Source organism: Lates calcarifer, linkage group LG6 (genome assembly GCF_001640805.2).
Source record: "Lates calcarifer isolate ASB-BC8 linkage group LG6, TLL_Latcal_v3, whole genome shotgun sequence".
Taxonomy (NCBI): Eukaryota; Metazoa; Chordata; class Actinopteri; family Centropomidae; genus Lates; species Lates calcarifer.
In genome coordinates, this window is record NC_066838.1 from 16,626,007 (window position 1) to 16,756,804 (window position 130,798).

The 130,798-nt window shown below is 41.4% G+C and overlaps 4 protein-coding genes across 8 annotated transcripts in view; 3 read left to right on the forward strand and 1 right to left on the reverse strand.

The window, feature by feature from the left end:
• prpf6 (PRP6 pre-mRNA processing factor 6 homolog (S. cerevisiae)) overlaps positions 1 to 6,864 on the reverse strand; it is an 11,405-nt gene extending 4,541 nt beyond the window's left edge. Inside the window, exons 1-14 of the mRNA XM_018686015.2 lie at positions 6,625 to 6,864; positions 5,917 to 6,079; positions 5,683 to 5,801; positions 5,482 to 5,560; positions 5,016 to 5,192; positions 4,325 to 4,453; positions 4,105 to 4,199; positions 3,841 to 3,997; positions 3,390 to 3,552; positions 2,478 to 2,596; positions 2,111 to 2,329; positions 602 to 724; positions 363 to 484; positions 13 to 151 (exon numbers count right to left, since the gene is read on the reverse strand). Of these exons, the coding sequence (XP_018541531.1) occupies positions 13 to 151; positions 363 to 484; positions 602 to 724; positions 2,111 to 2,329; positions 2,478 to 2,596; positions 3,390 to 3,552; positions 3,841 to 3,997; positions 4,105 to 4,199; positions 4,325 to 4,453; positions 5,016 to 5,192; positions 5,482 to 5,560; positions 5,683 to 5,801; positions 5,917 to 6,079; positions 6,625 to 6,812 (1,992 nt within the window). The 5' untranslated portion in view covers positions 6,813 to 6,864. The remainder of the gene's footprint in view (positions 1 to 12; positions 152 to 362; positions 485 to 601; positions 725 to 2,110; positions 2,330 to 2,477; positions 2,597 to 3,389; positions 3,553 to 3,840; positions 3,998 to 4,104; positions 4,200 to 4,324; positions 4,454 to 5,015; positions 5,193 to 5,481; positions 5,561 to 5,682; positions 5,802 to 5,916; positions 6,080 to 6,624) is intronic.
• Positions 6,865 to 16,083: 9,219 nt separating this feature from the next.
• samd10b (sterile alpha motif domain containing 10b) lies at positions 16,084 to 62,489 on the forward strand. Of its 2 annotated transcripts, XM_018686064.2 has the most exons (6): positions 16,084 to 16,177; positions 16,609 to 16,905; positions 37,296 to 37,480; positions 46,779 to 46,947; positions 53,979 to 54,119; positions 60,512 to 62,489. In XM_018686064.2, exons 2-6 carry the CDS (start codon positions 16,893 to 16,895, stop codon positions 60,532 to 60,534), a joined length of 531 nt encoding a protein of 176 aa, XP_018541580.1. In that variant the 5' UTR covers positions 16,084 to 16,177; positions 16,609 to 16,892; the 3' UTR covers positions 60,535 to 62,489. The 2 variants fall into 2 exon arrangements, with proteins under 2 accessions (XP_018541580.1, XP_018541579.1); XM_018686063.2 differs by lacking the exon at positions 16,084 to 16,177 and having other exon boundaries at positions 16,528 to 16,905.
• A 3,031-nt stretch (positions 62,490 to 65,520) lies between these two features.
• znf512b (zinc finger protein 512B) lies at positions 65,521 to 92,079 on the forward strand. The gene is given in 18 exon segments (XM_018686027.2): positions 65,521 to 66,813; positions 68,427 to 68,561; positions 77,318 to 77,397; positions 77,555 to 77,683; positions 78,033 to 78,208; positions 78,321 to 78,604; positions 78,711 to 78,782; positions 79,690 to 79,824; positions 81,021 to 81,148; positions 82,381 to 82,473; positions 84,944 to 85,042; positions 85,740 to 85,892; positions 86,004 to 86,234; positions 86,236 to 86,346; positions 86,727 to 86,828; positions 86,953 to 87,015; positions 87,475 to 87,573; positions 88,074 to 92,079. Coding segments are annotated over 17 exon segments (2,433 nt in total). The 5' UTR covers positions 65,521 to 66,813; positions 68,427 to 68,428; the 3' UTR covers positions 88,419 to 92,079.
• A 1,065-nt stretch (positions 92,080 to 93,144) lies between these two features.
• On the forward strand, positions 93,145 to 111,074 carry uckl1b (uridine-cytidine kinase 1-like 1b). Of its 4 annotated transcripts, none has more exons than XM_018686023.2 (15): positions 93,145 to 93,272; positions 100,297 to 100,490; positions 101,162 to 101,268; positions 102,586 to 102,756; positions 103,135 to 103,206; positions 103,675 to 103,864; positions 104,061 to 104,122; positions 106,623 to 106,642; positions 107,362 to 107,460; positions 107,591 to 107,684; positions 108,162 to 108,224; positions 108,368 to 108,490; positions 108,825 to 108,932; positions 109,032 to 109,188; positions 109,361 to 111,074. In XM_018686023.2, the coding sequence occupies exons 1-15, from the start codon at positions 93,199 to 93,201 to the stop codon at positions 109,438 to 109,440; spliced, it is 1,614 nt and encodes a 537-aa protein (XP_018541539.1). In that variant the 5' UTR covers positions 93,145 to 93,198; the 3' UTR covers positions 109,441 to 111,074. The 4 variants fall into 4 exon arrangements, with proteins under 4 accessions (XP_018541539.1, XP_018541540.1, XP_018541541.1 ...); XM_018686024.2 differs by lacking the exon at positions 93,145 to 93,272 and adding an exon at positions 94,886 to 96,266; XM_018686025.2 differs by lacking the exons at positions 93,145 to 93,272; positions 106,623 to 106,642 and adding exons at positions 94,888 to 96,266; positions 105,439 to 105,455.
• Positions 111,075 to 130,798: the final 19,724 nt, after the last annotated feature.

Genomic DNA, 130,798 nt, shown 5'->3' on the forward strand with positions numbered 1-130,798 from the left:
CTTCATCGTCACCTGGAAGGCAAGAGCGAGGATACTTCTGGCTGCGGGCACATCCTCGGCCAGCCACTTGGACTTGGCCCCCATCAGCCACAGGACCTCTGCCTTTGGACAGTGAGCCACAGCCCTCTGGAGCAGGGCCTCCAAAGACTCCCTGAGAGATGCAATGAGCCGTAAAAGAGAAATGGATGGGAGGGGAACAGTGGCAAGTGATGAAGCAGATATGAGGTGGGAGGAGAGAAAAACCGAATGTTAAATATAGTGGTTAACTTTAAAATCAAGAAATAAAGATGTGAGAACATTAAGTAATTGTCAGCTTTTGAGGGAGCTACTGTTTGCTACATTTAGAAAACCAAATTAGTCACCTGGTGCCATGGTTCTTCTCAAAGTAGGCAGCTCTAAGCCAAACACTTTTTTTACTGGGGAACACCTGCAGAGCATGGGCATAGATGGCCCTGGCACACTCCAGTGCTCCATGAGCCACACACTGAAAAATAACAGACAAGCATCACAATGAAGTTAAAATCTGGCAGCAAATGGGTATAAATACAGAAGAAAAGGATCTATAGATATAAGACAATAAAGAATATATATCGGTACTCACACTCTCTGCATCTTCCATCCAGGTGTGTTTACGGTCCTCCTCCTCAATGCCGATCCCTATGACGGCCCTTATGACTGCCTGGCAGGTAGCCACACTGCCGGCTTTGTCACACTCCTCTGCATCCTGCAGGACAAGAAGAACCATTTAGAGATTGTGGAAAGAGATTGTGGGTGGTACACACGAGAAGAATGCAAGTTAAACTACTGACCCCAAGGCAGTTTAGCAATTTCAAAGAATGATGGAGCTATTTACATGGAAATATTTACACACCTGATATGTCAGAAAAAATGGGACTAGAAACCTGTAAATGAAGCTGGGTTCCTGATTGATATCCATGTACATGACATCCAGTTTATAATTATAGTAGACTTTTATAAAAGGTAACATCGGAATAGATGATTTCTGTGGGAATAGCAAAGGACCAACTCAGGGTCTCTTTATACAAAATGTCTCTTTTAAGAACTGCCAAATCTGGTCATTTTAAAGGCTAGGTAGTCAAGGAAAAAAAAAAAACAATCAATCTGAGAAAGGACTGCTGTGAAGGCCTATGATTGCAAAACAACTCTGAACTGCACAAAATGTCAGTCATGGTGCTGGCTTGTATTCTTTTGCACTCAGATGAAATAGCAGACGGCAGCTTTGCCAAAATATGCTGGCATGCTATCAAACCTGATTAACACATGAAGCAAGTTTCTACTCCCTCAACATTAAGGTTTGATGGCACGATCCTTCATTTGTTCACCATATAATTTACAGGTTTATTCGGATGCATAATAAGAGTTTGAGACCTACATGAAAGGTCCAAAAGGTGTGTTCAGCATCTCATCATAACTGAAACTACAAACAGGATTCATTCCAGTGTTTATGAATATTATCGATGTACTTGTTACAGCATAAAAACATCAACAACTTCTGAGTTGTGTTGTGTTCTGAAATTTTTCTCAATTTGAAAGAGACAGTTACAAACGGGAAATATAACTTAAAAAAAAAAAAAAATTAAAAGATCTAGTTCTCTGTCAATGACTCATACACCAACTTAGCAGTTAATTATTTACATCTGCACAATTGCTATGCAGCACATCTCTTCTTTGTGAAGCTTGAAAAGTTTCATTTTTGCTGAAATGTCACAGAGAAAGTGACTCAACAATATAAAAATTCCTGAAGCTGTCTTTTGTGGTCAACTTTAACTGGAAAGCCATTTATTGAAAGATGTTTCAAATATTCTGTCTATTTCCAGTAATATCTGGTATGTGAGTGGCACAGTTTTTCTTCCAATATAATGTAATCTGTTGAAACACAGTGCTCATTAAACATTAGGTCTTTTCTCTGTAAAATAATGCCTCTGTCCTCTTTTAACTTAAAGATTCTCTTTTATGAAAGTTTATTACTTTTTATGACGTTGGGGAATGCAATTATTAATTCAGTGCACCTGTCTGTTCTTCTACCAACAGCTGCAGGAGACCCTGCTCTCAGTGATGTCAAAGAAATCACAAAGCCACAGGAACACACCTGTATCCATTGTTCTCTGTTGATCTCCACACCATTGGCATGTAGAGAGGTGATGGCTCTGTCAATGATCTTGTCCACCATCTGAGTGTTACCATTGGCCTCCTCCAACTTGGCAGCAGTGATCCAAATGTGACGATCGGTGGGGATGTTCTCTCGAGCTTTGTTCAGGACGCGACGGGCGTTCTCATACGTCTCTAACCGGGCCAGTGCCAGCCACAACTAGAGAGGACAGACAGAAGTAGTTAGACATAGAGACAGGTGCAAAGGTCCGTCTGTTGCCCTGCGGTGAGTGGCTTCCTGTTAATATTATATTCAACGTTTCATGTTGGTGGGAAAAAACTGAAATGGCAGCTAGTGCTAAGCATACCTCCACACTAGTAGGGCAACACTCCACAGCTCGGCTAAGCATGATCCTGGCATCCTCAGGCTCCTCCAGCTCAACGGCTGTCTTCCACAGTCGAACTGACTTGGACACATTCTCCAGGGCTACATAAGTAACAATCACACAACAGTTAAGTCATTTAATTGAAACTTGTAAGCAGGTCTGTGTGTTCCTTGAGGCAACAAACTAAGTCGCAAAAATTAAAATCCTTGGACTTTGCTGTAACAAGCTCTGTTTAATCAATTGGCCATTCTGGCACAAGAACAGCAACATGTTAGCAACATTTTGTGCAGTGTCAAAAAACAAAACAGAGACACTACAAGCTTCAGTAAGCAGTGAATACAACACAATAATAACAACAGTAACAGTAATGAAGTGTGTGGATGGGAATAGAAAGTACTGCGGGTGTAATGGAGAAATGTAGGGCAGAGGCAACTGAACATGTAGAGGCGGAGAGACCTCTTCCACAGAGGAAGCTCCACATCCATCTCTGTCACTGGGGTATGCTGCTGGGAAATATTAGCGTGTCTACGTACATGCACATATGCATGGTAGGACACTGACACCGATGGTTCAAATAGGGTGCCTGGCCTTGACGAATAGCCAGAACCACAGCTGCCAAATGTAACCGTTATGAAATCTCTTACGTGTGCAGGGAGTGAGTAGTTCTGTGTGGATGCTTTTATGACACAATGGACAGATTGAGACTGGTTGTGAGTTTTTGCCCTGCAGAAATTAGTGTCTTCCTTTTGGCAAGGAAATCGCTCGGCATTCATTCATGCAGGCGCTGCTGGGAAAGCACACAAACCTCCCCTTATTACAACACAACAGCAGATACACACAAAGAGGAGAACAAGTTGAAAACATTACTTGAGTCATATTGCATGACAGCCTTACCCTTCCTGAGGACTCGTTTCTTGGCCCTGACATCGGTCTCCAGCTCTGCAGCTCTGATGTAGATGCGGACAGACTGTGGCAGGTGGCGGACGGCCTGGGCTACCACGGCTTTGGCTGTGTCACCAGGCTGGAGCCGGGCTGCCTCCAGCCACACATCCTCACTCTGGTGGGAAGAGGGAAGTGCTTATAGCAACAGGAGGGAATGGACCATTTTCCCCAATTGAAACTTAGTCGAGCAGTATTACTGCATCATTAAATTAAACAGCAAACTACCATCAGCAATGCTATTATACAGTATCCAGAGAAATATTACTATATTAGAGAGTACAGGCTTAATATGAACAAACCAATTTATAAACTTTACTACAGCCTGTAGTTTTGATGAGCTAATGATACACATCTATCTACACAGGCCCTTGGCAGATTAAGTGTACTGTCCATCATCCTTTACCTTGGGACACATCTCGGTGCCTTTCATGATCAGGTTCCTTGCCACCTGCAGTTTGCCAGTCACCTCCTCCAACCTGGCAGAGGCAATCCAGGCAGGCGGGTGATGGGGATTGGTCTCCCTCACTGATTTCAGCAGCAGACGAGCTTTCTTGATGTCACTGGACATAAGTAACCAAAAATAAGCCATCAAGCATCCACACACAACAACAGCTTACTTTACACACACGTAATCTAGAAACTTCTGGTGTCCCCACTGTGTTTCTACCTGATGTCCCCTCCATGTGTGGGGATCATGGAGTTGAGATCTGTCAGGTAACCCTTAGGATCCACCACTGTCTGTCCACTCACTGAGTCAGATACCTGAACACAGATAAAAATGCAGACACAGGAGAGAGAGAAACTCTGTGCATCAGAACAACAACAGCAGAGTATGAAATGTAGAACAAGGTAAAAGTGAAAAGGGCTGAGAGTGATGCATCAGTTACCTGACTGAGCCTCATGTCCATGAGTGTGTTCCTGGCCTGACCGATTTTCCTCATGTCCAGCTCTCCTGTCCCTGGTGTCATCAGACCGGGGGTCATACTTCCTGGGTAAGGGGTGTTCAGACCTCCCAGCTAGTGAAGAGAAGGAATAATCATAATGGACAGGAGCATTACAGTCTCTGTGAGAATTTTGTCACGGCATGTTGAAAGGATTGTGAAACACAGGCTAGATCATATGACACTTTTCCAAACACTGTAAATGATGCATGTTAAAGTCTCAGCGATGGCCTTCCTGTGCTGCAGACCAACAAATATGGTGTAAAATACTCATAGCGATATGTAAAATTTGGAAATGCAATATATACATGGCAAAAACAGACAGACCTGATTGAGAGCAAGTTGCTCTCAAATCAGGTATGTAATATGCATAGTCAATCTGACCAGCCAACTCTCCTCATTTATATGCAATATTTTAAGTGCCAAAAGACTGGAGCAAAAGAGTGGAGCAATGAGCAGACATAGGGAGCATTTTCAAAATGTATAAATTGTACAGTTGAAGTGGTTTGCTTGCTAGCAATGAGATATCCTGACTCCTGCTGGTGCAGGCTGAAACTACATCATATCATTCACTGATGTGTGTGTTTTTATGTGGATGTCCTGCAGTACCTGAATTTGTTTGTGCATGTACACTTACCCCCTGTAGAGGGTCAACACTGGTGTGGTTCTCTCCAGTTTGCAGATGCTTGGAGAAGAAGCTGTCGGGGACGGGGGTGAGTTTTTCATAGCGGGGATTCCTCTGGCGCTTGTTCCTTGCATCTCCCACCTCTGGGATGCTCAGCCACTCCTCCTCTGACACCTCTGCCAACTTCCTCTATAACGAGACAGAAAAAAGGAAGAATGAAGAATGGGATGAGATGTGAATCAAATTGGAACGTCAGCAGTGTGGTTTCTTTGAGACAAACATATAGCAGAGTATTGCTGTTGTCTTGTGGAAACCATTAAAATACAGTTAAAAAATTATTTTCAGCTCTGCTTGCTTAAGCAGAGGCAATTGTAATGACGCCAGCTGGATAATCTCTAAAAGTCATGGTCAGGAAAACTAGGTCATTTTGGGTGGAAAAAAAGGGCAACGGTATATCATATCATGTGTAAGACTGTACCTTTAAATCTGAAAACTGCTGCTGGATTTTGGGTCGCTCCATACGATATTTCTCAATTTCTTCCTTTTCTCTCAGTTCCCTGAAAATACACAAGACAGATTTAAACGTTATACAATCAGTTGCAAAGGATGTCCAACATTCAGGAGGACATATACTTATGTCCTAAACTCAGATGGAAAAATAACAAATGTTTGTTATAACCTTCTTTCTTTGCGTCTTTCATCCATCCTCTTGTCCAGTGCTGCATATATAGCATCTGCTTCTTCATCGTCCTTTTCATAGGGCCCACTGGAGAACAAGCTACCTGCATATCCGTTAAACTAGAAGAAAAAAGGCAGCATTATATGATAAGCATGACAGAGGGCATTATATAATCATTTGTATACACAGATGAATGGTCTGGTCAACAGCCAAAGACAATCCAGTCACAGGTACCTCATCATAATTGGTGTCGTTCAGATCTTCATCATCATCATCCTGGTTCTTTTTCATTTGATCTCCAACTGTTCTCTTCCCTGGAGGTGCATGTCTGTCATCCACTGGATCATTGGCATCACGAGCGGGACCAATATCAGATCGAGTGGTGAAACCAGTTGCACTGAAAAGAAGCAGTTATTTAAGATGTTACACAAACACGCCTTTGGCATGGGACTCATGGTAAGCATGCACAGGGCAGTTCAATGAACAAGCTAATAACATTATCTATACTTTACAGCAGTGTTTTGATCATTCTTTCAGTTTGAGTAATTGGATCATTCTGGCTTTCAGTGAAGCATAAATATTTAATTTAAGCTCTTTTTGAAGAACATTGTCAACATGCTCCAACTTCATTTTAATTAATTAGTATGAAGATTAAATATTAATCAGAGATTAAAAACTGTGGTAATGTATTTTCCTTATGTGACCATATGAGGATGTTATCGAATAAATGCAGCCTTAGATAATAGCGGACTAATATCTTTGTTCACTGAACTAGCCACTGTTGTGCCCACTCATATAACTGCTCTATTAGTAATTGCTATCACGATGTCTTTAAACATTAGCTCAGTAGCCAGAAACGCAAGTTGGTTTGCTAAACCACTGACTTCATTCAACGGACTAGCTAGAGAGCTGTTAGCAAGCTAGCTAGCTAAGTTAGCTCACCCTCTGCCAAGACCGGGGACATAGCCCAGCGGAGCGGGCATCCCCAGGAACGGCTTCTTCTTTTTCCCCATGAGCGGAGATGCGAGGGGCATTATCGGGGGTCCGCCGCTAGCCCCCGCAGCACCGGGGCCGCCCGCGGACGCTTTGGAGGTATTTTTGGGCGCTTGTTTAGCTGCGGCGCTGGCCATCGTTGCTCGAACGACGAGGAGGCTCAAAGCCGGATAAACAACAGTCGCACTTCCGTTACCGCTAAAGCGGCCCCGTCCGTCTGGAAATATCCGTTGGTGTTTGTAACAGCGCCCCCACAGGCCAGAATGGTTACTGATTGCTCTCTTTTCTCATACGTTGTCTTCTTAGTTAGAGTTTTTGGCGCAAACCCTATAACATTGTCATTTGCCACATTTCTCTGCGTGACTGTGTGATTTAAATTATTTCTTAAAAATATTTATCAAACTTCAGGCTGATATCAGTCTTTCACATAGCCACAGGAGGGCGCCACATCCTGACAAATAACAGGCCTATTGAAATATTGTGCTTAATCAAATTTAAAGTAGGCTTGTTAGGATTTGTAGATTAGTCTTCCTAATGGGACTTTGGGGTTTTTCAGTAGGTTAATGTCAGTGTATAATACTCCCAGAGAGAACATAATTTTTTGTGATAGTTGAACATTATTTTACTTTACTGTATTATTCCCATAATTCCTTTTCCTGAGAGCATTAATGCAAACTTCAAAGGCATGTATATATAATTGGTCTGGTGTTCCTTTCATATTAGTAATCAACATGATATGCTCTTTGTGCATTTTATACAGCAATTTCATTTTTTCTCTTGACTCAGTGTCATAAATGGACCTGTAATCATGGTATAATGAATGACATAGCTGACATTTGTTTAAAGAAACAATCACAGTCTGAAACTTGCATATTACCCAACTTAAATGAACCTTCCCATTCTTTATCATCTCAGGACTTTACCAGGGGTTCTACATTTGATAGAATCAATATGCACTCCACAGTGCACTCTGTAGGAGTAGTTAATAAAATACTGAAATGGGACTTCAGGCCATTGTCTAAAGAGGATATTTACATGCATAGAGTCAAATGAGCCATACATTTTAAGTGATTTGTAGTTCTGATAGACACGTGTTAGTGTGTTATAGCAATAACATCTTTTATTATGTGTGAAAAATATTCATATTGGAGAGCCTGTATTCAAACATGAGACTGGAGACTGAAATAAAGGTAATTACATTCTAACGTGACATTTCTGGGTTTCATCCCAAGAGATGGAGTGAGGCCATACATCAATTAGCTTCAATCACATTTAACTTCACCCATCCATAGTCTAAGCCTCGGCCCAGACCTTTACATTTTTCTTCATTTACATTGCCTGGAGGGCAGACATTACTTCACTCCTGGGAGAAGATGTTATGATGAAAATGGACTGTCAGACACATTAGAGGATATATAGCTCACATGGTGGAGGACCAATTTAAACATGAAGTGCAATCCAAGCCTTGATTTCATTCAGTTATTGCATTGCCTCTTCTGCTTTCATGCAATCATTTCAGTAATCATTTCATTTTAGTTTGATGATTTTTATAAGCACATATAATGTGCAGCTTCAAGTTACTATATGTGTTTTTTCCAGTAAAGGCAGTAAACAAAACAGATTACATATCTGTATGCTTATCAAAGTACTGATCCATGGATGACTGATCCAGGTCAGTCTCTTTAGTAATAAATAAATCATTAACAACATTGGCCAATGATGAGAAAATCCTTCAAAGCCTGGTCCAAGCACACATGCAAGCCTGCTTTATTTGCACAGGAATGGATGCATTTATCTCTGCTGTGATTAATACACAAGTAAAACATTCAAATGGCTAAAATAGGGATTGCACATAAAGTGACAACCTTTACTTGTTTAACAAAAGTATGTTTTCGTAAGCAAAAACATGTTCAGCAGGAATCCACCCACCTCCACCAAAAATGCATTAAAATCTGCAAATGCAGCAGCAGCAGCAGAAGATAGCGGATATCTGCTCAGGGGTCGTGAAGGCAGACTTACTAACTGTGGTGTCTCCGAAGCTCATACTATAATCATTCCCTTTGATGTGCTGCCATAAAACATTTGGCAATGCTTCCTGTAGATGCAGCTGTGAGCTGGAAACAGTCTCTAGAATGAAGAAACTAGTTTATCTGAATATTACGGGCAACTTGGTATCATGATACAGAAGACTGAAAGGGACTGTTGTCATTGTAGATACTAACACTGAGTTATTTATAGAATGGGTTACATTTGATTTGCATTGAGTTTAATTTACAATTCACAATTTTTAATTCACAATAAATGGTAGAACTCTTAATAGAATTTGGGGTTGTGATTAACAGCCCATTTGTAGATTTTTATTATGCTGAGAGTGAAAAAAAATAAAAATAGCCATTAGTGTGATTTGTCTTTGTAAGCAAAGCTGAAAGACAATAATTAAATAGGCTAGCTCAGTCTTTTTTATTTATTTATTTTTAAATAAAGACTAATCACTTCATTTGGCTAGAATTGCATTTTTGATGAGTGAGACACAAAATAATATCCCTCATTTTTGTGAATACTACTTTAATTTGTGATATGGTGATAAACCGATGTGTGAAGACGTGTTATTGAGACAAACCAAATTATAGTGTGTTACTGTGTGTGTAACAGTGTGCATATTTCCGTGCAAGCGTACAGTAATCTGCATGTTTCTGCCTGTTTATTCATTCATGTGTGTGCTAGTTTGCATGGAAGCATGACTTTCAATCTGTTTATTCAGTGCATATGACACGAGATGCAGGGGAGGACAGCTAGACTGTCTTTCCTACCAAATGTCCATAATGTGATCTTCCTCATCTTCTTCCTATAGACTATAGGAGGATACCAAGAATTTAAAGATGAAATATCGCAGCAAATAACATCATGTCCCATTTATGGTCCACTGATTGAGAGAGAGCTGCAGTTTTGCAAGAAAGGAGCACAAGAGGAGATATGTCGAGATGACAAGTTTATTGATATACTTTCATGCATCACCTACAAACACACACCTACACACACAAAGAAACACAGACGCATCATTCACACCGCCTGAGCTGCATTGTGAGTTAATTTTAGCTCATTATTTTCAACAATACAATGGGCAAAGAAGAAAAAAAATGCAAAATAGGACACGGACATCATCATTTTTCACTATTACACACACATGCTAAACTCAATTAACGTCTCTTAGTTGAGAGCAGTCTACACACACAAAGCCTGACTTCATACGTATAAGAAAGTCCAGGGAGGATTAATGATTTATTTGGCACTAATTACCGACTGTGTATCATTCGGAAACAAAGAGAAGTGTCCTTGTGAAAGGACAGCAGTAAACTGCTATTAGGAGCTTCCTTTCGGGGTGGCCAGCCAGAGTCGTTTTGGGCAACAGATGCTCAAATGGAATTTCATTGATCCACTGAGCTTAGTGTGACAACAAAGCTTTGAATAAGGACAGTCCGGTAATTAGTCTAGAGCAGGATCTGAGACAAAGTACAAAGGAGAAAAAGATGGTGGATTTTGTATCGTGAATACTAATGCATTGACAAACGTGACATATTTGCATTGTGGGGCAATCATATTGGAAATGCTTCATTGGACTAATTGCCAAAGAAAAAGACCCTTTCTACTCAACTCCTTAGGCAGTAATAAGGTCACCTTGAGTCTAAGGGAGAACACTTACAGAAGCACATACATTGACTACAGCATCGCCCCTCTGCCATGTTACATTTCTCCTTGTAAGCATTCAGTTTTATTCAGTGTTAGAGAGGAAAGGGGAGCAAGTGAATGACACTCACGCTGGTTTTCATATTTTTCGCATTAAAAGCCTGACAGCTAACACGATGCAATGTAGAGTTGATTTGTTTCCCCCCGACAGCTGAGCAGATAAATGAGATTATCGACTGGAGATGTTATTCTGACCTGTTGTTTGACTGAGGCTGGTACTTAGCTGGGTTATTTTGACACAGCGGCTCAGACCATGATGTATTCAGTTTTCCCTGACCCTGTCTGTCCTGAGAGGAGAGGAGAGGAGAGGAGACTGCTACACTCACACTGAGTTTCGACAGGTATGGACGGCAAAGCACAGATACATGGAGTGGAGGAGACAGGACGAGAGAGAGGAGATGAGTGATGATTCAAGAAGAAGTAAGGAGGGAATGACAGAGAGGGAGAGAGACTGAACATCCTGCCTTACTCAGAAATATAAGAAGCTTGAATAAACTTGGATTCTGTCCAATCAAAATCATCCCTGTGGACAACACAAAGTCTTTTAATACAAAGATGACATGAATATCACTGACTTCTTTATCTGCTGGTTCAAGCCTGTCTCTGTGCTGCCTTAACTCAGCAGGGGCACATCATATATTTTTTTTATAAATTATTTGTGCACATTTTCAGTTCACTGCATTCAGAGAATTGCTCCCTTGCGAAGATAATAACTCTGATTGTGAGGAAGATAAATCATAATACAATAATACTGAGAGTTGATTACTTTTAATGTATTGCTCTAACAGCAGAAAGGACTAAAACATTTTCTTTCTTTATTTATTTTCTTTGACTATACTTAGTTCTTAAGTGTATATTTTATGTTGGTAGAAGCTAAGGAAGTACTTGTGCTATATAAATAGAAACTAGTTATGTTGTGCATTGTTTTGAACAAATAAGATATGCTATGACATTTGGGGGTATTTTTGAATACTAAAATTTAAATCATACATACTGCTCATTGTGTCATTGTTTTGATGTGTTCATATTTGTAAAGGCATCAAAAGCAGTTCATTTTGCATAATTGAAATAAAAAAGAAGTGTAGTTAGGTGTAGTGTAAGTGACCAAGAGCAGAGTCCAGTCTACAAGTGAAAATTCCTGGAAAAAGATTCTTGGATAAATTGCTCATAGTACAGCAATCATGCACATAAGGAACCATCTGTGAGAAGACTAGAGTGACCACTGAAGTGAGCGACTGACTTTCAAAGATGACATTCAAGATAAGAAGAGATGATAAGTGATCTTGCCTTTCTTTTTTCTGTCTTTTTCACTGGCTGGGTTTGCTATTTTTATTGGCTGTGGTTTTTACAGAGAGTTTTCATATTTAGGGGCCAGTGTCTACTCTAAGCAGAGCAGTAAGTGCTTCACCTGAGGTGCTGATGAATAAAAAAAATCAGTATTTACACTTTACCTACTGTGAAACTGTGATCATGTTTTTCCTCAGTGCTGAAAGAAGTTATTACTCTTTGGCTTCATAGCCTGAACAATTCATCCAGTCTAGCTTAGATAGAGACAGAGATAGGTTAAAATTAAAGTAAAGGAATAGCTAATATCATATCATATCATTATCTCACGTCTCTAGAGCTCTAATGGAGAATATATTCCCTCTATAGTGAATTGATGATGGTGATGAAGAGCGATGGTCCCAAAATCTCCCATAGCTGTTCAGCAGGTGAAGCAGGTAAGAAGACCATGGCATAGGATTCACTCATCATTTTCATACTCACCAAACCATCCTGAAAGAGATCGCACTCAATAGGGCAGAAATGTTTCATCATAAGGTCAGACTATCATTCAGAATACATTTGTATCGACTTGCAGTAACCCTTATCTCTGAGGAAGCAAGTGAACCCAAACCATGCCAGGAAAATGCAATGCTTTCACTCATTTAACAAGATGGCCTTGAAACATAATGAGGTTTTTCCTTTAATTTGTCCCTGTCTGTATCAATACAGTATTTTTTAAGACTCTCACTCTCACAGTTACTTTCTGTGACTCGCATGCACACACAAGGAGCATAGACAGATTGTCATCTAGAGAAATAGATGGCTGTGCTTGAACTAACTGGTGAATGGTGTGCATGTACATGTGTGTGTGAGAGAGAGTGAGAAGGTTTGTGTTTGTGCAGCTCTGCCTCAGACACTGTCTGTTACACTGTGGTCATTTGCATAAGAGTGAGGTCACCATCAGGGAGTGAGTGGAATGAGAATCACTCAGTCCCTCCTTCCCTGCACATATGTGCACATATACACGTGCACACGCACACTCTCATGTGGGAGTACAAATACATTACACACACACACACACATGGTGGGTGCAGACTAGGAGACAAGAGGTGATGATCAGGGAGTGGCAAAGGGAATATATCTCTCAAATAGGTTCTGTCATCTTTTGCTCCACACCCTGAATAAATCCAGAGAGGGACACGGCTTTCAAAGGAGGGCTCTCAACAATATGCGCTTAGAATTACAGAAAACTCCCTCAGGTCTCTGATTAGGAAAACAGCTCAGGGCCAGAACTTAACACTATAAAGTGGATTCCTCTCTATCATCTGCACTCATCTCAGAGGAGTAAATAGCTTCCTGTGGGAATTCATTAGATTGCTTTCACTTCCACCTGAAAGAGCCCTCCCTTTCACATCAGATTAAGTACAAGCAGAAGAGAACTCTTATGTTCTATTGAAATCCAACCTCTTTGAATCTTTTCTGTTTCTGAGCATTCAGATGCACCCAAGGTTGGTCTGGTCTTTGCCTTAACTGCTCTTCTCTCGCCATTTTTTTTCTTTCCTGTTCTACTTGGCACCGTTACTTCTCACTGCCAACTTGGGGACCAGCCATTCACTGTGACACCAGCTTTGGCAAGGCTGACGCCACACTCCAGTATCAATAGCTTCTCTGTGTCTCTCGGGAAAGTGCTCTCTCTCTCTCATTCTCAGTTTGAAGTGAGCTCTAGCACAAGCTCAAGATGTTCCTTTTTCTTCATGTTATCAGCCACAATCTGCTTGTTTGCAGTACAGCTGTTTTCCAAAATGCCTGTGCGTGCGTGTGTATTCATACTGTGTGTTGCACTGTCACAGCAGAAATAACAAAGGTCTTTTAGCATAAGCAGGACAGGCCATATGTCATGGCTTAACAGACAATAAAAGTTTAATGGCATCATCTGTTAGTTACATGATGTAAAGCGATGGTGTCCCCATCACTCCACCCTTTCACAACTGCTTATCGCCCAGAAAAGATGCATTAATCAAACTCTCAGTGGAAACTCCTAACTACAGAGTAAAGAATGAATACAAACAAAAACATTTTCCATTCCCCTGAGCTCCTATTCCCTCGTGTTCATCTGGGCTGCGCCACAAAACACTGTATAATCATTTCTTTCCACAACACTTGCTCATGTTTAAGCTGCTGTGTTTCTGCCACCTGACACCCTATGGACCGGCGATGCTCAGCAAGTCTTACTCGTTGATCTCTGCAGCTTCCAGTCTATTCATTATTCACCACACTGACCGTCCTCTGAACTGCTTTGACCATTCTTTTTTCTTTTTACAGGAAAAAAAAAGTCCTTACAGATGCACAGTAGCACACTTTTAAATTAAGCCCTGTCTCTGAGTATATGAGTGAGTACCGGCAAATATGTGTGTCTGTATGTGTGTGTGTGTGTGCCTGCATCCATTGGAAAGTCAATGAGTGCAACATCATGTATAAATCCCTATGTGTGTGTCTGGGTGAGCGAGTGTTGCTTTTAGTCCCAGTCAGCGTGTGTTCTGGTGAAGCCCCGAAGGACCAGCTAGTCCTCTGTTCCTTGCTGTTCGCCCTTTGATGATCCAGTGCCTGGGCTTTGGGGAGGGCCCTCATCTTCCAACGCAGACTGATGGGCTGTCTTGAAGTCTTTCAGGGACACATCTCTTCACTGTTCTTCCAAAAAAAAAAAAAAAAAAAGGCACGGGCACTGAGCAGTATTCATGCATCTGAATGCCAGCAGAATCAATTAGCTGAGTATGTTGTGAGATTACACTGACAAAGACAATGTTCACAACCTGCTCCCAAATTCGCTGCTTTGAAGTGAAGCTCGTCGGTTTGATGGGCAAATAGTGGCTGACGTTGGTGTCTACCGGGGGACTGCTGTTTTTAGGTTTTTCTGCTCCTCTTTGTCTGTTTCTGGGTTGGTGCAAAGACCGTGTTAGACTGTCTAGCATTTCAAGGAAGCTCATGAACTTAAAGGGGCAATCCACAGACTTTACACAAAAAGGTTAGATTATTTATCATGAAGACTATCATTCAGGTGTAAAAACAGCTGTATAATGTCTTCTGTAGTTCTAGAGGGAATTTTCTAAAGTCTGTATAACCATGATGACGTTATCAGGTTTTGAAGCTTAAAACTTATAGCTAGGGACTAAAAGTGAAGATATCTCAGCCTCTGACCATTATTCTTTTAAAACTTTATTTGCACTCATATTTGTACCCCATCTTTATGGAGGTGCAATACTACATCACAGTATGCGTTAGACTTGATCTTACTGTCATATTTTTATCTATTCATTCAGCATAATAGTATTTTACTCACCATCCCCACAGTAGAAAACTGAAAACTTTTTGCTCAAGTTACAGCCACCCACAGGACATAAATAAATAAATCACAATAAATAAACTTAAACAATTGCCTGAGTAAACAGAGAGAGCTGCATAGCACAGCTGATCCATATTGTTATATTGCTTGCTGAGTTACTTGCTTAATGCTTGCAGGTTTGTTTGTAAATGTTAGTCTAAGATGGAGGCTTACTTTTGACTCAGCTTGTTTGCATAAAGAAGAAATAAGACTACTGAATACAAGACGATGGTTTGTGTCTGCAAGTTTGAAAACTGCAAAAATAAATAGACAAGGCACACGCTGTGCAGTTGTCATCACTGCCACTTTACAATAAAGGGAGCTCTTACAGGCTCCCTGCAGACAACTTTTCCATTTACTTTTAGTTAAAGGCAGGAAGTGTTTTAGAAGATGTTAAATTGTAAAAGTTTTTTGGAAATCTGGGAGGCTGGTGATCCTTGCCCTAATCAGCACTTCTTACTGCAGCCTGCAAAATTGCTGCAATTTATGTCAGAGATTCACAAATACTGTACATTCCCTTTAAGCACCACCACCTTTCTGGTTTTGTCTTGAAAGTGCAAAAATGTAGCCGGGAGGGTGCAGACACAATTACTGATATACAGATACCTATGTTAAACTGTCTCTGTATGGTTGGTGTGGTTCTGTTTTGTCACTGGCCATAGTTTCAACTTAAGGTGATAGCAGTGTATTCACAAATTCAGATGACACCAATTATATAGGGCAAAGTGGCCTATGGTACAACACCAACCATATGCAAGGTAAGCTTAAAATTGCTATTGCAGCATAGCCAGCGTTAGCAATAACAGTTATTTGCTTAGAAGAAACATTGTGAGTTCAGCGTCAAACTTAGCTCCTTTGCATGCCAAGAGGTGTCTCCAGGAATGGAATTTAACGCCAGTGTTAACCCCTTGTGTAATGCCAGTGCTAACTTGCTTCTTTTTCAGGCAGGCAGTGGTGTTGGCGGCTTGCCAAAACTGTTAGCCATCTTTGTTTTCTGTGCTATTCTCAAAATGATCGATAAGAGGTTAGAATACTCAATGGCAGCACTACTTCATCCTCTCATGTTGGACTGAGGGCAGACTGGACGCTACAGTGTCAGAATCGCCTCTTGAGGTATAAACATAGACTCTAAATAAAAAGGGTAGTAAGTTGTAGCCTGTTGTGGGACAGGATGGGCTGAAGCTAGCTGGTTAGCATGCTAACTTCTTTAGATATCTGCAACGTTTTGTAAGGGTTATTTCATTATATTCTGTTGATAATTTTAGTTAATTTTTAAATGTTTTAAAGTTTTACATTGAACTTCATTTAATGAATCATGTTGGTAGTTATAACAGAGTTTACTGCTTTTCCTTGGATAATTTTGAATTTAAAAAAAGACTCCAACTAATGGGACCCTCTATTGGTTGCCATAATGATAAAATGGGGCGTGTTTGTGTTTATGCATGAGAGAGGGAGAGAGCGTGAGAGAGAGAGAGTAGTTTCTCGTCTGTATCTAGTAACAGCTGGTGTCGGGGCGTAATGACCTTTTGTCTCCCGGCGCTCAGGTACGGAGAGAGGGGGGCGGAGATTCGGAAGGAGCCGCTTCATATCGGACTGGTCCCGGCGTCCCGGACAACAAATGGCCGTGAACCGACAGAGAGGAAGAGTGTGATCTAGGTTTCTTTTCTCTCCGCGTGGCTACGGCTGAAGAGCTGCCTCCATGCTCACATAGTAGGTTAGAGAGGGCAAGAAGCGCTCTTTATCCTCACACTCAGTACATTTTATCCGTCTAGCAGAAGAATGGGAGAGTCCTGTTGACACCACGGAGAGATACACACTGAGACCGACTATGGCTGTGGACGGTAAGAGCGCTCACTATGCCTTTCACTGAAGCATCGTAACAAGCCTCACAATATTCATACAGGGACTTAATGTTCAATAATGAGTTCGTGGTGACATTACAGTACTTTGAGATTTAAAAAAAAAATCTCATATTAAACCACAGAAATATTTTCATGCAGTATTTCCAGCATGTGCTTATTCTGACATTTAATGATTATAAGAGGGAGTTAAGGGGTTTATCAAAAGCGTTTATGCTGTAAGCTGCAGTATATATATATATATATATATACACACACACACTGTGCTATATTTATACATTCCTTGATTTGGGGATAACCTACATTATCCTCACCAAAAATAAATCATCAAAGTTGTGTCTGACAGGATTTCAAATGCTGTCAAGATGAAGAGCAAAGGCTTTTTTCACCTTAAGGTTAACTTGAATTTGACATAATCCACTCTGAAACTTATCAGTGTGATCCATGCAGTCAAGTAAAGCTGAGAAGCAAAGACAGATAAGTATTTCATTGATGCCATGTTTGGAATATTTTCATATTTATTGCAGTGAAGTAGCTTACAAATGCTTTGGTTTACTGGAAAGAGAACTATACTGCAAGTTCAGTGCTTCCCATGGTCTGTTTGTACTTTATGGTCTATATTTGTGGGCCAGCACCTGGCTCACCTGGATAAATCACTGGCAGCATTCAACTCGGGAACATAACAGTGAGGCAGCATTCTTTGTTCATCATGCTTTTGTTTGACTAATGATGGAGATACAATGGTGTAAACAGATGTGCCCTTTTATACAAAAATAAATATCATGTTCTTCTGATATGTATGAAATCTAAAGAGAGGACACCAGGAGTTGACTAGGGAGTGTTTTGTTTGTTAGTTATGTTCTTATGGTAGTTTTAATAGTATTGTAAGCAAACCCATAATCAAACTCTCTCCCCAAAGTCCACCCAAAATATCTTATCTACTCTTAAACAAATCCAACCCCACCCAAAAAACTGAATTAGTCCTACGTAAATACAAATTTGCTATGAAAAAAAGGAGAATCATTTTTCATAGTGTAGACTTGGAAAATATATTTTTCTCTTTTGTATGTTTGGATTAGGGCTGCAGCTAACAATTATTTGCACTGTCAGAAAAAAATTATATATTTAGAAAAATAGTGAAAACTTTTCTAAAGCCTAAGATAACATCAAAGTGCCTGTTTTGTGTGAGCAGCAGGACAGAACCAAAAGATGTTCACGTCATGATGATAAGAAAAGCAGAAAACCATCACATTTAAGAATCTGAAAACAGAAAATGTTTTGGTTAGTTGTGCTTGAAAAATTGCAGAAACGTTTTCAATTATCAACATACTGTAGTTACTGATCTTATATTGATTGATTGGTTGATTAATTGTAGGATCCAAACTTGGGTCAGCAGTTTGCATTTCATAAAAAAACTCCAAATTTCTGTGAGTGCATATTGAAATTGATCAGAAGAGGCCACATTTTATGCATCCTTGGCTTTCTAGAAATGTCTTCGCTGCTTCCCCAGCTTCAGGGGACAAAACCGATTAGCCATTAATACACTGTGCATGAAAAGCTCTTCAGCATTTTTTGGATTGTTTGCGCTGTTGTTGTTGTTGTCCTGCCCCTTTCTCTTTCCTGTGTTCGGCCGGCTTGTGTTTGCTCCAGGCTAAATCACTTAAGTGAAGCCTAATCAGAGCCTCTCTCTGCTCAAGGGCAATAATGTGTGTGTGAGAGCATCAGTGTAGTGCCAAGTGTGTTTCCCATCTGTCCTCTGTCTGCTGAAGCAGGTTAGCTCTTCATTAGCATGACTGCAGGTAGGACACTCACAGTCAGATATGCATATATGCCCAGTGACACATTGGGCTATCTATAATTAATCCATAGTTTACTTAAGCATCATTAATTTACTCAGTGCCTTGGGGCCTGACGCCACCCTGACAGTGTGCTGTACCACTTAAACTTTAATGAGTGTTGGTCCAAAAAGACTGTGGCACTGTTTGAAGACACACACAGGGCTTGATTTACAACCTGTGGTGATGACTAAGACCAGAGATCTCTATGCTTTACTACTGTGATTTTGAACTATTTGAAATGTTTTATGCTATTCGATACAGAACTGAGTAACTGTTAACTGTTTGTGGTAATATAATAATTTAAAAAGTTAAATCTGTAATGGAAAATAGACACAAAAATCCCTCACTGCAGCCTCAAAATGAAGTGGCAGCAAAATCAAACTAGTCCATACTTTGCCAAGGGACATCCTGGATCCCAGGTTGTTAACTGTCACTGTTAACAACCTGGTACTGTAGGTGGTACATTCCAGGAATGTACAGGATAATAGCTGAGTTGATTTGTAACGTTTGCATTGATTTCCATTTGTCAGGAGGTTGCAGTTTCATTGTTAGGTGGGCTGTCAGCTACAAGCCTGTGACACTATCAATTACAAGGGGTGATATGCATTTTAAATGGTATAATAGACATTTTTGTTTCATCTTCATGTAAATTGCAGAGAGAATTACATTTTCCTCCTTGCTGCCTGCTTGCACAGCGAGTCACGCCATATAATTATGTTCCCCTCCATGTTTGGCTATTCAGAGAGGATGAAATTCATCAGATGTTTGCTTAAATCGCCCAGGACATCTGGCTGTATTGTCATATCTGAGATAAGCAGGCATACAAATGATGCTACTCGGTCATTGTGTTGTCCAGTACACAGCATCCAGGAGCAAGGGATTTTTTTCACAGGAGGAGGCTAGCGAGAGCAGCGTGGTTTATCCCCTGTTCACATCAGGAATAAGCACGGGGGCAAACCCCAGTTTGTGAGCATGTGCTTGCATGTGTGTCCACTCCAAGAGGCAGGCCTGGCTGAGCTCAGCACGCAGGAGGAAATCCAAAGATTCAGGGCTGGTTGCTGAGGATGCCAGGGTGGCTTCCAACCATCCATATACTGCTAGACGTATGCACACACAAAGCAAGAAGGGAGCTGCCTTGCTCACCATCAGCCTGACAGGCCCACATGTAGACGAGCACACAGCTGGATCTCGGTCCAAAAACAACCCAGCTATTTATCTCAACCCCCATGTCTCTCTGTACATGTGGGTAGACAGTCCACTGTAGGAGGGGTGATGGAGTGTATTCACTGCCTTCATGATGGACATGTGAGTGGGAAGGAAGCTAACAGATGTGGAGAAATGTGTATACAGTCGGTGTCTCTTAATAAAAGAAGATTTAATAGGATTTTCTTCCTTAAAGGACACTGAAATGACACAAAAATTAAAAGCACAGATGCCTCTTTTATTACTGGCATTAGAAGAGAATATATGGTGGATTTCTTGCTTGTAATCATATTAGCAACCATAATTTTATCACAAAATAACAAAACAAAATGTACAGCTGTCTATCTTTTCTTGTTGAGTAATGCATTTTGTTGTGTTAAGCCGAGGAACTGTTATGGTTAACCCTTCCCTCGAAACCTCCACAGCACACAAACACACCCTTTCTTCTGATCAGGTCAGGCAGTCGTCTGCTCAGTCTACTGTGAAATAATTGCCCCTTTCCAGTGGGGCGCTCCTGCTATACCACAGGATTTCAGTCTGTGTGTGTGTGCTCATGTGAGTGTGTGCATGTGTTTTGGTCCATGTGTGTGTTTATATTTGTGTGTGTGAGCATGCAGATGAAGCAGAAGGAGAGCCAACACCTCAGTGGGTGCCTGGGCGGGATGACTGTGGGGGGAGTGTTTACACAGACAAATACACCCTTTGTTGTTTTTCCTGGCTTGCTTTACGTCGCCTGCTGGAGACAGGGACCGTTTGGTGCATTTGGTGTCAGAGCCAAATGTGTTTCTGGCCTCTGTAGTAAAGTAATATGGTAATAGTGTGTTAACCCTCTCAGTTACAGTGGCGCAACGGGGGTTATACAGTGATTTTGCTTGTGTGTGTGCGTGCTGGAGAGCATGCAAGCTGTTAACCTCTCTCCTGTGTCCATCATCATCCCCTGCTTCCCCACAGCAGGGAGTGTGTCACTCAATATAATGCACAGAGAATCCTCTTGAACTCACACATACACACACACCCTGCTGTCATCCATCATCAACTCGCTGATCCACCGCAGCTCTGCAGCTGCACCTGGCCTGAGCCTGTGGATCTTAGGCTCACAGAGAGAGGAATAAAGACAAAGTGGACAGAGGGGAAGAGGATACAGAGAGATATGTGTTTGTATAAAGTGTTACTGGGTCTGAAATTCTCAAAATGTATTAACAAGGGCCTTGAAAAGTTCTCATATTGGTTGGTCAGTTAATCAACATCTTAAAGAATGTTTTTTTTTTTTTTTAAATTACAACTCAGGTCTTATTTTCAGAGTTTTTTCATTTCTACTGGTACTGATAGTACTATAAGACCAAAAGTGAGTGCACCTGAAATGTTGAAGCAGGAAATAAATCTGTAAACTGACTGTGATGGATGTTTGCAGCAGAGAGTTAAGGTAATAATTTTAGCTTGCTTTTGTTTTCTCTTCCAAATAAGTTTGGTTAAACTGTAAGTTTGTTCCAAACCAGTATGATCCTGTGACTGCTTACTATACATGTCTAACAGTGTTGCCACATTTCCAGATCTTGGTTATTACACTGGTGAGAACAAGGTGATTAGCACCAATAGGAAAGATGGACAAAGCCACAGAAACAAGACCAAAGTTTAAATAAACAGAAATTATCCTTAAAGGAACTTATGTGTAACACTGTATCTCAGGGTGAGGGCACTTAGACTGCTCCTTATAATAGTAATACAATAATCAACATCCATTAGAGTGCTTTATTGATGGAGGAGAACATTTTCAATGAGTTATTGATCTAATGGATTTGTCAAGTGGCCATCCCAGACCAACCGCCAACTGCTTTGACATCTGACCCAGCATGTTGGACTAGGGTGGACAAAGGACGATTTAGTGGATAAACATTTACACACATGTCCTGCATCCCCCTCAGTGATTGATGAAGTGGTAAAAGAGGAGAAGCCAGCTCCATTATAATTCATCAGTGGATTAAAGGGAACGCAGTGTGGTGGATTTGGGATTCTGTTCGGAGGCGTCATACTTCAACTGCCTCATCCGGTCTGCCCTCGCCACTAACCTTGCCATCCCTTTCATACTTGCAGAAATGACAAGGCCTCACCGTTCTGATCCAGTGCCCTTGTCCCGGGTCCGACTTCTCCTCCCCACCCGGCCGCCCCCCCTTTCCTACCCCCTCTCCTTCCTCCTTCCTCTCCCTGAATTAGAGTGCGCACAGGCCCATATCCAATTTCTCTTCTTTAATTAGCCTTCTGCACAGGGACAGGGATCAAGGGAGAGGGGCTGAAAGGGTGTAGGGATGGATGAAAAAAAGAGATGTAATTTTTCTGAAGGATTGCACTAATTAGGTATAATTTCATACAGGGGTTGTGTCCCACATGCACCGCCCTGTTGTTACTTACTGACTTAATACACATAAACTCAATCACTATCTCTCTCCCTCTCTTCTTCGCTGTATTTTTTTCCTCCCACGCATGCCTAATCAATGTAATCAATTTGTTTTGGCCTTTCAGATAAAGCATTTGTGTACTTTTATTATAGTCTGTAATTATGTTAGTGGAATTGTAATGACTCAATTTACCATTTATGAATATTGTCCATTGTTGCTCCCCATCATTACCATCTGTCCTGAGAAAATGAGATAGCGGCAAACTTGATGAGGCCATGTTCCGCTAATATCTTATGTCCTCAGTCTCATCCTTGGCCAGATGTCTTTCAGCCGGCAGTTTGAAGGAGAGCAGTCAACCTCTTCCCCCCACTCGCTATCCTTCCCATTAGAGTCTGCTAAACAAACAGTCTAATTAAGTGTGGCCTTGTGCGATAGGGTAAGCTTGGAGCTTTTCACTCTTTGTTAATAAGTTGGCCTCCTCCTCCTACCAAGTGCCAGGGGTCAGGGGAGCCCATGGTGCAGATTGCCCATTAAACCAAATGGCTAATGGCTCCAGCTACACCCTAACAAGGCATACATCCTTGCACACTCAGGAGCGCAAGTCACGTTCATCCACTCGAAAAGCAATTACACTGCCACTCACAATCTAGTAGCATGATCTCTGGCAGGTTTGATCTGCATGTGAGATAGTTTATATGCATATACAAAAAGACCCAAGTATGTGTGCGCGTGCGCAACTTTGAAATTGAACATGTTTTAGTCTCATTCCGCCCATCGGTCATACCTCTTCCAAAAATAGAAATCAATTTTGCTGTCTGTCCACCCCTCTTATCAGCCTTTTAGCTGTTCACTTTCTCTACGCTCCTCCTCTCGCTGCTCCAGCCTATATTTTACACTTTTTAAAAAAATCATCCTACCACCATACGGCTCACATTCTGTCGTGCTGCAGCTTCTCCATCCGCATTCCTCTGTCTTTTCTCCCTCCCCCCTCGCGCCCTCTCCCCTGATGTGTGTTGTAATAGCGTCCTGCAAATATACAGCTCTGACAGAGTCTGTGGCCTCCTCTGGCTGTCACACTGCTGCTCGAATGGGCCCTCAATTTACCATGTCAATAGGCAGCCAAGTGTCAGCATGTCAGCTCCACAGCTGAGGTGGGGAATAAGAGTTGTTTAAATGCAGCTCAACTCTCTGTGACTCTCTTGAACCCCTGGAACTAATATTCTCACACATTCACTGTTTTCCATGTTTTCTCTCAACTGAGCATTTATTCACATATTGCAGAGATTTATAATGTGCTCAGACTATGTGGATATTTTTGAGTAGTTTAATGTGACATGCAGGTTTGTGTTTGTGCTTAGACATAATCTGATTTTCTGCCTTTCAGTCACAAATAAGAACTGACTCTGACTCTGATTTTCTTAATGTCACAGCCCAGAAAATGTCCTGGAGGCTGAACAGAAGAGATCCCTTTTAGCCTAAATGTAACGCACTACCTCATGTGCTCCATCCTGACTTCCTATTAAATGATTCATTCCCAGAAAGAGATTGCAGCTATGATGCCAAAGTCAGTCTCTTATACAACATCCAGGGCTCATATTTAAAGATGAAGACTTGATTTGGAATCCTAGATCTTGTGAAAGTATAGCTGAAATCCCTTTTTCTAGATGTCATTGTTTTTCTTTTTACCCTTGTTTTCTCTGGATTTGTGGCTGCTTTAATCTTTTACTTTAGTCTTTTGCCTTCTTTAAGTCAAGTGGTGGGAAAACTGGCTGTGACTCTATACGCTCTTTGTGTACGATAATGCTCTTTTGAGCGTCTGCACCCTTTTGACCTGATTTTGTTGAAATCCACTGAGACATGTGGCAGTTGTACCATATCCGTATAGATTAGGAGGGATTTGTCCCATAAGAGTCGGAGATTGAGGCAGCGGCGTAGATGCCTAAGTGCTGCATTGGTCGCGAAGGCCGTGGGACTGACAGAAAGAAAAACCCTGCCGTGATAAATGTACAGCCATGTGGTTTTTGACTCTGTACAAGCACCTGGGGTATTGTCAGACTACTGCAGACCTTGACAGTTGCTTCAAGAAATAAACAGCCATCAGTTTGTCCAAATATATCGCCTTAAAAGCAGTTATTCCTTCTCATTCCACTTCATCTGGTTTTGTCTTGCCCTCTGGTCCTGTTGCGATGCTTTTATGGAACTTTGCCCCAGAAATAGTTGTTATATTGAGCTAGGAATGACAGACGTTAAAATGGAAGCAAGACCAAACTATTGTTGCAGGAGGCAGCCAAGATTACCAGCCGTCAGTCAGAGTTAGTGGGGGCGGGCTCTAAGCTGTCATCCCAGCGTTTCCGTCTCGCCCTACATATCAGGTCACTGGTGCTCTGCAGGCTTTGGGTCTTGGCAGAAGCAAACACACACACGCACATACACAGACACACATTCATCTACACACATAGCTTGATCTACATACATACAGTTCATGCACTCAAGTGCATGGGTGTACACATTTGCACTGGCGAGCTGAGTCACTGACTGTGGCATAGAGAAAGGTTTTCATCTGGGAATAAAAACTGACACAAGTCACGTATTCAGTTTGCAAGGAACTCTGTGTCTTCAATAGATGGAATAAAAGCTTTTCAAAATGGATCAGCAGAGATGAGACAGATTTTTGCAAACTTTTAAAACCGGTTTATAATATAATGCATAATGGGTGACAGCAGAGAAAAGCACAGTCACTGTACTGAGGGATATTGGGTTAGATGAGCTTGAGGTGCAGCTAATTTGGTTTAAAGTGAAATAATTAAGCATTAGATAATAAAGCTCTTCTCTCTTGTCCTCTCTCATCTAAAGTGAAAATGGCCCACAATAAGCTAGTACATTAATGTGAGTAGATGTAATGGCACAGACATGGGTGTGTGTGTTTGTGTGTGTGTGTGTGTGTATGTCTGTGACATAGAAGAGAGAGATGTGGGGTTGCTCATGCATGTGCTATTAATGCCCCATTGTTAACATGATGTGTCTGTGGGATAATTGGAGTGTGTTTAAGTTTGTGGTGTGTGTGTGTGTGTGTGTGTGTGTGTGTGTCTGTGTGTGTGTGAGTGTCTGTGATGTCGGAGTAGCTGGGTGATAATAAGGAAATGGTTCAGTGGACTGGAAGAGAGAGTAGGAATGAGAGCTGGTCTGGCACTGCTATGTTGGAACCGAATTGCTGAAATCAGTGTGACACACACCATGAGAAGTGGCAGTGTCAGTGTTAACAAGCCACTATACACACACACACACACACACACACACACAGAGAGAGAGAGACCCAATGACACACAGGCACAAACACTGAGGTTGATAAATTGGTGGGTCTCTATGAGGAGCCCAGAGCAGTTTCTACTACATTGTGCTGTCTGTGAAACATCTGGCATCATTAGAAGTCAACATTAGGGAAGTTATCTATGGAGAGCTAATAGTGTTTGAAAATCTGACATTGATAGGGTGCTGTGATTTATTTGCCCTGGAAAATGGGTAAAGGAAGTTGGTTCTAAATCACCTAATTATATAACTGTAGTGATTGTTTGTCAAAAGATTTACTATTGTAGCTGTGGTAGGCTGTTCAGTTGAGTCATATTGTTGCAGGATCAAATTCACAGAGCAACAGGCACAGAAATATTCATTTGATGCTAGTTCTGTATAGGATAAGAATCTTGCTGTGTACTTGTGATATGATGCAGTGTTATGTGATCAGTCTCAGACAGAACCATAACTAATGAGGGTTTTTGAATATTAAATGAATAAAATGTCAGAAAAAGGCAATACCCATGACAGTGCCTAAAAACCCCACCTGTAAATTACCAGGCCAGTTCATACCCATTCAGTGTTCAGCTGAGAAAAGCAACAAATCCTCACATTGTAGAAGCTGGAACTTCAGCATCTTGGAAAATGCTTATCTGTTTTCTTGAAGAGAGCTAGATTAGAACACTGATAATTGGTACCTATTTTCAAATCTTGTCTGTATGATAAATATAAAACTGCAGCCAGTGGATTGTTAATATCATAGACTGATAACAGGGGGAGAGAGAGCTAGCCTGGGTGTATACAAAGGAAAAATAAATAAATCTGCAGTACAAGCACCTCTAAAGCTTTCTAATTAGCATGTTATATCTTGTTTGTTTACTCTGTGCAAAACATGAAATGTAAAAACAACAGGAAATAGTTCCACAAATTTATTTTTTCATCCTGGTTTTTGTATGGATTGAACAAACAAGATAATGTGTTAATATAGAGGTGCTGGGAGGGTATTTTCCCTTGCCTCCAGTCTCTATCCTAAGCTAAGTGAATCACCTGCTGGTTCTAGATTGATATTTAGTGCACAGACATGAAGCCTTTTCCCTCATACTCAAAAAAGAAAGTGTAAGGAAATAAGCAAATTTCCTAAAATGTTGAACTGTCTTTAAGATAAAAGACAAGTAAGAAAAGTATGGTAAGTGGGTAAAAAAGGGGGGTAAGAAAAAGCAGAGAGATGAATGAAAGATGTGTGTTCAGAGAAATGGATTAAGGCAGAATGGGAAGTAGAAGAATCCCTTGAGATCTTTTGGCCTGGACATGCAAGTCCTGCTGGGACTTTATGTGTATTGATGAGTGTGTTGGTCTGCATGTGTGCATAAGGGCTACAAAGAGCTTTAATTCCCTTCCCTTTTTCATCCCAAACTGCCCACTTTGCACCAGCTGCTGTCTGCTACATTACCTGACAACACGGCCTCAGGAAACCATGTGAGTGAGCAAGAAGAAGTATGTGTGTGTGAGGAGGAGGAGAGGTAATTGGCATGTCCATCTGACTGAAAGGCCTGGGCAGTGCAGGAGTGGAGCTGATAACATGGCAATTAAGCCAAGAGAGACAGACCCCCAATCAGCACAGCATGCCGCTTAGACCCACAGAGACAGGTAGGACTGCAGGGAGTGAATACAGAGACAGGGAGAATGGGCCAGTGCCCCCAGGTGTGAGCTAATTTGTCTCGCTGTTAGACTGAAAACAAGGAAGCTCCTGACGGGCTTGTACCAGACATGGCTTACTGTATTGTGCACACCAACCATTCACTCTCCCACTGAAGACACCTGCTGCCGCTGCAGCTGTTGAAAGAATCTCAGATTTGTTGCATCCTTTTTCTCAAACTCAAACCACACACTTTAAAAAGAAGTAGAGTGCTGACAAAGTTTCTGGGGTTTACATCTTTTGTTTCCTGTTGAAATAATCTTTGGAATGCATGGAGGAAATAGAGCAGATGTAGTTTACGTCTCTGTTTGATAGCTTTTGCCAGTGGCGGTGCTGCGATTCTCCACTCACCTGTCTCAGTAGTATTGCCTAAGCCTCTCTGTGTGGCCCCCTGCCACAACCTTTACATCTTCTACCTGTCTCTCTTTCTCTCTGCTTTCCCTCCCTTTGGGAAAGATTAGAGGCAGCTGCCTGGATCATATCACACGGGTGCACAACAAACTTTAAAAACTTAACAGCTCTGAGTCATATTTCAGCTGGCTGACAGAAGTAATGCCACCACCACCACTGCTACTGCCACCACTGCCACAGCTACCACTACCACAGACTTGCCATCTCTAATCATTCATGCTGCATAAAAACTACAAACCAACTCCCTGTCTGCAATTTTCATTCTCCCCCTGTCTATCTCAGCTTCAAATTCATTTCCACATTTCCCTTCTCTTTTCTTGCTGTCTGTTTACCTCTCAGCTTCTGTGGAGTATTAACTTTTATCTTTTTTTTTTTCCCCCACCAGCTCCCCGCCCATTCTATAAGCCTATTTCCTCCTCTTTTCATTCCTCTTTATCTTCTTTTATCCCCTCATCCTGGTCTCTTTGTGTGGATGTGCGGATGGTGTAGAGCAGATTATCAGCTAACTCTCACAACGGTCATTTATTCACTTCATTGTTTGCAAACCCCTCAGTGCTCAATAACCTTTGTGTTTGTTTGTGCGAGTGCATGTGTGTTTGTGTGTACTTATACGTTTCGGTGCCATCGACTGGTTGTTATTTTTGACACGCTACATTACTCAGACATTTCTTCTCTAATATGTCACCGAGGATTATGAGCACTGACATACATGCACAAACAAAGTAAGGGTACTCGGGTGATAGTCATGGCTTGAGGACACTCAATAAAGTATTGAGTGCTGAACAACCCCACATCCCATTCTCTCACCAGGCCACAGCGTGAGTGCACCGCATCGATTTACAGACCACATGTGACAATCACAATGAACTGTAGTCCATTCCCATCACCATAGGCCAGTGTGTGTGTGTGTGTGTGTGTGTGTGCGCCAACTTATACCCAGACTCCACTCGGTTCACTCTGGGGAAGCTTAACCTCCACAGATGGCAGCCATCTCCTTGTAGGCAAATGCAAGGAGTTATAATGTGTGAATATAAGGAGCTGGTTTCTCTATGGTCAGCAGACAGAGTGTGTTGGATCCGTGCCGGACAGCCCTGCAGGCTCTCACTGAAGGTATTTGTGCTGTGAACTCAACAAGCTAGCATGCTACATTTTGCTTGTGCAAATTGCCTCTTTGGTTTCAGCTTAGAGGAAAAAAGATAATGATAAAACCTGTTTGTCTGATTGCTTCAATCACTTTTGGGTTCATTAGCAGACCATCTGGCTTATAGCATGCAGTTCCAAATGATCAGCTTAAATTGCACTTGAATTCAGAAGATTATGTTTTGATATTGAAATCCATGCAGACATTGTTTTTGTGATAACCTGCTAAATTACTAATTTCCTGCCATTAATTCGGCGTGCGCCTTTATCAAGGCTGTTTCACTAAGATGGAAATGGGAGTATTAATATTTTGTATTCAAACATCCGTTAATTCAGACAGAACATTTTGCCAGTCAGGGGAACAGATGTAAACAAACACTAAATATTTAAAAAGCCAATCTTGCCTAAGCTGAGAAGTTATGTGCTTCTGCTCATTTCATTACCAACATCGTTTTGGATTCTTTCCAGGACAATACAGAGGAGGACAGTCTGCATGACAGACAAACTGTGAGGACATTTTGGATGACAGCATGCACTGAGATTTGAAATCTGAAGAATAATGTGGTATTTTTATGTGACAGCTAAAATGACTGTAATTCAACATACACAGAGGAACACAGTGCCAGTATTTTCTCACTTTGATTTCAAGGAAACATCAGAAATCTCAAATTGTGAATGTGAAAGGCAAAGTATGAAATTTTAGATGGGGATCTTGAGGTCTTGAAATGTATTCAATCATAACAGAGACAATAGAGCAAGAAACTATTTTGATCAGAGAGCTTCTTGCATTTGACCTTTCACAGTTTTAAATTATTCAACCAATCAAACCGGTTACAATTGAGCCTAATCTTTATGCTGCCTGTCTGTGGATGCCACTGCCATGTAAATGTAAAACTATTTAAACATGCATAAAGTTATGCTCTGCCTGCTTGACCTTTTAATGTAATTTTCCTCATTCCGTGCTCTGTCCCATCTGATGCCTCGATCTATTTAGAAGACCTAACCAGGCTAATTTAAATGGATTTGTTGAAGGTTTTCATAATAGCGATAACAGTGTAGAGGGTGTGTGTGGACAGCCTGATCATCTGATTACCTGGCCAGTTAGGCCAGCTTGTAGAATAATAATTCAGTATCTCATAAACAAGATCATGCAGATAAACACAGATAGTGTGCGCCCTTGAAGCCTGTAAAGCTTCATAAGAAAAAAGCTGATGATTTTACTAGATCCACTGTGATGATTATACTATAAATTCATTATGTAAATGCAGCTAACTGGAGCTTGTGCTTCTCTGCTGTATATGGACTGGAGCACAGTTTTCAGGGTCAAAGTAGCTGGATTACAACATATGCATGAAGCAGTTTGTAAGTTCCAATTTCTCCCAAAAATACTAAATGTGTTGATTGTGATGTGATTTTGCTTATCTTAAAAAAAAACAAAACAACTAATTAGCATCACAATTAGCATCTTACTATGAGTGATACCATGTATTTCTGCGCACCACTCAGGATTTTGCGTTGTTTTGCATTGTTTCAAAATGTGAGGACAGTTGTGAGGTTGTTTGCTCTTGTTGCCAGGTCAGTGTCAGTGACTTCCACACTCACACAGTCTTGATAAAGCAGATTAGCTGAATTTTTCAATGTTACATGTTATTGCAGTTAAATAGGAAAAGATACACATACACATACTTAGATCCATGCACTGTTTTACACTTTATCTTCTGAGCTTTGTCACAATCAGACCCTCATCTAAGTTGTTATGTTATAACACATGTCTAAACTTTCACTTTGATTATTTAGTGATGAATACAGTATATATTGACACAAAAAGACACTTAAACTTAAATAATAATAAATAATTAAAACAAAAAATAAGTTAGTTGCTTATTTACACATCCAGCATCTGAATGACAGTATAATTCATTTGCAGTCATGTTTATTGTTTTTTAGCTACTGTTTTCTACTATGTTTACCAGCATTGTCCCCATATTCTATTTAGTGCTGAGCAGGTATTGTACAGAGGGGTTTTTATAGATTTTCTGCTCAAAGCAGCTGCTTGCTGCGGCCAAAAACGGTGCTACGAGAGTAGTGAGAGTGAACTGGAACAGTAAAGTTTTGGGCTAGACAGCTTAACAATGAACTGTGACTCCATGTAAAGCTCCATAAAGCTGCAGGGATCAGGTGATAATGTAGGAGACCCCTTTCACATGGTCACAATGTTTTCACATTGTCTTGCCAGGAGAAAAATCAGTGAATACATTTGAGTCTTGTTCTAGTGTACATGGATGGAGAAAGCTGGTTACTCATATTCATATCCCCTGTATTCTGTATATGATCATAGCAATATGAAGATCGTCTGAGTTAAGATGTGTCTTTGATTCCTTGGCAACTCATACATACTGAGTTACCTCAACAGTGAACACAGCTTGGTTTGTTTAGCTTTCCCATCTAATCTAATGTAAAACAAGATTTTCAGTTTAATTTCAGCGTCATTACATTGCTTATATTACATTTCACTTTCACTTTCAGCTAAATATTACAGCTAGCATTCACAGGTTTCTTAAAACAAGGATACATACAACACATAATCAGAACACAAGATAAGCGAGTTACTAAGTGTGCATGTACAACACTCATTGAACCTGTCTGTTCCCTATTTTGATCGAGCCTGATCACACCTCTCATCCTATTACTCGACCTCCTTCCTCCTCCTCTCTTCTCTTCTGACATTCTCTCTGAATTATCGATTGTCAGTGAGATGTAATCTGTCTTTACCATCATGAGGGACTTGGCTGTTAGGAGGAGAAAATAACAGAATCACATGATCTCCATAAACTCGTCTCCTCAGCATTTCACTCCCTCATTCTCCTCCTTCATTTCCGGATGTAATTAATATTAATGTTCTCCCCTGAAGTATAATTTTTCTGCTACACTCCCATTTTGATTCGTCATCTTACTTCTTTCTCCATCCCTGTCTCCATTCCTAAGTTCACCCAGGGCTTCATTCCTTCATCCTCTTAAGAGGGCATGACCATGTCAGACCTCTGTATCCTATCTCTTCTCCTGTGTCATTCTTCCTTTTCTTCCTTTTGTGTGAAACATGCAGTGAGTTCCTTTGAGCAGGAGTGGATATGACAGCCAGTGGCCTCGGGTGGAAGAGTTAGGTGGACTGTGTCTGTGTGTGTGCCCTGTGTGTGTGTGTGTGTGTGTGTGTGTGTGTTATCTAAAGTGATCTGTAATTGTATGTTCTCTGACACAGTGATGGATAATCAATAGTTCTGTCTGTCTCTATGGAAGTGCGGTAGGGGCCAGACAGAGTGGAGGGTAAGAGAATAAAAGTCATCCTGTCCTCAGTGCTGGACCTTCGTTTTTTTTTTGTTTTTTTTTCACAGCACTGCCTAAAGAGAGGAAGCCAAGGTCAGCCTGGCATTTCTCACACCAGCCTTTGTTGTTCTCTGCTCTGTGCTCTCAGGGTGCAGATGGACTTCTACACCGACTAGCAGATTCACAAGAGAAATGCCAACTCCACCTGTGTTCTGGGCCGCACTGTGCATTGTGAGCCGTAATTGCCCTGCAGTTTGAATCCAGAATTCAGCCTCTGTCCACATGGCTCACATATACATACACTCTCTGCAGCTTTATACAGGTCCGCTGGCCTAAACGAAAGCAGACAGGGATTATACAGATGTGTGGATATGTGAATCCTCATGCTGGCATCCTGAGTCACATTCACGTATGCATGAGCATGCTGCCGCTCGCTAACGCTCACGCACACACAGCCGTGCGCACAGATTTAGTTGGCTTCTCCCTCGTCTGTGTCCTGATGAGAGTTGGTGTGTTGTTATCTTCAATCAGCCTGCGTCGTGGATGTCCATTGTTTACTCCCATTTCCCTATCTGCGTGTTCCCATGACACTGATAGTTTGTGAAAGGTAAACCTCAGCCCCAGCCTCTGCGACAATGTCTCATGTCAGACTGGATAATAGACCGCAATGCATCATGGGAGAAAAGCCTGAGGTCCTGGGTTTTATATTTATTTTTAAAGCTGCAACCAGATTCTTCACCCGCCCACACACCCCTCACCGTCGCTCTTTCAAAATGGAGTAATTTCATGGCTCATTCCTGAGGTTAAGACCGGGTCTGGTGGAGTGGACGACTTGTAGATAGCCATTTGCTGTACCCCAACATACTATAGAACCAGCAAATCTGGATCAGTGGTAGACGTATTGGTGGAGCTGGCAGCATTGGTCTGTTTGATGCTATATTTGGACTCCAGGTCTAATGTACATTACAGAGGCATGAAATCTGCACGATGAAACTTCACCCCCTTGCAGATTACAGAGGAATGAGAATGAGTGAGTTTTTTTCTCTCCACTTTCATATAAAACTTGCACTGCAAATAGAAATTTTATCTTTGAGTTGAATAAGAGGTGGTCGGCATAGGGAGGGAGTTGGCGCCAATATCATGCTGCTGAAATACACCATGGCACCCTCCCTGTGATGCCTGAAGGTGGATTAGCCAGGCCACTTTCCCCATGAGAGGATGAGGCGAACACACACACACACACGCTCACACACACACACACACTCATGCTGCCCACCGAAGTTGATGCCAAGGTTATGCAAAGATCAAACTTCTCCAAAAAGCCAACACAGCAAAATAGTCCACATGGACTAATTTAGATGCTCTCTTTTTGAGTCAAATGAGTAATGTCCACTGATGCCATGTTAATCTACCGTGGGATTTGGCTTGGAACGACCTTCCAGGGTGCCGTACCTAACAGCTTAATTACCTTTTCAGAAGGGAATACCTCTGAGATTTAGCAGCCACTCTGCGCAGCAGATATGCTGCTCAGTCAAGAGGAGGTGATATGAGGTTACACTTCACTGGGCTGAGTCGTATTGACCTACCTATCCTCTGTGCACAGACACATACACACACACGTACACACACTTACACAAACACCTGTCTGACACTTTGCCCTTGATTTTGGCACCTCTACCACCAACAGCTCTCTCTTTCCTTTTACCTCTTTTCTCTTCATGTGAATCTGACGTTACAGATTCCTGAACTTTTAAGAAAAGCACTCCATCACTGTGAGTCTCATTTCTTTTTCATTCACTGACTGTAACTCAGAAGATACATATCATGCTTTTCGCTTTTCATCCTGCCTCCCGCCATCCACCCTCCATCATCCCTTGTCTTCTCTCCTCTCCCTCTCGACTGGAGGTGATAAAAGTCACCGGCAAGGGCAGCAAGAGATAATACAACACCAGGTAGTGATAAATAGGACAGGGGAGATTTGGCGGTTGTCCCGGCTGATCAAATGCATGTTGAGACAGACAAGAGAAGGTGACAGATAACCCCCTTTTGCTGAATGGTAATCATCCCAGATCACAAAGATCCATTTAAGGAGAGTGAGCTGTAGCACAGCTAAGATCACAGCTAAATCCTGCATTTTCTTTAAGCTCCGTGTTCCTTAAAGCAACCTGCAGAGGCATGCGTTGCAATGTCATTTCAAAAAAGGCGTCAGTAGCACGGTATGGATATTTAATCGCTTTTGGCTGATTCTAAATTCCAAGCCGTATCCTGTGCCAGGAGGTTAAGCTGACTGAGTCCATTAAAGTTCGCAGAACGAGCGCTTTGTCTTCGTTTTATGACTGCTGGAGGTGGCGAGGTCTGGCGATGTGGCAGAGATTGAGATTTCAGTGGAGCTGAGAAGTCGTGATGCTACACTTCATCATTTTAAAAGTGAAGTCTAGAAAGCGTTGGGTGGTCTCTGCCTAATAATTGGAAAGCTCCATCTTTAACAGCTTGTGAAATGAAGTTGTTTCGTGGTCTATTAATGTGCCTCCCCGCCTCGTCCCTGAGCTCTTTTACCTCGATACAGTTTGATCAGTTTACTGTCAGTTTGCGTGGATCAAGAGCTAATTTACAGCACCGCTCTCCCTCTCTCTTTATTGTCTGTCTCACTCTTGCTTGTGGGCTTCCTCTTGTCTCTTTCTGTGAGATTGGCAGGTCTTTAGGGCTGCAAGGCGCTTAGCTTCCCACGTTTCCTCCTCCTGTCTCCTCCCTCCTCAGCCTGACTGGCAGTAATTACATCAGGGTTGGGCCTAGTTTATCCCGACGACCCCAAAGACCTGACAACCAGAAAGAGACCGAGAAACACTGAGAGAGAGAGGGAGAGAGTGAGAGAGAGAGAGAGAGAGAAAGGAAAGAGGGGAAACATAAGGGATGGTGCTGCATAAGAAGATACAAAAGCAGCGACATATAGACACATATAGGAATGCAGGATTGAGGAGCCAGACACGAAAGCGGGGAGAGAAAGCGGTATATCAGGAGAAAGAGGCAAAACAGGTTACACATCAGTGATTCCTGACAGGCCTTTCTTTTTCTTTTTTCATCTCCACCCTCTTTTTTATTCCTCCATCATGGCTGCGTGAACTCTGCATTCACTGTTGCTCACTTGATATGACTTCTGTGTTGAGAAAAAGTGTTTTTTTCCCTCTCTTCTACTCCTCTCATCTGTATCCAGGTGTTTCCCACAAGCCTCTGCTGTCATACAGCAGGCCTCAGTGGTCTGTTGTGCAATTCTAAAATGGAAATATTCCAGGGAGGTTTGTTTTCCCTTGTTGGTGGAGAGAATGGCAGGTTTTACTTGTTTTGTTTGTTTTTAGTATCTTTTTTTTTTTGACAGCATACACCTTAGTTATATCTTCACACCTGTTTACCTTTCCTTTTTATAGAGGGCGTAGCCGTAGGGACAAAAATCACCTAAAGAAAAAAACATACAAGAAGTAAATGGTTGAACATGTTGGAAAGACCTTACATAACTCTACACAGTGAGTTCAAACAAATCCAATCTCTCTTTTTAAACATCCGGTCCCCATGGAGGAGGGATGAAAAGAAATTAAGAGTCATTCGTAGGAGATGAAATGAGGCTTTTCTCAAAGAACGTTCTGACATTGTTCTGTCGTAAAGAGACTTTTTTTTGTATTAAAAAGTAATGAATGCGACATTTATTATGCCTTGTTCCACTTTTAGCTCTTATCATCAGTGATTCTGTCTCTGTCTCAATGACTGAGTTTACAAGCACACACGAAACTGGGGATTTCAGAGAGAAATCCAGTTAGCATAGGAAATTGTAGAAGACTTTGCATGTTGCAACCCTGCATTTACTGTACTTGCAGCTTGTTGGTAATCTGATTTCTCCTCCAGCATATTTTGAACCAGCCATAGCACTGTATATTTAAAGTCTACTTGCGGTTTATCGTGCTGCAGCTTCAGAGTGTTTTCAGTCTGGAAAGTCTTTGAGAAAACAGCCTTTGAGTGCAACCTTATTTCAGTTTTGGTTGGGCTTGAGATTTAATTATTTTGGCAATAAAAATGTACCACAGTGAGTAATGATCTCTCCTTTCACCCCTCTGCCACAGTGATACCCTCCCTGTCTGAAGTCATATACACACAGGTTAGAGACGTGGTTACACATGTACATTGTATGCCAGATATCAAGTTTCTCTGGCCCAGATCTAGCTGTGTGTTAAACCGGGTTTCTCTCAGCCTCCAAGGAATGGGTTTCTTATTTACTTACATGAAGTAGTTGTTTAAAAAAACAGAATGAGGACAACAACGAGGTTACATACATATCTCTTTCTCTGTTTCACTTTCATCTTTGTATTCTCATGACCTTTTCTGCTACCCCACCCACTGTCTCCTTTCTGTTGTGTCTGGCTGACGTGCAGACATAATCTCCTTTATCATTCATATTACTAATTACTAGATGAGGAGATCAGTGATTTGAATAAATCCACTGCTACATATGACCAACCACAGTACAATAGTCTGTTCATCTTGATGAGAACTGCAGAAGATGCCACGTGGCTTTTACAGAACCGCACTCTGACCCTGCACTGACAACTTTTCCGCTTTGCTCACTGTCATCTAACACTCGGTCCTGGGAGGAAAAGGGGGGAAGGATACAGAGGGAGGGAAGAAAAAGAATGAAATATTCATGATGCAGGATTTAAATAATCAAGGACTAATCTAGTGAGAGAGACACAATTCCAAAAATCATGTGCTGCCTCCGTGAATATGCACTCAGCATAATTGGAGATCACAGTAGAGTAGCACCGCTGCCCACCACCATCACCAAAACAGCCATCTGTTTGTAGCTCAGTCAGCACACAAAGCGTGTAATCTGGAGTGAATGCAGCCTGTTAAGCTCTTTGAGGATTATCAATCATTTATTTTGTTGTTTTTTGGTGTTCCTGTTGCTTAGTTCATAGACAATGTGTTTGCAAACCCCTTGAACAAAGACAATACGAAGTGAGTGCTTATCAGTGTTCGTTCTTCTCCCTCTGCTTGTCTCTCTTCTTCTTCTCCTCCTCTTCCTTTCTCTCCTCTCAGCGGCGTCCAGCTTCAGTTTTTGCCGTGCCTCCCTGGAGCACACGGTGTCTGCTGAGGAGCTGAGCTACCAGCTGCCGCGCCGCGCCGGAGGCAGCAACCTAACCTGGCACGATGGCCGCGGCCAGAAGACAGCACACACACGCACCGTCAAACTACTGCAGCAGCCCGGCACAGAGGGCATCCAGGTATATAAAGACGTCCACAGAACTGGATCAAAAGCAGCGGGGGGGGGTGCGCACTGCATAGGAATGACTCTCAAATGTGTTTTCAGTCAGGAAAAAAGATTACAGACTGCTAGAATAATTCAGGCGATGAGGGACAGCTTAGAGTTGGGAAGGTTGGACCATAACAAACATGGGAAGAGAAAGAAAGCTTCTGAGGCCCAACTCATACTTGGTTTCACTGGTGAAGCAGTGAAATGGTTTGTGCATAATTTGTCGCTGATTTGGATTTTTCAAAAGGAATAAATTCCAGCCACTGGGCAATCAAAGCAGCTTAGCAGCAGCTTTATTTTTTTCATTTTTAATTTTTATTTTGAGATTTTCCACTCTAATCACATTTTGCAGTAGCTTGGGGTCAGTTCAGTCAATTCCACGTCGCTGGTGTTTTTGGTGGTTTATTTTTCTCATTTTAAGGCATAATTTACCAGTGGAATTGATATGTTTGGCTCTGAACGATAGAAAATAAATTGTGAAGGGATAAAACAGCATATTATGAAGATTAATGACGATGTATATGAAGATATATAACATCTTCCATAACATAAAAAGCCGGCAAACTGAAGCAAAATAAAAGCTGAAGCTGTCTGATCAACCATTAAAGGTTCACATGTCTATCAAAAGGCATGATTTGAAAATTACATGCTGGAATTTTTTTTTCTGTACATTAAGATATAACAAAGACTATTGTCAGGTTGGTTTGTGGGCATTATAAATATAGTAACTATCTCTGGCTCAATATTTCAAGTACAACATAACTTATTTTATGTTGTAGTAAGTTATAATTAATATTACAGTTCACCCATATGATTTTGTATTAAATGATATCACAGTGGTGGGTGAAATATTTTGAGGAAGTAATTTGAACTTTTTAAAGAAAACATTATTTCCCTTGAGGGGAGCTTTGCCACAATTTAATATCGTCCAGCAAGAATTAACTGGGAGCTCATAAAAGCTGTGTGTTTTCAAAGCAGTCTCTCAACTATGCAAGGGAAAGATTGGTGCATTGAAGCCAGCTTGACTTGGGTGGGGAAAAAGCCACACATACACTGCGGGAGATAATCTGTTATCATCAGACAGACAAGAGAGAACAGCAGTGCTGCATCTCTAGCTGTCAAATCCCAGTGGTAGCAGAAAGTCTAATTGTTTTATCTTGTACACGATGTTGGCTGGTCTCACCTGAGCCTGACCAGAGAGAAAATGGTTATGTAACAGAGGAGTGGTATGAGAACTGTTACCTCACGGCTTGTGATGTAACAGTGCTTGTACAGTCCAGTGGGGCACGTACTGCACAAAGAGCAGACTCTCAGAAATTTACAGTTAATACCATCTGTCCTACATGCCTAAAAATCTCATTTATTCCACACATGCATGTTTTTTTCCCCAAAGCTCAGCAACAGCTTTAGCAGAACTGACTGATATAAACACCGGATATGAAAGTCATTTCAGCGCTGACTGGGTGGTGAGGAATGTCTGCTTGGTGGCTCAGTGTCTCAGCTGTATAATGTAAGCATAGCAGCCAGAGCATCATTTACTACCACACATCGCTCTTGTGCAAAATGGAATCCCATCTGTGCAGCACCAGAGAGAGGAAAAACAAAGAAGGGAAAAAAAATCTATTTTAAGGCATTCCGCCTGTGTTTGACCTAAAACAGCGTATGACACAACAGCCTCCTTTCTAGCCCCTATTCCTCACGTGAAAGAGAGCAGATAGCCCAGTGGAGGTCATTTGTTCAGTCTCCCTCAATGCCTTTAAGTAAGTTTGCTACTGTGAGGCTATAAGATGTACATATGCACAGTAAGATTGTTCAATAATTCATAAAAGAGTGCCCCCTCAGCTATAACAGCTATAAAAGGCTTAATAAAAGACGAGTGGGAAGCTGTTTCCATGTGATTACACAGAGACTGGATAATTAAACCTCCTCCATACCATGAGAAGTAAGGCTTATCATTTCCTTGTGGCAACAAGCCTCTTTATGCATTATTCAACAAATGGGAGCGCAGTCCAGCTCTCTCTGATGTGTGTGTGTCTGTGCATTCACAAAATTTTTCCATGTCCATTCTTGTGTCTGTAATTTTAAGCATTTGTGTTTATGGGTCTGCTTATGGACGTGCATGTGCATGTATGAGTTGCATGGATTGGTGTTTGTGTGTCCAGTTCTCTCAGGAGTGATGATGAGATTACTCTTCATTACACTGGTTGTGCACACATCAGCTGTAATGAGGAAGCCAGTTAAGTGAAACACAGCTCAGCTCCTATATATAAGGTGACACCAGGGGAATCTTCCTTATCTGTTTAACAAAGCTGATATAACACATTATGCACTGCTATGCAAACTCCCATCTTACACACACACATACACACACATACATACCTGGATATGCTGATGCAAAATGGGAGACAAGAAATGAGGAGAGAAGGGAGTGAAGAAAGAAATCTTAGATATATATCCTTGTTCATGCATACACGTACATAGCTGCTATTTCCAAGGATGTTCCCAACACGAAAGTGTTTGCAATACTGAACAAAAGTAGGGACACATAAATGGATGAAAATATACCCATTCCCAAAGTACACTGGAAAAATGTGTATTTCTTTCTCATTCACAATGTAATAGAAAAAAAGTGACAACAAGTTGAGATAATTCCATTCGTTACATATAAAATGGACTATTTCTCTCAAAATGAAAGTGAGAGTCATGTAACAACACAGAATGAGACTGATTGTTATTCTGTGAAGTGTAGAAAATTACACCTCAAACAAGTTACTCTGTACTTCTGAAATAATGTCACCCAGTACCTGTAGTTGACTCAGTTACAGCTTAAACAATTTGTTAAAAGAGAGGTTATATACTCATTTGTCTTGTTACAGTGCTGCAGGTGGACCTGTATGCAGACCTATCTGCTAATAGGATTTTCCCAAAAAATGACTCATTGTGTAGTTGGCACACCTTCTGTGCCATCCCTGAATTGGCTGTTGTTTGGGTAGCCAGATGGGGTGAAGGGAGGGGTTTGTATGTGGCTCTCATTTTGTTGTCTGACACACAGCTTGTGGGTGAACCCTTAGATGAGACTGGGGAATAGGTGGAATAACAGAGACACAATTTAGGAAGTAACAGCAGCCACCATGCGTTCTTTTTCTGTGTCAGGACACAGCCTGTTACAGGAAGTGAGTCTCCTTTTCACCAAATTTGCTATGCTGGGTGGGCGAATAGGACAGACCAGCCTGTGATTATTTTTCCCTCCTCATTACAGAACACAGTGGCTGACCTTCTCAGCTGACACCAACACAAAGCACTGAAGTAAGAAGAGAGAGCATGCATATTATACAAAATCTTCTAACTCTGACCACTCTGTGCAAGGAAATGAACAAGATACATCCTACATTTTTAAGGTGGTTGTCTCCAGTTGCGCTCATTATTTTATACCCCAGTTGGATTCATAGATGGAATCCACCATTAGTTACCATTGTTGTGATTGCCCTGCTTGTCTGCTTTGGTAATGCTTGTCGCACAATGCCATTAAACTGGTCTCAAACACCACTAAATGTGTGCTACTGCACTGACATCAGCATAGTGTCAGTATGTTGCTCTGTACAGCTCTGTATTATACACAGTAATATTATATTCACCATATATATTCAAAGAGTTTAAAGGAAGAGACAAACATCTCATCTTCTTGTCATCCTGCCAGACCAGAAAATGCTCAGAGGCAATGACAAATTACATATTTTGTCATTTAGGTATGAAGACTTGTTTTGAAGCATCACCTGGCCAGTGGCTGCACTGGTTTCCTGATGATGCAGTAGAGCCTTGTGGTTTTAAAGAAACAGTTGAGAGATACAGAGAGCTGCTGGGCAGTGAGGCAGAAATCCTTTAGTCTGTATTGTCCTTGTTCAGCCACTCAGTGGTGTGTTGTTCTGCCCAAGACACATGTTTGACTCGTACTAAATAAAGAGCTTTGTGAAAATCCCATCTGGCCCTTTGTCCACCCATTGAGAGCCTGCTCACATTCGAATGAGAGTAAGACATTTACACACTCTGAGTCCTGAGGACAAGTAAAGGCAGAGTTGTACGAATCTAACAGAGGTCTGTGGAGATTCTCAGTCATCCAGGTCATGGTTGAAGCTAACAGAGGTGGACAGTTCACACACTCACTCGCACAGGAACAGTCAAGCAGACACTCAGAAAAGCTTGCACATCAACATTTTCAGAATCACAGTGACACTCTCAAACACACATATGCACAAGGCGAGGCCAAGCAGTGGGAGACATAAGGGTGCTAAATGATGCAACAGAAACTGCCAGGGACAAGGGGGAGGATTCTGTGTTACTGAGAGGATAGGGATGAAGGATAAGATGAAATGAGAAGTGGGGGAGAGAGGTGTGAAGGAGACATGAAGGATCACATGTCAGGATATGTCAGGGTCTTTGGAATTGGAGAGATAGATTGGAGATTGAAGATCTGATTCTTAGCAGAGAGGGAGATAGAAAGGTACAGCAGAAGTGGAGATACAGAGGGAGTTGTTAGGTGAGACAGCAGAGCATACAAGGAAGATAGAGGAGGAGCGTTTTGTCTCCTGTGGAGAGATGAGGTGACAGCAAGAAAAGATGGCAGAACTGAGTGGGAAAGGCAGGTGAGGGCTGTAGTATATGACATGCACACTCACACGCATTCAGATTTTTACTACTAATTGGCATAGCATCGCTGATAAGTCTCAGGCAGGGTCTGGATGTGCAGAGACAGAGGCAGGCATTGGAAGAGAGGTGCTAGCGGTCACAAAGAGTGAATTTTAAGGATTCCCCACGCTCCCCTGACTTCCAGCTAATCCCCGACTCAGCTACACAGAGAGGCAGGGCATGCAACACACACACGAGGAAACACAAGCACTTAAATGGGCAAAAAGTAGCTCAGTGCACAGAAGTCAGGGAAGAAGAGAGATCGAAGAGAGGAAACTAGAGAAAGGGATGACAGAGAGGGAGGGAGGGTGTCGGGCAGGCAGAGGGTAGAATTTATGAGGAGCAAGCAGAGGGGTGATGAGAGACATGATAGAACAAAGTAAGCAAGGAAGGACAAATAAGCAGTTTGTGGATACAAACAGAATGATCAATAGAGAAGTGCAGAGAAGAAAGTCAGTGTATGTGGAGTAAGAAGGGAAAAAAGGATGTGAGGAGCAAGAGGAGTTGAACATATGGAGATGCCTAAAAATAGCACATCAGTTAGTTAGAATTTCTGAGGTATCTCTGTGTCTGTACGCTATACATGAGGCTATGGCCGATTAGTTTAAAGCTTAGCATAAAGAGCAGTTAACAGCTAGTGTGGTTGTGGCCACAAGCACCTTTAAAGCTCACTAATTAACACATTAAGAAAAGAAGTAACAAGTTGTGTTTTAATGGGGGCTTAAGTGCAGGACTGTTTCTTGGCCTTGCAGGTTACCTCACAGTGATGTTGGTTTTAGTGTGGATTAAATACAGAAGATACCTGTAAGATGTTAATTAGTGAACTTTAGAGGTGCTGGTAGGCAGATTTTATTATTTTCGGACAGAGTCTGTTTCCAGTCTTTGTACTGGCTAACTTTATGCTAGTTAAGCTAAGTGGCTCCTGGCTGTAGTTTCATATTTACCACACAGAGTGGTACCAATGTTTTCATTTTTGTTTTGCAACATAATTGATACAGGTATAGTATCAGAGAACCACCTAAATATTAACATAAATCAAGGTTTTGCTTCTATTCATCTTTTGATTTTAAATCAAAGTTGAAAGAAATCATCATGGCTCACTGTTCTAGCCACAGTATCAGTGCAAACAGTATATTTCCCACCTTCCCCCCTCGTTCTCTTCCTCATTCTCTCATTAGACTTCCGTTCCATATACAGCCTCCACTTTGCCTCCCCCACCTACCCCCAGCTCCATTTCTCCCCCTCCAGTCCTGCTCTGTGTAATGAATGAGGGAGCTCCTCCCGCTGGACAGAAGTAGGTCTCGGGAGGAGTGGGGGAGGCAGTAAAGGGTGAGCAGGAGACGACAGAGAACCGGCCAGAAGAGATACACGCTGATGGATGGCCGGAAGGACGGAGGGAGAAAAGCAAAGGGAGGAAGAAGAGAGAAGGCGGGATGATGGGGACCTATCATTCCATTTCCCGTCTGTCTGGCTTTTTGATGATGAAGGCCATTACTCACGCAAAGAGCAGCCCACTCCCCCACGCGCTGCTCTCTCTTTCTTTTTGTCGTTCTTTGTCTGTCTTTGTTCACCCTCTATCTGTCATCTTTCTTTGTCTCCTATGCAATTCATTCAGTTTATGACATATTCTGTACATTTAAATAAATGTCAACAAGTGTGAGTCATAAAATATTCAATAATTAAAAATAATAACTCAAAGATCTTTATTGGTTTCCAAGATTTGTTATGGCTACTAAATGATCCCTCGGTGGATCTAAAGTACATTTAATTTCTTCTGTAATGATGCAGTGCCCCTGTAGCTTTTAAAGATTACAGATTGTTGAGCCATCTTCTTGAGAGCATATGTGATTATTACATTTTTGTTCTCATACAAAATAGGTCCCTGTATTATTATGAATCTGTCTGCTGAATCTTTAACTGCACTAACCGTGATATTGTTGATTTATGTTTTAATGTTACAGGCTGTAGAGCCAGCAGGGAAATCTGCTCTTGCTCTCTTCTCCGCTCGCAAGTGCAACACACATCAGCTTCGTCATGCAGGCAGCACACACACCAATTGAAGCTCATAGCATACACCAGAAACATCATACAGACAAAAGATGTAGTCATGGTGCTAGTGATGATCACAAAACTGCAGCTTTTCTTAAGAGTTTAGGCACATCTGTGTTGAGAAATAGGACAGTGACCTATCCTGATGAAGTGAGAAGCATCATCTGTGTGTTGCCACATTTCTATTTCCAGCCACATAATTTCTACATGATTTTACCTGTCTTCCTTTTTTTTTATCTAACACAATCCTCTTTAAATAGGTGTCAGAAACAATCACACACACACATTCACAATCCCTGCTTCAGACATCTTCTGTAATGTTATATATAAGAAAGCTAGAGCACTCTTGTCACCAACAACAACACCTGTATCCCATCCCGTTACCTTGAGCCACTTAACACCTGTATTTCCATCCAAAGCACTTCTATAAACAATGATGTCATGTGAAATAGTTTGTCATTTTGGGAGATGCATATGTCTGTACAGTAAATGTGACGTGGTGTTAGCAGCCAGTTAGCATAAGACTGGAAACAGGGTGGCAACAACTATTCTGCCTCTGTCCAAAACAAACAAATAGCTGTTGTATGGGTAATTATGTGCTGGGCTATTTCTTGGTCAGGTGCAGTAAATCTCCTGGAGTCTCCATTGGATGAATGACAGCTGCATATATTTAACAGCCATGGGAGGGACATTGATCCTTTCACCTAACTCAACAAGAAAGAAAATAGCTGCATTTCTCAAAAAGTGGAAGTACTCTTTTAACAGTCTGGTCAACTTGCAGTTTGTGCTCATCTCAAAATAAACTCACCATTCCCTCAAAAATTAAATGTGAAGACTCTCAGCTCTCAGGTCAAAGGTTACATCAGGTCCCATTGCCTTTGGTTTGATCTAGACATTTGTCTTGTAAAATTTGCCATACTGAATGATTGTCCAGGCATTTGCAGCCCCCACGCACTCCAATATTTACTCAACTATGTCAATACGAGGATTGTAAAGATGATAGGGATGAAATCAGCAGGCTTGCAGCTTCACTGCCGTCAGACTTTATGGCCATCCAGAGATGAGAGAAACATTTTTACCCTCTCTTGTCCACACTCAATCATCCACAAGAGAGTATTTCTAAACCTTGCCCAGCTCAATCTCAATTAATGATTGGGGGGAGGTGAGCAGTAAATTTGGGTTATTAAAATGACTTCAGCGCTCCATTGAGTCGTGGTAGAAGTATGTGCATAATTAGGAAACAAGCAAACACGCCAGGGCAGAGAAGTGGAGTTGTTTTCAATTAAGGCCTACAAAGCAGAACACACTTAGCGAGTGGACCAGCCAGAACTTGATAGGGCTGATTGGCGCTTAAATTGACAGGAGGAGATCTCATTACAGCAGCTGGCAAAGATGTAAATAGTTATGAACTTGTGTCTATCGCATATTGAGATGTGACGGTGAGCTAGTCTTTGTGTCATTAACGAGAATGCGGCAGGGAGAACACTGGATATGAAGTGACGAGGGTGCGTGCATCTTGTATTTGTGTGTATGACATTTCAGCATACATAATCCCATTAAATGCAGTCAGTTATGGAGTGGAACGTTTGGCAGCAGTTCTGTGTTTTTCTGTTGAAAATCAGCCAAGTCCTTTGTTGTAGAGTTGGCTCAGTCAGAGCATGAATGAATGGATTAGATATGAGAGTAAGTCACACAAGAGAGAGAGAGAGAAACAGAGAAAGAGAGTAGAGAGGACAAGGAGATGGTTATGTTTTCTGCCCATATGAACTTGTTGTGACTTTATTAATGTCCATATTAATTCCCCGCACATGGCACATGACACACAAAAGAAAGGGCTGCTGTCTGACAGCTTGCAGGGGTCAGGGGAAAGTGCGTGAAGAAGGAGAAGGAGAGAAACTGAGAGGGAACAAAGGCATGTAGTTGAAAGATAGAGATGACAGAATCACACGAATACAGTGGAGACTGTATAATGAAGGTACTGCTGTCAGGGAAAATTACCTCTGGATAGAGACCGTAACAGCCACAATACGACACAACGTCAGAGCCCATGCTGGTAGGAATAATACATGGAATGTAACTATGGCATTGAGATGTGTTGTTGACAGAGGGGTACCGGATTAGACTAATATGTGTGAGAAAATATGGTGATGCAGTGGAACTCTGCATCTTTCTCTCGAAATTAGAGTTGAAAGGTGAAAAACTACTACCAGAGGGGATTTTGTTGCAGACTGTGGCATTAGAACGCATCATCCCAACTAATTTCACATTAATGAGAAAATCCAGCATTTTTGCATATTTAAGAAAGCTAGAGCAATTACAAGGTGATTATCTGAATACAAAACGTCAAAAGTGAAATAGAAAAGCTTGTATGTGACGCAAGTTGGAACCTGCGTCATGTACCACCTCAGGAAATTAAAACGCAAATACACACATACACCTACACTCACTGGCTTTGTCTGTTAATGTACCTGCACACACACACACTACAGTGCACCAGCTAGTATAAAGCTCTCTGCTTCTTGTGTTTGTTTTTCTAGTTGCGTCCAGGTGAAGCCTTCACTGTGTATCACACCAGTCCTACGCTGTCCAGTCTGTCCAAACCTGTGGTGCTGTGGACTCAGCAGGACGTCTGCAAGTGGCTTAAGAAACACTGTCCTCACAACTACCTGACCTATGTAGAGGCCTTCTCTCATCATGCCATCACAGGTACAGTCCATGATGTTAAAGGACAGATGCAGGATTTTTCTTGTCTGCCTTAAAACAATACTGTTATAACCATATGTATATAAAAATAGGTCTTGGTCATTGTAACTATTCCCTGAAACTTTGCACCTGGAATGCAATTACACTGTAAACAATGGGGGACACAATGCACAGCCATGCAAAAATACACTACATTCTAGTAATCGTGTTTGTTGTTAACCAAACCTGTATTCTCTGAGTAACCTTGGAAGTGAATTTGTACTTTGCATATTTGATAGCTGGATACTTGTTCGCAGTTTGCCTTTTAAGTCACAGAACATGGTTTGTGTCTGCTTATACGAAAGAAACAAAAAGCACTCCATGGATTTCCCCCAAGAGATTCCAAAAGGACCAAGCTGTGACTGATATTTGTCAAAATGAACATAAGTACACTGTTAAGCTGAGATGTGGAGCCCATTTCTCAGAGGACAATTTCCACAGTAGGAGAGTTGCTGTGCCATCAACAATCAGGTGACCATGTTAGAACTGCTGCTTTTCTAAAGAGTTTAGACACTTTAGTGTTGGGAAATAGGACATTGGAATAGTGACATTTCCTGAGCAGCTTATATAGTTTAACACAGACATTATTTACCACAGCTTTGTTGAAATTAATATGTATGCAAAGATAGCTCCCAGAGTTTATATAAGATTGATATATTGCATAAATGTATGCTTCATCCATACAATTTAAATTCCTCCTCAAAGTCCAACACGACTATTTTTGTACTGTGTTTCTGATTCACTCTGTACCATGTGAGTAATAGGCTGGTTCTGGCAACAAAACCCACTCTATACTGTTAGAAGGTATCCCTCTGCCACTGCTCAGCAGTGAACTACTGTCCTGGGAAACAAACAGAGAGAAGTTTGTGTTGAATCGACTGTAACTTTGGAAGATATTGACTCAATTTAGTGGCAATGCTGAAGTTTGAAGTGCATTTTTGCACAGAGCAAGGGCTGTGCAGTTTGACCCCCATTTTCGTACAGTGTAGTCATAAAGAGAGGAATAGTCATAGTGACCAAGACTACATCAGTATTAAGACAAACTTGAAAAATTCTGAAACTATCTTTTAATAGCCTAATAACCTGCTCATTGACCTCAGTGATGCCCCTTTGGACTAAGACATTGCAAACCAGTGCCATAAAAGGCTTACCAAATCTCACACAAGTGTTATTTTTAGGTTTGTGGTTCCACAGCTTAGCTTTTTCAACTGGAAACAGGTTTACACCCAAATCTCTCCAAAGGAGATTTAAAAGGCATTCATGTGAGGTAACGAAAGGAGTGCAGCCTATTTTTGGAGAAGAAAGGGAGAGCGGCGGAAAAAAATGCTAGGTTATCATGTTTCGAGTTCAAACAACACCCTCTCTCCCACACACACACACAAACACGCACACACACATTTATTTGTTAGCGAGCCCACACAAATGCATGCAAGTGCATATACTCACAAACCACAACGCAAGTAGATACACATGAGCAGGTGCACACAAACGTGTCCACGCAAACACACATTTATTCTCACACATCCCCAGCCTTGACAGAGCAGACGGTGGAGCAGTTTCTTTTTTAGTGTCTCGCAGAGAACAGATTGCTGTTCTGTGCCGTAGGGTTAGTCACCACTCACTTACATTTGCATGTACATACACACATGCACAGGCACACACACACACACACACACAAACAGGCACATATATAGACACTGGCTTCAGGGTTAACAATGCTGCCGTAGTCACAGTTACAGCAGCTCTGATCTGATCATTTTTATTTATGTATTCTCAAACAGAGAGGAACCTTAGATCCAATTATCCCTATGTATTCAATTGCTGATGTCCAGCTGGAAATTTTTTTTGCTTGGTGTTATTAGCTCCAGTGTTTTCTTGTGCAAATGTTGGCTGAATATGTGTTTTTGTTGTTGATGCATATGATCAGCATCAAAGAATCTACATACAAATTTTCTGCCTTTTCCATACACAGAAGGATGTTGGATCTCTCCAGCAGTCAAGAGATGGATTCTGTGTCTGTATCATCTTTGTTCAGTGACCCAAACGTAATAGTTTTTTCTCTCAGTCTCTCAGTAAAGGCACCATTACAGTGACACAAGCTGCCTGAGGAGGTCAGTGTAGCTTCTTCAGTGTTTGCTCTTAAATTTGACTGGTGCATAAAGATTCATGCATTACTGTTTCTACTGTTCTGTCCACTTTTAATCCAAACACTGTTAGCAGTAGATAAGATTTAGATAAGTCAGTTGGGTGCTGGTGAAAGACATGAAGTGAACTGTCAGTTGATGTGTGCAACGTGATTATAATTCACTTCCACTACACAGTATTGTGTGATCACATGAATTGAGTCTCCTTTAATCACACCTGTGATTTATTCTCCTTATTGACAAGTGAGCCTGATGAAGTAAACTCAAAACATCTAATTCACTTGCTGCACATGTTTGATATGAATTTGAGGTTGGTCCAGACCTGAAAATGTTTGATGTATGCCTTTGTCATTTTTGACAGTCGTGAGCTTTATTCGAATATTCCAGTTTGTGCAACTTTATGCTACATTTCAGAGAGAAATGTTGTACTTCACTACATTTATTTGACAACCACAGTTACTAGATATTTTTGCAAGTTAAGGTTTACCTTTGACCTGAATATGATGACGACTGAAACATCACCTAAAAGTGTAGTAGTTTTTTATACCTTAAAAGGAATATTTAGCATAATAAGTAGTTTTACAGAATGTTTTGAATGCAGGACCTTTATTTATAAAGGCATATTTTTACAAAATGGTATTATTTCTTCTACTAAAAATGCTCCTGTGTCCACAACAACAGTGACCACTGTGGCCACAAATGGGAATTATTATTACAGGATAACAGTAAATGCTAAAATGTGGTGTACTAGTAAAACTAAAGATTTGTAAAGCCAGCAAATTAACTCAAGATACTGGTCATATAAGACCAAGTAAGACTGTTGCAGAAAAAGTTCAACTTTTCATTTGTTACATAATGAATGTCCTATTACTATTACTCTCAGAAGTTACATAGTGTAATTTGAAGTCTTTTCCCACCACTGTAGCAGACTTTAGTGGTAGTAATTTCAACACAGTGTAAGTAATGGTTCGGATAACACTCAATCTTGGCAGATTATGAAAGTTTAAAGCTTGGCAGTGAAAGAGGTGCCGTGGTCTTAAGTGATTTAGTGAGAGAAGCCTTGTTTATTAAATCCCCCTGGTATTAATAATGTGATTTGTATCTGGATTAGCTCTCTGAATGATGGCACAAATGCATTCACACCTGGTGTTTTTATTTATTTATTTCTATCTACATCCAGTCTACAATGAGAAATTGCAAGCACATAGTAGGTCAGCAGGTTCAGAGAGTTCAGCTGTCAAACAGTCAATAAACTGTCATCTGCTGTCCTCAGCTCATGTGCAGATGCTTCCTCATGACTGCAAGCTGTACTGATTGCATTTACAGACTTAGATCTGATGATAAAACAAGCTAGATCACCTCCAGATGTGGTCTTAGACTGGATTATCTTCCAGGTGCTGCTGCTGCACAAATTTATGCCTCACATTAATATTCTATTTTCCTTATCAGAGTAATATATCCTGACACAGGTCACTATTTTACACCAGGTGCAAATGCCAGATAAGCCAGATAGGTGGAAGATATAAAGAGAGCATCCAGTATATAGAACATGTACTGAAAGTGAAATAAAGTGAGTGAGTCAAACAGTAAATGTGGCTACACACTCAATCTTTATGCTACTGTATATACAAGCTGACAGAAATGTAATACAGTATGTTGGCCTTCAGGGAAAGCATGGACTGAATTGGTCTGCTATCAAAGGTTTAATCTAAAGGTTGTTTTTTTATAAGAAAGTCTTTACCTTCCTCCCTCTTGGATCACTTTTCAGACTGCTTTAAGAGTTATTATTGTCCTAGCCAAAGCAGAACTGCTTCCCATTTGCCCACACACATTGTTAATAAGCAATTTATTTTGAAGCCAAATTGAGAGAAGCGATCTCTATTGAAACAGCTTTTGTTTTTGTGTCTCTTTTCTCCCTTTGACAGCACTACTTTCCCTATCTGCAGGCAATTATTAGGAGCTGTATTAAGTCTGTCTGAGGGGAATTGATTTGAGCCCCATTCATCTGCTTTGTCTCATTTGTACACACACATGCACACACACACACATACACACATACACAATGACCAAGGGCAGTGGTTTTTCTAGGACATACTGGCACTCCTGTTGGAAAACACACACCAGAGGGCTGTAGGGGAAATGGGGGTGAATAGGCTGATGAGTGTTTTCACGCAGACACAAATGTGTGTGTGTAAAAAGAATTACTGTAACTGTGCACAAAATAAATGGAAAATTATTGCTGCTGTATCCCTTAGGTAGTTGTGCTCACACACAATGGATTGTTCCACTCTATGTGCTAGAAATAGAGAGCAGGACTCTGAAGAGAAGTAAATAATCTGTCTACAGTACCACATGTGCACGCACACACACATACACATATCCATTAAACCAATATGAAAATTAACTGGTTTGTCATGGCTTTGTCTCCCATGGAGTGGAGCCTTGCCCACAGCAGAGATGGCTATTGTGTGTATTGTTCCACTCCCATCTGGTTGTAAGGCTAGGACTGGCTGACAGCTCTGTCCTCATTTGGCTTGTCTAGTTCCAGTGAGAGCTATGTATCATATCTCAAAGAGATGAGATATATTTTTAAAAAATTATAATTATTGCTGCTTCCTGATATAATGTTCAGTAGTCTCTCTGCTGCCTACAAAGCATCAATCACTCAACTTCAACAAAGTTTTTTAACAAAAAATAGTTTCCCCATCCCTGTAGATGGAAGAAACTAGTCAAAGTTCAGACTAGTGCTGTCATGATAACCAAAATTCAACTCTTACATCAGTACCACTCTGGGAGATTGGATTCAATACTGAATTTTCTCAGCGTTCGATGCTTTAATCAAATGTATTTTTCCTCCAGAGGATACATACGGAGCTCTATGCACAGTGGAGTAGTTACATGACAGAAAGAAAATGAAGATTGGAACAGACAGAGCTGCAGTTTGATTTGTGAGAGTGCATCGGTCAGCAGACTGAGTCATACACTGGAAAACATGAGAAGACTGTCAAGAAGTCCAGCCACATAAACTGAACCGGTAGCAGAATATGGAACTGTTATAGGCTTGTACAGCATTACAATTTGTGTTAGGTTTTCTTTACACATGCTTTCAGGAGCACTTAGCGCAGGCCTGGGGTCCACTGAGGGTCACAAGAGACCCACCTCAGTCTATCACACCATTACACAGACAAGTCTGTTCTCCACCCTAAAGCCTGTCTTATAAAATATGACTACTGACTCTCTATTAAGGATATTTATATTTCATGGGCTCAGAGCAGAGACAGAGGACAAAGGACTCCAGTTCTCTTTTTATTTACCTTTCTGTGGTCTGGTATTCTCTTTTGTTCTGTTCTGTTCCCTTCTTTCATCTCTTCTCTCATGATCTTTGCACTCTTCTCACAGACATGCTTATTAGCTGATGTGGATAAATAAAAGAACAAACATGACTGAGTGTGTGTGTATGAAAGTGAGGGAGAGAGGGAGAGAGAGTGACAATGACTGTTTACTGTATATTTGACATTTTCTATGCCAAGGCATACTTTTCTATATGTTTTAGTCTGTATGATGCATACATATCTTTTCCTCTGCAATACATTCATAATGCTCAGATAGTGAAAGACCAAGAGAGACCGAGGATGTACTGATGTCTGAGAGAAGGAAACAGGAATGAATGGAATGATACAGAAAGTGAGCTGCATGAGTAATGAGTCTAATTATGATTTGGGCATCTTACGGAGCTGCTGCAGGTATGATGGATTCCTCTTCTGTCCACACCGGTGAAGGACATAGCTCCCATACCCATAGTAACCTGTGTGTATGTGTGTGTGGGTGTGTGTATATGTATGTGTGTGCCTGTGTTACTACACATACATGTCTAAGTTCTTCCTATTGCCTTAGTGTTTGTGTGAATGCAGCTTGGTTGTAAAAGCTGTTTACTGTGGGTAATGGTATGTTAAATGTGTGTGTCCCCAGGGTTAACTGCCAAACTCTGTAGTAAAACTCAGCCACAGAAAACAGCCGGCCTGAGTAATCCTCCCAATGCCAGCCTCTTTAGTGCTAGGCTGCAGTGCTTACCAGAAAATAAACACCTTACCCCTGGATGTAAATTAGGTAGCGAAACTACAAGCTAAAACATAAACAAAGCTGTACTAAAAACGTCAAATACACAGTTGCAGGCACATTCTCAGTGCATGCAATATGTAGACAATCACATTCAAACCAAATGGAAATTAAAAGTCTCTTTTTGAGCGTTTTGAGCCTGGAGATTTTCTATGGGGAGTGTGCCTAGCCCTGACAGACAGAATTAGTATTTTATGGAGAAATCTGTTGATAACACATAATTTTTCAAGGACACCAGGAGGTGTAATTCAACACAGTGTGCTCTACACACTGTACTGTCCATGGATAAATTAACTTTCAGTGAATTATTTGGTAACAAGTCCCTCCATTTAGCATTTATAAGCAATATGTGGACATTTAATGAAAGCTTTGTACACACTATAATGCAGTTGTAATGAGACATATGGATTTAGTAATGTAATATAGTAATGCACAGTTGTAGTTATAATGAATATGCTGGTATAGGAGAGGTTACCGTTGACAAATATATTTTTACCGCTACAGTATAATGTGGTATAAATCTTCTTCCGGATGTCTGTAGAGTGGTTATAAATCTGAAATATGGGGACTTAAAGTAAAGTGTTAGCAGTTATTTTACCATCTGGTTGACTTAAATGATTCATATTCACAGGCTAAATCAAATTACTCAGCTCTTATGGAAATATTAATGCCGCTCAAAGAGGGCTATTTCTCTAAATTAGTGGAACTTAACCCACTCACGTCTCCTCCCGGCAGGACGGGCATTGCTGCGTTTGAACGGGGAGAAGCTAGAGAGGATGGGAATCGTCCAGGAGACGCTGAGGCAGGAGGTCCTCCAACAGGTCCTCCAGCTGCAGGTCAGAGAAGAGGTGCGCAACCTGCAGCTCCTAAGCAGAAGTAAGTGGCAAGATGATTTGTGTATGTAGCCATGTTTCTGTGCATTTCTGTAAGCAACCATTTTCCTCTGTGTGTTCATATGAGAGAGGGGAATAAACCAACAAGCAGGGGGAGAGCAGCTGGGTTTGGCTAAATTGGAAGAGGCCACACATGCCTGCTGTGACATTCGTGGAGTTGGACATCCAAGTGCAATTGTTTGTGGCTGTGTGTGGTTTTATTGACGGGAGCTCTTGATTTGCTGCCCTGCCTCTGAATGATGGCTTCAGTAAACACTTTTATTATCCAGCCATCAATAAACTGCCTCAGTAAGTCTCTGCTGACCTGCATTCAGCAGTTGATGTGGCTTGCTTCTCTTGCCAGCCTGTTTTGGCTGTTTTGGTGGTGGTTGTGGGAGGTTGTTTTCTGTGATCATTGATGGCTTCTTGTCATCAAAGTGTAATGACCACGCAGTTTCATTTCTCTGTTGAAGAGATAGATAGAACTGGGTCTCAGATATTCCCTAGAGACTTTCATTGTCTTCCTTCCTGCAACAAAATGTTTGCTGTTGCTACCTCGATAAATGCTACATAGGATTGGATCGGAACTCTTCACTGGTATCAATAAATGTATATTTAATGTTATGACAGGTGACGAGTGCCTTAGTTTTTCAGTTTTCATGATTTTGTTTTCTGAGCCAAATGCACTTAACACCCTCCGGCTATTTCACTCAGGTTTTCCTTTGGGCAACATAATCTTCAAGATCATGACCTATATTCAACAGCAGCATCTTGGCTGAGCTCAAGCTCTGAATAAGAGAAGACCTGCTGCATTTAAGGGGAATTTCAGCCTGCTTGTTGCTTTAGTTGTTTCCAATGTGCTCCCTAGTAAGTCAGTGCTCAAACAAGGGGCAAAAAAAGTGTTGGATGTTTTACCGTGCTCTTCTTCTTCTTCACAGAGCATCCTGAAGAACACAGCCTTTACTGCAGAAATAAGAATAACTGCATAACCATTTTCTCTAAATGGTCCAGTCTCCCTTGACATAAATGCTTTGGACCAAAACAGAATAATGTGTTAGCTCCAGCAAAGCAATTAAGTTGTTTTTGTCATCAGCTGATCATCATGAACTGATGGTGCAGGGGCTCTTACAGTCACCAGTTACATTCAAACAAGTAAATGAAGTAATCTTTGCAATTTTACAAGCTCACACACAATTTCTGATCATTCATGCTTCTGATGTCATTAGTGTTTTTCTTTGTGCTTATTTCTACTCACTACAGACTGTTTTGAGGTGAAGTGCTTGATAAAAAAAAAACCAATATAAATAACTCTGGTTTTTATGCCCATTATCAACTCTCCACAGTCCCACCTTTGGGACCTGAGAGTGTTTTTGTAGACACAACATCAGCTATGTATGGAGCCACAGATTTTGTGAGAGCTCCTCTAAATGAAAAGTGTGTGTGAGAAAGGGAGGGAGACAGAAAGAGGGTCAATCTATACAGACTAAAAATGTAAATAAAAACATTACCAATTCAGCTCAAGTCACAGAATAGTGCAAGAGCACGTGAAATAGTTTAAGCAAAGCATTTTCAATGGGATTCCTGAACTGTGAACCATATGATTATCCAACTGCAATGAAAGAGCAAGAGGAGCAGTCACATACACTAAGAACTTTAGATTAAACTGGGCTGATATCCAATTATAACAAATGTTAAAAAAGAAAATCTTTAATTCTAATTCAACCCCAACCACACCAAAGCTGCAGCCCTTTCATTTCCTTTGAGGTGGAAAACTGAAAATCTTTTTGAAAATTCATTTGAATTGACTTTTTTAAATATTTATGTTTTTTTTTTTTTTTTTGCTTGCTGAATATGAATCACAAGAGAGTGGCAGGAAAAATAAGGGGGAGGAGAAATGATGATGACATTTTACAAAAAGCTCCCTGGCCAGACTCAAAACAGGGTCGTCACAGTCACTTGGCATGTACCTCAAAGCGGTGGCTCACCAGGGCACCCAAACTCACTTTATTATGCGTGCCAATTTATGATTTCCTCTCTTATCATTTTACCTCTTTCCTCTTAGACACATGGTGGGAAAAGTGTATTTGATGACATTCATGCCACTCAAGCATGTTGAATTGAATTAAACTGAATTAAACAGAGAGAACGGATGAAATTGAATGTTAAAGAGAAAGAATTAAATTGCTGTTGGACGCTCGCTATTGATAGAGCAATGCAAATGTAATTTGCCAGTTCAGCAGGCTCTGATTTTAAGCTATTTGGTGGCCTCATAAAACACCTGAGGTTCACAGGGTTGAAGGGTATTCAGAGATGATAAAGTTGGAACATCCCTGCGTCTGAAGGAGCGATAATGGGCTGTTTCAGTGAAATGAGAAGTGTGATGAGGTGGTGATAAGGGCAGAGGTGATGAAGGTCTACATGACAATATTTTCACAACCCTGTCTCTTGGAAATTCTGTTTAACTAAGCTGCAAAAGCAAATACATTTAGCTGGAAACACAATTTTGACCAGTTTACATTTTCTATTAACTTAATGAGGATATGCTGTTGATTTTATGTCTTTGGCAAGTCACAAATACATTAATAGCAAAGGTTGGGCCAAAACTTTGGTCCTGACTGAACTATATGCAACAAGAATTTAATGGATCACCGTGAACTTTGGACAGACGGTCCTCAGAGCCTACTGACTTTGGTGATATCCTGACTTTTACACAAGACATTTTTGTTTTTTTGTGAAATATCTCAACAGATTTTTGTAAAAAAATATCCATGGTGTAGAAAGGATGAACATTATGTGATCTGCTTACATTTCATGTAGCATCACCATGAGGTTAATCTTTGCGGTTCAAGTAAAATACTGTATCTCAACAACTATTGGATGGATTGTCATCCATCAGTATGCTAACACACTAAACTAAGATACTAAACATTATACATATAAAACATCAGCATGTGAACATTGTCCCTCTGCACATGTTGCAATTCTGATGTTTGTACTTTACTCAAAGCGCTGCTTTGCTTGAGTACAGCCTCACAGAACCACTAGCATGGCTGTAGACTTTTACACTCTGTGGGCTTTGATAGAAAAAAAAAAAAAAGAAAGATGCTGATGTTTTGACTGGCAAGTGGGAGGTGATGTGTGTGTGTGTGTGTGTAGAAAGAGGCACGATGGTGGTGAAATGGAAAGATGGGGGCCGGAGGTGAGAAATAAAGAGCCAGACTTGTCACACAGTAGCTAATGCACATTCAGAATTTGCTCTCATGCTCGTCTTTGCTCACAGTTTCTCCACACACGTACACTGACCGAACGATTCTCGCAGAGCATTTACAATTCTGGTGTGATTTAGTGGAGCCTTATGTCGTACCGCCTGTCAGGTCTGATTCATCTCTGATGGATTTGCCAAAAATTAAATATTGATCTCACAATAACTTTTGAAAAGAGTATGAAAATACAAATAAGCTTGAATGTGATGTGAGATTGTCTCTCATCTGAGCCGTGATAGCACAATTTAACACAACCCTTACAAGGCTCTCACATTATTCACATCACCACTGTAAAATGCTCTCCCATGTGATTTCTTAAACCTTCACAAGCAATAAGTTGTCTCTCGGTCTCCAAATCCTTTTGAAAAATAACATAAAATACAGAGTTGTGATGGAGAATATAAAGGACTAATGATAGAGAAAAGCACAGAAACACCTGTGGGGTAAAATTTAAATATGGAGAGGAGAGAAAAGCGCACAATAAAGTGGAGGATAGAGAAGTGCGACTGGAGGTGAGATGTTTAACAGATATAGAAAAATAGAGGGGATGAAATCGACAGATCACAGAGATAAAGAAATGAGTCTGGCAAAGAGGTTAATGAAGGGACATGGATAGTGGAAGAAAGTGCGGTCTGATAGCTCTTTTATTCCCTGGCTGTTGGGCCCTACTTTCTGTACCACACTAATCTGTCTGTGGCAGGCTCACTTGCTCAAAGCACCATAATAACATTTCACACTCAACATGGAATCACATTACTTCGGTAGCAAATTATTGTTGAAAATGTCGTTCTCCACACAATAACAAAGGGAAAAAAAAGCATGTGTCTGTGACCGAAAGAGTTTGATATTTCTTTTGTTTCGTGGAGTCCATAAAAAATGTGGTTATTTGAAGACTATCTCTGTGCTTACCAATGCTTTAAAACGGCTATAATCACAGTTTTTCTTGCACAATGGATCACATGAATAATTGTATGTGTGAAAAGGGTCACTTGTAATGACAAACCCATACAGAATTACCACCCTAAATTATAGTTCTGTACAGCTCTGTGTAGCTCTCTGGGTTTTTTTCCACTTAAAACTTTGGAGGCTCAGAACTTTGTTGTTGTAGTTTCACTTTAGACTTTGAGCAAAGTTTTAGGTCATGGATCTAAAAAAATCTAATTTTAAAGTCACCAACAGTTGAAGTAGTTAAAATTCATGTAGTGTGGAAATTTAAATCAGATCTTCAAAGTTAAATGCAAATGTACAGTATATACAGGCCCATCCAGTGCTTCAAACTTTACTGCTATGCTAACACATTGCATTATTTCACAGTCTGTTGTTTATGTCTCAACCCTTTCATGGTTGGGAAAACTATTGCCTCTATTGGTTTTTTTGTACATCAATCCTGTGTTTTTTAGACACTTCTTTTACAGTATTTCATGTGTTTTCAGTGAACTAGTGTTATAGCAGTCAGTCAGTGAAAGGTAAGGCTGAAGCCTTCCACAGCCCAGAGCCACAGCTCTCGCAGGGTAGTGTGAGCTGTGCAGGGGTTGTTGTAGCATCTGGAAAGCCTTGGGAGAGAGGATTCAGATCAGAGCCCAGTGGGGGATCTGCCCTCCTTCTTCTCTGCCTCTCTGCCTGGTTGTTGGTATATCTCTATATAAAAACCGTCAGCACCTCCTTCCTTCTCAAATTTCATCAAAGTCTGTCTCTGCCATTGTGTAGCCATCTGCCATGTTTTAGACTATCAGAGGTAATTAGCTAAAAACATACGATGTTGCAGGTGACCTCAAAACGACCCTTAACACACACACTGCCAACCCCAACCCGCCACTACAACATGTTTTGCCAGCAACACTTTGGTTGCTCTGGAAGACTGTCTTGGTAGCCCTGCAGCTCTGAAACTCTCCTGTGATGTTGCCCATCCTTGAAAAGCTTTACTCTTGGCTCCATGTGGTGCCTGCCAGCTGAACTGTGGCTCTGAATTAGAATATGAATGAAACTCTGCGCGTGACAGACAGAGCAAAAGGCAGAACATGTCATTTCTCTTCAGCACAAATTTTGCCTGGTTGCCTCTCCTCTGCTCCTCTGCTGCACCTAAGCTCTGAGGACTCCATAGGGAGCTCATTTAAAATGATTTCTATCAGAGAGGTGGTTCTCTCTGTGTCTGCACAGGCCTATAGTCATACCAATGCCTCACCATCCTTCTGTCTCTTCTCTATCATTTCCTGGTTGGGGCTCACTCCAGTGCCACGTTACATCTGTCTGTGTCTAGAGACAGGTGGCGCGCCTACCTTGGCTATCAGAGGAGAAAGGCTTTAGAGCTGAAATGCCAACAAGTCTGAGAGAGGAAGTGTCTGCCTTCCCGCTGACACTTGGTGTCATTTCAGGATGGCATGAACTGGCTAGTTGTCAGGGAAACCACCTGGTCACATCTGTTGTTTCAAGAGAGAGAGAAAGAAGGACATTGAAAAAAAAGGCTTGTCATTACATGTTGTCTTAATATCATAATTTGTAATATATACAAAAGAAAAAGAAAAAATGTAGCTGCATGCCTGTCATGAATATTAGACTTTTTATTATTAAACACTATTATTATGAAAATAGTTTTTCTCTTGCTTTATTAATCACAGCTTGTACTGTATATCATTATTTTAATGTCTTTTTCACCACCTGCATTCATGGACCCTGCTGTCATTTTCATGCACTGCCATTATTCTCTAACTTATTCAGTCAGTTAGTTTCATACTGAATTATTGGTTGTTATAGGTTGTTGCTCTGTGTTTGAGTGCAGAGTGTTACATGAAGAGGGGTCAGTCGCTCTGGTTAGTCGATAATTCAGTAGAGTCTGGGGGAGTAAGGTGTCTCATACAGATTCGGCAGGGTTATGAGCCCAGTGCTTGAGCTTTGGAAAGGCTCTTACGGTGTTTTCAAGGCAACAGAGGCTCGGCTCAGAGGACAAACAACTCTGTGATGCATTAACAGGGATAGACCAGTAGAGGGGAATGTATTTTTAATCGTGCACCATGTTTGTAAGGAGGCATGATGTGAGAGCAAACTGTTGCTGCACTTTAAGCTCTCCTTTTTCTACCCATGTGAATCCTAATTATGTACCCCCCCCCTCTCGCCTTCTCTCCCCTTCTCTCCGCAGCCTCCTTTGGAAACTTCTCTTAGCTCATCCCTGGATCCGTTTGGCAGCCCTTTCCCTCATCCCCTGTCACAATACGTCTCTAGGAGCCATGGAAGAGCTGCTGTCTTCAGATATGTGAGCGGAGAATCAATGAGTGAAAGGGGAGAGGACAAGCCTATAGACAACATGCCAACCAGTCTGGAGGATTCTCATTCAACATAGCCAATGTGGTTTACAGACACTAACGCAGAGACAAAGCCCCCGCTCAAGGCAGGGGTACCCACTGTAACATAGTGATAAGATGTAAGATTCACAAACCTAGTGATGATGTAGGCCGGTCACCGCTATACGCTTGATCACGGCAAATCTCCTTTTGGTTTCCCACCTCATTCGGACCCGGGCTGATTGGGCAATTTCATCAGAACACAGGTTTATTTTTGACACAAGCTTCACATGTGCACAAACAGGATTCAGTTTTTCCTCTGTGTTTTTGGTTAAGGTAATTTACATGAGTAATGCTTTGATATGGTTTTAAATCACCTACATCTCTGAACCCAGTGATGCTGGAAACATGTTGCTTGAATTATGGTGTAAACCCAGATTTACATGCAGCAGTGCCACCATTTGGCTGCTGGATCTAAAATTGATCTCCATCTCCCTTTGAAACTGCAACACCCGAACCTGTTTCAGAAGGAAATCAGAGCCGGGCTTAAATGCATCTGAGTGATGTCGATGTGATCAAGTCCTCAGCCGCAGGTCACAGTGCATTTTCTTCTCAGGACTTTAGTTTTGGAAGTGTAGGTTTGGAGGATCAACAGTAACACTTAAAGCTGAATGTCATTCCCACAATCAGTTTTTTTGTATTGTGACCGATCTGCAGTGTGCCAGTGAGAAATTTAGAAATATATATATAAACAGAGCGTTGTAGAATAACATACAATTTAACCTGTGTATTCTGTAACAGTACCATAGTCTTTTATTAATGAAATGGATCCAGAGAACACTGAGTTAATGTGATAATCAATGGCTGTCTATGCTTGATGAAGCAATAATTTTATTCCTAGTAGGTGAAAAGGAACAGGACTGTCTGGGATAAATATTTCAGTTTTTTTTTTTTTACAGAGTTGGGATGCACAGTGTCAGTGTTTGCCGAGGGAAACGTACGTCTCTTCCTGTTACAGTGGTAGCATTTGCCAGCCTCATAGCTTCTGTCCTTTGTGTGTGCTATACTGTACGCCGTATGCCATTTCTCACGCACAGATGAAGACAAGGGACAAGCCTCTGTTGTATTCTGCCTGGTATCCATCTCCGATGTGACACTGTGACTGTGACACTTTAAAATGCTCAGAAATCAAGTTTCCCAGCATGACTGAGTTGAGCACCTTTGATGTCACTCTAGACAGCAGCAGACAGCTACTGTATGATGATGATGTTTAAGTCACATAAATAAATACATGCATACATACATAAACTTCCAACAAGCAAAACTTCCCCTTCCAACATCCCTCCATCTGTCCTTTGACAAGGAATCTTTGGGTAATGTAAGTAACTGACTGTTAAAAGGGATAAAACACACTGTATTATTATTGTTTTGTTTAGTTTTTTGTTTTTGTTTTTTTGATTACCTGATGTACTGTAAATATAGACACTTTTGGTTTACTTTGTCAGATGATGGATGAACTGTTTGAAATGCAAAAAAAAAAAAAAAGAAGAAAGATGAAAAATATTTATTTGCTTTACATATATGAAGGTATGGAATGGGACATTATGAAAGCTGTCTTTTTAGAATAAACTAATTGAGATGAAGCACTGGTCCTGATTTGTTGATGTAATGATTTGTTTTTTTATTAATTACTAATGTTTTATTATAGATTTTTTAATATATAGTAAGGTTCGTTCACTGAAACACAAGGACACATTTAACACAGAGGTAACATTGAAGCAACAAAGTACCCTTACAAGGCATAATAAAGAGAATAAAGAAAAAAAAATGCCACAACCCAGTTGTGTCTAAATGTCTGCTCAACTCAATGCAATACCAAAAGTCAACCCTTATTTATCTTGTTACCATCTTTGGAAACAAGATGGAACAGTTGCTTTTCTGTTTTTCAGTCTCTAAGAATCTTTTTTTTTTTGTTGTTGTTGTTTGTTTTAGCTGGCAGTGCTCCCGTCCTCAGAGCTGATTTCATATGAGAGGGAAGTGATAAAGTGTCCTGCATGCATCCACAAATAGCCAAGACTCTGTGTGGGGAAGGATGCTTTGTTTATTTACAGTGGAAATATCAGACCGAAAATAAATCTAGCATTGGGCCATCCCAAAATAAATGTAACAGGGTTCTTTCTTTAGTTTTTGCAGTTGTCACTAAATTCAGACACTGAGGGATAAAAAATTGTCTTGTATTAACCTGTGCTGTTTACAGAGCCTGGGGAAAATTGAACTAATGCAGGCGTCCATACCCTCTTGGGCACAGAAATTAGAAATAAACTGTTCTACAAGACACTACAACATCACTCTTTCCCCCCCATGTGTTTTTATTTCTCTGTTTACACATTCACAAACATGCACACACACAGAGAAACAAGGCTGCCTTGATTTAAGTGGTGCAAAAGTGATTCACCTCAGTGGCCTTCTTTTCAAATCCCAAAAGTGCTCCCAGATATCCTTTTCTGGCAACAGCCAAGAATTGCTGCACAGCTCTTGTGGATGGATTGTATTTGTTTCTCACTCTTTCTTTTGTTTTTCCTTCCTGCTGCTGTTTCTTCCTATTTCCCTATCTTACCCCCCCACCCCCCTCTTTTAATCCATCCATAAATGCATTTGTTTATTCATCAATTATTATCTTAAATAGTGCGTGTTTATCTACATATCCTTTGACCATGAGTCTCAGACTTGCACTCCAGGGTCTATGAGTCATGACTCTAACTTTGTGAATGCAAAACTGCTGCCTATCAAGAGACACACACAGTACTCTTTAGTCTTTTGCTCACACACACACACACACACACACACACTGGGATCCAATTACTGAAAGACATGAAGCATCTCACCTGTTAATAACAAGGCACATGTATGATAAACAGATTCAGTGAACAGTGGCCTTCTCCACCCTGACAGAGAATGAATCCGCGGAGCAGATGGTTGGATGGTGCAGTTAATTGGGTACTGTTTACTGTTAAGTGTCTCTTTTCTTTCTCTCTGTGACGTTAGGAGATCCGCAATTCATTTCTGAAAGCTTGTCTTTCGTCATTACTCTCCAAAACACCCAAACGCTGATCCTCTCCATCCAGCTTGTTTATCATTATCTGCCTGTGGCTTTGATCATCTGGATCTCGGCCGTCTGACAGCCGAAACTGAATGAGAAACACTCTGTCCTCTCTCATCAGCTACTGTCGAGACGCCCTCCAGCAGCTGCTTCGGTGGAGTTTCTCAGAGGCATAAACAGCTGAAGACAGTAATTTTTCTGGCCGGCGCCCAAGTGTTAATATTCAGTATACAGCTACAAAGCATATCAGTATGAAAAAGTGCATATGTGCTCGCTCAACTTTCACTGGAAAGGTCAAAAGATAAATAACACAATCAGCTTCTGGATGGACTCTTCAAGAGCCTTTTAGGGCACAGACCACTCCACCTGGCCAGTTTTAAAAACCATTAAGTAGCCTTTTGCTCACTCAGCAGAGGAGGAGTGGGAACATAAATCACTGCCACAGTAAAAGGATTAATCACGGGTCAGACGAGGCCCCCATGTGAACTGTTCATCAGCGTGCCATTAAATAAGAGAGCAGATTTAACTTTTATCAGTTGGACATTCTGTGCAGGAGAGTGGCAGCTGTCAGTCAGCTGAGGGAGAAACACCCCTGGGGCTCAGTGTGTCATGAATCAGCTGAGCATTCCCTTGAGTCTGATGATGTTGTTGCACCAACACACATGACACTGCCATGAAAAACAACCGCACGTTTGAATGTGGCAAACATGCTACAGGGGGCCTCTGGGTCCATATGGTTTATGAGCTGCTCCTGACAAATCACAGAACAGCACTGCCCCCTAGTGGAAAATTAACGCAGACAAACCTTGATTAAACATTAAAAATGATGTTTGAAACCTCAAGTCGGTTTAAAAAAAAGGTCCTTAAAATTAGGTATTAACTTGCTGATACTTAATATAAGATACAAGAATCTGTGGAGTGACTTTCTTTTTTTTATTAAACAGTAAACTAAGACATAGGAGAGGTGTCTGTATTTAAGATGTTAATGTCATGTTCAGTTCATTCAGTTCATTAGGGCTTTGTTCCCTCATGTGACCTTTTTCTAGCTTGTCTGTTAATTTTGTTCAGATTAATATAAAAAAATATATTTCTATGCTCATATGTGTGCAGTGCATAATGCCATGATGTTTGAAGTAGGGAAAACATAATTTTTCTCATCTTTTTTTCATCTTTCTAAAGTAATATTTATAAAACATAATGGATATCAGTTTATTTAAATACCAGTGATACTGTGGACTAATTGTGTTCATCACAGTAAACCTGCTACAAAAATGAGGCTCTCCTGCCCTCCACTGGCAATGTTTAAAACAGTTTTTACTCATACATTACATCATGGTTTCAGATGATTTCCACTAATAGGAAATATTAGGTCATGATGACTGGCACCAATCAAAGACTAAGAGAGAGACCCTCTGTTGTTTTTACTGAAACCGAGTGAGGTGGCAAAGAAGCCATGAATTATTCATTTTCTGAGCTGTCATACAAGAAAGATGTGGCTTCACACCATGTGTGAAACATTTATTATTAGCTGAGTTAAATGGGGAATGCCAGAACTGTGCACATATCCTGTAGCCAGCGTTCAGCCACAGCAATTAAAAATCCAATAGTGTATTGACAGCAGGCCTGTTTGTTGTTTGGCTGACATTACTATCAATAGGATCAATTGTGTCTTAATATTGACCTTGAATTTTGGGATTACATGATTAGAAAAGCCTGGTTTTATTTATATAAGCCTACTGCCTCTGAATAAATGATATAGCCTATAACTGTTGTGCGCAGCTTTTTGCAATTTTTAGGATTTTTTGTTATTCCAGTGGTTTCTGTAGAGAGCTACTTGCAGTGACTGACTACAGCACCGGCCTACAGTAAGGCAATGACAACCAGATCAGCCTACCACCGGCTGGACAATAATAATACTCCCTGTCTGATCTGCTACAGCTGCGATAGGCTGGAGGACGCGTGGAGAGAACATTTAGCAGCAACTAGATTAAAATACTTGGCGAAGGTTGATTTAAGGAATTTAAGCCCTGACCCTTTTTTCGTCAGGAGCGAGCGCCGTCACGTCGGAAGAGCAGCACGAGCCGGTATTGCAGCGAGTTTATTAGACAGAAGAAACCCCAATATTAATCGTCTCGATAAAGATAATAATAACGCGAGAGTTTGCAAGTTGCCTCAAGACTGTAGTTGCAACTGTCAAAGGTGGAGTGGATACGCGCATGACCCAACACACATTACTGTAATACTGTACACGGCCGCCGAGATAATATCCGTATAAAAAACCGAAATAATCCCGAGGTAAGGAACCGAGGAGTGTACGAAAACCGACTGAGATTTGGTGTTTCTGCTGATTTTCCTTCGCTTCGTTTTCTTTTACTCTAACCAACTGTCTCGCAGCCGTCGAAATTACTGCACTAAACATATTTTTGTGCCTCCCTTTAGCTCCAGCCAGCGCAAGGATTTTTTTTTACTCCTCCTTCGTAATAAAGTCGCCATTTTGCTTCACTGCCTATATAAACCATCCCGTATTCTAATATTTTTCCTCAAGGAGTCGGGGACCTACCCATCTTTCCGGGCTATTTCTAATATTTCTGGAGTGTTTAACGAGAAGACAGAGGTTGAAGAAGTGCCTTGTGGTATACATATTAATGCAGGAAAGGAGGGGGGCAAGGCAATTGGAAACTGGGAATAAGGTGAAAGTATCCTGGATTTCTTTTCATGTACAGACGAAATTGTAATTTCTCATCTCCTGCCCTGCTCTTTTTTTTTTCTTCTTCCACCTCGTCGTCGTCGTCGTCTGCAGAGTGGGGGGACAGGACGACGGTGACGACCGTCCGCTTCCTCTCTGGCCCCCCAACCCCGGTCTGACCGGTCCTTGACGCACAGCGGGTGTGATTGCCATGTAACATAACATTGGTGGAAAAACGCCCACTTAGGTGCCTGTCTCCTGACCCCCCCCACCCCATCACCCCCCACCTCCACCTCCACCCCCCTCCTCCTCCTTCACGTGGGTGACCCGGGGCCACCCGGCCCCTGGTGCTGGGTGACTGCCCGACAGTCCAGGTAGGTGTGGCCGAGGGAAGAAAGTGGGACACACTTCTTCTTTTTCTTCTTCTTCTTAACCACACAACATAGGCAACTCAGTAACCTTCTTGTAGTTGACACACACAGCATGGCAGTGTGCCACGTGCGGAGCTAAAATACTTATTTCCAGGTTGGTTTGTCAGCAGATTGTGCGAGGAGATGTGAGTGGGTGTCACTAGGTTTTGTTGTGTCTAGCAAAATGTATGGTAATGTAGTTACTGTAGTGTGCTGTCGTTTCCTTGTAGAATTAATCTTTTATGAAAACACCAGCTGCAATGTTTTGGTTTGTTTTTTTTTCTTAAATTGGGGCTTGCTGTGTTCAACAAGCCTAAAAAGTGGCACCCTCTATGAATATTATAGAACTGCCCAGTTTATAACATAGGAAATAAAATTATGTGCACAAAATGTATACAGGTCACTATTGAAACACATTGGAAAAATATGATAATTGTACTGTTTCTTTACAGGAAATTAAAGGGAGCTAATGTTTTTTCATCAGTGATAATTCAGCAGACCAGCCTACTGTGTCTTCATCTGTCTCACAACATCTGTTTATCTTAAGTAGTTAAATGCTCCTTCTCTTCACACTCTGACATATCATACAGGAAGGAAGGTGTCTAGTGTCGGCGTGTGCACTCTCTCTGCAACTTGCATCGTGCAGCGAGCTCACCCGTGCCTTTTTAAAGTCAAATTTATCAATAACTTACAACAAGCTGCATGTGCTTTATCATCAGCGTGACGGATGAGCCGTCATCGCTCAATGTACAGTGAATAGCATGGCATGTAAACGGACACTGAGTGACCCCCACTGGGTGACCCTTTGTGTGCTGTTGTAATTCATTAGGAGGGTGACATGAATGTGTGCTAAGAGAAAGCATGTTGGATCGTAATCAGTCCCACTTAGCATAATTAGCGATTGTCAGCCTTCATCCATTAGACTGTCCCACGCTGACGAGGGATGAGGCTTCAGTGGCGAGAGGCCAAAACAGACATATAGGCTTACTATGGATGAAAACGGTGGTGACATGTATAATGGATTGGCAGAATAAACTGTGCAGTCTACGCAGAGGTCAACAAATGAGGATTACCCCTCACTTAAAGCAAAAAAAAAAAAACCTTCGCCGCTGACCATTTGACCCACTCAAGAGATGCACCACTGGTTTTCATGATAAAGACGGAAAGCAGGGCTGCTCTGGAAAGCAGGAAAGGAGCTTTTTTTTATCCCCCACCTCTCTTTGACTCACCTTTTGTTTAATGGGCAGAGCATGGAGTTAGCGTGTAAGTGAGAGTATTGATTTTGAAATGAAACATGGAAGGTCACACCCTCATTACCACTGCAGATGATGTGTGCGCCTCTGCTCAGATAACCCTCAGTCCAATAGCAGCGATGGCCGACACGAAGAAAAGTGCATTGTAGAACAAGGAGACAGCATCATCACAGGCTATTGATGCGGTGGACATTGCTAATGATGTTTTGACAAGCAATGGAATAGGATTAATGAGGGCAGACAGCATCCCAATATTGCCTCCAGCTATATATCTCTCCTGTGTGTTTGTAACCCCCCCACCCCCACCCCCACCTACCATTGCAGGCATGGAGAGCCCAAGTGGCCCCAGGCTTGGGAAGCTGTCCTCATCAGGGCTGCCGAGGGGCCGGACCCCCAAGCATGGACATCCTCAGGAGCCTGTCAGAACCACACCAGGCCCTGAAAACAACAACAAACACAGTGAGTGGCGAGCCGCTGCACTTTATTGAATGAAAACAGTGTGTGACTTTAGATCTATGTAGTATTTCTTCACAGATTATTTTAAATGTGGGACCTGGGGAAGCTTTTGTTTGCGTGACCCAGGTTTGCTCCTGGACTGATTCCAGGATGAATTCCATGTGGCGATGCAGTGTTAAAAAACAGCTGTTTCCTTCACAACACAACACACTGAGACATATGTGATGATTTCAGTTGTATTATTGTACATTTATCTCTGTTTTCCATTGACTGTCTATTGGCTGGAGTTCTTTAAGTCTAGGCTCGCTGTTCAGAACTTCTGTATTGTTTTTCCAGGATTTGATCAACATACCATGCATAAAACTATCCCTACTGCTTTTTTGAATGGGTTATATTTTACTAAGAATCAATGGTTCCCCAGCCTCAATGTAATTCTACCCCTCTTGCCACAGAAGGGCCTGGAAACTACAACGTTTTTCCTCAGACTGCCTTACAGTGAGAAAACCAAACAAACAAGTATTGCCAAGCACTGACATGAGTGAAACCCCAGGCCATCTGGATGTAGATGGAAGATTTTGGAAAGAGAGAGTCGGACTAGGGAATTATGTTTCAATCCAATAACCAGCAGATCATCATGACTTCGTTAATAGAGTCAGGCAGACTTGGAAAACTGGGGCTGCTCTAATATGACCCAGTTGTTTTGGTTGCTACAAAATAGCCTCTCATTCCCAGACATGCAGAGCACCAATACTAGACTAGGTGCTTCAATTTGTTTTCTTTCTGTGTTAATATTCAGCCCTGTAGGCTGGATTTGCACGCTTGTGTGGGTGCATGTATTTGTATGTGTGTGTGTGTATGTGTTTTCTTGCTGTGGACGGTAATGCGAAGCTTTTTTTGTTTGTTTGTTTGTTTGTGAGTCTCTGCCTAATCTTATCGTAGTTAGCAGTATAGCACAGGCGCATTGTATGCTCTCCTACTCATTGCATGATGTGTTTTTGCTCTTAAAGAATTTATAGTGGTAGAAGGCAGTTCATTTCTCTGCAGCCTCTTTAGAGTCTTATGTTTTATAGACTTTTTACACTTTATTACTCAATAAACAAGGATTGTTTATGAATCAATCAGTGTAAAGTTGGTGGTGGTCTATGCCCTGAAATGCACTTGGCTTAGGTTTGTTAATGAGTAAGTAAAGCCATCACAGGTGATGGCTTGGTCTTGGTTTTCACGGGACTTTTTCTGGTAATTTGACTCTTCTGTTTCTGCATGTTCATTCCGTTTTCTCTTTCTACAGTTGATCTGCTTTGACTCTCAATAAAGTAAAGCTTCTCAAATATACCGGTGCAGCAATTATATCAGATGTTTCGATTCTGCAAGTGCTAAGGAGTCTGTTTTTGTTAAGTCTGATTTAAGGACAGCTTCCAGCACAATTTGATTGCACAAGATAAGCATCTGCATTCCACTATGTTGTAGTTGAAGAATTGTCCTGTTTGGCTGGAAAGTTGCTCTTATCTGGAACATTACCAGGGGTTTCCCTAGCCTTTAGAGAGGCTTAGTCAGTAACGTTGCCAGTGGACTGAGTTTTATGTGATTATGGTTTGAAGATTCTCTAAGACTGTCCACCAGCCTTGAGGGGAAACACAAGGCTACTGGAACACATGAAGAACCTAATGTAACAATTAATTTAGACACAAAGCAGAGCAGAAGAAATATATGAGAAATTGTACATTTTCATTCCAAAAAGGCATTTGATTAGAGTAGAATTTGTGTTCCCTAACCACCTCACCATAACCGTTACGGGTGATGATTTACTCAGATGTTGTCTAAAAGCTAAAGCCAGAAGGTATTCAGTGACTGGTTCCTGCTGCAAAACACCAGCTCCGCCTGCATCAAACGTTCTTCATCTTTTCATACAGCAAGCCGTCTTTACAAATTTGGCCTTCTTAGCTTATTACTCATCAGCGACTGGCTTGAGCTTTCTATAGCTAATGATGAGAAGAAAATGCTACAGTGCTAATCTTGATAATAATAATGAGCCCGGCGTTAGCTTGTCTATCCCAGGGGGGCTGTGAGCTATGGTTTGGGGAAACAAAGACATTAATATCTAAGGGCTCCCTGTGGAGGTTTTTCAATGCTCAGTCTTTGCCCATTGTACACAGTGTGCTCTTCAGACAACCAGGTACCCCATTATCTGCCCCCTTCCTACTGGTCGCTTTTCATTTTTCATTCCACTTCCACAGAAAGTTCGGACCGCTTTGCCTTGTTGCGTTATCAGTTCTCATGCCTATTGATAAATGTCCCCGTCGGAAACTTTGCATGATGTAACTATGAAGAAATCCTGTCTGGCTGGACTGTTTTTCGACCAGTGGTTTCCTGAAATCCGTCTTTGCCTCTCTACATGGAAACAAAGAGTGAAAAAATTGGGGTTTGTGTGCTTTCCTAGAGTGTTGTGGTTGAGCTGTCACCTTGCCACACCAGACAACTCGCAGGAAATGATGTGGTCCTTGAGGGTGACATGCTCTCTCTTTGTTTCTCTCTTCCTTGCTCTCAGACTTTTTTTTTCATAACATCCGATTAGAACGCTAGTTTTGTAATTTTTCTCTCCACCAGTACTCTGAGCTGTTTAACAAGCTACAGTAAAAGTATTTGGACAGAGCTAATGCTGCTCTGCCAAGTGCTGTAGGCAAACCATGAAATTAGGCCTGTTACTGCAAACATTAATGCAAGCCTAAATGAGTGGAGTCTGGGTATGTGTGTGTGTGTGTGTGTGTGTGTGTGTGCGTGTGACCATCTTCTGTCTTTGATGGAGAGTTGTACGGTACCCAACCTGAAAACAGGATACACTTTCTACTGAGCATGCTGTGTGGAAGGGGAGGTGGGTGTTCCAGTGCTGATGCTGCCTCTATTAGTTTGGGGAATGATGGAGGGCGTGCAGTTTGGGTGATCACTCTGCTTATGTTCAGTGTGTTAGTCTGTGTGGTTTGTTTGTGTTGACATGTCCATGTGTGTGTGTGTGTGTGTGTGTGTGTGTGTGGCATGTGTGTTCTCATATGACAGTCCACTACTCCGACTGCACGACCCTCATTTCAGGCCCACTCTCTCCATCTGCTGACCCTGCATATTTGCCTCAGAAGCAATCTCTTGCTTTTTCCTCTCTATCTATTGCCTGCTCACACTTTCTCTCACTTGTTTGTTGTCCAATTCTCCACACATGAACTGTCGTTCCTTTCCATTTTATCCTCCCAACTCTTCATCTCTCTCACGTCTCACTTATTAGGCAGTATTATCAGTGGCAGTGAATCACTAGACCTCCAACCTCACTATTCCTGCCACCGTCAGTTCCATGCCAGCAACCCTCCTTCACCGTACTCCTACCCATTACCCCATACAACCCACCCCCACTCTTCTCACATCTCATATTTCTTATATTTCATAGTTCTCGCCTGCTGATGCTATGAGTCTCCCAAATTGGTGAAATACCAAAAGATAAAATCGATAAAGAGCTATAGATCAGAGAATGTTTGTTTTGGGATGAAATTGAATTCTGGTGCTTTTCTCGGCCTGATGCTGCATCTCGTTTTGAGGAGAGTCCTTTGTCATCTCTGTCACACCTTTATTTGGCAGACTTGAGGATGGCAGATGAGGAGAAGCACAGGGAAATGGGAGAGGAGAGAGATTGAGTTGGTGAGTCACTGTACATAAGGAGGGCACTGCAAACAGTCTGGATCAGGCATTGTCTGTCTGGCTCGCATATACAGTTCTGTATGTGCTGTTGCATAAACACGTGCTTTTTTTTTCATGGGTGCGTGTATATGGACCACAACATGCCTCAGCGCGATGATTGTAAACTCCACCATCATCTGTAAATATTTTTCATTTTCTTTAATTCTCTGTCCTGTCAGTCTTAAATTTAAAAGTGTTTTATTTTCCTTGCTGTCAGTTCACCTGTCAGTATTCTCCCCCAGGAATTCACTGGCCACATATGTGACCAGTCATCCGAAGCTGTTGTGATTGGATGTCACTAAACACACTATTGGCCATGGGCCAAATGGGCATCAGGCAATAGATAAGGTTTCCAATAATATGAAGCATGCAGCTGATGTGGAAGGCTGTAAAATCAATGCAGGCCTGAAGAGGCTGTCGAGGTACTGTGAGTCACCAGATTATGTAGCAGGAATCTCGAGCCCAAGCTCTTTTCTTTGATTTGGCTGCTTTAAGTGTGGTTTAGTGGTGCCAGTAAACTGATAGCCTAACACAGGTCTGTGTGGTGAGTCCTGACCTACACAAAGTGATTCCCTACACAGAAGTTCAGACCACTGAGGGCAGCAAAAGTTGGCTTTGCTTAGGACACTCACTCTTCTTAGACTGGGCACTAATTACCAGTTATTTAGTAAGAAGATCTCCCCATTCAAGTCTGTAACAGTAAGTCACATAGTAGTACAAACCTAGAATAAATGAAACTCACTTCTATTTGTCCTGTAATGTTAAAGCTTCAGTGGATTGAATTTTAAAATTGACTACTTTGGTGCCCCCAATGGAAGCATTAAGTGTCAACACTGTCAAAATGCACGCTGGTGCTGATAGTGGCTTATATCAAGTCCTAAAGTTTAATGCACTGTGTCATTACCTATCTGACGGAGCCTGTAAATATCAGAAAGTAACCAATGAAGAGATGATACAAGTGTCTCAAATCTTCTTCACAGTGATCCAGCAGAAAATGCTGTTCATTTACTTTTTCTTTTTTTTCTTTTTTTTTACGTTTTTGGTTGTTGCTCATGACCCCCTTACTTGCACCCACCTGTAGCACCTGAAGAGTGATAAAAACTTCCACTGAAGCATGGTTGTCCTATTTCATGTGTTTAATTTATATAATAATCAGAGCAGGTGTAATGGTGTAAGATGCAATGTTTTGTATTTTTGCAAGTTTCTCACAAAAAATTGAGATAAATATGAGGTCAAATGTTTGTGTCAACAAGTGTATGTCTCTAAGAGATTGTAAGCTTAGATACAGAGTTGCAGAGAAAGACGGAAAGAGAGAGAGAGAGAGGGAGGGCAGAAAGAGAGTGAGAGAGAGAGAAAGGAAAAAACAAAGACAGAGAGTGAGAGCCGGACTCACTGAGAGAGTCTGGTTTTCATTCAGTTAGTCAGTGTCTGGGTAGCAAGACTGCTCTGGTGCTGCTCCACCTCTCTTCTTCTTCTTCTTACTCACTGTCTGGAATCAGGCCTGACTGGGAGGGAATTATGGGGACGTCTTCAAAGAGAGGTGCGTATATGATGGGAGCGTTAGTACTCTCTCTCTCTCTTTCTCTCTCTCTCTCTCTCTCTCTCTCTCTCTGTGTGTGTTTGTGTGTGTGTAAGAGAATGGAGGAAATGAGAATTCAGGATGAAAAATAACATGTAGGAAAATAGGAAGTAGTAGGAGGTGTGTGTGTGTGCGCTGACGTAAACAGAGAATGTGTGACAGAGAGGGGGGGAGTTGTGAACCAGTAGAAGTAAAAACACAGAGGATAAACTGTCAAGCAAAAAAAAAAAAGTACTAAAAGAGACGGTCTAGTGGTTGCTTACACTGTAAACCAGGATAGCTTACACATACAGGAGACAGTTACACTCTGTCAGTGTGTGTTTACTCTGCACTGTGTCCAGGTGTATCAGTTTCTCCATCTATTGTCCGTTGAGATTGAGGAAGTAGTGATACTATGTCTCCTTTCCATGGAGTTGTGTCAGTGGTGAGTGGTGTTTGTATTTTGTGTGTGTTGTCTGTCTAAACTACAGTGTGTCTAAACCCTACTGTGCAGACACAGACAAAGGCTCCTGTGTGAGTGTTTGTCGAAGAAAACAAATGACTGTTCTGTGTGCGCCTGTGTGTGTGAGAGAGAGAGTGTGTGTGTGTGTGTGTGTGTGTGTGTGTGTGTGTGTGTGTGTGTGTGTGTGTGTGTGTGTGTGTGTGTGTGTGTGTGTGTTTGTGGGTAATGTGTGCACCCTTGCACTCAGGGGGAGCAGTTGCAGGCGTAGCTAGGAGAACTCAGAGGTTATTTGAGATCATTAGGCAGCTGCCAGCACTCCTGGGCCCTGACTCTTCTCTTTCTCTTTTCTTTTTTTCTCTTCTCTTCTCTTCTCTTCTCTTCTTTTCTCTTCTCTTCTCCACTCTTCTCTACTCTCTTCTACTCTCCTCTACTCTCATCTGTTCAGTCGGGGTTAACCAGTACACAGCAACAGTTGCAGACAGCTGGGAGCGAGTCATACTCTGACATTAGTTGAACAGCTGTTTTATCCCCATGGCCTGTGCCTGAGAACCGGGGTGTAGATTTGACACAATGGGCCTGCTTTGTTTCATACCAAGACAATGGCTGTGATTGCTGGAACGTCTGAGAGCCAGAGTGTGCTACCCATATTCAAGCAAGCAAAACAAAGTAAAAGATACTGAGCACTCGTTATTTTATTTGCGTATTCACCCCAGCAAAGACAAATGGCGTTGTGCACTTAATTTTACGTTTAAGTTAAGGCACGCACACCTGTGCTGCCTTGGCTTGTGTGTGTGTGTGTGTGTGTGTGTGTGTGTGTGTGTGTGTGTATACATGCCTATTTCCATTGTAGCCTACTGTATGAGGGCCTAATTGTTCTGCTTGCTGGAAAAGAGGCCTCTGATAGTGGTAACTAAGACAAGTGGATCTTATTCCCATAGCAACAAGAACATATCTTTCCCAAGAGCAGAATTCATTAATTATGCCTTTCTTTTACAAGACCTTTATTTTCTAAGACAGGAATTAGAATGCATGCTCAATTTCCTCCTCAGCACAAGAGCTGCAGCGCCGACTGCATCACCTCTCCAGCTGCTACCCAGACAGCTAATAGAGAAATGCTGTGCCGCCTGGAGAATATTAATACACTCATATCCATGCGCACAAATCACACTCACACACACTGGTAATGGTTTTGTGTACTTGTTTGTGTGTATCAGTGCACACTTTGACGCGTGTGTTTACACCTTGTGTCGTGAACTATTCCCAAACACAGCCAGCAACACGGTGTTACTTCTCATTCAATCTTATTCAGCCCTGCCTTATTTTCTTTCTACCTTATTATTATGAGTCTGAAGTAAAAGATTACATATAATCCATCAGCCCGTGTTTGTGTCTGTGCTCGTGAGTGAGAAACAAAAAGAGAGACAAATGAGGGAGAAAGGAAAAGTTGATACTGTGTAATAAAACACATAGGGAAATGAGAGCGGGAGGTCATGGTAGGTTAGTCCCGGAGTGTACATTAACATCACTGGCACAGAGAGATGTTTTTTGGGTCTAAGGGTGCTCTTTCGCCAACGTGAGCTGTTTTCGTGCAGGCAGCAATGGCAGGAAGTCAGTTCATTTATTTGATGAGAAATCCTCCGACCATTTTTATAATCCTGGTAGGCGCTCTGATCCACTTTGGGACCCACCACAAACCAGGCTGTGCTAGGCATGTGTGCATCCCGTCGCTGCTTGTCAATGAGTTTGTAGGAGAAGAAAGCAGTTGGTAGACACATTTTCATGTTCCTCAGCATGGGGAAGTGAAGCAAATTCAAAAAAGAGTCTGTGCAAGACCACTGCTGCATTCCACTTCACAACAAAGGACTATCATCTCTGCTTCAGGTAGTTTCACTTTGACATTTCCTACATCTGATATGACTGAATAGCATCTGTGTCTCATGCTTGCCTTGTGTCTGCTGCCACTACCCGGTCTTGCCAGATCAATGCAGGGGGAATTGAGAGCGCATGTATAGATATATCATTCTGAAGAGCAGAGCACAACCTCAGCTCCTACCTGCAGCACTGTCATTCAGTATTCTGCTTGGTCAGAGAAAGAAGTCATACACCTCTGCAATTCTCTCCCCTTTCCCTCAGCATCCTCTGCTCTCCTCTCCTCCCTTAGTATCTACCCCCCACCCCACCTCCCTTTCTTTCACATGCATACACTCATCCTCGGCTCTCTCTGTCTTCCCTCCCTCTCTCAAGTAGCGGTGTATAGAGGAAATAGAGTGCAGGGCTGATAGTGCAGAGGTTTAATTGTAGCAGAGAAGAGAGCAGTAATGAGCCAGTGCACTTGCTTGTCCACTGAAGTTTCACATGGAAAAAGATCAGGAAGGGTGTAGGGAGGGGAAAAGAGGGAAAGGAAGTGAGGGGAAGCTAGACACGGGACGAAAAAAAGAGGAAGGGCAGCAGAATGAGGGATGGAGGGAGGGAGTAATAGAGAGCAGAGACAGAGAGCTGAGGCAGTCGGTCTGCTGTGTGCTGTGTCAGAGGTTCACACAGGCGCTAGCGATTTATAGCTGATCTATTTGGCTCAACAGAAGGCCTTTACCCACACACTGTCCTCTCTCTCTCTCTCTCTCTCTCTCACACACACACACTCCCTCACACATGCACTCTCCTCCTCTGTTTGTTGGACAATCACATCTAACATCTTAATGCTTCTCATTATTCAGACCCACCACAGCTGCATGAATTTGTTTTTGCCTATATTTAGTTTGAATATATGACCACATTCAGACATTCTAGAGGCTTACAAAGGTATTTTACTGAAGTTGGGTATTTGTGTAGGTCCATGAAATATCTAGAAATTACCTAGAAGTGCTAAGATCAAAATAGGTCCAGGATGCAGGGGGTCCCAATGCAAATACTCTTTTAGATTTTAACGATACCACTCATAATTAATATTCCTATTCTGTGGATATGAAACACAGGCAGTACTCTGTGCTAACTCAGAAATGGTTCTCTCTCCCATTTTGCCAGGTCCGGTGTGTGATGAGCCAGCAGAGGGGAAGAGGAAAGGTCGTCCTAAAGCAGAAGTGCAGGAACTGAGAAGCATCCCTGTGAGTATCTCTCTTTGAACTGAGTGGGTGTTTGAAGTGGGCTTCATTTTTTTCCTTGCACAGAGTAGGCAGCTCCCCATGAATATGCACGATATACAGCACAGTATAGCAATAACCCTCGCATGTATTCAACTGTCTCTTCCTCACCCCTGAGCAGGCCCATATGATAGTACAATGGAAGGAAGAGTTTAAGCGCCGCTCCAGGGTTAAGTGTCCGTGTTCAGGCTGCTGGTTAGAGTTTCCCAGCATCTATGGCGTCAAGTACCACTATCAACGCTGCCAGGGGGTGAGTCACTAACCTCTGCTCTTTCCTGCTATGCGGCTATTTCTACCTCATGCTTCAGATTAGATTTTAACAGTGGATCACAGTATTACGTTTTGAAGAAAACCCTCAAATAAAACTCCACAATAGTCAGTGATAAATGAGTGGGGAAATTAGTTTAAACTTCTGGAGAATGTATATTGCGCACTGTCCAAATATTTAGTAATTACTGACCATACGTGAGCAATTAGTTTGGCTGTTTAAAGAACCTATGACTGAAGGCTTCCAGTAACAGCTTCCAACTGTCATCTGATTTTGCAGAGGGAGGAAGCTCTCTCTAAATCCCCTCTCCTCATGTCTGTGTTTGTATCAGGCCACCGTAGCTGAGAAGCTGAGTCATGGCTGTCCCTACTGTGAGGCAGTGTTTGCCACAAAGGTGCGCCTGCAGAAGCACAAGCTGTGGAACCACCCAGACAGGGTTACTGTGGAGCCCAAGGATGAGCAGCCTAAACTTCAAAAGACTCCTGTCAAGTCCAACACCAAGAAAAGGTGACTGGGATTTAAGAGCTCAAATTCCCACCCACACTGACCCACATAATGGTGTTAGTAACGTCATAATGCTGACTGCCCAAAACTATCCTCCCTCGGTCTGTGAATTCAGGCCCATGGAGAACAGTCCCCCCTCTCCGGTGTTCTTCAAAGTGAAAAAGACCCACGAGGTGTCCACGCCCTCTCAGAACGGGGAGCTGGCCCACCAGAAGAGCGAGAGGAAACAGCACAGCCACAGTCAGCCTTCACAGCAGATTCACCAGTCCCAGCCAGCCCTTCCCCAGTCCCAGCAGTCGCAGTCCCAAAGCACGTCGTCTGACGCGGGAGGTAGTGAAAGCGAAGGGGGGAGTCTTCCCCCTTCCTTTCCCGACGAAGACCCGGAGCGAATGAAGCACAGTAAGATTACAGCATATCTTTTGTAATAGACTCCATCTTTCATTCTCATTGCACTCGCACTGTATGTGTTTGACCATTCCCTGTCTCTGTTTTTCTCTTGAGCCAGGACGGAAGCAGAAAACTCCCAAGAAATTCACTGGAGAGCAACCTTCTATATCTGGGACGTTTGGATTGAAAGGTAGAAATTTCTCTCACCTCTTTGTTGACCGTAAACCATGTTTTCTCATGAAAACTTGTCCATAATAATCAAACATCTTCATGCTGCAATCTCATGTGGGTGTATTTCTATTCACTTATATTAGTAAGTGAATAAAAGAAATAGTGAAGAGGAGATTGTGCTGTGCTGGCTGATTCATCATTGATTGCTGACAATACAGCAGGCCTCAGGAACCCTGTGATTATTTACTGAATAATGGAGACTTTGGGAGGACAAATGTATCACTGCTGGGAGACAGGAATGGGGATTGTGGGTTGGGGGCTTTGCTACGTCACGTGATCGGCTATGTGAGTAACTGTGAGCGCTCTCTACTGCTGCTGATCAATGATGCTGGTCTTTTAACAGTGCTAATGCGGTAACTGGCGAGGTGTTTCACATGCAGCTAAATGAATCAGTGACTCACGCTTTGAGGCGCACACACAGTTTTTCAAGTCTCTCTCTCTCTCTCTCTTTCCGTCTCATTCATACATTGAAAATGTGACTCATGTATGCACAGTGTTGTAAACTACTTATCAGCACTTATCAAACAAATCATCCACAGTTTGCAGGGCTCGCTGCTCTCTCTTGTTCTCTTTCAGTCCGCTTGTCGCTATGCTGGTGCAACTCATAAACAACCTTCTTTTCTCTTTTTTTTTATCTCTTTCTCTCTTTTGAACCCACTCCCACTGAGGTTTTCTCCTTTTAATATTCAGTATCAGCTTTCCCTTTTTTAGTATTTCTCTTGTTCAGCAATGTCCTCCATCTGTCCCTTTCTGCTTGTATATCTCACTTTACCTTGAATACTTTCAATTGGTGTATTAATTACTACCGTGTGTGTGTGTGTGTCCGTGCGTGTGTGTGTGTGTGTGTGTGTGCATGTGTGTTGCAGGTATGACTAAGGTGGAGGAAAAGCTGAAAGCAGGCCGTGCAAAAAGACAAGAGGGAAGTGGGTTCAGTGAGGAGCCTCAAAGGAGATCTACTCCCAGTCAGTCCTCCAAGAAAGACCCAGCCACAACAAGCTCTGGTGAACACCTATGTCAGCTTTTAAATGAATCATTTTGTCCATAGAAATGTACAGCTTTAGTGCTATTACCAGTGGCGTGTCTCCATCCAAGAACTTTTCTTAGGCCTAAATAACATTCATAATAAACATAACAGAATGGCGGTATATGGCTACCATTAATTATTATTTTCATTATTGATTAATGTCTCAATTATTTACTCATTATCTCCTCGTTAAATCAATCAATCAGTCAGTTGTTTAGTATATAAAATGTCACAAAATATTTTAAAATGCCTCTCACAGTTTCCCAGAGAACAGTCATTACCCCAAGCATTATATACAACAGAGAAAAGCCCAAAATCCTCAATTTCAGACAAGTTGGAACCAATGAAAGTTTGGAATTCTTTGCTTAATGAATCTTTTTAAATTATTATTTGATCTTCAAAATTGTTGGTAATCTATTTTCCTAATCATTAATTAGTTAGTTGTTAGAGCACTATTTATTGTGATATGTGCACTAAGAGTAACTTAACAAGACTGTAACTCTGATGAAGCTTTTAGCACCAGCTCTACTAACTGACTGTTTCAGTACTTGGTGCTATGGAAAAAAATTTGAACAGTAACCAAAGTAACCAAAGTACTGAAGGTTGTTGCCTCGCTCTAAATCCTGGTGGGCCAAGGAACAAAATGTGATGTCTGTGATGGGGACTGGTTTTTGACAAATCAATTCAAACTGACATGTAACAGCTGTTATACCTGGTTGATGCACTGATTCAAATGCTGACAACCTAACTGCTACAGGTAAACCTGATGAGCTACTCTTCATGTTATACGTAAGAAACCTGAAAACAGCTTAGCTTATGACAAAAATCGGAATAAATCGTTTGTCAAATGATTCATCCATTTGTTAAGTAGATGACTAAAAAGAGGCATAATATACAATACAGTGACCTGGTTATGATTACAAAATAAGCCTAATAAAGAGCTACTGTTTAAACCTGACACTCGGGAATCACCTGTTTGGGGATTATTTTACACAAGTGACTCACTCACTACACATTATCACTTGCTAAAACAAGCATAAAATTAAACTGTAAGATGAGAAAACAGGAATACTAAGTACACAAAGGGAGATGTCATGGCCTTAAGCACATAATACCAGGAAAACCTGATCCTGGCTAACTGACAAAGTACTACTGTATCTTCATGTTTCTAAGGTGCTGTTCCTGACACCCAGTGGCAGCGAGCAATCTCAGAGCGAGGCGAAGTGGTGTGTCCCACCTGCTCCATCGTCACCAGAAAAACAATCCACGGCCTCAAGAAACACATGGAGATTTGCCAGAAGGTCAGTGGGCGATACAGCCATCCATCATGCTGGAGCGGGGTGGGAGTGCTGTCACAACATCTGGTACAGCTTGCTGTGAAATCTAAATTAAAGTTTTCATCATCAGACTAGTTAATATCATTCCAAGGCAAATTCCTCAGTACAAGCTTGATTTCACTGCACTTCTGCCTGCTGAAAATTTGAATAAGACATGAACGTCCTTAATTTTACACCATCGTGTTATTCAGTTGGAGAGAAGTCTCAAATCCAAATCTGTTCTTGCTTAAGTCAGGATTCTGTGTGACAGTATGCAAAACACATGATGTGTTAATCAGCACAGTGCCTCAAAAAACAGTATACATATTGACAAAACTTTTCCACACCATAATTATTAAACTTTTTTTTCTCCCTCTCTGAGTATGAAATAAAGCTCTCTCAACCCAGAGCTGTAATCTCGTCACTGGATTATAACTTTGACTGCAATGTTATTAGATACCTCTCCCTGAGGACCCTATTGTGCAGAGTCTGGGGAGCCTTTACAGTAAAGATATTGATTGGAAGGCTGTAGAAATAACATCAGGCAGTATCTCACTACAGTAATCTTAACCATGTCATATCCTTTACTCATCTGCTCTGATATGAAAGCTAATATCAGTTGAAATGGATCAAGGGGAAAGGCACCGTACACTCCTGCAGTTTGTTTGCATTGCACTCAATTGTGGTCAATAATAGTAATAAACGAGGTAGAGGTGAAGCCTGGAAAAAGTTAATATGACTACATTATATTGAGCTTTTCCCGAGGACAGGCCAGCTTGAGTGGTAGAGGAGCCTCTAGGCCCTCGGAGAGAAATGTTCCTACAGCCATTTTAATGGCTCTGTGACCCAGTGGCCCATGTGTCATTAAAGTGACAGCCTGCCGTTAAGCAATGACAGAATCACCACATTACCACTGGGTCGCTCACCATCAAAACACCTCCGTCTTCAAATCAATACAGAGGCGAGGAAAGGAGTCCACGAAAAGGAACATTGTGTGTTAAATTAGCTTTTTCTGGCTCCTATAGTTTCCTGATATGTCCTTTGCCCCTTATTTTGACCAGAAATGTGCACTAATAATGACCTCTATTAGGTTATAGATGAAATGTTGCTACATTGATGGATCCAATAAAGACCAAAGCCAGCAAAGGTGGGCTACTTGTTAGTTTCCTTTCATAGAAATGTTATTTGATCCTCTGTTTGGCCTTCAACCCCTGCAGCTCCAGGATGCCCTGAAGTGCCAGCAGTGCCACAAACAGTTCAGGTCCAAGGCCGGCCTCAACTACCACACCATGGCTGAACACAGCACCAAGGTACACCCCGCAGATTTTGTAATCCCTAAAGCCTGCTTCAAAATTTCACATAATCATATTTAAAGCGGGCTGACGGCTTATTTTTGAATGATCTTTGCCCCTTAAGCCATCACTCAGTAGTCAGTATCCAGATGGGGATGCTTCTGGTGTTCAGAGAGCAAATGTTTCACCACTGTCACACTGACCTACTGAACGGGGTAGTTAGTCATTACACAACGCATTCTATGTATGGAAATCCACCATATGCTGATGGTAGTGTCAGCTTTCACTGGGCTCACTTAGGGGTGTCCTGCATGTAGATGTCCTCCCATATAGATATGCCTCCAGAGTCAACAATCCATTTCACTCCCATGAACTATACTACATTGTATCTGTTGCATATTCATTGTCAGATGCTGTGCCCATCTCTCTAAAAAACGTGATCTTGGGGTTTGCAAACGATGATACATTTGAACTGGTGATTGGTATTCTTGTCCTTGAAATGCTCGCATTTCTTTCCGCAGCTGTCTTAACTCTGACAGCAGAGAGCTTCATTAAGATATTATCATGACACTCCTGCATTAGAGCTATGGTACTGCTATGAAGTTTGCTGAATAATTCAACGCTGCCTGTTTAAAAAAGTCTCATGAAAGATTAATGAATACATGCAGCAAACCTTGTGACATACCACATGCGTGTTTGTGTTTCTGTGTGAGCACATTTTCTAGCTGTACATGATATATGTTCACATGTATGTATACAGTAGAGAGTGGGAAGGATTTTGAGTGAGTAATGTTTGCCAGTTTAACAGTGATGATAGATGACTGTGCCATCTGTGTCGGCCAAGCTAAACTGTTTGATACCGCCATTTGTCTTCAGTGCAGACCTGTTGTGCCCTGACCTTATTGGCAGAATTCCAGTCCAGCAGAGCAAAATACAGCACTATGAGTGTGTTAAAACTGAGATCCCCAAGAAACATGTTTTCAGATCACTTTATTAAAACTTTTTTTGTTTGTGGGATTAACTAGTGTCATATACTTTCATTTCAAAACATCTTTTAACAGCACTTTTAATAGCACATTACTTCAGACATACCTTTAGCCCCCTTAACATTATTTAACATTAACAAGTTACTATGCTATTATGTCTGTTGACTGTATCAGTCGTGTTTATTATTGTAGTTTGTGTTACATGTTGGTAATTTGTTTGTGGTTATGTTTCCCAACAAATACGCACTTAAAGGCATCTGAGGACATTTTATATGTTGCTCTTATTCAATGTATATTGTCAACAAAAGTCCCTTTTGCGCAGTGTTGGTGTAAAGAAGACCCTTAAATATGCTGCGTTTTAGTCTTGTGTATCAAGAAGACAGTTGTTTTGTGTCTTTGAGTGGACAAAATGTTTTTTTTTTCTGAGAATAGAGGCTCAAGCTCTGTCTCTTTTTTGTGCCCATGGCACACTACAAGTCCTGGCAGGCTTGGTCATCTAAGGACATATTTACAGAGGTGTTGTTTCTGTAAATATACTTGTATTTTTCCAGTCTTCAGTCTGCAAAAATGCTTTTACTGATTAATTTTACTCTTTTTTTTTTTTACTCTTGTTAGAAGTGTTATCTGTGCCAGTGCTGCTGCTTTTATTACCATTTGTGTTGAATCTTTCTCTGTGAAGCAGTTTGTATTTAAGTCCGGTAAATGCAGTGCTGTGAAGTTTGACTTGATTTTTATATGATGTGATTTGGCGTTTGCACTGACCCTGGGTCCAGTGTGTTGTCAGTGCAGTCACATGGCCTAGCCCCAGTGCAGTGTGGGAGAACACAGCATGCTGACAGAAGGACAGGGGTCACCCACTGAGCTTGACCTTGATGTCGCTGTTGCGGCTGTGATATTGCCGCCTATTCGCTCACTCTCAGGCTCGCTCTTTTGCTCTCTCCGTCTATGATAGAGGCATTAAGAATACATGCTGATGTAGTTTCATGGTTTCCTCCCCTGCCAGTGTAAATCAAAGGCTGAGCTTGTGTCTGTTCTCTTGCCTGCAGGCTTGAGCGTGATTTACTTGAATTAGTGAAGCACTCAGGCAGTGTCTCATCTCCTCCTTACCTTTACAGAAAGCTAGGATTGCATCTCAGTCATCTCACTTCTCTCTCTGTGTGTTAACACATGAGAAAACACATGAAGTTTGCTCCACTGGCTCCTAAGTCCAGACTCTCTCCAGTCCCCTGCACTGCTCTTCTTTCTTCTCCCTGGCAGCCCCGCCATCTGTTGTTCTGGTCTTGGCTGGGGTTTGGCACCAGCCAATACTCGAGTGAAAACATGAGTTTGACAGTTGTCATAAACATGCCTTGAGTAACAGCCTCACCATGAAACCATTTAATGATCCTGGCACAGTGTGAACATCCAAGATGGAAAACACATTTTTTTAACGTTAGGAGGGAGGAGGAGGTATTGTGGTGGGACACACTTATGTGACATCGTGTTTGTGCCCCCCCCCCAAGCCCTCGGGGAGCGAAGGCCAGACGGGCGACGAGCATGAGGAGAGAGAAAGGCTGCGCCGAGTTCTCAAACAGATGGGACGAATCAAGTGTCCTAGTGAGGTATGCACTCCTTCCTTCTTACTGTCCCTTTCTTTTTCTTCCTTTCTGTCTTTACTACTCTTGCCTCCCTGTGTCCTTCATTTCCATTTGTCCAGCTTTCCTGTCTTTCCTGTCACATTTTCCTCTCTCCTCAAATGCCAGTTTCGAATTTTGTTTCTCCCTTTTCCTCGGGCTCCTCTTCTAGTGTCTGCCTCCTTTTACCTCTCTCCCTCCTTTTTCCTTTATGCCTTGTTCTTGACATGTTGCCCAAAACCACATCAACACTCTGCTTCCCATTACTCACACTAGAGTGCAAAAGGCAGAGAGAGAGGAAGAGAAAAGAGCTGCGAAAAATAGACTCTCTACAGTGACATGTAGTCACCAAGAAAAATGAGCAGTTTACTCCTGTTTTCTCTCTGTCTTTCTACGAGGAACCACAAAATATTAAGCAAGTGCAGTGATATTGTTCCATTAAACCTACGCTTTGCTTCATTTACCCAGTTTCCTGCTTAATGTTTGTTTTAATTCTGTCCCATTTCTGTCACTGGCCTCACACAATCACATAAACATAATGTTGCAAACACACACACACACACATAAACACACACACGTACAGGGCTGCTCAGCCCACTTTTCCAGTCTGATGGGCTACCAGTATCACCAGAAGCGTTGTGGAGGAGAGTTTTCTGACGATGAGAAGCCTGTGTTTCTGTGCCAGCACTGTGGAAAAACCTACCGCTCTAAGGCTGGCAGAGACTACCACGTGCGTACCGAACACTCCCCAACCATCACCACCACCATGACAGCCACCACTAACAGCAACAGCAAGGACAATATCACTGACACCAACAACAACACCGGCAAAGAGAGGGTAAGAAAATAGTTGTTGTTGTAGGACACAGCTGTTTTCCCACTGTTTACCGTATTTGAGTATGTTTCTCCACATTTTCAACTCAAAAGACGGGTCCCTCTGCTTCTCCAGGTGGTCTCTGAAGAGTTTCCATCGGGAGGCAAGAGGGAGCAAAGCCAGCCTGAGAAGACGGACTGGCAGGAGAAAGCGCCATCCGGCCAGCCTAAGGAGAAGGAAAGGGAACCAAGGGAGAAAGACAGGGACAAAGAAAAGGAGAGGGAGCGAGACAAAGAAAAAGCTACGCTGAATGAGAGCCAGGGGGAGGACTTTGAACGGACCCCCAGCGGCAGAGTGAGACGCCGGCTCAGCTCAAGTGGCAGTGTTCCACCTGCAGGAGATAGCAGAGGACGAGCTGGCCAAAGACTGGGGCACCAAGCGCCGCATCAAGGACGACCTGGTGCCTGACAGCAAGAGGGTGAGGACAGAAAGTGAATGCATTATGTACACATGATCTGCATTCCTATCAGACATAAAGACCTGAACAGAATATACATAAACAGATGCATGCTCAGCTCACACACTCGCACAGGAGCAGACATACATTAGCACTGTGTACTAAAAGAAAACATCTCTGTCACACACACACACACTCACACATTCACAAGAACAAAAAGGATTACACACTGACATGCATCAAAGACAGCCTTTCCATGAAAAGGCTCCGAAAACACCAGGTGCAAGAGGTAAAAGGTGAAACCAACAGATAAACATGTCTCCCACACTCTCCTTTTTCTACATACACAGTAAATGGTGAATCTACCAGGAATAATGATATAGTTGTTCTCTTTTGTATAGTTAAACTACACTCGCCCTGGCCTCCCCAATTTCAGCCCAGAGTTACTTGAAACCTGGAAGAACCAAGTCAAGGAGAAGGGCTTCATCTGCTGCACCAATGAAGTAAGAACATTAACTTGGCTTGATGAGCTACCATCCACAGAAAATTACTTTCCATATTTGAATTACAGATGAATATGGATTGGCTGAGTGCGTTCAGTTACTATTTATTTCTGTTTTGTCTCAGAACTGTGAAGCTGTCTATTCCAGTGTGTCAGGACTAAAAGCCCACCTCGCCAACTGCAGCCAGGTACAAACACCCGCCTGCAGCAAAGACACCAGCCTGATTACATTTGTCTCTCTTGACACTTAAATAAAAAAATAAGAGGAAAAACACACACACACACAGAATTACCACAGAATTTAAGCATGATGAATTACGGAGGTAAAATGAATAAAATAAAAATCTTGTAAAAACAGAAAAGGACATATAAGAAAGGACATTACAGACTTTGTTAGCCTGATCTGAAAATAAAATAATGTTGGAAAATAGCTGCTAATATAAAAATGTGTTAATTCCATCAACACAGGATATCAATGCAACATGAAAGGTGTAAGAAAAATATTGTCTACACAGATGCATAAATTACTTTTTAATCTCTGGTGTTGATTGATACCTAGTATTGATGTCTACTCTGTGTGCAACAGGAGATATGCTGCGGTGTTAATATATGTGTGTGTTTGTGTTTGTGTGTGTGTGTGTTTGCAGGGCGGTGGAGAACTGGGGAAGTACACCTGTCTGATCTGTCAGAAGGAGTTTAGCTCAGAAAGTGGTGTCAAGTACCACATCAGCAAAACACACTCACAGGTGGGTCATTCTTGGTCTAAATGTCACAGATAACCTTAAAACAAACTCCTGTGTCATTTAGTATCACCCAATTGGCAGCATTTCCATTTCTGTTCATATACAGTGTAACCCTGCCAAGTTACAGAGGATGGTGTATTTATCTTGTGATAACAAGGTGTTAACTTGTGGGGAAACAAGATGTCTATGTTGCACAAACATTAACATTAATGTCTGGGAGCAACTTCTACAGCTCTTGTTGGAATACTAATCTTTTTTTCCAGATACAGTTTGTGAAACATAATAACTTACTTGTTCAGTACACTGATTTTGCTCCCACAAAATAACAACTTTTTCCCCACAACGTAATAGCTTGCTCTCAAGTGTTTTGGGACCTCAGGGCATAGCACTATATTCAGACATGGTGGTTTGCCCCACTAATTACAGTTGGAAGGTTGTATATATGTTCCTGTTCTTTCTTCAGAGGTTGAGGTAGTCACTAAAAGTGGGTTTTATTGCCTTAGAACTGGTTTCGTGCAGCAGCCAGCCAAGTGGTCTCCAGTAGCAAGAGTAAAGCACCGGAGAACAATGGGATCAAAGCTGAGGTGAGAAACGGTGCCACCACTGGTAAGAAGAGGGGCCGCAAGCCCAAAGAACGGCCCCCTGTGGTCGCACCCCTTCAAACAAAAACTGAAGCACCTGCCACTACTCAAAATTCAAGCCCTGCCGTGACTTCTTCTTTGGGCCCAACACAATCTCCGACCCTGATCCCCAACCCAACGGACAGTGCTAATTCAGGCCAAAACAGACAGCCCATCCCCTCCGCTGCCAGACGAAGCAAACCCAAGAGACTGTCGTTGTCAGAGTAGCTCTGCTTTTGTCGACCCAGGAGCCAGAGAGGATGCTTACTGTAAATGTTAAGCCAGGAAGCTAAAAGACCTTTGTATCTCCACAAGGACTTGGCACTAAGAAGAAAGTTAAATCAGCCATTAAGAAGTAAAACACAATCTTGATTTTGAGACCCCAGAGTTAATGTGTCTATTGTTATAAACAATACTCAAGTAACAGTAATGTTTTATTTCTCCATTCCACTTTTGTCTCCTTTTTAAGGCACACATTTCATTTTCTGTACTCACAGCAGGGGTGTCAGTAGTAATCAAAGATAAAATCCTGACTTCTACACGGATAGCATTTTCTAAACAGAGGTAGTATTCCTAACAAACAGAGAGTAATTCTCTCTATGAGATTCATGTTGTGTTTGAGAGATTTTAAAAAGGTTATTCTATTAGCATGGTGAAGTCATTTAATGATAGCTAGTGTTTTCACATTTTTTTCACAGATATACTGTACTGTGTACATAAACAATATCTATATCTATATAACTATATACTCAAAGCAATGATGCCATCTGTCATTTTCAAGCCTGACACGTCCAATTGGATCATGAGCAATCAGAATTTTTGCAGTGTGTGCTGTAGTGCAATGTTGTTTTGAACTTGATTTTTATTTTATTTCTTTCTGGTTTTACCCTTATCTGGGTTTTTTTGGTTTGTTTTTCTTTTTACATTTTTTATTTTATTTTATTTTTTACTTTTCATGTTTCAAGTAAGCAAATGTCATATAAGCTAAGATGTTGGTCAGTTGTTAATCGTGTTCCACTCTGTTTTTCCTACAGCCATGTGGGTGTCACATCAGTGACATTTATTTTTATTTTATTTGCATCACATGACGATGAAAGGTATCTGCTTTGACAACCATAATTATGTGTCAAAAGGTTATTTCCACAGTTCTTTTACACTGAAGTTAATGAGCAGAGTATCACCGCAAGTGATTGTTTGAGATTTCCATCTGTAAGGTATGAGTTAGTTACAATAATACTTAATATGGGATTGTTTAATTGATTTTAAACTAAAAACTTGAAGTATTCTGTCTAAAATAGGACTGGCAAAGCTAAATGTTGGACAGAAGGATGAATTTTGTGTGAAGCTTGTTGCACCATTGCAGCACAATCAAATGATGTGACACCATGTTAAAAGAAGGCCATATTTTTGGCTACTGCTTTAGCTTGAATTGAAGAACTAAGGAGAGAATAAAAATACTATCTTTTATAGAGAGGTTGAGGAGAAAAAAAAAGATCTTTTATAAAACAGAAAAATTGCAAATGAAGATTCACATATAATAATGTATATGAATTAATTCCTGGACGCTCAAAGTTATTGCCTTGCACTTTAACCCTTCTCGCTCCCCTCTTGTATTTTTGCACTCCAGGAGTATTCAACTTAGCCTAGTGGCTGTCAGGCACAGGAGCGAGAATATTTTACTCTGACAGAAAATTAAACTAGAGAAAAACTAAATTTGTCTTTACATGGGTGATGAGCGGCATGGTTAACTCTTTCTATATAGTATCTGTAATCCAACATGACCTTATAATTATGACACACCAGGCAAAGCCATAACTGGTCTTGTTGAATTAAGGCTGCTCTACCACTTAATGCTAGTTTAGCTTCAGATTTTAAAAAAGTAATCAAATATTATTAAATTACTTTTCAAATCTAAATGTGTGCAATCAGAGAATATTTTCACTTAAACATGTTTAAAGTAGATACTTGAATCCACAGTTATATTAACAATTTGAGCAAATGAAAACTCCATAAATATTTGATTTATATTTGAAGTCTATGTCCATAAAAGTAACGACTCACTTACTTAAAAAAAAGACAGATCATAAATCTATTTTATAGTCTCTTGTGTGTATAATGTAGGTAGCAATCTGATAGCTTTGGATAAAGTTGTGATGTGAGGATATTCTGGTGAGATAATAAGGGTGCTTTACTTGCCACTCTACCTTAAGGACCTGATACAACTCAGTTAAGTCCATCAATCCATCCTGCCATTTCCTCCTTACTGGCAAGTCCTTAAAAATTTTTTGCACCAACAAATGTCAATGTCGTCATTCAAATCAAGCACTGATGTCAGCTGAACATTTTCAAAGAAACATCAAATTTGAAATTTATCTGTGTGTCCCAGGTGGTGTCATCCCTGCACCGTGACCTTTTATATTGTTAAGCAAAGATTTGAGCTGAATTCCTCCATTATTAATCAACTGATGGAGTTTATTCAGGTGCAGAGGGGGATGAATATGCATGTGTCTGTCTCTTGTTAGCGGGATGGACCCTTATCTTCTATCCAGGTTCAACTGACAGAGAGGATAAGTAAGACAAGCACTGACTGGTCCTCGGACCTTTTCAAATATGAGTTGTCCAGACCTTGTGTGTGTATGCGTGTGTGTGTGTGTGTGTGTGTGTGTGTGTGCATGCATGTGCGTGTGTGTGTGTGTGAGTGTATTAAACAGTTAGCACCTTTGTAATGACTGGATGTCAGAAATGGTAACACTTTTCATTGAGTGTTATGCTGTGGCACAGAATCAGTTCATCAGCTGCTTGTTACTCGTTTCATTAATAACGTCACATTGACTGTGTTTACCTGACAAGCTTTGGTGTTGCAATATGATAGTTTAGCACTGCTTTTAACAGTGGGTATTTTATATTTTATCACACCCTTTACTATCTGTCTTCCTATGATGTGGACAACACATATCTATCCCGCAGTGTGAGCTAACTGCAACATGTTTAGAGAGTACAGCAATACACCATATTTAGCTGGTTTTGTTGGCTTGCTGATATTTTGATATTGATGTGTCTTTTCAAAAATGTATGGCTTTTTTCACTCCCCTACTTTTATTTGTTTGCTTTGAAAATGCTTTTTACATATTATGAAATCTAAAAAGAAAAAAAAAGGTTGAAAAAATTTGTAGACCACAAAGAACATTGTAGGCCTATGTGTCGGCATACACTGTTATTTTATTCATTTTGATGATGCACATAAATTGAGCTTTTTTCAGTACACAATGACAAACACATTGAGAGAGTCCTTTATTATTATCTATTCAATATGGGACAACAAGGCATATGTATGTGTGTTTGTTTCTGTATTTAGTGCACTTACTATACCATGAAATAGGCTTGAAATAGGAGTGTTGTTGGAGCTTTCTAGTTACCTGGACTGTGTGTGGTGTGACTTTTGTACCTGGGGAAACAGCAGGCTCAAACGTCTTCCCTTTGTCAGCAATGTTATTTCCAAAACCAAGGTTAATCCTTAGAAATCCCCTTAGACAGCCTGACAATTTTACCCTTTTTATTTGGACAACAGTGGTTCATTTTGTATGCTACGTACTTCAAAAGCAGGAAATGGTTTCCGCCTCTGTTCCCGGTGGCCATTGTGATGAAACTGTCAAGAGTTTTAAGAGATGATGTTGTAGCTCATAACTGGTTATGATATATAAATAACAGGTGAAATGAGACTAATGATGTATTAAAGATTTCCATATCTGAAATTAAGCTGTATAGTACCTAACGTAGGAGGCACCGACACCTCCTTTGAGTCTGAACTGTTACAATTTTTCTCCCAAACTTGTTGTATTACCTGTGCATTAGTATCCCTCAACTAATTAATAAAAGTTTGTTGACTAAACTTGTGTCAACTGTGTCAACTTTGAGGTAAACCTGAATAGCTGTAATATACAGTACATGCATGTATAATAGACTAAGATCAATAATGGCAATACTCTTTTTGTGTGAGAGCTAAATGGGGATGCTTTTGAAAATAATACAATGAATAGTTTTTATTTGCCTTAAAACAGCACCAGTTCTCCCAGATACACTTGTGCATAGTCTAAATGTACACACAAAAGGTACTTGGCAGTTAGGCTGTTTTAAGTATCTTGGAAAAATTACCACAGTTCTTCTGTGGATTGAGGTTCTATCAGCGTCTTCTGTCTCCTTGTGTAATACCAGACTTCCATGATGCTGAGATCAGAGCTCTGTGGGGACCAAACCATCTGTTGCAGGACTCCTTGTTGCTTTTGTTGCTGGAGATAGTTCTGTATGACTCTAGTTGTGTATTTCGGATGCTGCTGAATTAATGTGGGACCAATCAGACACCTCCCTATATGGTATAGCATGATGAATAAGAATCTAAACACCTGTAACGTTTGCTTATTGGCGTAAATGGAAATCAGCCATCATTAATTAGCGACACCCGTGATTTTCTTGCTATAACATGCCAAAGTGTCTGAAATATAAAGGGCTTATGGCTAAAATGTAATCATAGCAATTTCGCTTTTGTAATTAGAGAAAGGTTAAGCAAGGCTTACATGTTTACACTTTGAATGCCCTAGTTTAGTTGTAACTGACTTTTGAAATGTTTTCATGATATATATCTATTGTACAACTAAATCACACAAAAGTGATTAGAAAAATAAAAAACAAAATATAAATATAAAACAAAATTATATGCATATTTATGTAATAAAATACCAATAGAATGATTTTTAAAGGCCTAAAATCATCTCACACGTGGCCTGTTGAACACTGCCAGGTCTGGGAAAGGCCCAGCATGATTATGATACTGTACATGCTGTTGGCTGTAGATCGGGGAAAAAAATCTGAACAGCTGCATTCTGGGGCGTGAAGTCCACGTCAGGCCGGATGCTGGCGTAGTCTTCACACACTGACACGCAATACGCCTACAAGCCCCATGATGTCTCAGCGCTAACTGTACTCCCAACACCTGATTGTCAACAGAGTAGCAATGTCTGCCGTTAGCAGGGAAGAAAGGCACTCAAAGATGGAGAACGAAGAGAAAACTCCCTCTATATCGAGCAGGTAAAATGGTCGGAAATGGTGGGGTTTATTCGGAAACGTTTGGGATGATATAACGGTTTTTCAGGGCGACTTTTTATTTTTTTTCACTGGCAATTGGACTAAGCATCTTCACGGAAACTCGACCTGTCACACAGTGTGCCTTAATGGGTACAGTCACTTTACCTTATTTAAAAGTATCATTAGGCTGTAATGGCAGCCAGGAAACCACATTGTAATTGTTAGCTTATTGCAGATGTCATAATATCTCGACAGTATTTCTAGTCCGTCTTTTTTTCCACTCTCTCACTTGGTTTTTAACAGTTGTCATGTTTTACACGAGGTCCCCTCGAAACACAACTTCATTGTCATCTTCTCAAACCAGGAAAACACAACAACATTTAATGCTAACGTTACAAGAAATATGCTAATGTACATTAACGCGTACGGTAACTGTAACGTGGCCTGTAAAGCTAGGGAGAAAGGAATAGCCTGAATAAAGCAGAGGAAGTGAAGTAAGTAAGAGGCAGTTTTCATTGAGGAGAGGAGAGAAGCATGGCATTTTGTGCTGGCACTGCAGCATGAGTAAGAGCTAGCTTCCGACAAACAAATGCCATAATCTCGAGGGCAATACGAGGCTGCAGTTAAGCGTGACATTTGATTTAGGTGACTAACACTGCAGCTGAATTTGCGTACACATGTCACACTGTCATATTCACCCAGTTACTCAGGTCTCTGTATCCACCTACTATAAAACCAGCCCACACAACATGGTACCTTACTGAGCCACAAGGGGGTGTTACTGCATCAGTCACTCCACTGAGGGTTTACTCTTAGTAGACTCGCTAAACCGGTATCACAAGCATTAAATGTATGTATGTATATATATACTCACATGGCCACGTTTGACCTGGTAAATCCTTGTTGACATATCTGCTTTGCTGCTGCAAAAAGAGGAAAATAATTCTGAAACTCATGGTATTCAGTGAGCTGAGCTATTTTGATCATGCAAAATTGAAATTTGTGGGCACAACTTCAAAACAGCAGTTTCATTAGATCAATGTAATGCAAATCTAACGCAAACGCACCACAAACTATGGCCTCAAAAATTACCAGGTGAATTAAGACCTTTAAATTAAGTAATATAAGATTCAGCTGCAGGTTTATGATTTTGGACAAGTGTTTCAGTTATTTTGTCCACCCCACTTACATAAGTCTGTCCTAGTTTATAAAATAGATTAAAATAAGCATTGGAATTCAGGTCATGTTAAAATATTTTATACCTTCATGGCCTCTGTGAAATGTGTGTTCCATTTTCCATTTTCTTTAGTTCTGAAATTATTTAAATTTAAATGAGTTGTAAAAGTTTAGAGTCAAATGGGTTTGCTCCACATTATCTGCTGCATTTAATAAATAGTCTGTACAATGTTGTGAAGTTTTACATCAGCTAGGGCCTTTAAACTCTGCTGTGGGCCTCTGTAGCCATGGAGAGATAGCTGAATGTTTGGCATAGCAACCAGTTCAGGCTTCTCGTTTCGATGTGGCTTTCTTGCTTCACAGCTGTCTTCTGACTGCAGTTTAAAGCGACAGTGAGAGTCCCCAAAACTATGGTGAAGATTAGAGAAAAACACAGAATTCCCTTGTGTCTCCTCTCCTGTGGTTTCAATGAGGAAGTAGCAGAAATGAGGTCTTCTCAAGTCCACAGTCTAAATATTTGGAAACACTTTAAATGTTGGTTTAAATCATATCTTCTCTAAGCCATGTGGTTCTTAAACTGTGGCCTGTGCAGTTCTGGGGGTTTGTTTTTGCTGCGCTGGAGAAGAATTAGTCTGTCTCCCCTGATCTCTGAATATAATGATTTGTTTGTCTCCACAAGTTGTGGCCTGGGAGGAGTGTGAGTGTGTGCATGTGTGAATGTGTGTCTGTTCATTGCATGTACGTGTTGCCCAGGGCTATTCCGCAGACTGTCAGCTGACAGAGCAGTAGAGATAGTGTTGGGTTTCATCATGCTGTTTATTCCCTGTGTGTGAAGTTAGAGAGGGGACAGCTCTGTATGTGTATGTGTGTGTTTGCTGTCGTACTGACGTCTCCAGACTCTGGTGTAAAGTCACACAGAGACATGGCGGGTCCCTGCAGGGTGAAAAAGCACATCGCCTCCCCTTCACCTCTGTCGTCTTCTTTCCCTCTCTCCCCTCTCTGTTTTTCCCTCACTTCGCCTCCCCAACACACCCTGAAGCATGTCTGTTGTGAATTCACTAAACTGCGTCAACAACAGAGGGAAATTATAGCTGTCTGTTTGTCTATTCCTACTGTGTTATTATCCAGTCCCTCCACCCCCCACCCAGTTTATTTCTTGGTGTCTCTGTCGCTCCCTCCTGGTCCCTCTTTCACCTCCGGCCACATATTGCGACACTGACTGTCAAAGACAGATGACCCAAGCTTGGCATGTATAAGCGTGTGTGTGTGTGTGTGTGTGTGTGTGTGTGCGCGCCAGGAGTGGGAAGGTCTGGCTCTAACCTGATGCTATTAATACCACCTAATGAACATAATCTGGAGGGTAGGTTATCCTCTTACATTTGTTGGCTGGACGACTGAGGGGAGGAGTGGCAAGCGAGTGAAAGAGGAGGGAAAAGCTTTGCTGTAGTTTCACTCTGAAAGCGCTCTGTCTACGAAGCTGCAGTGCCTTTTCTCTCTCCCTCCTTTGCCGCACTGAATGGAAGAAACAGAAAGCTAAACAGATGCTTAAAGTTTCGTTTCTCATCCAAGTTGATCCCCCTCTATATTGTCCTCCCTCTCTCTCTCTCTCTCTCTGAAAGTGTTGTACCAGAGTGCAGTAGATTGCTTTACTGTACTCGAGTGTATATATATATAAACTGAGGCAAAAGTATAAGATAAAGACTAAACTTGCAAAGTACACAAAGTGGAAGCTGCAATAATATAGTCTCCGGGCATGAACTCTCTACCGGGTTACTCAGGAGCTAGAATATCTGGCTGTTGGACTCTACGATCTGATGGCAGGTAAGTGTATTTTATTTATTTATATATTTCTCATGTTTTCCTTCAATTCTAATATCCTCAGGTGTACTAGACAGTTGAGTGTTTTGTTCGATGAGGTTCAAGTGTTCTCTATTCAAAATGCGGATCAACAGGAGAGACAACTCCAGCCCTCTGGAATATAGCCGCAAGATTTTTGTTGACAAGCTTTGGGAAAGTTTGCATGTGTTAGTTAGTGACACTAATTTGATGTGAGTGACAGCGGCTGCTTTTGTGCTGACACCCAAAGTTTCAGAGAAATCATTATGGAATTATATGATCGTATCACGTTTTCATTCTTCATTTAATCATTTTACAGAATCCTGTTGCACAACTTAATGATTGAATGCAAATTGTAATTAAAAACTAGCAAAGAGTTTTTTGTGTTTTCTTTGAGGAGTTTTGTCAGATGCACCAAAAGTAGAGTACAGTTCACTTAGGTGAACATCAATTTAATTATTTTATATTTAGTGTTTCAAAGATATACCACATCATTATATTTATCTGTAATATTTTTAACATTTGTCATAGTGACTGTCTGCCCTGCCCTACCCTAACATAAAGTGAACTGGTAAGTTGTTGTTATGTTCTGTAGATTTAAGGTTGGGCTGGGTCAAATGTATGTGCAGTCTAAACCAAACAGTGTCAACCAAGGTTTTCTAATACAGGAAACAGAAGCAGCTTCTGTGTGACCCTGTGTCTTATTTACTACTATTATTGTCCGTGACAACTGCTGACCATAGACTGACTTCAGTGGTCCTCATGTCTGATCTCAGGTACCCTGCACTGTGACCTCATGTCAACCTTTTCTTTTAACAAAGGTGCATTCACAGATCAGGGTATGTAATATTTACGAGCACTGAGCACTGTCACTGTAACCATTGAGCAAGGGCATGATTCAGCATAGTCAACTAGGCTAATCTTTTATGGCATGGTGGTTTGGTTTAACTGATAACCCAGCTGGAGTGCGTTATGCCTCATGCGTGGTCAATGTTCCCTCTCAGTCTCAGTTCACTCCCTGGCTTCATCCAAGCTCAGGTGACTCCGGTGCGATAAGATAAATCTTTGCTCTCTCTTGTTTGCTTCACCTCCAACCTCTCGACACTCCACCTGGGGAGGTGTATGGCTTATAAAAAGATATGGGAGCCAAGAGTTGACTGGATAACAGAAAAATAGACTGAGGAACATCTTTGACTGCTCTCTTACACAGCCTCCTGTAGTTATGGCATCTGGCTTTTTACAGTCGTCATTGGGTGAAGTGTGGATGGCTCGCATACTGCAGTAAGTGTTGCTAGCAACTGTTACCTGGGTAGACTTACCACAGAAACTTGTTTTTGTAATACAACTAAGGCAGCATTTGTTTTGGTGACTGTTCTTGCTGGTATTCCTTGTGCAACTTAATATTTGTGACATCAGTAAATTAAAAGTGAATGCTTCACTGATGATATCCAAGTAGTTTTTGTCTTTGGACTATCATATTTTGTGTAGATAATGCACCACAGATGTCTCAGACTTTGTCAGACTACATTGTTAAAAGGGGTGGAGTGTTTTCTAGGGAAGTTGAGCTCTAGTGGTTTGTTCAGCACTAGTTCATTATACTGCTGCTGTTTTCTCTTAATTATAATTAGCCACAACCATTAACTGAGTGTTAATCTGCACTCTCTCTTTCTTCTGATAATGTCACAAAACTGAAGTCTTGCTCTCTAGGTGGACAATTAAAAACTAACTGTCTTTCTAACTACAGTATATTTCAAGATAAGTTGAAAAGTCGTTACAAAAGTCTGTGCAGTTTTTTGATGTTGAAATACAAGACACATGCAACCAAGTATTACACAAAGCTCTCTCAGAAATTTGGTCATCAGGCTTGTTACTGTGTCATGCAGTTGTGATTTACCAACATGATTGATTCGAATAGTCTATGCACATTCACTCTGTGCCTGGCTCCCCATTGAGCCTCACACCTGCTTTGAATGAGCTTGTTGTCATTTGTTTAGGTGGACCTTTTTTATCTTCTCTGTAGCACATCATTACGATTAGGGAAGGGAATTGATAAGATTTTATTATTACCAGTGCCATTATCCATTCTGTATTTCAGTGCCAATGCAACTGTGTCAAATAAATGGCATTCCTGTAATCTAAGACCATGTTGCGTAAAATATGTTTCAGCATATTACTGGTGTTTCCAGTGATCTTTTCAAGATCACTGGCCCCACCAATGTAACCTCTGGCCTGGGAACATTGCTTTTAATGCAGTAAAACATTTACACTCTTAATGAATGCTTTCTGCCTCTTCACACACAACTTGTGTGAGGCACTGTTCTCTTGGGGGGTCAAAGCCTATGAAACACTCTGCTATCTGACCCTTGAAGAGTGGAGAATCCCTACAATAAACAAATGCTTATCAGAATAATCATTATGCATTTTCTGCTAGCCTATCATTGTCAGCAGACAGTATGTTTTGTAAACTGTTAGCCAGCCCTGCACTGTAACAAAACTCTAGCTGATCTCCTGGTTAATGTACACATCAGAATACATAAGTCATTCCTTCACTGTGTGAGCATCTTGCCATGACACCTCACAAGCAAAACAATACTGTCATTTCTATACTTCACCTGCATATTTGGCAAAAGACCAAATTATTATCGGATCATCAACTCCAGTTGTCTCACCAGTGTGGCTGGAACTTTCTTTCCCTTCTCTTCTCATACTCCCTGTCACTCTCCCTCAAGTAACTCTGTGGCTTAATTTATGTGTTTTTGGGTGGCTTTTGCCTGGGAACCAGAGATTTTAAAACATTTTATCAATGACAGAAAAGAAGAAAATTGACAGTAGAATCTGATGAGGCAGCAGAGTACAGTTAACATGCTCGCATTCGCGTCAGGCGGTGACTGTCTTTCAATGTTAATGCATAGACGCGCAGATGCTTATTTTGATGTTGCTGCGGTAAATAACGGAGATGGTCAGAGACAAATCATTGGCAAAACAACAATATCACAAGAAATAATGTGAAATTCACTTCTAGTTTGTTTTTATGTCAGTACTTTAACTGGCCCTGTCGAGCCCTGTATTAGAAATGACCATGTTACGGATATTCCAGCGAGCACCGTCGTCATCCTTCTTCGTGACATGAAGCCACGTTTTGGACCATTTAGTCCTCCCTTGAGGCTCAGAGGATTATTTTTCAACTGGAAACAGTTCTGGATTCCCATCCCTAATAGCATCTGTCTTAATCATTGGCAACACCCTCAGCGTATTGCATGCATACATGGTTCATTTGCCGAATTGATCATATGACTGTGCACTTTGGTACGTGAGGCACTTATACTCAACAAGACTGGACAAAGCTCACCTGCTAGAAGTGTAAAAACTAAACATTAACTTATGATGGGGTAACACAACGCTACGTTAGTCTTGTTTACCCTCAGTTAACTGGGTCACCTTTCTTTGAAGTCCATCTACATATCCAGTCCACAGTTACACACTCGAACTGACGTCTGTCTGTCTGTGTGTGTCTGTTTGGCATACATGCATCATTCACTGGAAGGACAATGAAACAATTGAATGGAATGCTTTAACAGGAAGGAGCTTTACTCTTATTAAAGATGATCATGTTGATTACATCTGTGTTTTATTGGCATGACTGTCTCGTTTCTTCAGTGTCTTACTTCCTGTTTCTTACCACTGTTCAAATGCAACACAACAACGCTAAAGAGCAGTGGTTTTTACCATGCCGCTGTGCTGGTCTAGAAAAATGAAGAAGAACCCCTGTCAGATTGAGACCAAAAACCATTTATCACCCTCCACTTGATAAGAGAACATTGTTCACAGTGACAGTGCTTTAGCTTAAGCCTTGGCAAAAGACGCAAGAAATTGCTTGTTTTAAACATGTATAGAGTTGTATGCTACACCAGCAGTTTGTCCAGTTTCATAAAGTATACAACAACAAAAGGCAAATAAATAACTAAATGTGTCTTCCAGTGATGGTGTTCTCTGTTGTGTGTTTGTTGCTTTACAGTGGAGGTGGTGAGGGATCACTAGACCGGCTTCTCCCCTCTGTAAGCACAGGCCTGTCACCCAGGAAAAGGACCACTAGCCAGTGTAAATCTGAGCCTCCTCTCCTGCGCACCTCCAAACGAACTATCTATACCGCTGGACGCCCACCCTGGTACAACGAACATGGAACACAGTCCAAAGAGGCCTTTGTCATCGGTACGTCACGTAAAAGAAATGCATGTTGCAATATCACAGCCATGACTTTTATCTTTTGCTTCTATATTTTGGTTTCACTTAGTGTACTTCCTCCTGTAAATTTGCTGTGTCATTCAGAACACAAATAGACTTACATTGCTAATACATCTTTTTAAGAGTGAGTTCTCAAAACAGAAGGGAAAAAAAGCACCCTTAGACTAGAGAGTTTATATCAGTCCAGTGGATACAGAAGTATTTACCTGTTGGAAATAAACTTAACTGAGCCCCTGTATAAGAAGATAAGAAGGGTCTTTTGCAGAAATAAGCGATCACCATATTTACTGCTAATGGATATTGACAAGCTCATTCAGTGTCATTATTGAAATTTTAACTGAGTTAAAGGTGGCTCTGCTTTGCTGCTGAGAGGTATTGGAAACAGGAGTGTGTTTTGTGCAGGAGAATAGTAGTTTCTGAAAATAACCTCACCTCTTAATGGGTATGTTTGTGCTGAAGACTGCCAGGCTCTCTGTTTCTGCCTGCCTTTCTACATGCAGATAGTAGCCTAAAGCAATCTCAACAGGGTGTCCTGTTAAGGTAGCGCTAGTACATTCCCACCAGACAAAGGTATTTTAAAATGACACTTTTGCAATTAAAAATAAATTCAAACATTGCTTCATGTTTTCATTTCACAGGTCTGTGTGGCGGCAGCGCTTCAGGAAAGACAACCGTAGCCAGGAAAATCATTGAAGCTCTAGATGTTCCATGGGTTGTGCTACTCTCAATGGACTCTTTTTACAAGGTGTGCATGTGTGTGCAGTATGTGCTGTATGTAATGATGGTCTGTGCCTGTTTGCATGCAGCCACATACCTGTTTATGAGTGCTGTAGGGTGAGGTAAGGATATCAGATGCCTGTTACGTAAAATATAAATGATCTGAATTTTGACATGTTTATGCAAGTCTTCACATCAAGCCAAATGCTTTGGGATTCTAGAGATTAAAATATTGGCATCAGATTAAGTCTAAGAACTAACTTGTTCCTTTTATTATTACTTCATCTCTGTCTTATATGGCTGCTAACGCCCCAGTAGCCTGGAGGAGAGGTAGGAAAGAGTGAGACTGAGTGCAAAAGACAGAGTGAAAGCAAGAAAATAGGATTCACTTTGAATCCCAGAGGGAAAATGAGGATAAGAGGAGTGAGTGGAGAGAAAGGAGACAGAAAGGATAAAATATTAGAGGGCGGATGAGTCGACAGAGAAGCACGGTGGCGAGCGAATTGGGGAGAAAAAGAGTGGTGGAGAGCAATCAAGCAAGAGCCATCATTCATGCCCCTCTATACCTCCACCCACTCTCTGGTTATGTAATGCTGTCACAATCTGACAGCAGCGGCTCAGAGTGGGAGGGTTTTACCATTGACCAGTGGTACTGTAGCCCTCAGCAAGTGCCTGTTTCTACACTGCATAACCAGAGGTCGGCATCCAAAAAAATTCATATGGAATTCATCTCTTTTTAAATTCATATCTCCTGTTCTTCTGTTGGAAAGACGAGGGCTTGCCTCATGCTCATTCACAGCCCCCTGTAATCATATTAAGTGTGTAATCAGTTAACTTGAGAAGGGAGTGTTGCTGCTCTAAACCGTCACATACCAGGTCTGGGGTTTTAATGCTCTACTACCCTAAGGGCACACACGTACACACACACACACACACACACACACACACACACACACACACACATACACACCACCTGGTACAGACGTCACAGTGGCGCATGATGTTCTCCTAAATTTAGGTCTCCTAACTTCAACTGCTCTTGAACAGTGATCTGTATCGAAGTGTTTTTGCACAAGCTTATGTAAATTATATGCCAAACCATTATTTGAGCATGTTATGTTTGTTTTATTAGAACATGTTTATGTAATGACGTTTTATCAGTCTTTTTTTTATTATTCTTGATATGCTAATGTTAATGTTATGTGTGTCTAAGCAAAAGCCAGAGACTGAGAGACAGAGAAGTATTTTGCACAGGAAATCATGTTGTATTGTGCTTGGAAAGCATCATTGTTGTGGCAGGGTTGCTGTAAAGTCATTCCAACATTGTTTCAATGGTTGCCCTCAGGTCCTGTCCCCAGAAGAGCAGACCCTTGCTGCCAGTAATGACTACAACTTTGACCACCCTGACGCCTTTGACTTTGATTTGCTGACACACACCCTGCGCAAACTCAAACAGGGCAAAAGCGTGAAAATCCCTGTGTATGATTTTACGACTCATGGGAGACAGAAGGAGTGGGTAAGGATGAATGCACACATCCAAACACGTGGCAGTGCACTTTGTAAGTTAATGAGGTGCATGTCAGAGTTAGTGCATATAATCTCAGTTTCTCGATTACCTAAGAGCGTTTTTTAATCTCCCTTGTTGGAGGTTTAGAGCCCCATTGCAAATCTGCTTTTCCAGATGGTCACCAACAAATCATCATTGTGCTTTCTCTCTTCTTGTATTCATATTTTAATATCCATTAGTTACAGTTAGACATTCTTTCAGCAGTGGACCCTGTCAGTTATGGTTGTTCGTGATGCTTTTGCAATATACCAAGGTGTGTACTGTTCACATGCTGTTGCTTGTATGTACATTGTACCGTAATGCTACATGTACATGTGTCCACCACAGAAAACCGTATATGGAGCCAGTGTTATCATCTTTGAGGGAATCATGGCCTTCGCTGATAAAGCACTGTTGCAGGTATGGCAAGGTTATCATCCTCTAACATGTTCAGCTGGTCAGTGGAAGGTGCTGTTGTCAGACTTACTGTTATCTGTGCATGTGGTCAAACATGTTTTTCTTTGTAATAGGTTGACTGAGAAGTAGCTTTTTTTCACTTTTATTAACCTATGCCAACTGGTCTTATCTATGCTAAAACAAGCTTTGCAAGTCTTTGAAATTTGCAATCTCTTATTTAAATGTTAAAATATTCACAAGTAACAAGGAGTAGGATTAGGATGAACTAGGGTTAGAACTGATATATCCACTGGTATCAGAGATGTATCAAAGTCTGCGTATATGTCAGCTGATTTATACACCACAAGCTAAAAATAGAACCAAGATGGTATATTTAGCCTGCCATTTTCCTAATGTCCTCTTTGTATGAATGTGTTAGAAAACTTTATGTTCAACTAAACAGTTTGTCTCTCTTTCATGTCCTCCTGTCAGCTGCTGGACATGAAGATTTTTGTGGACACAGACTCTGACATCCGGTTGGTGCGGCGGTTGAGGAGGGACATTTCAGAAAGGGGACGAGACATCGAGGGTGTCATCAAACAGTACAACAAGTTCGTCAAGCCCGCGTTTGAGCAGTACATTGAGCCCACCATGCGTCTAGCTGATATTGTGGTACCACGTGGTGCGTAAACAATAATACACACACATATTTATATACATACAGGTTCAATTTTACCAAACAACTTGAATGATACTACACTACAGTGCAATAGCACAGCTGCTGTATTCAAGTGCATCTTGCATTTTACTGCTGTTAAACAACATCAGACACTCGCAAACAAACATAATTGTTTGTTTGTTTTTTGTCACTCTGTCAGGTGGCGGCAACATGGTCGCCATTGATTTGATCGTCCAGCATGTCCACAGTCAGCTGGAGGAGGTAAGTACAGACCTACATACACATACACTCACAAGTACATTCGTAGAACATTGTGGCCCTTCATTCTTCCTTCCTGGTGTCATTTGATTGTTTTATTTGGTTTCTGACTCATTATATTTTATGGTTGAACCTGAACATGATCTGCATTTAGAAGTTGTGTAGTTGCAACCAGCCCTCAATTTTTTGTCAGTAATTACCAGCTCCATTACTCCCTCTAGTGGAGGTAAAACGTACTGCATAGATTTTAAGGAAGGATTATTAATGTGTATGATTGCTCTGGGCTTATCCAGGAAAAATGGAATGAAAAAATCTCATAGAATTAGATTAGTTTTCTAAATATTGTGACAACAGTTGTTGACTGTAGTTATTTATTAGTTTCAGGCTATTAAATCGTCACAATATGGGCCAGAGCGCATGTTTTTTCACAATTTTTGCTGCTGGTGCAGTTAAAGTATTAACTCTTGCCTGCATGTCTTAGTGGGTCCTAATTTACAAGTGAGTATTACTTATTTACTCCTTGGGATAGCTACAGCTGTACTTGATAGTTATTACTTGTTGAGTCTGAATCTGAAACCAAAGCATTGTACTTTCACTCTTACAACGAAGACTTCAATTTCTTAACGTTTGACAAATTTTCTGACGTGGTTTCTCTGCCTCTCCCCATCGTCACCCTCCTTTTTCAAATTCAACTGAAGAAAGGGGCGTTAAGATGTCTTATAATTCTAACTTTTTGATAATATACTGTATAAGTGAATATGAATGTAGCCCTTTAACTATGCATTCAGGATAGAGTGATGTGAATCATTTATCTGATGTAATAAGGTACTGGCTGAAAACAGTAAGTGAATGAGAGTAATTTAGAGTTTTCACACATTTATAGCTCCAATTTGTGAATTTATTTTAAAAGGAAAAAGTGTTAACCCCTGGTGGTGGTTAATTTTTTCATTTACCTATATCAAACAGACATCTTTTTTTGATTTGTTTTTTATGTGACTTAAAATTCCACTTTATTTATGTGGAACCATTTAATCCTGATACACAATGCTGTGCAATTAATTGTACAACTCTATTAGAAATAATACATCCATGGTTCATAGTGTTGATTCATGGCATGTACTTTTGGATTTGATGTGCAACATGTACTAATTGTCACCAAAGGCACATTTTTGCCCACGGGGAGCACTTTGTACCACAGTGCACTTTGCTTTCTTTCCTCCCCCGCCATACACACACAGTAACACTCATGCTACTGATGGACTACTCTCTCACTCTCTCCCACCCCCACCCCCCACCCCAAATCCCTCCATGGCTCACAGCGCGAGCTCAGCGTCAGGTAGAGTGGCCTTTATCCTGTCTATCATTCTCTTCCTCTCCATCTGCCTAGTTTCCCCCAACCGCTCCAGCTTGTTACTGGGAGGGAGAGAAAAAGAGGGCAGCAAAACCAACTTCTAACCCTCCACTGATCTGCTGGCTGCTATGGCACATCACCAGGCGGCACTCTTGTGCTGTACCTGTAAACCAAATATGGCTCATTAAGGATCAGTCACGAGACTGTGCCAAAACATTGTACAGATTTAGTCCACACCAGCTTGGAATAAATATAAAAACTGCATGAAAACTGCTGTCAACATTTGACAGTGGAGCGTTCAAGATCAAAAAAATTGGAAGTGGTACGGTGCAGTCAGCATTTAATGTAAAGATGTTGGTTCTCCCTCTCTCTACCTTTTAGAGAAATGACAACTCACACTCTTCCTGCCTTCTGTGTCTAAAAATACACCAATGAGTCAAGTCACTGACCCCTCCTTTCAGCGGCAACAAGAATAAGAGAGAGAGTGACTCTAACAGAAAGCGCGAGAGAGGAAGCTCTTGCTACAGCTATTGTTGACTATCACATACCTCAGCCACAGAGAAAGTTTCCAATACCCTACTACAAAGCGCTGAGTTTTTCCATTGAATGTCGGCCACAGTATCTGAGACAGAGAGAGAGAGGAAGTGAGCTTGGTGTCTGTCTTTAGACACAGGATGTGCTGGGGCCTGTGAGCTGAAATACCAACCTCTTCTCTTCTACATGGTGAAAGAGTGACAGCCGCACGGTAGCTTGTGCACCTCCCACGCGTACACACAATGGATGCACACATTTAGATATCAAATTCTGATCCAAATCTCGATTGTGCTCTCTTTACCCCTAGTACTTGCAAAAGATCTTATAAAGCATGGCCTGTTACTTACATTCTCCTCAGTATTGTGACCAGGAAATATTATTTTACTCTAAATGGCAGTTTACCTCAGTGGTAAGCGTATTTCAGAGACGTCTGACATTTTAAAGTCTCAGCTGTCACACTTTTCACTGTGTGAGATAATCCCTCATCCCTTCATCCACCTGATGTTGTGTCTCTTCTCATTTTTTCCTCCTCTTATCTGTTGTTTTTTTTTTTTTCGTCTGTCTGTGTCTCCTCCATTGTGATTGTTGTTGTGTTTCATCGAAAAACTCTCCCCATAGAGGAAACTTCGCTGGGATATGTGAGCAGATTTGCTATGATTTCTCTTTTCTTTGCATCTGGCTAATGTTTATCGCAGTGACATGGTGGAGACTGTAGTGTCAACATGACTGCATCACTGAGTATTTCTAACAGTGTGTTCCTGTAGAGCCCAGAGTAGACCTAGGCTAACTAGAAGCTTAAGTGTGCTAGGAATACTGGGGTGTTATTACAGTTAGTAGAGACCTGCTATGGAAAATAACATTCATGCATTTTTATTTACGTCACACAGTGAAAATTTCCTTTATTTAAAATCTGTATATATTATGTTTATTTTGAAATTAATCATATTTAATTCTTGATGTTTTTTTCCATTATCATGGTCTCTGTGCTGGTGTAATTTTCCGCTGAAATACTCAACACTAGCGCTGCGTGCTTTGCAATTGTGTTTGTCTTCTTTTTCCAGCTACAGTGGCTACACACTACCATTATCAACTTTCCTCTAACTACTACTGAAAAAATGATTTGTGCATGTATTTACACATTTATGTGTGTGTGTTTTTTCTAAGTGTGCATACAGTATGTGTGTGCACGTTTGTTTGTGAACTTGCACAAACCGTACACATGCGTGCAGAGAAGTGTTAATTGCACTCGTATTCATGTCTGTTGTTTTCACGTGTCTGTCCATCTTCCCGCTTCTCTCACTCCCCCCACACACACACACCACCACCCCCGCTCTACTATCTGTTACCGTGGTTACAGGGCAGCCCTTGCATCTGCACACCAGGCCCAACCCCTCCCCCAGACCCTCAGCGTTCTGGAGAGCACACCCCAGGTCAGGGGTATGCACACTATTATCAGGTAAAAGCTGAGAAATCTGATTGGTTACATTAACAACTACGTGTTGTTTCCATTTTAAATAATGTGAAGCGAGTAGCAGCTGCCACCAGTATAAAACTTGTGTCTGCCTCTTTCTAATCACCACATTTAGAAATAAGGAAACCAGCCGCGATGAGTTCATCTTCTACTCCAAGAGGCTGATGCGTCTGTTGATCGAGCGAGCGCTGTCCTTCCTCCCCTCACAGGTGCCCAACACTAAGATACACTGTTTGTTAATTCATAGCACTACATGAAGGTTCTGTAATCCTCCGTATTAAGGAGGTTGACTCTGAACCAATAGATACCTGGGTTTAAATAGAGACGTGAGAGAGAGAAAGCATAAGACAACTGATGGATAGACAGATGCTGACAAGTTACAGCACGAGAGTGAGATACAGTACAGTATGTGGCCTAGAAATGAGGAAAATATTGAAAGATAAAGATCAATGGAAAAGAGAAAGTGCTTATATTTGCTGAAATGAGAATCAGATAGACATACACATAGTGGCCTGCGGCAAAAGCAAGGAAACTTATCAATTTTACCACAATGGAAAGTTTCCATGACTTAACCATAAGAAACAGGTGACTGAGAGTTTGCACACACAAATACACTTTCTATAACACAATACAGGGCTGTGATCAGCACGGTGCTCACACTGTTATGATTTTTAATATTATCTCAGGTCCACGTAGTCCAGACCCCCCAGGGAGAGGATTATGAAGGCAGGACTTTCCACGGGAAGAGGGTGAGTGAACCCCATTTACTTCCTGGCGTTTTTCTCAGCTCTTCTTTTTCATTTTAAAGACCATTCAGAAGAAGTTTGCCTCTACCTAAACTGATGCAATTAACCTATGTTTAATTTTTTTTCTTTTCTTTGTTTTTCTGTAGATCACAGGCGTGTCCATCCTGCGAGCCGGGGAGACCATGGAGCCGGCTCTGCGGGCCGTCTGCAAAGATGTCCGCATTGGCAAGATCCTCATCCAGACCAACCAGGACACGGGGGAACCAGAGGTACAAAAAAAACCTTTTGCACATTCTTATGTTGAACTGTGTTGAACATGTTGCACACATTATTGTTCTTAAATGTCCCAAATATGGTAATTTTCATAATAAATATGTGCTCATGTATATTAACATGTTCTTTAACAATATCTCACATTGAGTTTCTTGAAATTTGGCAAAGTCCTGTTTGTTTTTATCTTTTAATTATTTACACATCTTCCCCAGGAAACAGGTTTGAGGGTTTTAACATGATACCACCTACGATATGGCCACAGGATATAGGTACTGGTCATGTATGTCACATTTAGGTACTAAACCACATCCTGTCTCTTAACACTGTCAGCTTCATTACCTGCGTCTACCGAAAGACATCAGCGAAGATCACGTGATCCTGATGGACTGCACCGTGTCCACTGGAGCTGCTGCCATGATGGCTGTACGAGTGCTGCTGGTAGGTTCACCTGATTATTCACAAAGACACGTTGCCTTGAGTGAAGTGCATTACACAGTTTTTCATGGCCATGTTTTTTTGTTTTTGTTTTTTCCTCAGGACCACGATGTTCAGGAGGACAAGATCCTGCTGGTGTCCTTGCTAATGGCTGAAATGGGAGTTCATTCAGTGGCCTATGCGTTTCCACAGGTCAAAATCATCACCACAGCTGTCGACAAGAAAGTCAACGATCTCTTCCACATCATACCAGGCATAGGTGAGTAATGCAGGGAAAATAAGAAGAGTGTTGTTGTGTTGTTGAAGTTGTGTTTCTCATTACAGCATTTTTATTTTTTCATTTTTTCCATGCGGTGTCCTTGACCTTTACACAATGTTTTCTCCGATTTTTACAGATTTTACTGATGTTATAACATTTGTTGTCCTTGTAGGAAACTTTGGAGATCGATACTTTGGAACAGATGCCCCCCCTGACTGGAGCGACGAAGAGATGGATGAGCCGAGTTACTGATTAAATTACTGACAGTGCACTCACTTGTTGGGTGATTCAGGGCAGTGCCCCTCGGAGGACAATATAAAGATATACTCTTTGCTTCTATCGGGCCATAACATTTGTCCTTCAAGGAACAAACAAGGGAAATATAAACTGAACAGGACAAACGTTGCTAATGTACAGTCACCTTGTTCTAATTTTAAATTACATTATTTAATCTTGTGTAAATAAGTTGTGGAAAGTGGTGTGAAGAAGTCTGAAATATTTTTATATGTTCAGTAAGTTTGAAAGTTGAAGTTTATTTTGGTATTTAAATTGTGACAATCTCTGTATCGAAAATGTGCCGACATGTTTTGTTCTGAAAAGATATATCTAGCCTTAAGCCGTGTACTGTGGACGACACAAGTGAATGTAAATTTGCACGAGCTGTAGAAAAAAAATCAAGTTTTTAAGGTTATTTTTACCACATACCTTCCTCACAACTTTCACAAAAGTAAAATCAGAACATGAAGTAGTGTTGCTCAACTTCCATTGCCACGAGCACTTTCTGAAGGACCATTCAATCGGAAAATGTGTAGGTGTATCTGTCTTTCTTTTTTTTTTTTTTTTTTTTTTTAGCTCTCTGGTTCAGCCTGCCTTTTCCTTCTCTGTGGATGCTGACCTAACCAGTTGAAAAGGGTGTTGAAAAAACATTTTTCATTATACAGCTAAAAGTATGCACTTGTGGTGCGTATTTATTTATGCAGTATGTTCTTCATTTACATATTTTTACTATGGATAAACCTGACCAGTGAACAGGCAAGTCGTGCATCTTATTACTGCTGTGAAAGTGGGTCATCTGCATTTAACAAACACAGATTAAGTCTTTATTTCAGTCCTTCACATCCTGATTTATGCCTCTTTTTTCATGCTGTAAATGGGATTGTTTACTTTTTTTGTTTAAAAAAAAATGGGTGTTGAGCTGTGGATGCATGAATGCAGAACATATCAGAAAGTGTCTTGTTAGTGCCTGATTTTTTTTACATGGTATCAGTATTGAAACAAATGAGATCTGTTTGTTAGTGTCAGTGCCTGTTGCCTTGCTCTTCTAAGGATCATTTTTGAATTTTCCTAGACGTGTGGTGGCATTCCACAACATTCACCCACATGCTTGTCTGAACTGATGCAATGAGGCATCAGAATGAGAGCATGCATAGAAAGTGCATTTTAGCATTTTAATATCATCATGTAGTGACATCCCAATGAGTTACATTAATGTGATGTTCTTCTCTGCAAGTTCACAATTGATTATCAATATGCTGTTTAATTTAATGTGCATTTCTTTGTTTATTGAGAAAAAGGAAATTTAATATTTAATATCAAATATTGAGAGAAAAAACATGAAATGTGGCGTGTTGAAAATGTAACTTGCAACTTGTCACATTAGCTACAAGCACTGTTACCACTGTAGTCTCACCATTACCTCTCTGTTTAGTCACCTGCTACTGTACAGTATGTGCTGAATACAGCTGTTGGCAAGTCATTCTGTACTGAAAATCTATTGATTGTGTTTGCAGCCTCAGTGTTTTGACTGTGTGCTGTTTTGTGTTTAAATCCCCTGCTGCATGTTTTTTAATATATTTAATAAAAGTGCAATAGAGCTTTTAAATTTCTCCTAGGGCACAATCTCATTTATGTCAAGTATACACTATGTTTTATGTTCAGCTTTCTCACCTCTAGTTGAACAGAGGTTATACTTTAGTGACAGAAACAACTTGTTTTAAAATAATCTTCAGTCAGGGTTTTTAAAACACACCTCAGAGTGCATTGAGCAAATTTCCCGCCATTTTTGAACAGCATGGTGAGATGTCAGTTGTCAATTTATTAGCTACACCAACCTAAAACTAATGCACTTAAATACAACAGTCCTTCATTAAATCCCCTTCATGAAGGTTATAATGTTCAGTTTTTGTTGAAACTGTGTTGATTCAACTGTGTGATCATTTTTGAGGCTGTAGTTTGTGGTGCTGCCCTGCAACAAACGGCCCACCACATTAAAATTAATGAGGGTAGGCTAAACAATAGACACACCTCTTTGCAATACTGTTCAACAGCAGCACAAATTGCAGCCTCTAAAACAATCATACAGTTGAATCAACACAACTGGGTGTATTTGAGTTGCATATTTTCTTCTTTTTTCTTTTTGCCTTTATCAGACACTTCAAGAGAGAATGACACATTACCTACACTTTGAAAATGAACAGGAAGGATATTGTGGTTGTCCTCTTCTCATGGAAAGTAACCTTGACATCTTCCATCACTTTCCATAATTATCACTCTGACAGCTGTCAAGGCGTCAGCCACGGTAAAGTATGATTGACACACATTTGATGAGGCTGATGGACAATTACAAACCAGCAGCCGATTAGGCAGATATTGACCCACAAGAGGCATCTTTTTTTTTCTGCGAGAGAAGGCATGAGAAGGACAGTCAAAAGACGTGTGAGAGCTAAGAATATCAGGAAGCTCAGCAGCAGCATTTTTATTCTTGTACTGCTCTAGTTTGTCTGGTGTTAAAATATGCATCTGTCATAGATCTGAGAGCCTTTACTTTTCTATAAAAGTTAAAATGGTTTAGATTTGATTAAAATGATGTAATGAGTTAACATGCTCAGATTGGTTTAAATTTTCATTAAGTTGGAAAGTTTCCTATGTACTTACTTTTATATCACAGCTATTGTGTTACTCCCTCTACACACTCACACACACTATCTTGTCTCCATGACTTCAGGGGACATTACATTAGCTTACATTCATTTCCTGGAGACTTACTTTACCCTTAAACATAACTACTACTTGTCTAACCCTAAACCTTACCCTTACCTTGAAACATATTCTCACCTTAAAATTAAATGTACATTATGGAGACTTGCCTTTTGTCCCCATAAGGAAGACATGTCCCCATAATGTGACTGTGTAAACAGATTTAGGTCCCCACAATGTGAGTAATACCTAAAACCACACAGACACATACACGCACAACGGTAACATTTTGCCTAAATATACTTTTTATACTCAATTCAGGTGCATTTTATTTTTAATAATAAAGTGCATGAAAACTTTATATTAGTCCCTTGAATGAAGATGTCAGTGGAAAATTTACCACCAGCACTGACAAACAGGAAGGTGGTGTGTCTGTGTGTGTCAGCATGTGTGTGTGTGAGTTGCATCCCCATTGGTAGTACAGAGCATGATGAGGTCACAGCTTGGTGAAGACAGCAGGAGAGGCCGTTATAACTCAAGAGACCTGTGTTTCTTTTTCATCCTCATGTCACCAGCTTCGCTCCAGGTTGCTCTTCTTTCTTCATGTGTGCCTTCTTTTGGTCTTGACTTTTACATGATGAAGATGTCTCAAGATTTCCCCCCCCCCTCCCTTGTCTGCTTTGACTGGGTCTGAGGAGTCAGAGGGACTGCCATGTGGGTAAGGAGTATGCAGAGGAGACTTTAAAAGCTCTTTAAGAGAGGGAGACCTCAAAAAATTTGCCACAATCTTCCATTATTGTAATGATTGTTGAGGAAACAAGGAAAGTAACTATGTTTTTATGGTTGTTATTTGTTTGGTTAATGTGCTATCTGGCAGTGAGTGTGTCTGGCTTGTAAATGTGAAGAGATGGCGCAAGTAGACCAATGCAGCACAGTGGTTTAATGCAGATAGTTGAGGATGAATTATTCAGACGGTGAAGTATTTCTGAATCATGTGAAGAGGGTTGTTGAACAGGGTAAATTATAGTAGTCTTTACTTTTCCTTCCCTCCTTCTCCTTTCACTCTCTCTTTCTGTGTGTATGTGTGTGTGTGTGTGTGTGTGTGTGTATGTGTGTGTCTCTTCTCCTGCACTCTCCTTCTGTATAGTTTATCATGAGAGTTAAAAATTCTAAGTGACTGGACCGTCCTCATAAAGTCAGGCCAGGGTGATTTAGGTGTTTTTAGTATGAGATGCAGTTTGTGCATAAGGCTTCGTTGGCTGAGTGTTTAATTGCTCTCTGAGTGGCTCCACTGAAGGTTAGCAAACAACAGAGAGCCAGATGTGGTGTTAACCTTCTAATATTGTACTCATAGTTTTCTGAAGAAAAGCTGCACAAACATAAACCAGACATGTTGTTTAAATGCATTAATTGTGGCTGTTGGAGCTTGTCATTATTTGTAATGGAAATTAGATATGAAATGAAATGAGATTACGAAATGAATTCGGCATCTGTATCCTCCTATAGATATTAGAAAATGTTGAGATTATATTATTAGAATAAATAAAAATCATAGTTGCTACTTAAATCAGTGGCAAGTATTTTTAAAGTGTATTTCTGTTCTCAGTGGATTTTTAACTGTTGCTCCTCGCGCCAAAATCCTAACGTCTGTGATTATGAATGTAGCATCCTCCCTAGGTAATTTAAGGGATGTTGCATTGTTTCAACTGCACTTTAATTTATTTAATAACAACAAAAAAGTCCCATTGGGTCACAAAAATCAAAAACTCTACAGAAAAGCCTCTTTTAGCAGATACATTTATTAAATTTAGGATAATTGATTTGAGAAAATATAGCATGCTGATAATGGTGATAAGCAGTGTTGGTGAGCAACATAATGTGACCAGCAGTGAAATCTTATTATAATATCTCTCATCCAGTTGGTCACAAAGTTGATGTTTTTTTTTTTTCATTATTATTATTGTGCAGAACACCGTAGAACACCATACTAGCGTATTACCCAGAAAAGTGAACATTTGCAGATGTGTAAACGCATCTGGACCAAAATTATCGCGAAACATTATCTAACTTTTTTTTTAACTTATTGTTTATTTTTGTCAGGGCAGTTGCATTCAGTGTGGACAATGCACACTGTGGCTCATGGAGTGGCCCGAGGAGGATACCCAGTCCCACTTAAAACTCTTGAGTAGTTCTTTCTAGGACTGTCCAACCTGAGAATGGTGATTTCAGGGTCAATCTCAGGTTCGTCAGCCCATGAAATGCTAACTCACCTCAGCAGCCTGAGAGGTGGAACAACTAAAAAACAAACCAAAAAAAAAAACCCCTGCCTGGACTGTGGTGGAATATGTTTGATACTCAGACATGAAGGTTTCAAAATATCTGCTGATCACAGACAGCTGGTACAGTTTCGTCTTTCAGTATCTAGTTAAATTGTGTATTTGATGAATGTTTGATTTCATGGCTGAAATTGGCCTGACTTTATTATGAAAATATACATTTGTTTCCTCTCTAATATATTAAATTAAGTCATATATTGCATGCCAGCTCTATAGAGAATAAAACTCTTACTCCATTTATAACAAATAGCAGTGTTCAAAATAAAGCACCTTTGACCGGGTTTCTTCTCCTTACACAAAGCTGTGTTGAGATAGCCACAGTGTTCTCTAACAGAACTCTGCCTATTTACCAGTAGAGGGAGCAATGCGCACACTAACTAATGAGCAATGCTGCTTGTGGAAATTACTTTGATAATGTTGATAATTGCCTGAATCACCCATTCAGTAATTCTGTTTTAATGTCCTTGAGAAGGGCTACTTCTTTCTGGAAAACAGACATAACTCAGATCACCTCATATACTACTGTCACGTTGTATGGCACACACTGCCAGAGCTGAAATTATTTTAAAACACTGAGACAAAGTATTACTGTCGTCAGTGATGTACTGACCCACAGTAAGATTGTTGTTTGTTCCTATCTAAATTTAAAGCCGCTCATCAATTCTGCTGTCCTTGTTTAACACCTGCTGAACCTGCATGAATGACTGCTGATCTCTGTTAATAGTAATACTGTGTTAGACTAGAAAAGATGACACATGCCTAATAATTTAAAAGGTGCTGGATAAGAGAATGTTATCATTTACTGTACATATCATATATATCAAGTATATTCATTCTTGCATATGATCGTGTAGGTAAATATAATGATAAGCTGTACAGTTATTAGCATTTTTTGTTACTTTATTAGCAATAATTATGACAAAAGTCTAAGGAATTTTTAAAATAAATTTGACACTAGTATTTTGAATGCATATCTACAGCACCTTTTCTGTGTATTTTATTTGGTTTCAGGAAAAATGTTTTACCATTGACTTATTTCTAGATATTTATCTGTGCAACAGGAATTACTGTTGCTGCATACATCATTTCTGTTATAGATCATAAGTAAGTTCCCAAAATCCTGAATAAAAACTAACTTAAAATCTGAATTTTGAATCTGACCGATTTTTTTTTACAGTTTGTGACACAAATATAATTCATACTGAATCATTTACAACAAAAAAGACTTTAGCAGTAAGGAATTAAATACACGATACATGACAATAGAACACTAAAGTAAAATAAAACACCATAAAATGAAATAATTGCTTATACACTCAAGGAGAGAGTTGTTTAAAAAGTTCATCTTATTCTTTTTCTTAAAATAAATCTCTCACAGATGCATCGAAGCATTTCGCAGCATTTCTAATCTTGTGGAGATTAAGCAAATCAGTTTCCTTTTACTCTCTGAGAAGAAACTTCTAGATTTTTCTAGAGGCTCATCGATCGTTACATCACATCTTTTTGGTTGTCTTCTACTTCTCTGAACTGTTTAATAAATCATAAATGCCTGGAAAATATTTTATACAAAAAAATCGAACTGAGGGCATTCAGCTCTAGGAAAGACTTTTTAAAAAATTGCGCTCGAAAAATAACTCCAAGTGAATTCTGCTCAGTAGTGTGTGGATGCCCTTTGCAAAGGAGAAAGTGCAATATCTTTTTATATTTTTACCTCTCACTGAGATTAATATGTAATTCAATCTAAAAATCACAGGTATAGTATGAAGTGAAAATGAAGTGGGGGAACCTTGACAGATCCAATCAGATCGTAACAAATCTGTTTTAAGTCTATGACAATTTTGCCTTTTTTCGTCCAACAGAGCTGCAGACATTTTTCCGGAAAAGACTGAATTAGAAGTGAGGCATCTCGTGATTTTTAGAGAGGGCATAAACATTCATGTGGTCTTAAAAACTCCCTGGATGTAAGCTGTTGCAGAGTTGTACGACATGTGCTTCTGGTTTCATTGTGAGCTATAAATGTCCTTTTGTAGCTGAAGTGGCCCATATTGGTTTTAAGGTATTGTTTTAGCTTTCAGGTTTTTACGTTAGCAACTCCCCTTCAGAAAGTCTGTGTTTTACTGTGAAAAGGGACTGAAGAGAAAGCAGGTGCACCCTGTCACACCCATGCTAATATTTAAAGGACAATGGAGTGTTGCAATCTTATATTGTTATATTGTTGTTTCCCTTACACCAAAAACTCACAATATCATCAGTCTGGTTTTCAGTAATTATATCAGGACAACTTTGTTACAGTTAAATATATTCACGTCCACTTTCTGTTGCCATGAAAAGTGATTTTCCAAACATTCTTTTGGAGGAAAATTGTCATGTAGAAAATGGGCCAGAGGACCTTTGACCTTTCTTTCATTGGGGTTAAGGGTCAGATTGGGATCCAGCTCTCTGTGGAGAGATTAAACCAGGTCACCAAGGTAACATTATGTGCAACCAGGATGACCAGGGTCACATCAGCGAACACGCACTCCAATATTTATTATACACTGACTTTTATATCGTGGCTTGAGGATGCAACCTGCTTGTTTTTGTGGTATGTTGTCATGTTTTACTCTTTTTATTTCAAAAAATAATAAACAGTTAAACAAAACATATTCACAGTTCTCTGAATTATTGTAACATGCTATGTGCATGTGTGTGTTTTCATGCTAGCTCTCCTAGTGTTAACCTCGACTGCCCCACAGCCTTTTCCACCACCCCCCCGTTTGTAAGTCACCCGACCAGGGTTGAAGGGTTTGAGCCATGTTACCTGGGGTCAGTTGGCTGGGAATCAATGAGCTGAATGAACATGTGTGTGGACTGAAAAGCCAGATCATGGCGGCCAAGTGTGAGCCGAGGTGGCTGGCATACAACACAGTCTGAGGCTCAGCGAGGAAGTTAAGGTTATCTCATGTCACGCAATACAGGGAAAGGTTCTTGAATTCATGTGTACATGTGGAGACATAAATGTAATCAGATTTCTGTCAAATTGTTACTGATTTAAAAGTGAAACACATTATCAGATTATTTGTTGGTTTAAGAACTGTTATTATAATTTTAAGAAAAATGCCCATGACTGCAAATATTAGCCATGTCACAATTCCGTTTTATTTTTTCTTTATTTTTCCTTTCTATCTCCTAGGCACCGTGGGCTTTCATACAGTATGAAAATCAATATCTAGAAATATGAAAATAGCTTGAGATAGTTAATCCATCACAGTCAATATTTAATCATCTTTAATTTTATACCACTATTGTGTTACGGATGTGTTGTTGTTGCTGCTGCTCTCATCTATTATGTGACAATAACGTAACTTCAGCAACAAATAGCATCAACAAATTGTTGATTACCTGTAAAAACATTTCAAAACATTAATTGTGTGCACAGCATAGGAGGAAAGTCAAACTATAAACTCCTGATATGCTTTAGAAAATGACTGGCAATAATATATAGATGATGGGAGTTGCAGCAACAGGGCTGAAACATATATTTTTCTGCACGATAGATACAAAAGAACAAGATGTAAGAGCACTGAGGTTAACAACTGAGTGTTTTGCTCCAACAGTATAAAGATTAAATGAGGAGCAGTCACAGTAGCAAGTGCAACACAGATAAATGACACATAGGCACGTGATGGTCAACTTCTACTTGGACAGTTGCTGTTTATGTGAGCAAGTGGCCATGCATCATCTATCTGTCTTCCATCTAAGTGTGTGTTAGAGGGTTAAAAGGTGTGGCGTGAGCTGAGGTCAGTTGGTTCCAGCCCCGAGGAGAGTGCCGCCACGGCCTTGGAACAGTGTGGGGGTGGTTCACTTCCCCTTTCCCTGCCTCATGGCTTCCTGTGAGCGCTATAACCGTTAACCACACCCTCCTCCCCTGGCCTACACCCCCTCACTCCACCGCCACCACACACCCAAAGCCCTAGAAAACAGGCTCCGCTCTTACACCAACTCTCCCCTTCTTTCTCCTTTATTCCCTGGCCAATGAATGCACGCACATACTCCAACAATAGACCTCTTACTGCGTACTGTTGTAGTCCACACCTCTCCCTTCTCTGATCCTGTCTCTGCCCTGACAACCATCTTTCTTTTTTATCTGCTGCTCTACGCCTGAACCCCCCCCACCACCACCACCCAGCCAGCTAATTATAAAGATAAGTCAACGCAAGTTTATGTAGGCATGTGTTTGCTTGAGCCATTGTGACTATGCAGGTGGTTTTGCACTCGTGATAGGTTCACTGCAGTCCTCCTCAGTTTCTCATCATGTCATCAACCACGTGCATCTCACTGAATGACATACTAAAGATCCTTGCCATGCTTAGTAATATCTGAGTCACCGGTGAAAGGTGCTGTTGGTCCGATTCTCCAACATTTCCTGTTATTAAAAAGAGAGGGAATTATTATAGGGTGGGTGGTTAGGGTAAAATAACATGAATAAAACAATAAAATGGCGAGATCAGCTGTGCTCTGATCTGATCACTAGCCACCTCTCACAGTGCCATACATCACACCTACAATACCAGCATTCCTACAAAACTCCCATCAGACATTATGCTGCAGAAGAGGAGAATTCTGAACGAGATCTTCTGTGTCAGTGTGTATCTGAGTGGGCGTATATAAGCCTGTGGTCTGTGGAGGGACAGTAGAGATGTGTTGAAGAGCGTGTGCGGGGAGATGTGTGTGTGTGTGTATACATTGTGAATGTGTGTGTGAGCACAATGGTAGTGGTGTATTTTGGGGGTGGGGGTGGGGGGGGTGTGGGGGATGAAGTCTATTCCTCTAAAGGGAGTGCTGTTCCTGTAGGGGGGGGGGGAGCGACAGAGGAGGAGCAGGGTGGAGTGCATGGAGTGAGTGTATGTGGGGGAGTGAGTGTGGGGGCAGCTAGGCCATCTGGACTGCGAGAAAGGCTGAAGAAAGGAAGAGTGTGGTGTGTGTGTGTGTGTGTGTGTGTGTGTGTGTGTGTGTGTATAAGAGAGAGAGAGAGAAAAAGCAAGACAGAGGGAGTAGGGATGAGAAGAGAGAAGGAAAGGGAAGAGGGAGGGAGAGACGAACATTGAGGGTGTAGGGGAGAGGATAGAGGTACGTGAGGAGCAACAGAGGGAGGAATGTTGCTTGCGGTCATTACGCTACATATTTCTACAGTGCTACTCAACATCCTGCATTATGTATTGATTTTACTCGATAGAGACACAATAGGTAGCCTACTTGAATGTGCATGTGAGCATAGGCTATGGAAAATACATTTGTGTTCCTCCACCTTCACTTGGTCAGCCTTATCTTTATGAGGGACTATACTAAAGAATTTTACTTATAGGCACAGACAGGACAGTGTTGGTTATGGTGCATACAGATCTGTATTGAAACTGTTTGGACCTAATGTTTTTATTTGATCATGTAAAGTCATTTTATTGTATACATATTGTAATATTCAAGTCAATAAACTAATTAATTAACTGGTGGAGCACTAGCATTTTCCGCAGAGCAATGCTATACCTACAGGTAAGAAAAGCCTTGCAGAGTTGCCAGCATGGCTGTGGACTTTTTGGCTTTTACTTAGCTTAAAAAAAACATATGGTTCATACATCCTGTAGCTGCCTACCATTATGTGCAGGTTGACCCAGATGCAGATAAAAAATTACACGTTTGTTGGTTTTTTCAACCTTGACAGCGGTGTGTGTTGGTTTCTGGGTGGTCTTTGCTTCTGTGTTTCAGACAAAAAAAACAAAACAAACAAACAAAAAAACATGCCGAATGTTCTTGAAACATTGTCAAATTGACCCAAAACTTTCAACCACAAATAGTTTCCAAATTTGACACAAGAAATGGGCCCTGTGGGTGCTGTAGCATGGCTCATGTTATATAAATATATTTGTTTGGTGGGTTGTTGTTGTTGTTGTTGTTGGACAGCTAACAGAGTAAGAGTACAGGCAGGAAGTGATAGAGAGAGAGAGAGAGAAGAGAGTGAAGTATGACATGCACAAAGTCCCTAGCCAAACTCAAACACAGTACGTTACAAGAACACAGTGTGTGTGTTTTAACAGCTATGGTACCAGGATGCTATTTTTCATGCTTGTCAACAAGGTTCAAGTTTGTAAAGTCATGATGTAACAACTAAACATTTGCATACTGGTCACATACATACCTGACCAACCTGATTCAGTGGTCTGTGTGAGATTAATACAGTTTTCGTTTCAGAAAATACACTGCTTTATGTTACTTATGCCTGTATCATACCACAAATAAAACAGACATTTTGATTTGTCTTTGTTACGACACATCCCCAGTTACTCTTATTTCCTGTTTTATTTTGTAATTACTTTCTTTGTGTCTCTTGTGCCTTTGCTTCCTGTCTTTGTGTTCTCCCCGCCTGTTTTCTGCCTCACCTGTGTCTCATTAGTTAATTATCCCCTGTGTATAAATGGTCTCATCTCTCTCCCTTTTAGCTGTCAGAGTGTTATGTTACATGTGTCTCGTCGTTCTCGGTGTATTCTCCTCTGTTATCTTTTTGAATATATCTTTGTGGAAACTGTAAAATAGCAGTCCCCAGCCACCGGACATTTGGTACCGGGCCGCAGAGAAAGAATAAATAATGTATTATTTCATGATATTCACTATTGGAGCCTGCGGGATGTTTTATTTTGAAAAATGACCGGATTTTCTGACCATCATATCCGTGTGTGCTTCCTAATACCACTTGACACACACCTGTTTCTATCATGGCTGTGATGCCCAACAAATTAAACTAGCTAACTAACTAGCTAACATGAGTTAAAAACAAATGACTGTGGCGTCTTTGAAAAGGGGGAAAAGGCCCAATGATGAGACAGCAGAAAAGCCTAAGACTGTCAAGAAAAACAAAGCTACATTTAGTGGGAAATACCAGGAGTCCTACACGGCTTTACCGCGACAGGTGATTCACATGCTCCAGGTGCCCTCTGCATAATATGTGGCAACAGGCTAATGAGACAATGAAGCCTTCAAAACTGCTTCGACAAATAGAGACAAAGCACCCTGTATTAAAAGAGAAGCCTGAGCCCAAGTTCTTTGAAGAAAAAACGTGAACAAGAAGGACAGGAACAGGTCTTCAGGGCCACCACAGCAACAGGTGAAGCTGCACTGAGGACACCGTATGTCGTTGCTAACCGTGTTGCTAAGGCTAAGAAGCCTTTCACTGTTGGAGAAGAGCTGACGCTGCCTGCAGCTGCGTTATGGTGAGTTGTATTTATTATGCACTTTACGTTTGTTTGTTTTTATGCCGACTCTATTTTCCGGTAATTTTGACCTCGCCCCCCGACGACGGCTGGTCCGTGAAAATATTATCATGCATGAAACCGGTCCGTGGTGCAAAAAAGGTTGGGGACCGCTGCTGTAAGACTCCCTCTTTTTGTTATTAAATCAGTGTCTTTGCGTTGACCTGCCTGCTTGTGGTGTCTGTATTTGGGCTCTTTCTCTAGTGCTTCTGGTTAAAACCTGACAGTTACAGTTGGAAAAAAGGAGAAACAGGTGTTACTAATAAAATTAACAATGACTCGGTCGCAGGCAAGTCCCAGTGAGCAGTGACACTGTGGCAGTGAGCCAGCATGTGCAACGCTAAGACCCTCAAACTAAAGCAACTAAAAGGAATTCAGCCAACATTTATTTATGATTTCCACTTGTGCTTTTCTTACTGTGACATTTCAATACGTTTACCATGAAAAAGGCCTATGGACGTGGCCAGTTTAACCTACTAGGGTTATTCCTCCTCTTCTCTGTGCAAAATGTGAAGTTTTTGCTGTGCTGGAAAAGCCCCAGATTTGCTGTGTAGTCCCTGTACCGAGGGACGAAACTAGATTTTTGGCAGAGCAACCCTCTTCAAGACACGGCCACTGGATTAATCCTGCAGATAATATTGCTGCTCCAGTGCTTTAGCATTCCCAAACAAATTTGTGGTTAACCCGGCACAAACAAGTTGATACGGTGAGCCTGGAGCTTTTTGGGGCCTTGGAGTAGTTTACTGTGCCCTGGGGCAGTTGTCTGCTCTGCCTAGTTGGTAATCCAGCCTTAACTGTGAATGATGATTGTTGGCACTTGATTAATGGCTACTAATCTCGTAATTACTCTCTACATATTATGTTGCATTGTGGGATAATTGGAGTCTCACTAGACAATCAGACAAGGCTATAAAATGGCACACACTCACACACCAAACAGTAAATGATTTCTCGTCAGACCGTGTTTGGTGTAAAGTGCTCTCACTGGGAAACAGCATTACAGTTAGCTATCCAGCCAAATGTGTGATGTGCACAAGATGTTAAATGACACTCAGTTATCAGAATGGTTTGTGTAGACATAAACAGGTGCACAAGACAGATGTGAGTATCAAGGTGAATTAAATTTGATGCGTAACAGTGATAGAACACATGTTCTCTGGTTTGGTTGTAAAGAGAAGAGCGTAGAGAAAAGACCTCCCTGTACAGTCCTCAGATGGTTTGCTGACCCACCCCAACCCCTCTCATCCTCACCCTCACTCCTCCTCCTCACCCTCCTCAACGCATCACGCCCCATCCCCCGTCTCCTCGGCCACGTCAATATCACCTCCTCCCTCTCCAAAACCTCCCCGAAGACCTCCGCCCCCCCCGGTCCCCTGCCCTGAGCTCCTCGGGGCCCTCCTGGCTGGCTGAGGAGGGTCAGCGGAGGTCAGGAGCTCGTGACTCCCTCGTCCGTGCTCTTTCCTCTCTCTCCTGACCTCCCGCTCTTGTTCTAGCACGCCTCTGTCCATCTCTCCCTCCCTCCATCTCTTAGTCCTCAGCGCAAACACTCATCGTTTCATCTCATTATTTGACCCACTTTTCCTCTCACCGTCTCTCTCCCTCTTTCAGTTTCTCTGCTCCTTCGCCGGCTCAAGCTGTTCTTGGATGGCGTATTGATTGGGGTTTCTATTCACCTTCACTCACATCCTTTCTTTCCCTCTCTCTCTTCCTCTATATTCTTTTTGTTCCCCAGTGTACTGTAATGCTCAAACCTCTTTGATCTGTGTGTTTGTGTCTGTCTATCTACTGCTTTCCTAAATGTCTCCATTTACTGTAAGCTCTACCACCACGCTGCGCTCAATTTCTCTCTCCAACACACACACACACACACACACACACACACACACACACACACTGTCAAGTTGATGTTTGAAAAAAAATCTGGTGTGCCTCAGATGTATAACAAAATAGGACTGTAGTCTGACTTGCGGCTCACATTTGTCTGGTGTGCTGGTCTTTTTTTCATTACTCTGTGTGTCTGTGTGGGTGTGTGTGTTTTGTACACATGACATAAACCCACATGTTCCTCTGCATGTTAACCGTAAGTTGTATGTGGGGCTTGTTTTCCCAAGGGCCACCAGTGTTAAATCATCATTTTGAAGAGGGACCGCACAGCTAAAAACCTTGGGTACTTCAGGGGATTTACATACAAGGGGGTGTGTACACACACACACACACACACGCATACTTGCAGAGCAAATATAAACACAGCCAACAGGAGGAGGGGCCGTTCTTTACCCCCACATAGCTAAAGGGAGAGGAGATGAGGTACAGAAAAAAAAATTAGAAACCAAATTAGAAGAACTGGTCAGGCGAGGAGGAGAGGCAGAGAGGAGTTGGAAGGGGGTTGGGAGGGAAGAGAGGGTTGAAGGAAAGGAGGGCTAGGACAAACATAGCCAGTGACCTGAGGAAGGAGTGTCTGAGAATCTACCCAGCATGCATCAACAAAAAGGCTGCTGAGAGGACAGAAACACGAGTTAAAACAGTGACGGCAGCTCACTGAGAAAAAGAGCAGATACACAATGTCGAGCAAGTGTGTTGGTGAGAGTTGTCTTTGTCCCTCCATCACCCTCTGACCCTTCTCTTGTGTACATGTGTCTGTGTGTCTGTTCTTATGTGGTAATCCTAAATGATCCAAACAAAAGCCTTTCTTATGTCCACCCTTATCTGTCCCTGCCCCCATGCTTAACCCCCCCTAACACACGTCATCATCACCCCCCCCCCCCCACCTCAGTGTGACAAACACAGGCCTGAGCACGGATACCCCTGACAGGAAGACAAGATTTTTTGAAAACTCACACAACACACTGAAACCCCCCACCCGACACCCCACACCCCCACCCAATGAAACCATCTCCTGACTGGTGCATCCCACGCCTTCCCAGTCAGCCTCTCCTTCTCGAAGAGTGTAAAAATGTGGGAAAATGTTTTTATCTCTGAGAGGAGAAAAGTCAGCAGGGCGGGGCTGGAGGAAAACACTTATCATATTATCATCCTGATGAGTCTGCCTCTTCCCGATCGTCTTTGTCAGTGCAGTATCTAGTCGTCACACTCAGATACATGACAAACACTCAAACTGCACCGGCATAATGAGTGACGAATATCCCCCATATAACTCAACCCTTCCTCGGTGCGAAGACAGTCAAACTGGGATACTTACACATTACAGCCTCCTACAGCTGTGACCTCCGCCCCCATCCTCTTCTAACTCTCTCCCATTCTCCCTCTCTCATCCTTTCTGCAGCTCCTTCTCCCTTTCTGTCTCCCTGTCTTCTATTGCCTCATCTCTTTCTCTTGTTGGTGTAAGTAAGCAGCTTAAACACCTACAGGGTGTGACATTGGGGCCCCACGCGCCTCCGAAAGCAGTCAGTGCGGGCGGGAGAAGGCAGCGCTGAAAAGGAGAGCGTTTCATCCGTCTATTCTCTCCTCCCTGCTCTGCCTGGCATCGACGGCGCAAGTGTGGTTAAGGCAAAGCCAAGGCTGTCCCCTCACATTAGCCGGGACTGAGCCAGACAAGCCGTCATCCCCCCCGCAAGACTGTCCTCCACTGCTCATCTCAACACCGCCACCCCCACCCCCCCCTCTACTCACTCTCTCTCTGTCTCTCTCTCTCTCTATCATCCTCTTCTTTCCTCCTCTCCTCCGCTCAGCTCAGCTCTGCCATGGGCACCGGTCCCCAATCTCCAAGGTGATTATGACAAAAACGAACGACCCCCAAGAGACGGGGCCAGCAGAGATAAGAGAGAAAGAAGAGGATGGCAGAGGGAGAGAACGAGGAGGAGGAGGAAGGGATTGGAGATGGATGATGTAACAGGGAATTTTGGCTGTGTATTATGATTTGGGTTGAGAGTTTCAGAACCAGCAGTTCATATCAGCCCATATCTATCTATATCTGTATCTCCATCATTTTCAAATTATATTTTTGCTGAAAGAAAGAAGCCAGTGACAGTAGGTGGGTAGCAGTGCAATTACATTTATTCAAGTACTGTACTAAAGTACAGTTCTCAGGTACTTATTCTGTACCTTACTTGAGTATTTCAATTTTATGCTACTTTATGCCCCTACTTCACTATATTTCAAAGATAAATATTATGTTTTACTCAACAATAGATTTCTTTTTCAGATTAACATCAACATCAAAAAATATGATCATCTTAAAACAGATGATGCAGTGTTATACATTTAACCACCCAACAATATATGAAGTAGTTAAAATCTGCTCCATCTCAGCCAATAGCAACGAAACGTACTGCTTATATACTAACATAAATCAAATAAAACAATAATGTAATACTAAGAGGGGGTATTCTGTCTAGTGTGTACTTTTAATAGTTTAAAGGTGCTTTAAACGTTAAAAGTTTTTGCTATCCCTACATAGCCAATGTTAGCATTAACAGCTGTTTACTTACCAGTCTAGAAAAAACTTTTTCAGCGAGTTCAGCATGAAACTTCATTCCTTCACATGCCAAGAGCTGTCTCCATGAGTGGGAAGCAACGCTGATGTTAACTCTTGTTTTGCTTCTATTTCTATCACTTCTTTGCTGCCGAACATTGTTTCTTGCTGGGAGCGGGTGGCATTGGTGTTGGCGGTAATTGTCGCTTGCCAAGAGCTTCAGCTATCGTTGGATGTTACTAACATAATTGACAAAAGGTTAGAATTCGCTTTCTGGGCAGCACTACTGCTTCATCCTCTCATGTCGGACTAGAACTAGAGTGACTCACTATCACCTCTTGAGGTACATAGTGGTATTACAATAGGGGATGGTGCTAGCCGGTTAGCATGCTCATTTTGGTAGATCTCTCTGAAACACATTTTTTTTATGTTTCAAACTAAAATACTTGCACATATCACCTTTAGATACACTTTGCTACTTGGCTACTAAAAATCTGAATGCAGAACTTTAATGGACTATAGATAGATAGATAGGTACCGTACATAATTAAACAGATAGGTGATGACTATAGCACAAATAGGATCCTAGGCCTTCCATATGGGTCAAAGATAATTTGTTGTGGTGTGGAATGGGGTCGTGACCCCACACGGTCAACAGGGTCAAATCAAACAGCGGCACTGAGCCCAAGAAGGTCATTAAAGAGACAGAGAGGCCTGATGGGGGGGAAGCTGAACGGGGGATGCTGTTAACCCCTTCCCCTGCCTCCCTGCAGAAATGAGAGGAAGCAATGAGAAAGGAAATGTAGTGGAGGAGAAGAGATGAGAGGTCATATTATTGTAGCATAGCAACCCAGGTTTCAGTGTGGGTTGAGGCAAGCAATAATATATAATATTGCTGAGAGGTTAGACAGCTTAGAAGAACCTTTCAAGATGGATGTGGAAAGAGAGGTGCACTTTCTGCGCAGAAGAGGGGGAGGGAAGGTAGGAGAGGGGGTGGGGGTGAACAGAGTCAGTAGAAAAAATAGCCCAATCCTCCCATCTACATCTACTCCCCCTTCTCTCTCTCTCCTTCTCTGTTAGTCTCCCTCTCTTTCTCTCTTTCTTTCCCTCCCTCTCCCTCCGCTCTGTGCATCATTAAAACAAGCAGAGTAGTGTTCTGAGCGTGGGGCTGCACTGAGACGGTGACCTCCACAATAAGAAGATGTTCTTGCTTCGGGGAAGAGAAGGTCATTTTGTACTCCTCCCTCTCTCTCTCTTTTTTCTCCTACTATTTCCAATGGAGTAAATGAGATTTAGAGGGGGTAGGATATAGTGGAGGAAGGGATCAAGAGGGTAGACATGCAGAAAGAGACGGAGATAGCGAGATGCAGAGGGAGAGAGGGCAGTTTAATGTAGGATTCATAACACAGAGAACTGAGATATGATAAACAAGGAAAGATCTAAATTCCCCTAAAGTAAAGTGGCTAGGAGGGTTATAGTGAGGCAGACAGGGGCTGAAACATCAGAAATCCAGGGCATGAAAAGCCTGAATATGAGTGCCTATTTTTCATTTGGGAGGAAGATTATTCCTGCCCTGACCTTGGGTTTGGGGGGGGGGGTACATGTGTTTTCTCCATGCATGCAGATTGACACAGTGAGGTTAGCCAGGAGTCATTCTTATCAAAGAACACCACGACTTCAGGGGTGACAAGAGCGCTATCTGCATCCCCGTCCAGAGGCATCTTTTCCATCATATACATACAATAGACACAAAGGCCTGCTGCTGTAGGGAGGACAGGAAGTCCTATGGGTGACATGAGGACAGGCAGTGGTGTGAACAGCCCCACCACCATAACCCCCCCCCCCCATATGTTGCCTTCACACAGGAACAAAATGTGTGGGCAGCGAGCACAAACACATTCTCTGTATCCTCCAGATGATTATACATCCTTTAAATCCAATAACCTCGATTCATTCTGCTTCTTCTCGTGTCATTCTCCATTGTAATTCATTCATTTACACTTTCTTTGAGAAATCTGCTTGTTCTTTGGCTTCCTTTCCTCCTTTATTAATGCCACCTTTCCTTCCTTCCCTCTTGCCCCTCAATCCTTTCCCTCCTCTCTTCCTTCCTACCATCAATGGACTTGGTTCCCATACTCTTAATTTGCTCTTTCTCTCTGAGGGAGGACTCTTCATAAAAGCCTTGTCGTTTCCCAATACTGATTCGAGTATCACTAAGCTGCACCTTCACACATATTGTTGTCTCACACCTTGTGCCAAATATTCCTTTGTAAAGCCTTCCCCCATCCCCTGCCTGCACCTGGTAGAGATAGTGTTCTTTCAGCCGCAGGCTCTGCTTTCTATACAAGCAGGGCTAGCATGGCACAAGCACCACACAGCTGTTCCCCTTGGTAAATTGATAGTGAAGGGTAGTGGATGGGGCTTTGAAAGCGCCTTGTGCTATTTTTATGACAGTTGTAGATTTTTTTGCTGTTTAATTCGATGTGACCAATTACGCCGCTGCGTTCCCCAGCAGGGGGGCACGCTGGGAGAGCAAATTAATGCTTGACTTCAAAAAGTTTTCCTAAAGTGTGTTTACGTTCCTCATCGCTTTTTGTCGTGTTTCAAACGCAAGTCGTCATGAAGGGACATGGTCTCACTTCCCTGCGCCGCGTCTGTTTTTTTTTAATGCTTTCTCCCTGGCCTCGGTGACAAACAGCTTGCTTACTTTAATTCTTTAAAAGTCAAACTCAGTCGGGAAATGCACAATACAGTTGGAGGAGTGACTGTCCCTTTGGGTAAGCAGCAATTCAGTCTGATACACCGACACCCCCCCCCCCCCCTCAATGCAAGCACACACATATCCATAGTACACCCAGTCACCTTGTGTTTCACGGACTCTTTCTGAATGTAAGTAACACATACACAGAGGCACAAAACTACTCAGAAATACAGAAATCCCCCCACCACCACCACACACACACACACACACACACACACACACACACACACACACACACACACACACACACACCACTACTCTCCCTCCTGAGTGCTGTGATGACTGTTCCTAGGACTGAATACATGTGTAAGTGGTCTAATGATGCCTAAACCCATCTAGGAGCAGACAGAGGGGGTAAGAGAGAGAGAGAGAGGGAGAGAGAGGAGGGACAAGGGGTTGAGGTGGGTGGTGCAGGAGTGGTCCGGGGTCATGCCTGTCATGTCAGGAGGATTGGAAGGCCACATTGGCGTGAGGGAGCACAGCTTTGAGTAAAGCAGCTTGTTTCAGGCAGGGATTGTGTTTGCGGACCCTGCTCAGAGAGTGAGTGTGAGAGACTGTGTGTGTGTGTGTGTGGGGGGGGGGATCTGTGCCTGGGCATTACAGACCTACAGCCTTAATCCACATGGCCTGACATTCTCCGTTATCCGGCCCTCGGCAGCCAACTACCCAGACTGATGGAGGCACGGCTCAACCCCCTGCTGTGTCATACCACACATCAGTCTCTCAACATACAAACACACAGACACACACACATTACTCCACACTTACATTACTCCATGTTTTGCTGTGCCACCCACTCTCTTCCCCATAAACTTTTCCCACTTCCTCAAACCTACAGTGATTCCTGGTCACAGCAAGTGCGACTATTTCCTAAGAAACAAGCCCCTCCTCAGTTCCTCATTACTACAGACATTCACACACAAGGGTGGACTGAGTACTGATAATGACACACACACACACACACACGCCCCTACACACACCAACAAGCTCACTCACCCTCACCAGCTCTTGTCACTGTACAAGAACCTCATCATTTCCAATAAAAACCTTTTTTTTTTATCGTAAACCACTGTCTTTACCTGCGCAGCACACAATGAAAGCTACTGACAACCACAGTCAACTTTGCGTCTAATTTTGAAGTACATATGCTTTACTTGATTATATCCACTTTATGCTACTATATACTTCTGCTCCACTATATTTCTTTAAAAAGATATTGTACTTTTTACCCACCTACATTTCTCTAGCAGCTTTTCAGATTAAGATTATACACAAAAATATATTCAGCTTCTGATATACAACACTCTGTTAGAGATTAAACTGGTGGCTTTTGGCCTTTTTGGAAAAAAGTTTAAAAAAAAGTGTCTAGTTGAGGCCCCCAGTCACATTTCAGTTTCACCAAAGACATTTCCCCTCTAAACTTCTCTAACGGTTTCATTCAAACTTAATCCAAATTTACGTAAAATTATCTGGAATTTCACAAATGGATTTGGGAGAAGTCAGCGATAAATCATTTTTTTTGCCTGTCCTACCTCATTAGTGATCCCATTGATGATATCAGGACCCCTCAGATTTACCTTCAGACATTTTGGAGGCCCGACCCCTAGGGTTGGAACCACTAATACTTAAGAATACTTAAATTGATGCTTAATGCATTGGCATTAACAATCTAACATGTAATAATATATCAATCCCAGGGACCGTTTCTCATTTTGCTGATAATATTTCTGTAGCTTCTTTTTCATTCTGATTGCAGGACTTTAACTTGTAACAGAGTATTTTTTTTACTTTCACTTGAGTAAAGGCTCTGAATACTTCCACCACC

Coding starts and splice junctions, on each gene's coding strand:
- samd10b (XM_018686064.2), top strand. Junction 37,481..46,778: donor CCGGCACAGAGGGCATCCAG/GTATATAAAGAC, acceptor TTGTTTTTCTAG/TTGCGTCCAGGTGAAGCCTT. Junction 54,120..60,511: donor CCTGCAGCTCCTAAGCAGAA/GTAAGTGGCAAG, acceptor TTCTCTCCGCAG/CCTCCTTTGGAAACTTCTCT.
- uckl1b (XM_018686023.2), top strand. CDS start 93,199: ATGTCTGCCGTTAGCAGGGAAGAAAGGCACTCAAAGATGGAGAACGAA. Junction 103,865..104,060: donor TGATATTGTGGTACCACGTG/GTGCGTAAACAA, acceptor TCACTCTGTCAG/GTGGCGGCAACATGGTCGCC. Junction 108,491..108,824: donor AGGACACGGGGGAACCAGAG/GTACAAAAAAAA, acceptor TAACACTGTCAG/CTTCATTACCTGCGTCTACC.